Source organism: Strix aluco, chromosome 1 (assembly GCF_031877795.1).
Source record: "Strix aluco isolate bStrAlu1 chromosome 1, bStrAlu1.hap1, whole genome shotgun sequence".
NCBI lineage: Eukaryota > Metazoa > Chordata > Aves > Strigiformes > Strigidae > Strix > Strix aluco.
Window position 1 is genome coordinate 35,816,503 of NC_133931.1, and position 144,179 is coordinate 35,960,681.

At 38.1% G+C, this 144,179-nt stretch overlaps 1 protein-coding gene across 1 annotated transcript; it reads left to right on the forward strand.

The window, feature by feature from the left end:
- Nucleotides 1-35,853: 35,853 nt before the first annotated feature.
- On the forward strand, nucleotides 35,854-73,592 carry TRPA1 (transient receptor potential cation channel subfamily A member 1). Its single transcript, XM_074847179.1, has 27 exons — nucleotides 35,854-35,973; nucleotides 38,615-38,777; nucleotides 40,030-40,205; nucleotides 41,973-42,080; nucleotides 42,498-42,606; nucleotides 42,952-43,097; nucleotides 44,569-44,705; nucleotides 47,928-47,976; nucleotides 51,817-51,916; nucleotides 52,829-52,929; nucleotides 54,226-54,395; nucleotides 54,484-54,648; nucleotides 56,005-56,119; nucleotides 57,389-57,555; nucleotides 58,432-58,525; nucleotides 59,172-59,231; nucleotides 60,617-60,715; nucleotides 61,554-61,624; nucleotides 62,187-62,334; nucleotides 65,102-65,191; nucleotides 65,401-65,570; nucleotides 67,227-67,356; nucleotides 67,485-67,667; nucleotides 68,623-68,691; nucleotides 70,686-70,796; nucleotides 71,320-71,417; nucleotides 73,361-73,592. Exons 1-27 carry the CDS (start codon nucleotides 35,854-35,856, stop codon nucleotides 73,590-73,592), a joined length of 3,381 nt encoding a protein of 1,126 aa, XP_074703280.1.
- Nucleotides 73,593-144,179: the final 70,587 nt, after the last annotated feature.

Genomic DNA, 144,179 nt, shown 5'->3' on the forward strand with positions numbered 1-144,179 from the left:
TTATACCTCACTTTTACTTGCTTAGATGGCAACAGTCCTGTCTAGGACGTGAAATGGAGTGAATTCTCGGCTGAACAACAGTCATTGTAGCAAAGGTCATTTGTATCTCAGTCACATAAATGTCTGTGTATAGTATGTGTGTCTTTGAGCATCTTTTTAAAACAGAATGTGCTAGAAATGGCAGTGAATGTAGAAAAGTTAGCTTAACATTGGGTTTTTTTATTTGGAAAATGAAAAGAAAGAAGTGGATGGTGAAAAATAAGATAATTCCTTACTTTTTAAAAAATATATAATCCCTTAAGGGAAAAACTGAAGTCAATTTTGGCAGGGCTGGGATTTCTATCTCTTCCAGATGACCAGGCACCCTGGTCCAGCAGCATCACCAGCAGCCTCAGAGCGCAGGGACACCCATTTGAGGTGCTGCATGTGCTCTGTTGTGCTGCCACTGCCACTGCCCCTAGTCCCACTGCCCACACGCAGCAGCCCCTGGCCTCACCTGGCCCCAGCTGTCGCTGGGGGGGTTTTCCACAAGCTAATGCCTTATAAAAGAAGCAAAGGGGAAGAGGAGTAGCCAGGCTGCCGCTGGGAAGTACCTGGAGCCAAGGCTTCTGCTTGCCTCTTCTTTTTTTCCTCTTGGTTTCTCCACAACTCTTCCCCACCTTTTTAAGAAAAATAAATAACAATTAGTGTCCTCATTTAAGTATGATTAGTTGTAACTTTGGTAATGTTCATTGTAATTAAATGATGGTTTAAATTAATCTTAAGTACTTGCAACCCACTGGTTTTATTTGTGGAGGTTTTAGTGTGAGTGTTAAGTTTGGATCCCGGATCTACGGATGATGATTAGATTGAGAAACATGCATAAAAAGTGTAGTCAAGTCAGGGAATAAGGGTACTGAATTAATTTTAAGCCTGCAGTCACAGTACCAGAAAAAAAGCAGGTTTAGCTCTGATGTAACTGGTGGGGAATGGACTGCTATACAGAGGTGGATCCATGAACCCATTAAACAAGGTAGAGACATGCATCATCAATAGCAGGTGGATGGGAGAAGTGACTTGAGCTGCTCTAGCCTGTAGGAGAGCCATAGCTCAGGCATAGGGATAGGGGAAATGCTGTGCCACTCTTTATTAGTCAAATATTTCGCCTCTGGCAACGGCTAATACTATGTGTTTCAGGGAAAGGAAACTTGTAATAGGGGATCACTATGCTGCAAAGGAAGATCATCTCTTGTAGCAAAGGATGAGTTGACATCATGCAATAGTAAAACTGTATTATGCAAGAATACATATTCATCTCATACTCTGGATTACTATATTATTCAATTAAAATTTATAAATTAGTAATGGAGTAGCACAAGAGGAGACAATAATCACCATATACAGCTGGATTTAGTTTTGAACTTCATGCACAGGGCCCATTGCCTCACACACATGAGAATATCCAGGTGTTCCCCACTCATGTAAAGGGCGCTGATCTCAAAAAGAGGAACATACCTAGTGTTATCACAGCAGCTGAATAGGCCACACATTTTATGGTTCCATTATCTTTAACTGAATTTGCCTTGATATCAAGCGAGCATGTAGCCTGGTTACTAATGAGGTTTCAGACCTTCATATCCTCCTTTCCCCTCTCTTCCCCAATATCCACAAAAGCTGTTAAAAGAAATGTGCATTCCTTTCCCTTCTCAACGTGTGGCTAATAGCCATTTCCACCTTTCTAGTGAGTTCCTTCAGCATCTATCAGAGGGGCAGATTTGGTAAGGACTGGAGAACAGGAGAGCCACTGCCCATCCTCCCAGGTGATGCTTACCCAGAAGCGAGCACAGAGTTCAAGGCTCACTGCACTTTGCAACCAAGACACCCATCTGGCAGTGTTGGTGAGAGGGAGCTGCATCCCTGTCTCTCCTCTGAGAGCAGTGGTTGATGAAGGGCAGGACCTGCCCTCTCCTGCTTCTCCACAGCTGCGTGGGCTCTGGGGAGGTGCCCTGGGCTGAGCCCATGGGGAGATGGGGTGGAGGAGTGCCTGCTTTCCAGACCTTGCTTGGACACAGATGTCAGCCCAGCCTAAGCTTCTTCATCACATCAAGAGAGGTATTCACCCACAGGGCGGTAATTTTTCTTAATGACTTTGCTTTTCATGACAGCAGATGTCAGGGGCAGCGGGAGGGGCCTGTCCCACCAGGGGAGGTGAGCTGGGGGCTGTGGGTGATGGCCAGGCTGGCAGAGCACCAGGGGGGCAACGTCCCCCTGTGCCCAATCAGGAGAGCAGGGCAGGGCTGGTGATGGGGCTGGGGATCCCAGTCAGGTCCCTAGCGATGGGGCTGGTTGAGGCAGAGGCACAACCGTGGTGGAGCACAGGTCCATGACACATGGGGCAAAAGCAAGGGTATGAGCCTTCTCCTTAAATGCAGCTCCCTATCAAGGTGGGGAGGGACTAGCTGAGACTCTTCGTCCCATGGCTGATCCATGGTTCCGTGTACCAGGTCCCTGGGCACAGCCAGCCAAAGCTCTTGGCAGAGGAAAGAGGCTATTTCAAGTACCTCAGTGCTCTGTTTTTGCATCCGGCCCATTGCCTTTGGTGCTGCAGGGCAGGACTCCCCATGCCACAAACATCCTTTCTCCTTCTGCACATGTTGAGCTTTTCTAGGGCAGGGTGATGGCTGAAGGATGGCAGGACAGTCCACTGTCACCTTCCCTTTTCCTGTGTATCTGTGTCCAGACAGGCATTACTTGCTCTGAAATATTTTTTTCACAAAGTAACATCAGTGAGGTGACACTGGCTGAAAGACATTGTAGTAAGAACTTCAGAGTAACTGAGGGAATATTACTAAGATCTTAAGTAAAGCTCTTTTTGTTAAGTAAAGTAGTACAAGGAAAGGAAGGGATAATACAAGAATAATTGAAGATTAGAGAAAAAGAAAGACAAAGCCCCTGAGCTTTTTATAATATGTAACTAACCAGGAAATACTTTTTTCCAATAATATTCTCCTACTGCATAACTAAATTGTGATAATACTGCCATCATCTGGATGACTAAAAATATAATCCTGATGTTCTTGCTACTGTTTGGTAAAAATATTTGAGAAAGTAATAGAGCAGACTTCTGCCTAAATGAAAATTGTGTTGAATCACAGCAATGAATAAACAACTATTTTCAGGGATAGAGGACTGTCGCTGTACCTCTGATAGTCTCTGGATATAATGAGGCCAGGCTTATAGACCAACTCATGTAGCTGTGTGCTGAAGGGGTGTTTGTGGAGGAGGGGGGCAGATAGCCTTCAAGGAGTTGAAAAAGTGCTTGTGGGATGACCTAAAAATCTCTTATAGATCTTGTCTATTTTTGAGATAAATTCTTAACAAGGGGCATGAAGCTTCACAGTTTTCTTCTGAATATAAACTTTCATTAGAGTCATGTGTTTTTTTGAACTTGGAGTCTAATTTTTAGATGCCATTTCCTTCATACTCCTTTTCTTCATGTATTTCTTACTTCTAATGATAGCCAAATTTGTAGGTGTATATGCAGTAAAAGATTACCAGTATGAAATATTGTCACAGACTTAAATCTCATACCAACTTCGGGGCATAAGACTTGTAAAAACTAGTTTTTCAAATATTTTTATGTATTGTGCAAAACTTGGTTCTGCTTCTTATTTCTATATTCAGTAAGAGGCACTGGTTTTATTCAATTTTAAAATATGAATGATCCTTTCATGCATACATTTCATGTACTTGAGCAAGTTTGTTAAAAGAACTGAACATTCATTGACTTTTTAAATTAACAAGGACATAAATTGCTTGGAGAAGGGAAATCCACTTTATTTTTTGTCCATTAGAGAAAAGCACAACTTCCCCACATTAAAAAATAAACAGTCTTACTAATTCCTTAACATTTGAAGTCAGTCCAAATGGCATAGTGAAAAGATAGATAAAACCAGGAAACTCCATATTTTGTATTCATTCCTACTGATCTAGAAAATATATAGCTCTCTAAGGAGGGCTGTGAAAACATCTTGGGAATACTAAACAGACAAACTGCATAGTTTCAGAACAAACCTTTCCACAGAGGGACTCAATTACCATGACATCTTGAGACTGTCAGCAAGCTGCAAAAGACCCACTTTCTAAGGTCCTTCTGAAACTTGGTGTCGCTAACGGAATTTCACTTGCCATATCTGTACTTCAGTATGCAGTATATTTCTTATATACAGTATACTATATATCTAGAAATTATAAGAATAGAGAGAAGAGCAACTTTAATTTTAAAATTCCATGGTTCTTGCAGGATGAAACCTGTGAAAGTGATTACAATCATTGATCCTCATATGTACATATCACCATTTTTTATTGTATACTCTTTTAACAGGAATCTCCTTACACATCTATATAAATTAAGCAACCTGAAATACCTAACCCTTCTGCATATGTAGAACAATTAGGAAATAACCAGTAGCTAAAAGGTAGTAAATACAAATTAATATATTTTTCTAAAAGGCAATTATCCAGTTCAATACAAAATTATGGAGGTGTTGAACACAACATATCATTTGGGTGAGGACAAAGATGGTACGGATGATGTTTATATAAACTTATGTGAGCCCAGATAAGATAACCGCTAGCAATGATATGAACTTTCTTGTCTCAGAGTCAGTTGATCAAACACCACCAAAGTTTGCAAAGCTCAGAAAGCAAATATTGAGAGCTGCACTTAGTTGTGTTCATAGATGTAGTATTGACAAAAATCAGAAATAGAAGCAGAGAATAAACTTTGGAAGTAAATTTTGGAAATCAGTACACAAAGCATAAGCTTGGCTTCAGAAAAAGATGTGAACTTGCTACCGTCTTCTCAAGGACAACATTATGCCAGGTCATGTGAAATATTCTTCTAGGGAAGTTGGAAAAATATGGTCCTGGGCTGTTGCACAGCAGCTGCGTCTGTGGGAGTAGCCATGACATGACAGAGGAGCAATGAAGGCAGGGGCTGGTGGTGGTTTGGAAAAGAACAAACATCCCCTTTCTTTCTCTTAAAAGCTGTAAACAAAGATTTTGTGTTCATATATCCATGGAGGATTACTTTTTATTGCAATAAATATTTTTTTTTGCAATAAATGTTTTAATTTTGAATGATAAATAGTGGTTTTGTGCTTCAAGAACCAATTTTGTCATTGTTTAGGATACTTTAAAATTTTTCCCTGCCTCTGCTTTTCTCCTGCTTGGCCCTTGTTGCCAGTAGGAAGTAGGAAGAAGAAGAGAGAGAGTCAAGCCAGACCTGGCTATTCTGCCAGGCACCCCAGCAGGACTGGCTGCCTTCACCAGAAAAAGAGAAGCTGCACAGTCATAAGGGGTGAGGAGTTTCCAGGGTACCTCCAGTACCCACCAGGTGAGGAAGAAGGGCAATGCTGCCCCATCCATGCAGTGAACTCAGGGCACAAAGTATTTCTGTATTATCAGAGAAAAAAAATGGCCTTCAGCAGGAATCCAGGAAAGTGAATTGCATAAATGTTTTATGTAACAGTGTAGGTTTTTAAGAGGGTCACTGATACAAAACAACGTTATCCCTAGCAGTTTGAGGTGTCCATCATTTCAATTGTTAGTCTTTTAGAATAGAAATGTCTAAGTTATCTGAATATCAATCCAAAACTTTTTATCATTCAAATCTGAGATGGGATGAATTTCTCCTCTTCCTCCATTGACAGTGTTTAGGATTTCTAAACTTCCAATAAATATATTTCAATTAAAAGCTTAAAGTCTAATGGAATGAATCAAGCCTCCATGTCTTTTGATTTAGCCCACCCAGTAGTGGGGTTTTTTTTGTAGTACAAAATATTTTATACTAAAATAAAGTAACCAGCTTTTATTTCCACCATTTTATGTTTCATTAAGATTACACCAAACATGGGGCAAATATGACTGATTACAGGCAAATAATCCTTGATTTCAGTTACTGGTTCTTCATGGAACCTCTGTGACAATGAGACCCACAATTTAACAACTCACTTCAACGGAACCTAAACTGAGGTTTTCTGAGTTGTGTCTGTAGGTAGTATTTAAACTACATGGAGTCTGAGCTATGCTCCTACATCTGTCTTTTAAAGCCAGAACTGTTTTCTTGGATAGAATTCTGAGTCTCTTGCTAACCTGTCAATACAGTTCAATGCAGTACTAAAAACCTTAGATGCTTTTGCATCTTAGGAAGATAAATGTGCATTGAGGCATCCTGAAGACAAAACTGGAGCTTTTTCCAAATGTCTAAGAGATCTGCATAAGGGACAGAAGGCTGTATTTTCCCTGTGGCTCATTCATTTCCCCATGATGTGGTAGCTAAGAAGCTGAACATCCAAAACCCACAGATCTACTATAAGCAAATGCTGTCAGTTTGGAAATAAAATTAGCAAAAAATTTCCAGCGAAATGAGATTTGTCAGGAAACATCAATTCATTGACAGGGAAATGTTTCAAGAAAATGTAGTTTTGTGACAGCTTTCTTGGAAGCTGTTTAACTGCTGGGTCTGGGCAGCCTTGCCATGAAAATAGTATTGGTGGTGGGGACTCTGCAGTGTGTGTGATGCCCTTGGTACCCGGAGATTGTGAGGACCCTTAAAATCCAGGAGGTAGGTCTTCTAAACTTGATTTTATTTTAAAAAATATTGTAAAGTAATGATTTAAAACAATTCCTTTCTGCAGAATATGTCAGCATTTCTATCTTGTCACAGCTCCCTCTTTCCCTTTCAGACCCAAGATATTCCTGGGGTTGGCACTGAAAGGATCCAGCATCCAGTGACCCCTATGTGGGGCACGATGTCCCTCCCACAGTGTCCCTCCAGTCTTCTTAGCTCCCATCCCTCACTCCCTGCCAGAGCTGATGACTGCATCCACACTCCCAGTTCTTCTCCCATTCATCAGGATTGGCCGGACTCCTCTGTAGCAGCGCTCAGGTTGGATGAGAGGGCAGGAGGTGCCTGATATCAAACTAGATGGTACAAAACTATGGAGACATCTGAGAAAACTCCCACTGCTTTGACAGAAGGAAAAGTAACCTACAAACTTACTCAAGTCAGAGTGTGCTACTCCACTACTAAGGAGAAGAGAGGTACAAGCACATTGCTGTATTACTATCTTTTTTGCAATATTTTCTTTTTTTTTTTGACGGTTAACTAGGGTTGGAGGGGAGTAAATAGTATAACATAACCCATTACAAGAATGATACATGTGCAGCAATCTACTCAAACTGCCAAAGATCACTATACAACTTTCCTGATCTTTCACTAATTCTGGCTTTTTAGTAAAGCCTGTATGCCCCAAATCAAAGTTATAGTGTTTTTGTTTAAAGGGAGAGGGAGGATTGTTTCTTGGTGATTTTCCGCTGCTTACTGAAACAGGATATTTCATATAAACTGTGGTTGACAGTTTTGAGCAACTGGTAATTCCAGGAATCAAACTGTGATCACAAGGAAACCATTCAGAAAATATTATCTCCTTTGGATTTGTTGCAATATTGTGCATTCACAAGAAAATTCTAAAATTACTGATCTGCAGACAGAAATGAAATTGTCCTGTGTGGTTTTTCACTGCTGTTATAATCAAGTCTTAAAGTAGTCTTTAGGAAGTGTGAGCTCTGGCAAAGTCCTGGGATAAAATTGTTCAGAGTACTGATGCAGGAAAGGATGGCTTGTAACAGGAGCACTTGAAGTTGCAAAAGGAGGAAAACTAAAGGGAGATAGGGAAAGAGCAGGGAGGCTTAAGGCATCCATGAGGAAGGAGCATTCTCACATTCTTATGTCTCCAGTTCATTAGTATCCAGCTGTGATTTATGTTACCCCAAGAAAGTGCAGCAAAAGAAACATGTTTCTGACAGCCTTCCTAAATAATGTCCTGTCTGTCTCAACCCACTTCTCCAGGCCTTATGAAGGAATAAGCTCAATGCATATTTCTACTTAGTTAAAGTGTGCCTTCGATGCAGAGAGTGGTTTGACTGTTCAGCGTACTAAGTCCTGAAAATTGATAGGCAAAATTCATTTAAATACAGTGAAAGCATATTTTATTGGACTTAATTAATCCATTTGGGAAGGCAAATGGATCATACGTCCCTTCTTCCTAGTTTACTTAATATATTTCATCAAAGAAAAATCTGACTTTATTTCATGAGTCTGTATGGTTTTGTCTTTGTCTTGCTAGGCCCACACAGCATGTCTAAATCTCACTCTCTCAGCTCACTCACAAGAGGCAAATGAATCAAATTCATTTGGAAGTTAAAGCACTGCTTTGAACAGAAGGAGTCTTGAAAGTAATTAAACGTGTATAGATTGGTATTTGGGAAGTTTAATTTATTTCTAATCTTATGTAGAGTATGTGAGTATATTGATGAGTTTGTGTCCTTGAAAATAATACTCATTTTAAAAACTAATCAAAGGTAATGACTTTGAGTATTGTCCTATAATTTTATCCAAACTTTATTGTTGTTTCTCTTTCTCACTACCACTGTTCAGCATAACAGAGAAGAAGAGCAGAGTAACAGGAAAGGACTATGAAACATCCAAAGAAATTCAGTATTTCTATATAGTGGTTTCTTGCTTTGGCAAATATGTCACATTTCTTAGTGTAGTAATCCCACTGATATATAACTGAGAATGATTTGAACATGAGCATGATATAGGGATATGTCATGTATATCCAACATGTGCATAATTTGTAGATTTAGGCTGTATAATAGTTTTACTAAATCAGTAAAAATTGTTAAATAATAATATTAGAAATGTATGTTGTGCTTTATTTTTACAATTCTGTGAATTTATTAAACATCAGTGATGTCAACTTTACTTTCAAAATCTCATTCTTCATTTTCTGGGTTAAGAGGCAGAAGGTAAATGTGTAAAAAGGCTTTTTCTGTTAGAATGCTGGAAAATGTCAGGAGTTCATGCTGCTTAACATTTCCAATGCCAGAACTGAGCTATGTTTGAGCTGACTGTATTTTTGGAAACCCAACTGAAAACAGAATCAGAGTCTAAATCCTATAGTTGGATAATGATGCCCCTTGAATGGTACATGAATTTTTCTGCAGAAAGAAGATTAATTGGTTAAACATTTAGGTATCTGTTCCGAGGACTAGGAATTAATAAAGAGCAAAATTCCATTATATAAAATACTGTTTAGATTAGTAGAGTTGTGCTGGTTCAAACCGGTAGTTAATTGGTCTATGTCTTAGAATTAGATAACTAGTCAGATAACTAGTTAGGCTATCTTTTCAATAATATACTAATTCTTGTAATAGAAAAGTAATAGGAAAGTGTACACCTCCTGTCTGGCAGTCAGGTCTCTCATTATGTTGTTCTTAAATCCTTAAAGCTCTTCAGTGAAAAGACAGGATACTCCTCACTCCCAAAAGGAATTTCATCCAAGTCCAGGCTAGATCAATAATGAATGTAAGTCACATTTTCCTGAACATTTGTTAGAAATATATATAAAATAAACTGCTGGTTGTTTCCTCTTTCTGCTGGACAGATGTGTTTACAAACTACTAGGAAAAGGAATTGAGTTGGCAGCAAATTTAACACGAAGTCAACATAGTGAATGTGTGTGGAGATATCTTAGAGCACTTTGAAGGCACTGTGGGAGCGAATGGAGAAAGTTGCATTTTTGAGTTTCTTTAGCTTTTGAATGGATAAATATCAAAATTGAATTATTTGTGAGTTTATTTTCTACGTATATTTTCTATTAATATTTTTAAGTGGTATCCTGTTACTATCTAGACATTGTGTATGCAGACTGACCTAAAGAGATAAGTAGAAAAGAGATTTGAATAAGGATGATATCAGTTCTTCTAAAGATTTTATTAGCATTTTACATTTTCTCCTCATTATGAATGATAAAGTTATATTAGGAGAAATAAAATATTAAGAGAAGAAAGAAGGAAAACAAGCAAATATAAAAAATCAGAACAATGAATGAGATGGAGCTAGGTGCAGGATGTAATGCAAAAGACAGACAAAAGTATGACATTGGCTCATGGACAACAGACTGAGTACACTGGTAGGATATTCAAAGCTACAAAGTTAGTATGAATGAAAGAATCATTAGGCAGATACTTTGCTCAACATGCCCCACACTAACACCGCAGACTCACACCATGAGAACTGAGAGGAAACCAACCACATAAAAATCCCAATATACTAAAAGACAATGTCTCTTCAGATTTCTGTATTAAAAATGGATCTTTTTATATCACATCTTCATTACAATGATAGTTGCCATAAAACACTGTTAAGTAATGAACTGAAATAGAAAATTAAATACAGGATCTCCCTATGATGTCTTTCCATCTTAAAGAAACTTTTAAAGTCATAAATATGTAGTAGAGTCATCTTTCATTGAGGCCAGATAAAACATAAATGAATTATATTTATGATGTTGAAAATCAGCCCTTGCCATGATCCTAATTATTTGGAGAGTAAGTAAGTTTTGCCACTGAGCAAAGATGATACTTACTAAATCTTTAATTTTTTCTGTTTGGAACACAAAGGTTCAGACACCACTTACTTCTTATACGGTGGAGGAAAAAAACACCATTCAACTCATAACTGTCTCTTAAATTCATATTTTTTGCCATAAGGATGTTCTTGTTGCTTGTGGTAAGAATTACATTTCTAAGTGGTCAATAATATTTCTTTTTGTGAGTAGTAGGCTAGACATTTTCAATATATTTCATTTTAAAGCATTTTAAAATTGAAGCGAAGTTCTGTAGTACAGCAAGTATTCTGCTTTATAAGGAGTTCACTGGCAATAAAAGCTTTAAGAAAGACATTTCAAACTTGCACACTAAAAGCAACTAATCCCAGTATTGCCTTAGAGAACTGAGGTTTTGTTTAATAGCTTAGGTTGACGGTTTGGGCCACAATTAGAAGTGTCTTCCTGACTTTCATGACAATTGTAAACTACTTCAGGAAATTATTCCTTTTTGAGTGGGCAAGGAAAAATGTTTAGAAAGAAATGTACTGCAGAGTCCACAAAATATTGTCTGCTGGCAAAATAAAAGACAGTCAGTAAACCAAAGGCTTTAGGCACTTAAGTGTGTCCTGGGTCTGTGAGAAAAGTCCTCAAAATGACTATTTCACAGCTAGGTGCCTGACAGAACTTCTGCTCATACACATGCCCAAAACAGCTGTCCCATTGTCATGCTCTGAGGTGCTCAGCCTTGTAGCTAATGCAATCTTTCTTAGAAGATTTGATTTAAACATGTCTGCCTATCTGATGTGGCTGACCCAGTCCAGGAGGTGAGCTTGCACTGTTGTCAATGCTTGCTACCTTGGGTTCCTTACAAAATGTTGCTGTCACAAACCGTTTCATCTGAAGCAGTATCTCTGTAGCTTGTACTGTATGTATTATAGTACTTTTTAATTAGTAGCTTTTTTGATTACCTCACCCATGCAGGAAGTGAGAAGCTTGCATTTAGTTCTCTCCTAGTGTAGATGACATCCACAGCCTTCATGAATGTGTCAACCTGCTAAACCAGAGGGCAGTTAGGATTCAATTATTCTCTGGATCCTTTGTTGAAGCCCTTCCAGAGGAGAATACAAATTCTTCTGGTCATGCAGCTGAAGCACTTTAAAGACATTTTAAAAGGGACAGAAGTGTAATATATATATTCTATGTTTCATCCATATTCAATTTCACTCTGAAGTTTTAAGTCCAAAGTGTTTCAATCCACTAAAGGACTAAATGCTAAAATATTAGTCTCAGCTCTTCAGTCCAAAATTTATATCCTAAAAACCTGCTGTCTAACTCTGAAAGAGCCTAGGGCCTATAGTCAAAGAAGTAGAAGAAAAAGTAGTAGAAGAAAAAGAGACCAGATGTCGCAGAAGACTCTTTAAGCTTTATCGACCTAGCTTTTGCTATGTAGGCTCAATCTGGTATGTGTCCTTAGAGCATGTACAAAAAGTTGGCAGCTGCAGTGGCTGTGTCCGTTTTCTCTGTGACTCAGTTTTTAGGGCTTTTACACAGAGTACAAGGGTCCTAAACCTGCAGTATTCTTCTTGAGTGGATCTGAATCAGTTCCTTCCAATTCTATAGAAGGAGCTCAATTTGTAGGCTACAGGATATGCTGGAAATAATCCAATTTTAAATGGTACTTAAACCATTAGCAAATTTTCACAACAGCCTTGCCTCCCCTCTGTCAGGAGAGATGTTAGTAACAGGGCTTAATTCCCACTTATATTGTATGGAAAATCTGCTTTGTAACTCCAGTGAGAGGTACCAGGAATGTAGATATTGCCTTTTTTTTAATTTTTACCCTGTATAACAATTTTTCTCTCAGGTTATTCAGTATAGATTAGAAGTATTAATAGGGATGTGTGAATCACCAAGAAGCTGATCTCTTCAGAAAGCCTAAGATAGTTTTAGTGAACTTCTGTAAAGGTCCTACTGCATCCTAACCAAGTGACAGGAGGTAATTTATCCTGGAAAGTCTGACACTCTTGAGACTAAAAGAACTCAAAGTTTAAGGCACTTTCTAAATCAAAAAAAAAAAAAAAAAAGAAAAAGAAAAAAAAAGAATGAAGGAATGAGGTCATAGTGTAGTCACTGAGGTCAAAAGAAATTGGAAGTTGGTAGGAAGTAACTGTTCTTCAGTCCCTAAGAAAACACAGAGAAGTCTTTCTACTAGAAAATGTATCTGCACTGGGGAGCTTTACTTCATCTACTGGTCTTCAGTTTTGGCGTCTCCTTACCTTTGTGCTTTTGATACATTGTAAATCTTGCTGTGATCAAATCCTACTGTGGGTAATCCATCGACATCAAGTTACAGAAGGTCATTCTGCTTAAGCAGCTTGAAAGTCAGGCATGTTTAAAAAGATAGACATTATAAAAGCTAAAACATTAGAGATGTTGAAGTGCTTTAGGTTGGAGGTAATATCTGTTTTCATCTAGATACAACTGTGGACTAAATTTGTGGTTCAAAATATATTTTCTCGCTCATCATATTTCATAAAATTGGACTGTCAGTCAATAAAACTGTACTGCAGTTTTGTGGAGCCTATGGAGGCAAGAGAAGGTATGGACATGAATAAGAGGCCTGAGGTTTAATCTGCATTTCTATGAGAGATTCTTCAGGAGGAAAGAAGAAAGCAATAATTGCATTAGGGCTCATTTGCACAGTGAGGGCCAGCTACTGAGTCACACACCCAGATTCACAGTAGCGTACTGGTCTTCTGGCAGGCTTTCTTACCTGGGGCAGTACATCCCACTCCCGCAGGTTCACAGGGAGCTGATGACTTGCCTCTGGCTACCGCCATGTGGGTGGAGCAGGCATCTTATTAACCGCACCCCACATAGCCTGTGAATCAGTGAAACAAATTTTATATGGGTAACTCCTCTTGCCTATTAACTTTTCTCCTTAGTAATATTTTATGATGTCTTTCTTGCCATTCTGTTTTCCACCCCACCATCTTCAGTTTGAAAGTGCTCGGTCTTCATCTCTATGATAAGGAGGCAGGGGGAAAGGAAAGTATGGATACTATGAACTCAGATTTACTGTGCCATAGCAGGTCCATTCCTTGGATATTATAATAAATGAACCTCAGGAGATGTGTTTCTGCTTTTCTGTTTTCACTGACGGCAGTATAAATTGTGTCTAAAGCTTTGACAGATCTTGTATGGGTGTTTCCATTTAGATGTAAATGTTGTTCCATACTTGCACTTTACTACCTGTGCTCTTAATATGGATACAACTTTTGCTGCACTGGAATGCATACACAGTTTTGCAAAAAGATAGTGTTCAGAGGGTAAGCCTATGGAGATGAAAACATGGAAGGAGATTTAACAACTTAATAGAAAGCTAGATTAAAGGGTGGCATCTTTTCACTGTATTCCTACCTCTAATAATGTATGCTCTGCCTCACCTCCACTCAAACATGTACGAAGCAGTTGCTCAGTCTCCTGCAAATGGACGTCCAAACAACATATAGGAAAAGGAACAAAGGAATATTTAGAGCCTTTCTTATTCCACCATAACCCACTAGTGCATCACACCTGGCACTAATGTAAATATTAGTCTTGCTGTATTTAAACAGATATTTTGAAGTACAAATATGAGAAGAGAGAAAATATGCAACCAGATGTGTAGAGCAGTGACTTATTTTTCTCATTTAGAGGCTGACTCTTAAACAACAGGTGTTTTCTCTTGTTTGTTTTTTACGGATATGTTAAAAAAAAAAAAAAGTAAATGAAGTTGATAAAATAATAGCTCAGTTGTCTCAGCACTGGACTGACAGCTAATACTGAGGCAAAACACTTTTTCCTTCCATGGCCTTATGCAGGTTGTTTGACCTCTCTGCCCTCTGACAATCTGCAAAGCCTACAGGAAGAATAATAGCTCTCTACTTCACTATGATATTTTAATTACTTGATGTTTGTAGATCACATTGAATTAGGGATCACTCCAGCATGAATACAACTCCTCATCAGGGGTAGAGGATAGTAGCCTTCCACTGCTGTCATTTCAGGGGTGAACCTGTTTCCTGCTTCAACTCATGCTTATAACAGTCATCATTTTCTCTTTTAATTTGATCACTCCTGGTCTCTTTGGTTTGGAAACAGTGACTTTTCCTAAGTTCTTTTGCATCACATCTACAATGGAATTATGACTTCAACTACTTCAGACATGTTTTTCCAGATTTTTTTTCCCAATTTCAGATGGGGAAAAACAATAATAACTATTTTTGTGAACAATAATAATTATTTTTTAATCTTATAATAGAAAGCATTTTTTTCAATTTTGCCCTCTACATTTTTTTTTAAATAATAAGAAATTCAGAAAACTTTGTTTATAATCACAAAATCTGATAATTTTTTTGGAAGATCAAACCAGGATATTTTCCATTTGGAAGTGGGGTGATCTCTTCACTCCAATTATTTCCCAGGTTTCAACACTGACATGATGGAGACTCAAGAAACCGAGTATCTGAGGTACATTTTAATTGCTGAATGAAAACAGCAGAACCAAAGTGTTCTACCTTATCCCTACCGTGTTTGGGTTTCCCAATACAAATTTTCTATGTGAGTACTGAGTTTTGAAAACATCAATTCTTATGATCACAGAACAAGCAGTTGTGCCAGACTGGGGCTTATCTTTGGAGGGCAGCTGTTAGAAAACCAGTGACTATAAGTCATCTGCAGGCTGCTAAAGTGCCCATAACTCCAATAACATAGTGCCTTTCTCACAGTGAAGATGCAGGTCAAGGTGCGATGGCTTAGAGCTACTTATACTTATGGAACTGACAACCAGTTGGTTATCTGCATGACAGGGCTTTTGCACTACTAACAAAAGTCTTTCAGAGAGAGCAAAATACAGGAAACAATCTGGCCTGTGTTAGGCACTGTGAAGAGTATCAAAGACAGAAAGCTTACCTGTTAGCTGGGTACATCACACCTTGTAATGGTAAGGGTTGGCGTGTCAGCATCAACAGAGGTTCTGGACAAAAAGAAGGATCCATCCATGATAGTAACAGAACCAACTGTCCAGAAAATTCCAACAGCACTGAAAATGCCTGTACCAGTTGCAGACTGTTTTCTTTTCGCATTATAAATGTACTCATATATTGCTAGTGCCAGGTACTAAACGCTTATATATTTTTAGCCCAATCTATGTTTTTAATTAATTTCAATTGTTTTTTTTTTTACCCCAGTTCTTCAAATTTCTTAACCCTGTGTTTAATTCTGTACTTTGCTGAAACTGGGTCATAATGTTGAACAGGAAACCATTATCGGATAGATTTTCTACTTTTTGCTTTACATTAGAAAGACAAACTGAGGGGAAAAAAAAAAAACAAAACCCACATTTTCAGAACATATGGAGAAAAAAGCAGCACTTACATAACTTACATGATATTTCTTGTATGACCCCATGAGAAATGCATGAAAGTATTTTCTACCCAAATCATAATAGACAGGACAGTTTTGTGATGGTGGGTAAGTGGACAGTTGGTGATAGTGAAGAGCTTCATGATTTCATGGTCACTGCAGCTAAAACATTTTCAGTTGCATCGATAATCAGTTGTTCACAACCATTATCTAAACACACCAGCAGCTTGCCCAAATACCTATTCATCCTAGTTGCAAATCATGTGTGTTATTTTTCCATCCAAAGTCTGCATAAGCTCCGTCTCGGTGATGCCAGGCTTGATAGCTCTGGAAGAGGACATTCTCTTCCAAATCACAGAACATGAACAAAAGATGATAAGCCATGGTGTCCTAGGCTGTATTCAAATTTTCAAGAAAAGAAGATTTAATGGCTAGAGCTACTTTCAAGTTACTGTAGAAAGTATAATGATAATTATAGTATAATACATTTGCTCACATCAATACCTCAGAATCAGCATCTAAATTGCTAAAATTACTTAGAATACCTAGCGGGAGCAACATCGTAACATAAAAATAAATTCTCAACTACTTGAAATGCAGAATGAAAAACCTGGAAGAAAAGGAAGAATGTGTTTTGAATCTACTAATGATAAATGCTCAAATGTTTTTCCAGACAATACATAAAAGTGATTTAAAAAGTTAATAGCTCAAGTTCTGTGGTTTATTCGTTATTATGTGGACTGAATAATGTATGAGACAAAGACCTGGCTCTACCCAATATCAGGAAACTAAATTCTTTCCTAAATCCAGTGACCTCATTTTGAAGCCAGTGTGATGTTAGGTGCAAAGTGTCTTCATGGATTTGGGCTTCGAACTTTCTGCCATTTGTGAGTCACGAGCTGAATTTGGCAAGGGATGCAAAGAATAATAAAGGCTTCTACAGGTACATCGGCCAGAAAAGGAAGATTAAAGAAACTGATAAATAGGACAGAACTGGTAGCAACCAACATGGAGAAGGCCAAGGAACTCAACAATTTTTTTGCCTCAGTTTTCAATGGTAATGTCTCTTCCTATGTCTTTCAAGTCCCTAAACCTCAAGGCAGGGACATGGGCAATTGTCCTGGTTTCGACCAGGATGGAGTTAACTTTCATTGGAGTATTTCATACCATGTAATGTCATGCCCAGGGATATAGGGGGGCGTGGTCTCTCGGGCGGTCTCTCGCTCAGGCTTGGGCTTGCACTGTTTGCTCGTCGGGTTGTGTTGTTGCTGTGGGGAGGTGGTCGCCGTGCTTGGTAAGCCACTGCTGCATTTTACCCGTTTCTTTTTGGACTCACTATTGTTACTGTTGTTCTCTTGCTATATTTAGTAAATTCTTTCTTTTTATTCAACCTACGAATTCTCTTCTTTTTTTGTCCCTTCCCTCTTTCACCGGGGAGGGGGAAGGTGAACGGCCGGCCACCTCAACAGCAATGAAGTACCTCTCACTGTAGGAGAAGATCAGGTTTGGGACCACCTGATGAACCTGAACATACATAGGTCCATGGGACCTGGCAAGATTCATCCCAGAGTCCTGAGAGAATCAGCTGATGTAGTTGCCAAGACATTCTCAATCATATTTGAAAAGTCATGGCAGTCAGGCGAAGTCCCCAGTGACTGGGAAAAGGGAAATATCATGCCTATTTTTAAAAAGGGTAAAAATGAGGATCCTGAGAACTACCCACTAGTCAGCCCTACCTCAGTGCCTGGTAAGATCATGGAACAGATCCTCTAGGAAGACCTGTTGAAACATGAGGAAGACAGGGAGGTGATTAGAGACAGCCAACACGGCTTCACCAAAGGCAGATCATGCCTGACTAATCTAGTGGCCTTCTACAGTGGAGTGACTGCATCAGTGGAAAAGTGAAGATCTACGGATGTCATCTACCTAGACATCTGTAAGGTCTTCGATATGGTCTTATAAGGGAGTGTATAAGAAAGACAGAGAGAGACTTTTTACCAAGGTCTGTAGTGACAGGCCAAGGGGCAATAGTTTTAAACTGAAAGAAGGTAGATTTAGATTGGATATAAGGAGGAAATCTTTTACGATGAGGGTGGTGAAACACTGGAACAGGTTACCCAGAGAAGCTGTGGATGCCCCATCATTTAAAGTGTTCAAGGTCACGTTGGACAGGGCTTTAAATAACCTGATGTAGTGAAAGATGTCCCTGCCCATGGCAGAATGGGTTGGACTAGATGATCTTTAAAGGTCCCTTCCAATGCAAACCATTCTATGATTCTACCAATATGTAAAAGAGCACAAAGGGCACAAAGGCTTCTGGAGAAGATTAAAAAGGCAATATATTATGACAATACCACAGGCAAGAACTCTGATCCTATTTCAGCCAATCTATAATCATTTTCACCACCCGAGGATCTCCTTATCATATCTATATTATACCCTTCATTTGCATGACTAGATAATTCTGATACCCACTCTCATGGGCTGAATGGCCTCAATATAGAGCTAGTATCATTCTATTTTCATGCAAACAAACATGTGTGATGTCTTTAAGTGTCCTTTCTGGCCTCAAATTCAGTTATACCAAGGTTTCCTCACCTTTTTGCTGGGCATCACTGCTTGTGGTGGCAGCAACAAGAACCACCAGTGATGGCAACAGCTGGGCTCCATGACGTGCTGCGTGCCATTTTCAAGTGGCTGGAGTGCTGCTAGTTCTACACATAACCATGATTTGTATTACATTATCTGACAACAGTACATCTCTTGGGCTACAACATGCACAGATTGTTGTTGTGTGCTTAAGTTAGGAGATGGGAACATACAGCAGCTGAATAAGTCTCTCGGGAGATGCCATGGATTTTAATGGATCCCTACAAGTTTCTCATGCAGGCAATTGTAGCTGACTCTTAGGCCAGTACAGCACAGATAAAGAGTGGGGAATGAAAGAAGTATTTGCAGAATCTACTGAAAACAGCTATTTTTGGCAAAACTAGCTCTCCGTCTATTTGATGGACATCACACATGTTTGTACCTCGGATCCTAAGAGCTACCAACCAAAATCATTCTGTAGCCAGGACTCACAACATACACACTGAAGAAGTACACAGAATGATCAGCAAGCTGGGAACATCAATCACAGGTGAGGGATGTTTAAAACTCCCCTGGGGTTAAATATTTCAGGTCCAGGTGTCTTGGGGATCTTGTGATATGCCAATGTCTTGCACTAGGATTAGCCAGAGAAAACAATGAGAATCTTAAAAGCCTTCATAGCTTGAAGGTGCTGAATGACTTGTGTTCATCACCCTAAGGAGACTCTGGAAGAGCAGACTGAACTCAGATCCTGTCAATGACAGGCATGTGTCCAAATCAACAGCTCGGTTTTACTATCTCAAGTAGCCTGTTTAAAGTTCTGATGTTTAGAAGAGTTCAGGCTTTAATGTGCTGTCCAGGACATAGTGACATGTGAGCCCGTGGAAAAGCTGTAAACCTGCACAGGACTTTCAGTTTCATAAACCTAAACCAGCCATGGGTATGTAATGCACTGTAGAGAAAATGTACTATGTTTTTAGCTTGAAAACAAAAATAAAACAGTTTTAGATAGACAAAACCCCAACAGTTTTAGATAGAAGAAACCATTTTAAATAGTATAAGCCAGTAAAACCTTGCCTATTTCCCCCTGCTATGCCACACACACAATGGGCAAAGCATTACATGTTGATGCTGAGATCCTTAATTAGTCACTTAACTTTTTAATATAAATATATATAATTATATATTTTTATATATCTTTCTAAACTAGAAACTGAGAATACTGCTATGTCAGAGGACAGTAAAAATCACTAACCTTAAAATACATTTGGCACAACAAAGACTCAGACTGGCTCTATTGTCCCTTTGCTCCTACTACCTGTTACATCCTACTGTGACCCGGATTGTAAGGCAGGTGAAGCAAGATCTGTAGGTCTGTTTTGTGCATAGGGCCAGGGAGCCATGTTTGTAACATCTGTATGCTACTCTGAACAAAGAGCAATTGCTTGTTGAATCTCGTTACACTAGAATGGAATAGTGCCTACACCGAAACACATATTGTACTTGCATTTTTTGGTGTCAGGTCTCCCTGGGCTCAAGAATCTACTCGTCAGTAGCCTGACCCAACCAATTCACAACTCATCTTACAATTACCTCATTTTATCTTGATTTTTTTCTGACATAGTGTGTTGCCATCTTCCCTAACATGCAGCAACACATTTGGTGGTGAAATTTCTCAACCGGTCTTTTTGTAGCCACAAGCTTTGGTCAGCTGTTGGGCTACCAAATCATAGCAGTGTTTCAGCTACAGTTTTCTGCTGTTTTCTTCTTACAAAATTAAACTCCCTTCCACCTGGATTGTATATTTCCCTCCTTTTCTTGAGGTTTTCTTCTTCTGCCTTTCTGGAGAACTTTAAGAACAGACTTTTTTATTTTCTTAGAAGATCTTATAATGCAGTTTGGAGCTGAGTACTATCAGGTATACGCAGCTGTATAACATACTATACATCTCAGCCCCATTTTTTAAAGCAAAACTATGTAGCTAAACATACACTTGTAAATGCATATGTATAATTCTTTTGCTTTGGATGCTAAATCTTGAGTCATTTTAATCTCTGGTCAACACACATATGTCAATCCCTTTTTTGTTATCCAATTATAGTGAATATAGTTCTCATCATATGGTGAGAATTTCAGCCACCAGTTCTGACAGATCCGGCTTTGTTCTCTTCTGAACAAGTAACAGCCACTGAATGCATGTATTGACATCATATTGCACAAACTCAAGAGATTTTAAATGGATTTAAAATTGAAAGACTGAGTCCATTTGCTAGGGCAAATGGTACTGAGAGAGAATTTATTAGATTCACTTGGTAGATGGGCTGCCTGGACCTGTTTTTAAGGAATTCTTTCTAAGTGGTTATTTCACAACAACCAAGGTTTTACTCTTGATACTGGACTGCATAATTGAGGTTATTTTCTTCTGTTACTCTTACTACTTTCTAATTACCTCCCTTTATTTCCCCTTTTTCCTTCAGTTTGTCAAACCCATAAGCATCATCTATAATGACTATGCTGCTTTCACTAATAAAACATTCCACCAAGCTCAGGTTCATCTGCTTTATTGCCCCAAATTTGATAATTGGTTTAGATCAGTTCAATATAAGTGGCATAAGCAAAGTGATGGCTTTGTGCGATTGCATGTCAGGTTTTCTCTTCTGTCATTGAAGTGAAGAAACAAACTGAACACTTCATCAGCTGTGATCTGCTTCTTATGTTGTTTCCAACAATATATTTTTTAATTTAGACTGAATAGAGAAGTAAACAAAGTCACAGTTTACCATGTTTGCAAGAACTCTATTAATATCCAAGCTAATATTTACAATCCTAACACAATCCATGTAATAAAGTTTCTACCAACATTATAAACACAAAAAAGGGTCCAAATGTAAATATTTAAACCACAGAGATCCTTATCCAGCCTAGGCTAGGGTTTATGGAGGTGGGAGCTGCAGACAGTATTTTAAGTCTTTTAGCCAGCTTCTGACATAGGGAAGGCATGACCTAACTCTGATGGAGAAGTTATACAGCCCATTTTTCCATCATCTGATGTCTCAGTTACCATGAGCCAGTTAAAAGGCTCACAACATATTCAGAATTTCAGTTTGTATATCCAAGACTCTTTTAGACACAGACATCTTACAAATCTTTCTAACACATTCCTATTTTTCAGTAGCTCTCAGTTGTATTTTCATTCTCCATGGCAAGATATTTTTGGCTGGAGTGACTGATTATCTTGGTGTAGTTTTAACAATACTTTTAGGAAAACAATTATTTTTCAAATGGCTTATGACTCTCAGTAAACAGAATGAGTCATATTAACGGATGTGGTATTGCCTGTTACCAGATGTAAGCATACTGCTATCTTGTGACTTCCTATGCAACCTAATTGATTGGCATATGGCTGTCATCCTATTTGTTGCTCTATTTAAGTAATGCAATCACTACGGTGACTCCAAACACACATTTGGTAGTCTAATGCAGTGGGCAAAGCTGACAAATGTTGTAAAAGGGTAAATCATTTCAGAGGGTCTATAAGAATTACGAACCACATTTATGGAGTATTTACTGCTATGGGGATCTTTGAGTGTCCTAGTAGGAAATAAAGTAAATTGGCTACTGTCATAGATGCAAAAAATACCACAAAAGGTCAATACAGTTGGACTATTTGTAAAAAATGATATATACATACAAATCGATTTGTTTACTGTCAAAGAGGAAGAGACAGTATAGAAGCAGAACTGTTCTTTCCTTCCCCCCTGCCTGCATCCCCCTCCTTCCTGCCTTCTGCCTTCCTCCCTCTCCCTTGGCCTCCCAGCCCTTCTTACCCCCCTTTCTTCCCTGACATAATGTTTGGCTATTTTTCTTCTCATTGTAGAAATATCTGGGATTATACATATAAACTCAGGTTCTCTACGGAATTGTGAAAGACAGAAACTTAACTCCCTACTAGTTTTGTGTCATTGACATGTGATTCCATGGAGTTTCTGATAAAATGAAAAAGATTAATGATAGTTATTTCAGTAAACTATTTTATCTAAAAATCCAGTGTCGTTTCAGCGACTGACTACTAGGATGCACTGTAACAGGACCTACTAATTTTTCCAGCAACTAAACAGTGACTCTTGGCAAAATCTGAGGAGTTTTAATAAATATTTATTAATAATTACTTAATGTTAATACATGCTTTTTTCATTATAAGCATTCCCATAAAATCTGCAGGTTTTGATAATAGCAAATATAATAGCTAATAACATTGAAAATGGCACCTCCTTCTTTGTCTTAAGATAAAGTATAACTGAAGCTTTTCTGACGTTCTGTTTTCACATCATACTTCACCCAGATTAATGCATACACATATTTTGACATACAAGTTTCTGTATGTTCTTACGTCAAATTGAGCACATTTGTAAAGAAGACCAGATAAAATATGTTGATTAATATTTTTAATTCCTGAGTATACAGAATCTGTCTGAGACTCAATATAATATACTCGGGGAAAGCATACGAGCTTGTTAGACTTAAGAGGAAAAGAAATTTGTAATAGCTTATACTGTTTAGCACTGAATATAGGATATTAGGAAAAAACAACTGTTTGTCAAGTATTAAGACAGTTACAAAATTGAGGAATGAGTCCTAGTTACTTTAATCTCTTTAGTTTTGAAATCAAAGGGACACATTTTCCATTGAAAGAATCCCATTATGCCTTTCTGGGTTGGTGAAACTGCAAAAATACACCAGACATACCTTTTATGTGCCCAGTATTTGAGAATCCGGTGCGAGCAAATACTGGCTTGATGCCATCTCTCTTTCCCAGGGCAGTTGCAAAGCATGCTAATGTTCTTGCTGCTGAACCAGTAAGTCAAAGACTGGTACAGCCTGTGTATTACTGGAAAAATTTTGATGTTCTTCTAATATCTGCTGGAAATCACAGTCGAGGAGAAATGAAGGATTTTGAATTTGTTTGAAAGATATCTTCTGGTTTGGTAAGACTAGATGAGGTGATTCACAATGATTTGTATTGAAGTAGTTCTGCCAAAGTCTTAAAATTCTTTAAATTATATACTAATGCCTTAAATATACTGGATAATATACTTCACATTGCCATCCCATTGAAGACAGTCCTATCCATATTTATAAGAATTTTCACTAAGTAAAAATATCTAAGAAGCAAGGGTGTAATGCATTGTTTGCAATGTGACTTTAACTTTTTTATTTTAATTAAATGAAGTGATAATGAAACGATACATGAAAAAAAAAATCTGTCTTTTCATGAAAACCACACATTCATGGAGAATATAGAATAAGCTTGAACTTAATACAGGTCTTCTCTTTAGATATATATTCTACATTATTTTAGCAACATAAATCTTGCTTCTTGCTTTGAAATCTAGTGCAGTATCTCTGTTCCAGAGAGCAGAAATGGAGTCATTAGGTAGAGAAAATGTTGAAGTAAAATCAACAAATTATCCAGGGTATATTCAGCTGGATGTATTTGGACAATATTTCTAATTTAAATCTTCTAATTGTGAACTTGCCAGATGGTTTCACCTTTTACAGTGCTGCGTACCTGGTGTGTTTTGACATTATGCATGATCTATGCATATGTTTTCTCATCTTCTGTTTATAATGAATTTCATTAAAGCACAACTTGCCTTCAAGAAAGAAAACACTTGAATAGTATTTCACTAGTTTCTCAACTATTTTGCGCTCTCCCTTCCTCACAGTACCACCATACGAAGATACACTCTAAAAGCCCCTTCTCCTACCTCTCCATTTATTCCTTTTTTACTTTTTTTTCTTTTAATTAATCTCAGCTCTGGACTCACTAGATGTGATAGCTAAAATCTTTGACTTTACCACTGCTAGACCTTCACACTTTCTCCATTCTATGGAAGGTATTTTTACTAAAATATCATTGCATTTATCTTTTCCTTTTATTTTTTCAACTTTCATTCCCTTTGCTTTCTCTGCTGCTTTTGATTCTGTAATACTATCTGACTTTTTTCTCTGCTGTGTTGTCCTTTTCTGCTTATCTCTGTATATACTATTACCAGTTGCCACATGACTTATGGAGCACTGCCCGTTTCCTCCCCAAACTCTCTGACTTGTATTACTCCTGCAATGGAATAATAAACTTTTCACAGGTAGTCTTCCTAATCCTTTAGTGTCAGTATTAAAAAATTAATTATTAAAATGAATAAATTATTTAGGTTTGGATCCTTGTGGTATTCAAGCATCTAATTCCCATGCATTTGATATGAGTTTATTTTAAATTTGGTACTCAGTGACTTTTAGATACTAAAGAATGTTTTCAATACTTATGTGACAAGGTCTATAAAAGATGCTGCAACATTTATTTCCACGCTGTATGCAGCCTAGACCCTCCTCTGGCTGACACAGTTGCATCTTTGAGGTCTTTCTTCATCATGTTATTCTGTCTCTTCCTTGCTTTTTCCTTAAGGGGGGTATCTAAGAGTTAGGGACCTAAATATCCTTGAAGAACAGGTCTTAGTGGTTCTCAGCCTTGCCATGGTTTAACTCAGCTGGCAACTAAGCCCCACACAGCCGCTCGCTCACTCCTCTGTGGTGGGATGGGGGAGAGAATCAGAAGAGTAAAAGTGAGAAAATTTGTGGGTTGAGATAAAGACAGTTGAATAGGTAAAGCAAAAGCTGTGCACGCAAGCAAAGCAAAACAAGGAATTCATTCACTACTTCCCCTCGGCAAGCAGGTATTCAGCCATCTCCAGGAAAGCAGGGCTCCATCACACCTAACGGTTACTTGGGAAGACAAACGCCATCATTACGAATGTCCTCCCCTTCCTCCTTCTTCCCCCAGCTTTATTGCTGAGCATGACATTGTATGGTATGGGATATCCCTTTGGTCAGTTGGGGTCAGCTGTTCTGGCTGTGTCCCCTCCCAATTTCTTGTGCACCCCCAGCTAACTGGTTGGTGGGGTTGTGTGAGAAGAAGAAAAGGCCTTGACTCTGTAAGCACTGGTCAGCAGTAATTAAAACATCTCTGTATTATCAACACTGTTTTCAGCACAAATCCAAAACATAGCCTCATACTAGCTTCTATGAAGAAAATTAACTCTATCCCAGCCCTCTGGCACAGCTCTCATGCTTTACTTGTAAATCCCTACCCCCGGAGGGATACAAGAAAAAAAGTGCAATCAAGCCATCAGGAAAAGAGAGAAGGAGACATCTTTGGAACACTGCTAGTCTATGTTTGAGTAATCAAAAGCATGACTTAACTCTCAGGGCAACAGAAAGGATTACAATGAGTTCATTAGTCCCATTAAATGTTCTGAAATTAGGTCCTAATGTACACCTGGAATTCTTGAAAGTGCTGTTACTTGTGTAGCTGCCAGTTTTAATATTTACAGAAGAAAAACCCTACAAATTGCTATTTGGAAGAAGTCAGAACAAACAGGAACTGATCCCAAGAGGCTTTTTTGGGATTTTGGGGAAGAAGATGAAAGAATAGCTTGGTTTGCCGAGTCTGGCAAAATTAAGGCTACAAAGGGCTACCATTGTCCTCTTCAAAGTAAATCAGAAGGATAGATACCATGGTGAGGAAGGAATTGCTTAAAGCAGAAGACAGTGTTAACCATGAGAAAATGGTCATCCCTAGATCATGAATAAATTTAGTTTGGAAATTACAGAAATGTTCCTAACTATAAAGGCAGTAAGGTATTGGAGAAGCCTTCTAGCAGGAGAAATAGGGGCAAGAAATGTAACTGGCTTTAAGGTAGACTTTGTCACGAATAACATGGTGTGACAACTCAGGTTATCAGATGACTGAATTTAGTGACTGCAGAAATCCCTTTTTAAAAATGATTCATTTTGAAGTTTCCCCACAGAAAATGTCATGGTGATTTGAACTTCTGATTTTGAGGTTTTCTGACTGAGAACCACTATTCAGTATCCACAAAATTCCAACCATGTTCATATTCATGAATCAGTGCACTGTATTGTCTAGTTACCCACCGTAACAAAAGTCTGTGAACACAACACATTTCATGGTTTAGGCACTGTATGGTGACCCTGCAAAATAACTCAACACCAGTAAGCCCACAAAGACCAATCTTTCTCAGGTTCCATATTTTTAAAAGATAATCATGTTGTAAAGTTTCAACTATCATTTAGGCTATTTTTGTGTGTGCACCTACTTTGTATTTACTGAAACAGAGACTCCATATCCTGTGTGTGCCTGTACTTCGTATTTACTGAGAGACTCCATATCCAAAGACACAGATAAATAGAATTATGTAGTGATGGTAGACAACTTTTATAGGGAGAAATATCTAAGTTGCTTGATTGCTGAGAGGTTAGAAAGCTCTTCTTCATCTGTCTCCTTGAGTCACCAAGCTATCCTGGTCGTGAACAGAGCTACTATGGCTGAGTTACAATGCTTGGTGGGTTTCAGCAGGCTGGGGAAAGATGAACTGCAGAATCAGAAGCTCCATCCTTGTCAAATGTCAATTTAGGAGATTTTATCTAAATTTCTTTACCTAAAAATAGATTTAGATAAAACTTTAACTAAATTAGAATAAGTATTTTATCTAAATATCTTGGTGTTGTCCAGCTTTTACTTGATCAAAACGATAGAAAAGCTATGTGCCTCTCTGAACCACTTTGAAAATAAGTAAGGCTCATAGATTCTAAAGCAAGAAGATTAAATCACACAGAACTTAAATCTGTGATACTACTTTGAGTATGAGAGCTCCTTTCCCCAGATTGCACAATTATGTATTTTAGGATATGTGGTAAAATAATTTGATACGTGCTAGCACAGGGAAACATTGTTCTGTATCAAAATGCTGGCCACAGCAACTGTTCCAGCATCAGAGGACTGTGGAGTCTGACTTTCAGTCTAATGCAGGTGGGGCCAAAGCCATTTGAGAATTAGATCAAATGAACCGAGCAATTTTGTGGCACTTTTTGAAAATAAGGTGCAGAAAACAAAGTATGATTTATCCTTCAAAAAGAAAGCACATGCAACTCTTATGCTGCCCCATATTGCATTAGGTATTGATCACAGTCCACTACTTTTTATATGGCAATTCTAAATTTTGAAACATTTATTAGTAAAGTGAATCTTCATAAGTAGACAGTATTCCTCTTCAGTGATGTTTAGATTTTCCATTAAAAGCAATTAGTTCACTGCAAATAGGTAAACAAGTACCCTCCAGTGACTACCTAACAAAACTGAAACTACTCTAAGATATTGCATTAGAAAAAAAGTTCTGGTACGGACGGTACATTTGCATCCAGAAATGAAAATGGATGGGGTTGGATCAGACATATTAAAAAAAGAAAGCTTTGAGGATCAGTTCATGAGTATGGATGCTCCTCCCACACTGAGCAATGCATACCTACTGCTTTTAAATAAGTGTCTTGTGTACACAGAGTGAGCCACCAGATGACATAACTGGTGGCTTCACACGTCACAAGAACTTACTGATATAAGCATCAGATAAGGATTCAAATAGTCATATCTTTGTGTTCTTTATATATGTGTTGCTTCAGAGAGAAATCACCTGCAAACTTCTTGAATGGTAAGCGTAATATAGTTTTCCTGTAGCTCAGATTCTGTCGCTCAAATTTTTGTTGGGCCTGTTTTTCTTTTGTTTTGAGGGAGCTTTCTGTGTTAAAAATAAAAGGTAGAATATTTAGAATTCATACTTAAATGTAAATATGGCATAATTTCAGCTAATTGAAGAACTGTATGATACATATCTTAGTGAATTTTAATAAAATCTACTTTTTCCAAGTAGGAAAATGCAGGTAATATACAAATAATATCACATCCTTTCATGTTCAGTATGACTTTACATTTCTTTGTATTGGCAAAATTTTTTCAGAATCTAGTTTTTCCTTTTGGCCACCAGACATTGTTTATTTTCCCCAGTAGATCCATATACTGGTAGATATTAACACTATTTCTAAGTAATGTTTGTAAAAATGAAATATTTAATTATATTTGTTTAGACTAAAATAGAATATTATTACTGAGGGTCTGGTCATAGATTCATATCTATTAAATATGAGACAGAAAATATATTTCAAACAAATACCCATATCTATTCCATCTAATGAGCATACAGAACTTAATATGAGTCAGTTAAACACAATGTCTGAATGAGTGATATGACTACCACCCTTCAGTGAGGACAGGAATGTCCAGGACTTGGGGAAATCAGGTCAAGAGTCAGCAAGTCTTAAAGACTAGCTAAAATATGCAATAATGTACTTAAAGTAATTTAATTAAGATATTTTGTCTTTTTCTTCTTTCCTGAATTATATTTGTTTAAACTAACTATTTTTAAAAGAAATTATATATTTCCATATTTTATAAATTCAGGTATGAAAGCATCATTTTCACTCAATTATATATGTAACCGTTTTCAAGATAATAGTTTCTTTCATTTCAAGAGAAAAGATATATATAGTTTAGTTGCACTATATAACATATTTTTTAATAATTCCAGTTTTTATCAAGTCTTTCTTTTCCTAACCTGATAGAAGTATAGTTTAGTATACCAAAAGTTCTGCTTCATGATTTCAGTGCAATGGCATGGGACAATTCTTTGAGAAGAAATAAAAGTGATATGGACATCTTTCAAAATAAATTACTGATATTTGAAAGAAATGAAAACCTGAGGTGTAATATGACATAGATAACAGAAACTGCATTCTATTTTGAAAGATTAATATTTTGTTGCAGTTATACCAGTCTGTGATGATCCATAGAAAGCATATATTGAACATTTCCAGTGTTGGCTGCTTCTGTGGTATAGATTCAATTCTTTATTCCCAGTTACTTATACAAGAGGTTCAGGTTAACAACTGGAAAGGTAGGATCCATGTCTCTCATATATTAGAAATGATGAAAGTGCTTTCAGAAAATGCTTGTATATAAGAGAGAGTTAAGTGAATCCTTAGTTCAAAAATTGAAAGTACAGTCAGCAGAAGCCAAGGAGAAGACAGACTTTGGTGGATAATATGTACAAAAAGAAAATAATGTCAGGGAAAGAGAAGAAAGGATTAAGCAGCCTTGAAATATAAATAGAAGAGCCAAGGGAGAAGAACAGGCAAGAGAGGAGATAGTAGGAAACATAGAGATATGGTCATAAAAATAAGTTTAAAATGCCAACATGAAGACAATTGGAAATAATGTGCACTATTGTTTTACTAATGCTTCTTTTCCATGCTTGAGGTTGCCACCCTTCATTTTCTGTGCTTGCAAACTGGTGACAAAGGAAACATCCATGAGATTTTCCATCAGTGGTTCCCCAGAACAACTATGAGCATGAAAAAGTTTGAGCACTCTGGTTTAGCAGTGAGATACACACCACACTCTTTCAGGAAAATAGCATCAGTATGTCCCCCATGAAAATGCTGACATGCATTTTTCCACATTTTTACCTGGTTTTATGATTCTAAAGTCTAGTTCATTTCTCTGTTTATGTGGGTTCCCTGTCCTGCTCCCCCTCCAAGTTGAGACTTTTCTATTTCATTCTGATTTCAAGCGCTTTCTGGTGCAAATCATCGGTGATATATTAGTTATTTTCTACAAACATGAGTAAGTATGGGTAGATTCACACTCACTTAGTAATTTGTAACATATTTCCATTGCTATTCTAATCCCTTAATGATGAAATTTCTTTTGGAAAGCATCTTACTTTATATCTAAAGAAGTATGTCAGATATCCTACACAATAGGTAAACTCCAAGACAGTGAGCTTAAAATTTACTGTGTATTTTTAATAGGAAATAATGAATGCATGGAAACATTCAACAGAATAATAAATAAAGCAGTTTATAGTTGTAATAAGGCATTATTTCTACTTATTTTGCCATTCTATTACTGTGTATGGTAAGCTCAATTATATTCCTAAAAAGTGTTATGAATTGCTAGGACACATTCTGACAGGTTTTCCTTCAGAGAGTCATTTTTAGGATCTTCCATCTTTACAGATGTTTACCAATTACAGGTCAATATCAATAACCACCAGTGAGACTAGACTATATCTCTGAAGGAACAAAAGTCATCGAAGGCTCTTTTTAGCTTTTCAAAGAAGAGAGAGTAGGAGTTGTGTGATTAAGACATCTTTATAGAGGACTAATTTTGCTGGATAGGATGTCCAGAAGAGAAGAGGTTTTCTAAGTAGGCAGACTAATGAATGAAAAGCACCGTGGTGATGAGAGTGCTGTTCCCTGACAAGCACAGCAGCATATATACTGTGTAGGAGAAATCTGTGGATGCATGTTAAGACAGCAATGGCAATATAAAATACACAATGACGAGGAAAGACCAAGTAGCACAAAGAAATAATGTTTTCTGAATGTATTATTGGTCAGCAAGAAAGTGCCTAAATTAGATTGCAGGTATGATTTAGGCTTCTGAAATCAGGGAGTATATTGCCTAAAAAAACCCCTTGTCTAAAACTTATATGTATAAATATCCTGAGGCACCTGTATCTTCAACCTGATCTGTCCCTGCTCATTGCAGGGGGGTTGGACTGGATGACCTTTAAAGGTCCCTTCCAACCCAAACTATTCTATGATTCCATGTATTTTATTACTAAAGATTCTCCAGTTTTTTAGAGTAGATACAACTAGAGGTGTATCTTCACAATATCCAGAACTGAAATAAACCTGTCCATAATAAGCAGTGTAACACATATATACCATGCCTCAGTCTGATTAGACTTTATGGAGCAGAAAGCTTCTGAAGCCTGATAATTCAGTTTTTCCTAAATTCCATAGTTAGGGGAAGCCCAGGATCAAGGTCCCTGCTTCACAGATGGTTGCTGGGTTAGGTCAGTGGTAGTTGAATGTAAAACCACAAAACCAGTCCTGGAGGCAGGAACAAGAAAGTAATTTTTCCAGTGTGGTAGGGAACCAGACTTCAGCACTTTGACCCTGACAGTCTCTGGCTGTACATTAGTACAGCTTCAGCAGTAGGAGGAGAGAGCATTACTACCAGAAAGCAAGCTGTCATTTGGTGGCCATGATTGCTTTTATTAAGAAGTGGACAGAGTATGTTTTATCTCATTAGTTTGAGGGAGTATGATGCCTGGTGTGTAAGAGGTCCTCCACTTGTTTAAAAGATAGTTTGCAAGAGATGGCTTAGCTCCCAGCTTCACAGGAGGATTACTGTCTGAAATGGGTACCTAAGTCACCTCTCACCTGTACACACTCCACTCAGAAGCATCCAACTCTCACAGGGGCAGGGATTGCATTCACTTTTGCTAGCATACACCTAAACCTTTTCTACATCCAGCTTATATACTTGAAAGCTTTTGTCTAGTTAACTTGAAGCCAATAATCACTGCAATTAATTGCTAGGCTGTAGCAGACACCTTGGGAAGTATCCTTACCAAGAATGTTCTCATGGAGTGTCACCTCCCTTACTTATTACAGTTGATATTAACCATAAGATCAATTATACTTTCACAGCATAGATGGTATTTTATGGGCCTCTATTTAAATTTCTTCTTGTCCAAAGCATGAAGAGTAGGACTCAAAATTTGTAAGATATTATTTCAGATCTGATTATCATTAGGAAAAAAAAAAGAATCTGCAGCATAGCAGAATGAATGATTGTTTTCTAAATCCTGGGGTTTTTGAATGAAGCATGTAATAAACCTGTCAATAATTTAAATCCTTCTGCTGAACATAGCAGCATGTTCCTTATTACAGCAAAATCTCAAGAAGAAGAAAAGCAGTGAAAAATTCATTAAACACAAGTGTAAAACAGGAGTTAAATTCACCTTGATGGTTTAAAAAGACAGTAGAATTTTTCTCCATAGTAAGTACACGCATGTTTCTGAAAGCTTGTAGGAGACAATGCATTCTTGTCTCTTTAGGCAGTAGCTCAGATTAATTTCTGAATAACTATAATCGATATCTGAAGCTAGCATCATGAATTAATTTGGCTTACTGCATTAAGCTGACAACACAAAATCCTAAAAATCATTTTGCACATCATAACTTCTATAACACTGCTGTCAAATAAATAATTTCCAAAGCACAAAACCATACAGTACATCCTTATAATTGCTAATATTTGCTTGAATTTACAGTTCCTAGGCCTGCAAAATTAACAGAATTGCAGTACTGTATTACTAAGGCTACAGGACTGGAACAGCACATATTTACTGTATATGCAATTTAATTATTAAACAATCATATTTTTAATGAAATGCTTCACTGTGATTACCTTTAGTGAATTTTGCTTGTACTAATGGATCCAGTATTCTACCATTAGCAAGATCATGTTTGAAATAAAATGGTATAAATGTATTTTAATCCACTCTTGGGAAAAACAGCTGTAAGAAATGTTACTCTTTGACTACTTATGTGAATTAGTTCCTTATGTCAAATCATTATGCAGAAATAAAAGCTGTGGTCAGCCCACTTAAAATTCCATTTGATTCCTCCTGGGAACGGAAAACCTTTGTATTATTTTGCATGCTCTGAACATTCTTCTGAACATTTACTAGAAGACTGAAAACTAACAGTAATTTTAAAAGAAGGGGGCAGTATTATCAGATCCAAGAAAATAAGTAAAACAATGGTTGTTCGAGTTCTGTTGTTTCACAGCTGACTGAAATTTAGGGGATTTTAAGAAAAAATGGATGATAGATTTACTAATGCTTACTGATGTTTCAGTGATACCTCTATTTCCAGGTAATGATTCTTGCAGAAAATAGCATTTATTTTCTTTATATGATATCTAGACTGTTATTTGTTGAGATTAATTTCTCATAAAGAGGACTACGGGCAACAGAAAAGTCAAGGCCAGACAGGGAGTTCAAAGAGGCCTCACCATGGGAAGGTGAACAATCTCACCAACTGGGGCTGCTCCTAATGGAAGTACCAGGAAAAGGGTTTAGAAATACAGAGAGCTCCTCTGGCGACTTAATCCCAAGTCACATAATTAGAATTTCTGCAGGCACTAATGGCTAGCTTTGTTGAGTATATAGCTTTCTCGCTATAGCATAAATAACCCTGTTTCTTTTGGTCACAATTAGTGATAACATAACAAAAAAAATGTAACTTAATGCACTGCTATTGAACGTATGAAATACCTGTGGCAGAATGTAGGCTGACGAAAACTTTTTTGTCCCATTTTTTAATGTTGCCCAATAATTAATAGGATCAAAGCTCTACACCACAAGCACTTAAAAACCACCCAGTTAGTCTTTGGACTATTTAGTCTTATGATCTTAAGGCTACTTAGTTAAGGTTGTGTAACTTAAGCAACTTACTATAAACAATTCTGGAGTTACAGGCTCTGGGATCAAAACAACACAGTGTTTGTAGAGAGAAGTCTGGCATTACACACACCACTGAAACTCTCTGAAGGAATCGGCAAGCATAGAGGTACAAATGATGCCAGTGATAAGTGGATTTTGGAAAGTTCTTGAACAAGGTCCCTCCTCATAGTCTCTTAACAAAACTAAACTGTCATAGGACAGGCAGGCAGGATTTCCTGAATTTAGTTAATGTTTAAAAAATACGGACCAGGAATACATCTTCAAAAAGCAAGGAAGTTCCTTAGGACCCCTTAAATTCAGTGTTGGGATCAATGGTGCAAAGATATTCTGGTGATCTGGAAGGCGCTAATGAATTTTTCAGAATGACCAAAAAATGCAGATGATTGCAGGAGATCCCACAAGATTCGATGACACAGTAACGGAATGTCAGGCAAAATTCAATGTTTATAAATGCTACCTGGTTACACAGAGGACACATAACTCTAACTACCCTGATATGAGTGAGTATAGCATGAGTGCTATTTATTTTTACTATCACCACTCAGAAAAGGGACTGTGGTGGAGCAGGAAACTTAGCTTAGTGGCACTCAAAAAAGCAAATACCTTTGTGAGCATTTAGGACAGGAATGAAGAAAAAAATTCAACAAATAATTAGTACTATTGCTCAAATATACCTTGACTTCAGCATGTAGGTCTTGCCATTCCATTTCAAAAGGAACATGGAAAAGATGCAGAGTAGCAGGTCTCTCAGGTCTCTCAATCGCAGCAGATGAGGGTGTTCAGAGATACAAAATGGCATCCCTAAGAAGGAAAACCATATGAACCAAACCCCAAGTAAGCAAAAAGATGGAAGAACTTTGTGAAATTATGAGAACTAACAGGGATAAAAAAAAGCAAAATGGAGGACAACTCTCAATTTCTCAAAATAAAAATACTAGGGAGCACTAAGTGAAGCTGGTGGTAAAAGCATTTTTCACAAGCACATGATGGAATTATGGCACTTAGTGCCGCAGGATGTTGTGGCACAGACAGTATAAAAAGTGTTCAGAAAGGGCATGAGTGAAGCAATGGAGACTTGCCAGTTGATGGCTATTAAACAGGCTGGACTGGGTGCGACACCTCGTTCCGGCAGTCCTTAAACTGCTGATTGCCATAAACCATGAACACACAGGCAAGGTCATCCTGTATGCCTCCTACTGCTTCTCCTAAGCATCTGCGCCGGCCACTACCTGACCTTTGGTAGGACTGTTCTTATCACATTAAGTAAACTATTAGTTCTCCGAGTTACAAATGTTTCTGTTAAAGACTCAGCAAGAATGACTCAAAGTCGCTTTAGTAACTGATCCTTTGAAACACTTTGTGCTGCTTCTTTCTATATACTCTTTCCTACGCTGCTCCAGATTTGCTGGTAAAACAAATTCTACAAGAGAATTTTATCACTACAAAGTAAACGCTGATAAGTAGAAAACCCAACTTTTTTAAAGTTGTGAGGCAGGTGTAGGCCAGGCCCCTGCCCCTCGGCCCCTCGCCCGGGCAGGACAACTTTTCTCCTCACAGTTTGCACCACAGGTGCTACAAAGAGTCTGACTTCGCTGCTCTTGTTTTGCATTGCATTGATTTATTTTAATTTTTGCACACCGCGCTCTCCGCGCTGCAGTTCTTGCACGTACACATGTGCACATCTCCAGGGACCTCTGTCGCTGTCAGGTACGCATTCGGGGAACGAAAAAACAACCCCTCCCCAAACCCAGCGGGGATCGCTTAGACCTCTCCCGCCGTTAAGGCTGTCAGCGGCGTCTCTGGCCGCCGCGGCTGCCCAGCCGGCTGCGGGGACAACCGCCGACCCGCCAAGCGCCCGCCCAGCACTAGTTGAGGCGGTGGGCCCTGAGGGGACCGGGGTTTCCCGCCTCCGGGGACCGCCCGGGACCTCACTCTCGGCGGGGGGAGCCGTTCACCCTCCCGGGGACAGCGCCCGGAGCGCCCCCGCCCGCTTTCCCCGCCTCCCGCCGCCGCTTCTGCGGGGTGGCCGGGCGCGGCCTCGGCACCGGCCGTCACTCGGTCTCTCGCCTCGCAGGTCTCCGGAGCGGGCGGGGCGGGCCCTGCTCGGAGCCGGGCGGACGGGCGCCATGAAGCGCTCTCTGCTGCGGCTCTGCCAGTCGCGGGAGAAGGCGGCCGTCTCCAGCTCCTACCAGGGCGTCGTCTGCGAGGCGGATGCCGCCTCCGTCGCCTCGCAGGATGTCTTCAAGGTGCGTGCAGAGGGGGTGGCGGTCCCGAGGGCTGGGCGGTGGGTGTGAGTGTGAGGGGACAGCCTCGGGGCAGCCGAGCTGCCTCAGGCACCGAGGTCGGCGTGGGACAATATGGGGGCCAAGACTGGGGCTCATGTGAGGGCTCTGGGGTAAGGAGCAGTGAAGGTGGAGGGTGAGGTGGGGGTCTGGAGGCAGCTGTGTGGGCTTGGCGTTGGTTATGTCCCAGAGACCCTTTCTTCCAGGAGGCCCTTTCCTCTCGCTTTCAGGGGAGCCGTGAGGGAAGAGCAGTGAGGGTGGGATGAAGGCTGGAGCTGCCCTGGCCATGGGGCTTGAAGGCACAGAAGGCTGTGTGGTGGTGTGGGGCCCAGTCTGGACTGGGCCGAGCGGGAACATGGGAGGGAAGCAGGCAGAGGAGGATGCAGGGTGTCAGGGGCTCACACCCGCCTGGAGCATGGCTCCCCAAAATGAACTCCCCCTCTTAGAGGGAGGTCCAGAGGTCATGATGGGAATGAGTAGCGCACTAGCAAAAATGTCCCAAAAGGAAAGTTTAGAAGCACTTGAAACTGTTATGAAGGGAAGAGGAACCAGTGGCACAACCTACAAATGCAAAATTGCTTCCAGGAAGGATATAACCCCTTCCCTTTTCCACAGAGAGTAGGACAAGAAGTGATGTATTTATATTTCAGCTAGGGAGACCTGGACCAAACGTTAGGGAAGCCTTTTTTAAGGGTAGGAATAGTTAAGCAAAGGAAGAGGTTACTTACGGGACAGATGACTTGGGTAACTTCAGAGGTTTTTAATAGCAAGCTAGACAAATCTGAAAAAGTATGTGGATGGGTTTAAAGACCTCTTGAGATAATTTCCAGACTTGTTTTCTGTGTGCTAGCTGTAGTCCTGAGCAACTCCTCCTCAGTGTAACACGGCTCATCACTCTGGTGGATGATCTGCCACTACAGAGCTGTTCAGACAAAGTTCAAAGGAGCTGCTGCTGTTTAACGTAGTTTGCTGTTTTGAACCAACTGAAATACTGAGAATACCTAACTAATACCTGCCTTTCCTATTTTGTTAATGAAACACTGCAGTATTGGCTGAAAAATCTTATTTTTGTTGACAGAAATTATCATCATGCCACATTTTGTCTTACATTCACAAAAAAATCCAATGTATAGAGTGGCAAAATGTGGTCTAAATCAATAGAAAGATTTGAAATTCATTACAGTTAAAATTGTGTTAGAATATTAGAAGGAATAGATGATACTGGGCTCTGTAACAAGTTTTTCTTAAATAGCTTTTTGATGCGTATAAAATGTATAGATATTTATGTATGTAATTGACCTCTTATTTTTGTGACAGTTGAGTCATCTTAAATACCCTTTCCACAATAACATTACCTGCTTTCTATTAGCTTTTTCTAATTGCGCTTTTGAAGCAGATGCTACCCCTGTAGTTGGCCCCAGTCTTCTAAATCTTTAATCCCATTTATGACATTATTCACATGAGTAACTTCACTGAGGTCAATGGGACTGTTAAGCTGAAGGAAGTTAAACATGTGCTTAAGCATTTGAATAGGCTGCCCAGTAATGTATATTTGCTTAATGACAGCAAAAATTGTTGAGTCTTTGTGGCTGAGGGGATCTTGGAGAGCAAAGTTTTCCTTTTCTTTTGCAGCTGAGAGGGAACAGTGATTTTAGGGGATTTCCTTTTTACACTTTTCTTGCTTATACATCTTTGGGAAAGTTTGCATTACTTTTGATATCCATTTTTCTCCTCTTTTTTTTTTTTTTCTTCCAATTTTGTTGAAGTGGTTTTCTTTTTTATTCCCTCTCAGGTTTTTTAATAACTTGTTTTTAAATTCCTGCCCATTCTACTGCAATAATTTTTTTCTATTGCTTTTATTCATATACAAGTATGGTTTTTGAAACACTCTAACAAAAATATTTGAAGAGAGTCATACAGTAAGAATCAGCAGGGTTTTCCTGATGGGGTTTGGTTGCAAAGCACAGTACCAGGGGGGTTATCAAGATGTCAGTGGGCAGAGCTGTCAGAGGGGATTTTATTGTGTTATGCTTTGAAGATGCTGGGTTGTTTCAGACTGAGGTAGTAGCCCATGGGATGCTCCTAGGATACTGCTGAAATTGAAGAATTTATTGGTCACTCTGACATAACATGACAGAAACTCAACAGCTGAACTTGAAAGCTCAGGACATAATACCAGTCTCTGTAGAAAGATCTAGAAGAGGAGTTTATCAAGTTTATTAATTTTTCCTCTCTGTTGAATTCATTTGACGTGGCCACAGCTGGAGAGAGTATAAAACAGTAAGTGATGAATTTGCTTGTTTGAGGTTTTCCAGTGGAGGGAGGATCTTGAGCTCACCACAGAAGACAAAATATTGTATTCAAGATAATTTCAATATTTGTTAATTTTGCACTGTTTTGCACCCGGGTCTGATTTTGCAATCGATTAAATCAGTCTGAGTTTCACTATTGACTCAATCTGATCAGGATTTGTGTACTTCTGTGTGAAACTAAACAGTTGGGAGAGAATTATTGAGTGGTAACATGCCCACAGTAACGTTGTAGCATTCTTAACATTTTGCCTATTCAGAGAATGAGAAAATGAGAATATTTGTGTCCAAAATAGGTGATTTCAGATGGAAGTGCCTGTAGGCTACGGAGCTTCATTAAGAAGAATCGTTCTGGGCTTACCAAAGTGGATGAATTAAATGCCACCCCACTGCATCATGCTGCAGAAGGAGGTCAAATAGAATTAATGCAGTTGATCATAGACGATTCTTCCTGTGAAGGTAACACACATTTTATGAACTATTCTATTTAACAGAATGGAAAAGTTCAATAATCAAAGTGTTTGTTACCCAGCTGAAGCAGAAGTGGTATGTGTTATCTACATTTATAGATTTTAATATAGTTCAAACTGTCTGCCACAGTTTGCAGTGTCTCGGATGTGGTTTAGGGCGCCCTTATTATGTTAGGACCAGTGAGTCAATATATGTTATTTTGTTTGGGACTCAGATTTACAGTCTTCAGATATGAAAAAGAAAACTACAGTGAAGTACAGTAGGCGTGACTTTTTATCTTTCTTATTTATGTGTCTTTTGTTACATTTATAATACTGGAAATGTAACAGAGAATTAATTTGGTTTCTTGTCATTTGAGTTGTGATCACAACTTGTTTACTTAATAATGGGGAAGAATAAACATTTGATGAGATAGGTCATCTAAAGAAATTTGGGGAAGGAGTGGTAAGTAGGAGAACATGGGGCCTTGAATGATGGAAAAACACTCTGTGTAAAAGGTGTTGTTTAGTAGCTATTAATAACTGTTGTGAGCTACATAGGACTCCACTGATAGAGTGTGGGCTATTGAGCAAACATACAGTGGCCCTGAAAAGCTCCTTTTTTCACCTAATGATGACCAATCTAATTTTAGATTTTTGTGGCTGAAATATATTCTTTTTATTTTCAGTGTATAGTTTTTGTCATAATTTTTTAGAATATTTGTTGAAGTTTATTTGTGATTTTAAAGCTCAAAATATATGTGTAGAACAGCCCAGTTTTCTAACTGGCATGAACTGATTTTCTTCTTGTTTTTAAGTGAATCAGAATCAGTCTTTAATCTTCTTACAGTTTGCAAGCACTTTTTATTATCTCTTATTTTAGTTATTCACACTCACTTGTTCCGTGCAGGTTCTAAAGCAATAGCTGCAAAGTCAAATAAGATAGGAAAGAGAAGAGACAAGGAAAGAGGGAAATCAAGTAACTCTTGGGGGGAGAAAAAGGGTATGTAATAACAGGCAAGAAATAGACAGGTGTTTCACCCCTTCCATCTCTAACCCATACGGTGTATTCAGCAAAATAATCAGTTTAACACAATGCATTGTGTGACATGCAATCTTTCCCTTTTGCTCTTCAAAGAAAAACAGTAGCACAGACCTAAATCTCTATTGAAGACCTTTTTTTTTTTTTTTTTCCAAATGCAGAACATTTCATAGTTTTGCTTTGGTTTTGGTTTTGTTTTGTTTTCTCTCTTTTGACCTAGTATTAAATGTGATGGATTCTTCTGGAAATACCCCACTGCACTGGGCCACAAAGAAAAACCAGGTTGAAAGTGTTAGTTTGCTTCTCAGCAGAGGAGCCAATCCAAACATTCTCAACTCCAATATGATGGCACCTTTGCATATGGCTGTGCAGTCCCTGCATAATGAAATTGTTAAGGTAAGTCTAAAGTCCACATAAATATATAGACTTGATAAGTGACTCAACAGCAGCTGCGTGCAGAACACCAAGACCTTGTTTATATCTGCTGTATCTCCTCATACACTTTGTTTAGCGAGCAGGATGTGTAACATAGGATGCTTATAGAAGTGTTTGTGTCTTCTTAGCACAGTAAATAAAAATTAACTTAATGTTTTATATAAATACTTATATTTGTGCTATGCTAGTGGTTGCTATGTTTCATGGGGAATTCATGTAAATTTTCCAAACACAAGGGATTTTCTTTAAAAAGTTCTTTTTCACACTAAAGTTTCATGTAGGCATGTGTTATTTTAAATGTTTATGTTCTAATATTTTTTTTTACAATTGTATAGGAAGTCATAGAAGTATCAACGTTTCTTGAAACTAGTGTATTTTTTTTATGAAAACCAAATTAAAATTAGTCAGCTAACAGTTCTTAAACCCAACATTTTAGTAATCATTTGAATAATAGCAGAACTAAAGCTGCAATTAAAAATCACAAAAATTTATTATGAAGAAATTACTAAGGAGTCCATTTTGAACCTTGTAAAACAGCAACAGCATTGAGATTTTAAGCAGCATAATTTTTCATCATTTGTCCAAGTGCAATGAGAATGTTTTAACTCCCTATGTGGCATTTGGATAGAATTTTAGAATTTGTAAATTTCTTGAATTTGCTTCGTGAATACAACCTTAACACCACATCACTTGCTTTTCCCTTTAAAGTTGTCTCTTTTTCTAGTTCATCCAAAGAGAAAGAGAAACATATTCCTGTATTCAAGGCTTAAAATCCTTTAGAGATTTTCAGTGCTAAAATATTTGACTGTCCTCACATCTTTTACAAAATACATATTTATTATTAATTAAGAAGAATAAAATCTGAAATACAGTGACTTTTTTAAAATGGGCTTTGTATCACGTTCTGGGTTTGGGTTATTTTACAGCCCTGCTCTTGATTAAATGTATGCTCTCATTTTTTCCCCACCCTGTTGTTTACTCAAGCTAATTTTCCTTTGGTTTCTATTGTCAAATTGCCTGAGAGTGTTTAAAATGTGCCAGTTCCTCCAGTACAGAAAAATTCATTGGAATTGCTGAAAGACAATTGAATAAATATGTGGTGCAGTCCGGTCATTATCATTTCCAGATCCTTTGCTTCTTAAAAAATGCTGGAAGCAGTCATAGAGGTAATTGGTGATAATGATAGCTCAGTGTTAGCTGCTAGCATAAAGACTGAAGCAGGAATTCAAGACTGGAAGGGTCCCTGTTTTCATCAAGTCCTGTCTCCCTTGATCTTACGTAACTGTCCAATAGATACCTAATTGAGCAGGATCTGTAACATTGACACTTTCTAGGGAATATGGAATACTACAAGACATTATACCAAACTTCAGTTGAAAATACCTATTTGCAATTTGCTAAAGACTTTCTCCCACTATTGGGGAAATTGTTAAACAAAACTTTAAGATTCTAGCAAAACTTTAAGATTCTGTGCAGCTATGTGCAGTGTTTATCCTAGTAACCCAGCAATTTTACTTTGCTTTGCCTGTTCTCACCTGCATTTTTCACCTGCATATTTTGACATTCTCATGCGTTTTGTCCCTCCTCTGCCTATGCGTTGTGGGGTGCTGACATGCAAAAAGAACAAGTCACAGGAGTGCTGTGGGTGGTAAACAACAAAAGTAATGGAATAGGCCTTTGTTGTTGTATTTGGCTTATGGTTGACTGAATGTTTTCTTAAACATTTAGATTTTAGTCCAGCACAGCAGTACAGATGTTAATTTGGAAGGTGAAGCAGGGAACACACCTATAATTGTAGCATGTTACAAGGATAATCCTGAAGCACTGACACTCCTGGTAGGTATAACTACCTGTCATCTTTGGATGTGATTTTTTTTTACCTTGATGCAGTGTTATTCTTTTCCTGTGTTCTGTCTTTGTTCAGTGGAGGAATGTTAATCATGGACCTAATATTCAAGTTCCTTTGCACAGGTTACTAAGAAACTTTAATCTTTTAAGAGCATATATAAGTATATCTGAGTGGCAAACAGAAAAAACTTAAACTAATTTTGGAGGTCATCAGAACACAAAATGAAGCATGTTTATGTACAGATGTATGGATATAACATGCAAAAGATGTTTGTATATAAACTTCACAATGCATATACAACATTTAAAAAGGAGAGAGCTACCCAGGAGACTATCTGTAATACTATGTTCATTAGTCAGAATTTTCTGTATGTCATTAAGCTATATCCAGATATTGTTTTTCAGATTGAAAATGGAGGGAAAATATGTAAACCAAACAAAACGGGATGTATGCCTATCCATGCAGCTGCATTTTCAGGTGCAAAAACGTGTATGGAAATTCTTTTAAAAAAAGGTAAATACATTGTTCCCAAGCAGCTATTTATAGTAGTGTTACCAATTTACTGTTTTAATTCTCAAAGAACAGTGCAAACAAGAACTTACAACTGTGATTGAACTTACAAGAAGCTAATTCAGTTATTCGTTTGGGCAATTCAGGCTAGTAACTTTTTTTGGACTGCAGCAGCAGCTTAGCTGCTTTCCTAAGTGTGTGCCCATCCATTGTGTAATGATAGATGTGAAAGGTTTGTATTCTGAGGGGAGGAATATTGTTCCACAGTTAATATACTTGTTTTGAAAGCCTTTATCTTCTGTTATCTCATTCTCGCTTAAAAAAATTCCATTTATTTTCATCTCTCAGGTGAAGAATTGGGTCACTCTGCTAAAACCCACATCAATTTTACCAATAATGGAAAGTGCAGTCCACTTCATTTGGCAGTTCAAAGTGGGGACCTCGAAATGATTAAAATGTGCATTGAATTTGGAGCCCAAATTGATCTAAAACAGGTAATACTTGGAGTGGAGTGAAATATAATTTTGATAAAACCTAGGTATTTCTAAATCTCTCAGTGGTATGGAAAAAACGATGAGCAGATAATCATTGGTCATTGTCTCTTCCAATGCAAAACCTAGCAAACAGCAAATGAAAACAAGTCTTTAGTTCAAATCAGGCAAAATGTCGGGTTTCTTTACACAAGTTGCATAGGATGTTATGGCTATGAAAAATTTGCATGGATTCAAAATTCATTTGGGCATAGCCATGGAAGAAAAATCAGTCTCCAACTACTGAATACACCAACATCCCCTCTGGCTCAGGAAGTCCTTGAGTCGTAAATAGGTGGAGTCTGGAAGAGCACTCTGGAAAAGTACCACTGTGGTACAGCCGCCTTCTCAAACTCTTTAGTATGCAACTGCTATCACCCCTTCCCAGAAATGGGATCTTCAGTCTGATCCTTTCTCATCATTCTTGTTTATCTGCAGCCTTGCCCTGACCTGTACAGTATCTTCTTCGTAAGCAAGCACAAATTCATTGTACTGCTGCTGCTACTGTGATACTGTTGGTGTAAGGGCCTGTGCCCAGCTTCATGATGAATAAACATTTCTGAAAGTACCTATCATTAATCAAATTGTTTGCAAGGCTGAAATCAACTCATGAGAGCAAAGATAAACATGGTTTAGCCTTCTTTTATTGATTTGCTTCTTTGAACACAGTTTTTGAATGAGATGATTTATGCCGCTGATTTTGTGATGGGTAAGACTGTTTTGAGATTGCTTATGGCATTGTGGAAAAGCCCATTCCAATGCATTCACTCCAATGTTCCTGTTCTAAAAAGGAGAAAGTCATAACACTCAGGCATGTATAAAAGCTATTTTATCCCATCTAGCTAAATGAAATAATATTTTGGCAAATATTGTCCTAATCATTTATTGCTTAATGATTTTATGACTGTCTAGCTTATAATAGTTTAATAACATATTAGACCAAGTTATTTTTAATCTGCAGAAAATCTTATTTAAGAATGACTTCTAAGGAAGATTCCATTTAAGGAAGTCAAAAACATTTTAAAATAATGCATTTTCCATATTATATAGGCACATTTGTTTGCTTATTCATTTGTACTGGTCTACTTATGGTTTTCTGTAGTTTTCCTTTGCTTCATCTCTTGTACTGAAGGGTGCTCTGTGTGTCTGTTTATTAATTCAACTACAATAGGTTGTTAAAAGTGTAATTATCATAGGAACTTGGCATAGAATAATAAGAAGCTTTGTAGTAGTCCTTTAAAACTAGCTCTTTAGTCTTCTGGTCTTAAGATCTCTTCGGAGTTCCACTACTTTAGTTAAAGACTAAAGTTTCATTAGAAATTGAGGCAGTTAGGAATTGCGAATCCTGGGCTAGATTGCTAGTATGTTTAATAGGTTGGAGGTTAGGTTGTTGGAGTTGAAATATTTAAATGTTGTTTTATTTTCCCATTTACAGAATGAAAAATGCACAGCGCTTCATTTTGCTGCCACTCAAGGAGCAACTGAGATTGTAAAGTTAATGATGTCATCCTATGCTGGTGAGGAATCCATTATTGATGCTGTAGATGGGAATAAGGAAACATTGCTTCACAGGTAGGAGACTGCTCAGCCGAGCTCACTATACGAGCCGTGACATTCTTAGTTATTCTCAGCATCCAATTATACTTTATATAGTATACTTTGAAACACCCTGCCACATGGGTTGGAACTTCTGCATGGGATGGGGGATGGTTTTAGTACAATATGAAAGAGTCAGTAATTTGGTCAGAATGTTAAAGATTTTGGTGCTTATATCAAAATCAAACCAGTTCCAGTTACCTTGGAGCCATGTCAAGGAATGGGCACTAACAGTTTGTATTGAAAATTTACTCCAGTAAAGTAGTAGGTGAACAAGCTTATGGAATTGTTAACAGCTTCTGAGGTTGTAGAACAAATTCCCTCATCTAATGAGGTTATGTTCTCCAGAAAATGAATGAAAAATAATATAAAGAGTTTAAAAAAATGGGTTTTTCCCCCCCAAAATTATCTTGTACCTGATCAGCTACAAATAGATGTTGGTGCACTTCCCTGTGACTATGTTACAGATGGTGTTTGTGTATGTAGTCATTCACTAGACTTCTAGTCTTTCACAGTCCATTTGAAACCAGAGCACTAGATTGTGGAGAAGTTTCCTCAGTCTTCTGTAGCAGAAAGATGCTTAGATAAATGTGCTAGCTTTAACTCTGTGGAAGATTGTATATTTCCCCATCTATACATTTTTGCAAGAAAGATACGTCTCACTGCATTTAAATGTAATAATTTCACAGTTTATTCTGCAAGGAGTTTTATAGTATGTAATAATTGGTAGAAGGTCAGAGGCAGTGGAGATGATTGTTCTTTGGACATGGTATAAAGTGGAGTAATTCAAAGATAATTGAAGAAATTAAAAGGGGAGTGTGTTGTAAACTTAAAATAAGGTTTGGGTAGGCTTGGAAAGGCTGCTGCGATAGAATATGATTGAAGACAAAGTGATGACAATGCCAAAGGAAACTGTGCAGGCATCACATATGACTTAATAGATAACTGTCTGTCATTCCGCCAGGGCTCGTTTTTGGGGCCACTCCTGTTTAACTTCTTTATCGATGATCTAGACAAGGGGATCGAGTGCACCCTCAGTAAGTTTGCAGACGACACCAAGTTGGGTGGGAGTGTTGATCTGCTCGAGGGTAGGGAGGCTCTGCAGAGAGACCTGGACAGGCTGGAGCGATGGGCTAAGGCCAACTGTAGGAGTTTCAATAAGGCCAAATGCCGGGTGCTGCACTTCGGCCACAACAACCCCCAGCAGCGCTACAGGCTTGGGGAGGAGTGGCTGGAGAGCTGCCAGTCAGAGAGGGACCTGGGGGTGTTGATTGACAGCCGGCTGAACATGAGCCAGCAGTGTGCCCAGGTGGCCAAGAAGGCCAATGGTATCCTGACTTGTATCAGAAATAGCGTGGCCAGCAGAGACAGGGAAGGGATCTTACCCCTGAACTCGGCACTGGTGAGGCCGCACCTCGATTACTGTGTTCAGTTTTGGGCCCCTCACTACAAAAAGGACATTGAATTACTCGAGCATGTCCAAATAAGGGCAACGAAGCTGGTGAAGGGTCTGGAGCACATGTCGTACGAGGAGCGGCTGAGGGAACTGGGGTTGTTTAGTCTGGAGAAGAGGAGGCTGAGGGGATACCTCATTGCCCTCTACAACTACCTGAAAGGAGGTTTCAGAGAACGGGGGATGAGTCTCTTTAACCAAGTAACAAGCGATAGGACAAGAGGGAATGGCCTCAAGTTGCACCAGGGAAGGTTTAGACTGTATATTAGGAAGTATTTCTTTACAGAACGGGTTGTTAGGCGTTGGAATGGGCTGCCCAGGGAGGTGGTGGAGTCCCCATCCCTGGAGGTGTTTAAGAGTAGAGTCGACATAGCGCTGAGGGATATGGTGTAGTTGGGAACTGTCAGTGTTAGGTTAATGGTTGGACTGGATGATCTTCAAGGTCTTTTCCAACCTAGACGATTCTGTGATTCTGTGATATCTGTGAAAATGATTGTCCTTGGAAAAAGAATGACACTCTTTCACTCCCCGTGTCTGTGAAACAGGAAAAAAATACTCTCAAGAATCATCACAAGGGTAGAAAGTCACCCAAATCTCTCAGAATATAAACAAACTGAATAGGAACTTTAACTTGTTGAGAAGTGAGGGAACAGTGAAGCATAGGCAGAACTTGATCCTTTCACATTCCTACTGTCACATTTCCATCTAAATATTTTATAAAATTACTTTGCTTTCTCTTCAGTCACCTTGGAATTTATTTTGAGTGTGTGTGAAGCATTTGGTATTTATACCTGGCTGGAGGGGTCTACTATAGATAATGGAGGCATCTCTACTTATTTGGAACCATGACGTGGTTTTTAAAATACGTCTTTTGAGTAATCAGGTCAAACTATAGTTCACCCAGTTTTATTACCTCTTATAATGCTAAGGGAACTGTTATTTTTGAGATACAGTACAACCTTGGAACTGCCCTTCTGTGTTGCTCTTGAGTCAAAATATTTAACAGAAGTCTGACTTCTGAAAACATTTAGACTTTGTGTATTAACTGTGCTATACTTTCTGCTTTGACCATTTTTTCCTATAATACATAATTCAATGTCTTATTGTAGAATAAAACCTGAGAATTTTTCATGTGTATAGACAGCTTTGAAATATTTTTAGTAAATTAATAAATGTCACCATAACTTATATCTGTATATTATATTCTTTCATATTTTATCAAGTAGACTTGCCTGCCACAGTCAGAATACATGCTTAGCCATTGCCATTTTAACCCCGCTCTAGCATTATTGCACAAAATATATAGCAAGTTATTTTTGAAGATCGGATCAATGAAATGGATTTCAGGCTCTAGGTCTGCCTGGAACAAACTGAGTCTCAAGTTTATGGAATTCTATATTGATCTTGCATGGTACGATGGAAGATCACATATGAAATGACTGGTTCTGTTAAAAATCAGTGGTAAAATGCCTGTTGACCTGCCAGTGAGGTCTTTGTTTCCCACAGTGAGTTTTCAGTGTATGAATTGAAGTGAACTTAGTTTAAAAACAGAACTCCATGACAAAAATTGAAACATTTTATTAAAATGAATTATGTAATAAAGGTATCTCTCTGTCTCTTCATTTTAAAATGTATTTATTTTTGAATATTAGAAAAATGCAGCAAATGGAGAAAAATGCTACCCTTTGGCTTGAAACTTCATTGTCCTTTCTAATGTTGCTGTATTTTTGCATTTTTCCCCACAGGACAGCATTGTTTGATCATTATGAACTGGCAGAGTATTTGATTTCAATGGTAAATATTTAATCAAGCAACATGTTTATAGAGATTATTGCTATCTATTACTAGAGGTCTGCATAGAGATATTCATAAAGGAGAATGTGTTCTCAGATATAGGTTATTTAGAGAGAGAGAGATATTTCATAATGCATACTTGACAGTTACAGTACAATGGTAGTTATGGCTCCATAGTAGCATCTCACAATTACAGAGGATGAGAATTTGCGGTTTTATTTCCATTTTATTTACTCAGAAATGTTTCATAAACATCTTTTACCAAATATGAAAAACTGGTTTAGTCATCCTCACTTTTAGGATATGAAATATGAAATAAATGCTAAACATGCATTGAATTTATTCTGATTTTTCCAGAAAGGAATCCTTTCTTTAAAATATGTACATATGATTGTTCTGGGATCACATAGCCATATACTGAAGTTTGTGCATGATCTAGAAATATTTTTTACTCTGTGTAGTTTCGTTATATTTCTTCATGGAATACTTATGAAAGAGAAGAAATGTAACTGGGGATGCTACTGACTGTGGTCCAAATGTCCATTTATACCAATTAAACTAAGGTTTATATAATCATTATGTGCCCCACTCTGCTGAGGAAATTTTCAGAAGTCATCAGACTTTTTCATTTTATGTATGTTTAGGATTTTTACTTAATTTCATAACAATTATATTAAGAAAAACTCTCTTCTACATACAGTTTTCCTTTCCCAGAAACTCTGTTATAGGGATTTGATTTAGTCAGAACTAGATGTTGTGCTTATTTTTATTTCAAATGTGAAATGGTGAGGTTTGACCGCTTAAACTTGACTGAAAAATCAACCTATACAGAAGTTACTACCTGAGAAATAAAGACACAAGTTTTTGTATGTGGAGACTTGTGTGCACAAACTGTTAGAGGGAATATCTTTAACACTGCATTTGCTAAGAACAAACTTTTATTCCTTGAGTGCCATTTTGATTATTTTGGCCTCTTCCATAGAATCTATGCTGAGGTTTTGTTTGGCTCTGGTACAAACTATGTCAGTTTTGAAGCTTTAGGACTCTTCATTTGCCCTGTCTGAGAATGGATCAAAATATGCCAGTGGGGTTAGTGAGATGCAGCACATATATCCCACTACAACCACATGTACAACCCATGCTGCCTGCTCTGCTGGACTCCTGCCAAGATCACTAGGTATTGCCTATGCTGTGGTATACTCAAGGATGAAAAAGAAAAGGTGGAGCAATGTTACTGCTCAGAAGGAATAGCAAATTCCAGTTCAGAATGGCTTTCTGGCTTTAATAAAGAAAACATTTATTTATTTTATATATTAAATATCTACATTTCATGCACATTAACTTACAATGATTACTTCCTTTATCTTATTTTTGGTACGTTTTCTGTCTGAAAATAAAATCCGTTGTAAACAGATACAGTGTTACATCTAGCTCTCCTAGATACAAAAGGTAAGGTTATCCATGCTAAGCAGAATTGTCCAGGCACACTACGTATGCTATTTGCATTTAAATTACACCTTTTTTTTGTAAGTTGTAGGTCAGTGTGCTACACAAAAACCAGAGAATCAAACTCTACAGGTACTTCTTGCAGGGCTTTTCATTATTTGCATTTGGTCTCAACAAAACATGGCAATGAGTATATGCTCTTGTTTTGGTGAGATGTACAGCTATGCTTTGCCGTAACTGAAGGCGAACCAAAGCTTTTAAAAAAGAGAAAAGACAGAAACCTAGATCAATATTCCCAACTTCCAAACATTACAAAACTTTTTAGCTTTAAAGAAATACTACTTACAAACTAGTTTGCAAATTAAGTATTTTAAGCACAATGACTTTAACAATAATGTCAAAGTGGCCGTTGTCACATTTGACAATTAGATGCACAGTATCTGGTTTGTGCCTGCAAATGGCTTGATTGTATTTGCAAGTTATGTACAGAACTATAAAGAAGAATAAAGACATGAAAATCAGAAAGTTCTCACGATATAGCTAGTATCTTCACAATTTCCCTACATCTTTTTAGGGTTGTTTGGTTCTTTTTTTTTTTTTTGTGTATACTGGACAATTTGGCATTGAGGTGTCTGGTGCTTCCTGCGATTACTTCATTTATTGTATTGAAATGTGCTTATTCAAACTAAATAAGCAGTAATTTTACACATTTTCTTGCTTCTTTTTTTTTGAACTTCCTTTTTCCCCTTTTGCTTCTTTTATCTTCACTAAAAGAAAAATGAAAGATTAAATCAGTATAAATGCTAATTGATACCTCCAAAATTTGCATAATATTTATATTATTAACTGTTTAATTCATATACATTAATATATAAATGCAAAAGTAAAAGGAGTTCAGAAACTAAATTTACAAACTTTTAATTCAGCTGTATCATAAATGTGGCAAATATATGTGGCAATATATAAGTTACTCCTTACTGTGATAAATAATGATGAATGCTGCTGAATTCATTTTGCTGAAGGCTGAACAGTGATGTTAGCTGGAGGGAAGGTGCTTAAAGATTTTGTTACTAACTGGAAATTGCTGCCCTGTATTAACTGAAATGAATGAGCCACTTGGGTAAAAAAGGTCTCTGTTTCTTTGCTGAATAAGAACATTTTTAAGAGGTTGTCTGACCTTGTAGAAAGGTAACTGGGGAAAGGGTCCTGCATGTGTTACTCTCAAACATTTCATCAACATACATTGGAAGCTTCTTGTTCTCTGTGGTAATCATTGTACATTTATTAAATGTTTCTTATTACTACATTACAGGTTTTACCATCCTAGAAAGTAAATATTGCTCATGATTATGATTAATTCTCTCTCAAATTAGGACTGAACTCAAAGATGATTCAAGTTAATGGAAAAACTCTCATTGATTTTTTTTTCCAATGATCTTTGGATATTATCTGAAATAAAATAGATTTTTTTGTGTGCTTTGTTCAACTTATTTGGTTTGACTTGCAACTCAATATCTAGAAAAATTTTATCTAAAACATCATAAAATATACATACATCTCATTGGTTTATTTACTTGTATCTTCGTACTCCCTTGTTGGTGGGGTTTTTTTTAGATAGATATGTTTATGCTTATAATATTTTGCTAATCATAGTGATACTGTGACCATAGTGACCATACTGTCCTGGCAATATGCATCTTGTGCAAAACCAAACAAAACAGCAAAACTGGGCTTTTGCCAGAATACCTCATTCCAGTCCTTGTGCTTCCCTCTAGGAGAAAGTTCATATCAAAAACCTTGAGTTTGGAGAATAAAAATGTGTCCGCTGTTGATACAGCTACTTTGGAGTCAAAATTAACTTGGCTCATATAGCTAATGATGAATAGAAAATGAAGATAGATCAAGCTGTACAGATCGAACTATACTGATCTCTGGATCGATTACTACTTTAACAGTATTCATATAGCATAGAGGTTCAGAAGGGTCTTGTTCTGGTAATTATTTGGTAGGTAAGACCACATCATTCAAAAGGGCTGCAATTTTTGTATTTTTTCCAGAGCTTCAATCCCAGTATTTTCAAGTTAAAATTATATATTTTGAGTATTTAAATGCATGAAAAGATACTCTGACAAAAGATTATGAGTTGTGAGTTCAGTATACCTAGAAGTAGGCCACTATTATTTAGGTATCTAGATTTACGTATACAGATGACTGGGCTGTGGCTTATAGTTTGAAAACATAGTAGTTTTATATAGACATGTAATGTGTTTGTTGAATTTACTTATCTGAAGTTACTAAGAATGCCTCTAATTCTTCTATGCTTATAAAGGGCAGCACCATTTAAAAATTTCATTTATTCATTATTCATGATAAACTTGAAATTCTTTATTGCAGGGGGCTAATATTGATAGTGTTGACATAGAAGGTCGATCCCCGCTTCTGTTGGCCACTTCCTGTGCATCATGGAAAATTGTGAATTTACTGCTCTCAAAAGGTAAAAAGGAATAGGCACATATCATATACTTCCTTTGAGCAGGGTCCATACATGTTAAAACTCTGTATCTAACTTTCCTCTCAATTTCAATTCAGTACTTCAGCATACAGTCCAGGAGTAGCTGAGCTAAACAGCTGCACAGTGCTAGTATCCCCTGAGAGAAAGGAAGAATGAGCGTGATGATTTCACCCTTTTTAATACAGAGTGAACAGGCTGTAGAAATGTGTATGCAATGTGGCATGCTTCTCAAGGTAGAGGTGGCACTGGCACTCCCATCCCTGCATTCCTTAGCAGTTCACAAAGAAAGCAGAACTGTGGAACAAATACACCACTTATACAGAGTCATGCTTTGTACCAGCAATCAATCTTTGAATGTTAAAGCCCATATTTCAAGCATTACCTGTGATTTTATACAATCACAGTCACCTGGAAAATGTTTTGAGCTCTGTTTTTCAATTGCTTTACTTTTGGTGCAGCTAATTATTGTTACTATATTTCGTTTTGTTAATAGTAATATATCAGATTTTTTTAATAAGCCCTGTAATAAGTTTTGAAGCTGTAACAAGATTACAGCTTTAAAAGATTAAAAGAGGTGATCACCTGCATCTTTAAATTATCTCTTGATTTGTGGGTGCTTAGTATCTCTGCATATAAGGGCCCCACATAAATCTTAGTGCTGCAATGAAATAGAAAATGCATTCACATGTGAGATAACAATGAAATCTGAGTGTCAGTAGGGGGGTTTTTTGAGTAAAATGATATGTTAAACTGTTGACTTGAAATAATATTTGTTATTTTATAGATTTATAAACATATTTGTTCAACATTTGTTCCTTTGTCTTAAACACCATCAATTAGTGCCAGGGGCCAGCAGTTTTGAAGTTGCTGGTATTTATCTCCATATTTATCTAGGAGCAAATGTATCATTAAAAGATCATCTTGGTCGGAATTTCTTGCATTTGACGGTATTGCAGCCCGGAGGATTACAGCATCTGAATGAGCAATTTCTGCAGGTACAGTAAGCATCAATTTGTGTCTTTCTGTTGCCCTTACTAGAAAATGTAAAGGAAAAGAGCAACTACTGTTTTATTTTGAATGTTTGTAAAAGTTTGTGGTACTTTTTAAGTTGCCCAGTGTCATGGAAAATAGTTCGAAGAGGTACATATCTCTCATGAAACCATTTCAAAGCCAATAATACAGTTTTCTTATTGCCAGGCAAAGGAATAACATAATCCCATAAATTATTTTGCTGTTGGGGGATTGAATAGCTGAAGAGGTAGGCAATAAAATATAGAACTTTTCACTTCTATTTTCCCAGCTTGCATGCAGTAAAGCTAGGGGACATGCTCATATTCAGTCAAGCTCTAGGACTTAAATAGCTTACAGCATATTCTGCAGGAGTTTTCTGTGGACTGGAGTGAAATGAAGTCTTAGATTTAGTTTTAAAAAGGATTTCAAACATGGATTTGTATTTCGCTATGCTGAGGCAAAGCACTCATATTGCTAGAGCCCAAGCTTTCTTGAAAGAGTTAAATTTGCTAGCCTCCAGAGCTCCAAAACCAACCTTTTAAATGTGAATCAAGTATAACTGATCTTACAACATCTGATGAAATCTGTAAGCAAGTTTGATTAGTAATGCAGAATGAATTTAACCTTCTTTTTCAGCAGATGTAGAGAATCAGTTTTAAACCAGAGTGATAATTCTCAGTTGTCTGAATTGACTTTCTAATTATTGATCATACTAGTAATTTGGCCAAAGGAGGGGGGCTGACTCTGGGAGGAGATTTTTAGTTGCTTTAAGAAAGGCTATACATAGGCTAGTACTAGACAAGGTATGGAGGAAAAACAGGGAAATGCAGATGAGAAAGAGAAATGGGGGAAATAAAATTACTCTGTAAACCAGTGAACTGATGGATTTTGAGAGCCAGAAGTTTTGCTACTGAATGCAGACTATAGACTATCCTTACGTTCTGTACAAGCCTTCTGCTGACAGCAGTGAGTCTTATGGTTGAACGGCAACAAAGAAGAATCTCCTGTATTATACTTGTACTGTGGATGGATTGCAGTAAGGGTGCAGAATGGCAAACTGCCGTGTTCTTCGAAGAGTAGTTTGAAAAAATGGTGACCCACGAATCAGCAGACATTAGGTGCTCATTGTTGCTAAATTTACTTTTCCTAAAGTTTGTTTCTTATTTTTAGATACTGCTTTAAAGTATTAATGCTATTGTTGCAAGCTGTTAGAAGCTGTGGAGCGTTAGTGATATAAATGTAATTCTGTGCTTTTGGGGGTTTTTTTTGGGGGGTAACAGATGGAACATATTAAAAATCTTGTAGTGGATGAAGATAATGAAGGATGCACTCCATTGCATTATGCATGCAGACAAGGTGTGGCCCTCTCTGTAAATAATTTACTCAGCCTCAACGTTTCCATCTACTCTAAGAGCAGGGACAAGAAGTCACCATTACACTTTGCTGCCAGGTTAGTAGTGCAGTCTAGGCAATGGAATCAATGCCATTTTTTCCATCTGTATCTTTTTGACATTAATTTCTCTGTTTATCTTTCAAAGCTATGGGCGCATCAATACATGTCAGCGACTTATAAGAGATATGAAAGACACAAGACTTTTGAATGAAGGTGATAAGAAAGGAATGACTCCCCTTCATTTGGCAGCCCAGAATGGTCATGAGAAGGTAGTTCAGTTTCTTCTGAAGAGAGGGGCCCTTTTCCTCTGGTGAGTATACAGATTTCCATTCATGAAGACAAAAAGGAACTATCACCCTACATTTTATGTCCATCTGCTGGGAAGTTAAAACAATATGAATATAAATACAATATATTAAAATATTTAATATATTAATATATATAAATATACGATATAAGGGCATGTTTATAAGATATTTGTAAAACTTAAGCTGATTGTGCCTTTCTTCAGCCTGATACATAGAATCATGGCTAGCTGTAATGCAAGGCTTCTGATACTGGGGAAACTGAGGTTTCTCTAAATCCAACTGAGAGAAGAATATTGAACCTTTTGATGGAAAAAATATTGGTTTGGAAATGTAATCACGTCAGCTTCACTTACAGGCTTGAGTAGGGGTTCTTGGGGCTGGTGGTTCACAGGCAACTTGCCTTGTACACTAAGTCCTGATTTCAGGTCAAAGATCCTCAGATCATTGGCAGCTCCACAAAAGCTTCCAGGCTCACACCTGTAAAGCCAGGAGCCAAAGCAACCAAAAGTTTAGAGTCCTGTTTCCAAGGTACAGTTTAGAGCTTTAACTTTCAGGTCCTGTGCTTCCAAGTCCACTGCAGCCACACCTTGGAGCTAGGGGCCCGAGCGTTCTGAGGAGATCCTTTAGCAAACAGGCCTGTCATATGTTCATTATTTGTGACTGTGGAGGACCCACTAAATGGACTACTGTCAGACCCTTTATTTCAAGTGTCCTTAGCTGGACTACTACACCTAGCAAGGATAGAGATGATACTATACATATATATATATATATAAGTAAATATATGTATGTATGTATATCTATGTGTACACATGTATTGTGTATGTATTTAGGCTTAATTTAGACTTAAATCTGGCATTTTTTAAAGAAATGACCTGGTAGGTTCTATGTGATAAAAGACTTGATGAGTTTTGTTATACTAAGATGAAGTAATATTAATAGGCATAGATTTGTGTGCTTATAAGATTTCATATATTCACTATCTTTAAATGCAAAATTCTGTAATATGGCCATGAGCTATACCACATCTGTTGCCAAGTATTAGTAACAGAATATTGCAAGCATTTGTGTCATTTTCAAGTGACATATAAGAAAATGGCTGCAATCCAGATATGTACAGAAATAGAGGGAGAGAAGAAAAGAGAGAGGGAGACCCAAGTACTGTTACTGAGTTTAACCTCTTACTTCCAAATGATACATTGATAATCACATAATAATTGACAGAAGGCATGGACATCTCTGCAGTAGTCATGCCAAAGAAAAGAGGTTTGAGTCAAAGGAGGAAGCATTTATATTTGCTTTAAATTTATAAAAAGTTTACTATTCATAATTACTAATTTTATACTGCTACATGTAAGTGATTATAAAGGCTGGACGGCCCTGCACCATGCTGCCTTTGGAGGATACACTCGCACAATGCAGATCATTTTGGATACTAATGTGAAGTGTACTGACAGAGTGGATGAAGAAGGGGTATGTGTTCACACAGCATTATTTGTTTCTTGTCTGCTGTTACTTCTAGACCAAACATCGATGTATGCTATTAGTAGTTTTCCACTGGGTATTACATGTGGAATATTTAATTTCCTGTGGTAGATTTAAATTCGTTATATATCACTACTGGTGAAGTTTATTGCTTAGATTAATATATGATTGCTGAAATTGTTATCCAGTTCTTATAAGTGGGAGACAAAAAAAATGCAGATAACCTAATAAAAACCATAAAATACTGAGTATGTTTGACATGTCCCTCTTGCCCCCGTTATAGTGCAAGAGTATTTTAACAATGTAGTACAAACATTGGTAATTTAAATTTAAGGAGTTTATACAGATTTTAAAAAATCTAATATCAACTATAACTCATTAACATATTGTTTGGAATCCATCTGCTCTGCAGAGCGACGTCCAACAGATACAGCTCCTATCTTGCTCTGAATTTTGGACAAATGCAGTATCTGTTGGGTCAAGACAATCCATTTCCTGGATTGGAGACCTCTTATATGAACTTGCGTAACATTTCCCCATCAGAAAACATAGGGTGGTCATTTTAAAGAACTATTCAGTTTCCAACACAGAAGGTGTTGCTAATTTCTCTGAGAACTGGTGTTGAAAACATTTAGAATTATTAGATTAGGAACAAATCTTGCCTAGAAATTAATGAGAAGCCAATGCTTAGTTCTTAATTTCCCTCAGAAAAATCTGGGTGAATTGGGAAGTCTTTCAAAAGTCAGTTTCAGTATGACTTGATTCCTAAACCACTCATTGCCTTACTTTTATGAAAATATCAAAGAAAATAATGTTCCTCTTATAAAACTGTGCCTGCAGATTTTCTTGCAGATTTGTTTGTATGAGCACATCTGGATAACTGATGCTTCTCTTCCTGATTATCAAATGCAGGTGTTCTGTATCTGTAGCTACCATCATTTTTACCTATTTGTGACTTGCAGTTTATTAGTTACAAAATTAAAAGATACTAATGACTTGGGTTTTTTTACCTATAGCTGAGTTTCCTCTTCAGATTTAGCACTATGGTAGTTGTAGACATAAAATAGAGAACTTGTCTGTAATCTCTATCAGAATCTCTGTGACAATATTCTACTTTTTAATGTTGCTAGTAAAAGTATTCAGGACCTGCAGCTGAGAATAGCATGTGGCTCCTCAGTGTGGGAAAGGACTGAAATATGTACTTTTTTTTTTCAAACGATTCTCATGGATGCATTGCTGTACTACTTTTCTGCACAGAACACAGCTTTGCACCTGGCTGCAAGAGAAGGACATGCAAAAGCAGTAAGATTACTTCTTGACTATGGTGCGAAAATTCTGTTCAACAAAGCAGTAGCTTCTTTTTTCCATGAAGCAATACACAATAGGAGAAAAGATGTAGTGTCTGCTGTTATTTTGCACAAAAGGTAAGGTACACAGAAAATTCTTTTTGAATTTCTTTTCCATCGTGTTTTGGTTTGGTTTTTAACTGAGATTAATTTCTGAAGTAAATAAGACTGAGTACATACTTTAAAATTCTAGAGATTGTATTGTGTTCTAGTGAGAGCAAATAAAAAACGGCGTAATTGTGATGGGCATCAGATATGTGGCATGTGGTTTTTCATATTAGACTGAGTATTCAGATTCTGTTAAAAAAAAACAATGTAGAAGCCATTACAAAGAAATAAGTAACCCTTCCCATGTCTTCCCTCTTCTTACATACATAATTTTGGCCTTTCACATAATGCATTAATACCTACAGAATTTTAATCAAAATATGAGTACAACTGGTACCATTCAAGAGATTTAATTAAAAATTGTTATTTTAAATGTTGCAAGTATTTAAAAATGTGGCATCTCAACTGCAGTTTAGAATATTTTATATTACAATATAGCGAAGTCCCACCTCAGGAATAAAAGTGTTGCACTGTTACCTAACGATCACATCTCTTGGTAAGATTTGCAGGAACACTGCCAGTATTTTACTGTATTTATTATTACTTACCTAATCTTGTAACCCAAGATTCTGCCTTTAGTTCAAGTATTCATATTTTTTAGGTCTTAGCGTAGTTGAAACATTTCTGTTTAATTGATAACAGAATTAAACATGAATCATTCCTAGAAAAGCATCTAGAATGTTAATCAATTACTCCCCAAACAGCTGATTTTCCAGTTAATGATATGTAAACTTGTTACATACTGTGATTTGCAAGATAATATGTTAAATAACACTCAAGTATTATAAAAGTAGTTAACTTAGAAGCAACTAATTCACTCTCCCTTATCTTAACTCATTTTTGCAGATGGGAAGAAGCTGTTATGACATTCTCTCACTATTCTAGTGCCAATAAGTGCCCTTTGCTGGAAATGGTTGAGTATCTTCCTGATTCATTTAAAGTAAGTTTTCTGCACATATTAAAGAAATGACCACACAAAAAAACCTTAGTTGCGTTGCATCATTTGCCATTGTTTCTCTAATGCTGTCCTCACTAATACGTATTGTTATAAAATAGAAATAATATAATTCACAAATTGATTTGATTGTATTTTAGTGATAGTTTCAGTCTGACAAGCTTATTTTCTTTAGTATTACAAAAAGTTCTTAGCTTCCTAAGGTCAATGGAGTTCCAAGAGTATAAAAATAGTATAAAAAAGGAGTATAAAAGTAGTGAAAGTCAGAAGAGGATTGGGTTCAAAACCACTTGAGATATTTTCACTTTCTGAGCTAACTGTTAAATGAAGCTACAGAAATGCTTTTTATTAAAATAGCAAATGACTAGGTATATATATATTCATAAAGACTTCACATTTTATACTTGTAAACTAGCATGTAGCCTTGTAAACCACGTAGTTTTATTATTTAACTCCTACATGTAAACTGGATTTTTATGTCTTCAAAACATACACCATAAAATCTGACTGCATCATCACTACTGTTAGATGACTGCTGTATTAGAAGGTCATTTTCTTCAGGTACAAACATATTCTTTCTGATGAACGTTATCTATATCACCTTAATTCACTTTTCTGTTCATCTGCAAAGCTGGTTTTGGACAACTGCATAATTGAGTCTTCAGAAGAAAAGACAAGTCGAGACTTCTATGTAAGTGCATGAAAAAATTTATGAAGACAGTACATTTTACGGTCTTATGATGGAATATGTCACAATATGCCTGGCTATATGTTAGCAGTGGTATATTATTTCTATAATAATTAAGTTAGAAAACAATCAGCTTGGCTTTTAGCAACTAATACTGGACTAAATTCTAATACTCTTAAATATTTTCTATAGTTGCAGTTATAGTTCTATAGTTAGTAAATGGAAATCAGCCAATATTTGAACTTGATTTATGAATAATTCAGTGGTTATTCACCAATAGCTGTATTTGAGTCTATACTTTTAATATATATTTGGCAAAAAACTCCTCAGTATTAAGATGACTTTCAAAAACCACTTCGTCAGATAACGGCAATGTTCAACTGTTAGTCTCTTTTTTTTATCTCAGCAAAGCCACTGATTTAAATCACTTTATTGCCTCAGTGATACTGCAACAAACACATTTTTGGCTTGAAAGTTTGGAAAGTACACAATATGTATACTTTAATGTATATGTCAAGTTCATATGGATAAGATATACTTGTAGACAAATACCAGATCTTAACAGAAAACACAGGTGACTGATCTTATTTTATCCTTTGAGCTGTAAACGTCTTTGAAGTTGAGTTTCTGTAATCTTCATGCTTATGCATTTTAACAAGTATAATGTTAAACTTGAGCAATCTATAGACTTGATCTTTGCTGTGTTAATTCTTGCAATCAAGCTGGGTATCAGAGGTCATGGATATTTCAAAATAACAGTGAATGAAGATATAATACCTATTTACGCACATCAAAGGCATGCCTATCATGAGTAGTACAATCAATAATTCAAGGTCCAACATGTTTCTTTTTTTGTAAATTCTTGTCCAAAATCTTAAACAGTAGATTGCTTTCACAATGCTAAGGTGGCATGAATGTCCTACAGTTATACTACCTCTGAAACCATATTGAAAATGACCTTACAAATTATTACATTGGATTCTGTTAATGATGTAGACATAAAACTTGCAAATTTTCTTTATATAGTGTTAGCAAAGCCATATAACTTTTAAATACAAGCTTTTCTTCAAAGTCAATGTTAAACCAAATTACAGTTATGAGAATGACCTTTTAAAACTGTATTATTTTAAGATTAAATGTGTACTTTCTAGTTTACAATTCAAACTGGCTGTTTGTTTAATCATTTTACAGTCACAGATGTATATCTTGATGGCATGTGTTCACTGGCAGAGTAACTAACAGTCAGTATACGTCAGTGTTCTAACTGCTTTGACACAATAAGCCTTTTTTTTCTCTAAAGGATAACCTTTTTTAAATTAATCATGTTATCTCAGTCTTAGATTATCAGTTTCATCACATTTAAATGCTGGTGTACGTTTATTATTCAGATTGAATATAACTTCAGATATCTTCAGTGTCCCCTGACACTTAACAAGAAACTAAAGGATGGTGAAGACATTTTCTATGAACCACTTACCACTTTAAATGTAAGTTCTTTATTTTATATTTGACATCATTCCATGCTGTCTTGCTTTAGATAAAATCAAGGGGTTTGAATTTTTCATAATAATATTTTTTCTCCAAAGCCCATAACTCTGTATATTTAAAGTATATTGCAATGAAGTATGGGCCAAAGTTCTTCTACTCTAAGTAATAAATAACATTTCTTCTAGGTTTAGATAAAAATTCTTTGTTTATTTAAACAACTGAATGTTTCAAGAGAACATGCAGTACCTGCAGGTAGTACATCAAAGAAAATCATACTCCAGTCATTGTAGTGACCATGCACTGGAATGTAAGGCATTGAAAAAACACCTGTTTTTTTCATATGCTAATTGCAAAACACTTTCTGTGCCTAAAACAAATTTTGCTCTTCTTTCACATTGCCAGTCTGTTCTCTCATTCTTTGTCATAAAATGTTTACAGAACAAACATTCTGACTTAATTCTGTTACTTTTTGGGCTTCCTATTGGCAGGTAGACTTGGTATACTACTAATAAATATTTTCTTATTAAATCAAACTAGAAAAACTTGGTCATCTTACAGATATAGTTGGTAATAAATAGTCTGTGCATTTTTTTTAAAGTTTGAGATAGACTAAGAGAGCAGCAGGAGAGAAGCTGGATGCCTCAGTAGGCAGAGAAGGCAAGATAGTAATAGCTTTGAACCAGAGTGCATAAACAAAGGAACTTTACAATATCTCACAGACATTTTACTTTTCATTAGACTAATATTTAAGTAAAGAAGGTGGCCTAGCCAGTTTTGCAAGCACTTTACTTATCTAGATGAGATAAGTTTGATCCTTCTACTTTTTTTTTTTTGTAGGCCATGGTACGCCACAATCGCATGGAGCTACTCAGTCATCCTGTGTGTAAAGAATATTTGCTTATGAAATGGTAGGTGTATTTTAATGTACATAAAATATAATATTGCATGTCAGCATGAAGGCTATTGTGCCTGAGAGTTGTTCACTAAGATGTACATATTTTTAGTGTTGACTGAAGCAAATGTCTTTTCCATATAACCTCTCATAAGCATATTTAGAATATGCTGCTGATGATCACAGAATCACAGAATCACAGAATCAACTAGGTTGGAAAGGATCTTGAAGATCATCTAGTCCAACCATTAACCTAACACTGCCAGTTCCCATTATCATATAAAATGTAGCTTAGCATTTAGTAATGATCCTTTGATATTTACAGCAAAGACAACCACTGTCTTTGTTTCTGCTTTATTGCAAAAATATATAACAGGATTGCCAAGTTAAAAAGAACAGTATTTCAGAATGGCCAATAAACTTTTGTCCACATAAAACTCAATGAGCATATTCATCATGAAAAGACATTTTAAGAAATGTTTATTTCCTCCTCTTGAAAACATTGGTGGCTGTTAAATTTGAATGCATGCTCTTCTAAATTTGTACAGTGTTGTAACTTTAACATTCTCACTTTCAAGGATGGCCTATGGGTTTCGAGCACATCTAATGAATTTAGGCATATATTCTCTCGGTCTCATCCCACTGACTCTTCTGGTCACTCACATACAGCCAGGAAGACCTTTGAATGGAACAGAGATCTATGAAGCAAGACCATTAGAATATGAGGTACTGAGTTTTCTTACTAGTTACAATACGCTTAGGATTTTTGTAGCAGAAAGGTGTGACATTTTAAAATAATTTCTAGAATTATTTATGATTTAGCAACTCTAGGGAGTAGAATTGAAGGGTATATTTTTAACCAGCAGCAACTTCTGCAGATAATTTTCAGTTCTCATTTTTTATTTTTAACCTTTTCTGAAAATTTTACATCTGGTACATGGTTACTTCAGTTTCTTCCCTGAAGTGAATATTTCTTTAACATTGAAAAAAAGGATTAACATGTATTTACTTATGAAAAGACAGAAAACAGTGGATTCTTTAGCTTCCTATGTTCTTTTAATTTTCAACCAAAATAACTGGATATTGCATATTTAAGATTTGACACAGAAAGAGTAGTCAATAACAAAGTGCTTTTGGGTATTCAAATATTCTTTCTTTGCCCATATTATGTATAACTTTCCCTTGCAGGCCCACTGTTTCTTCACTAGGCTCATAAACTATGAAACTAAGAACAATTTTTGCCAGTCTGCATATAGGTACCTCATGTACAACAGTAGCGAAGAATGTAACAGCAGAATTCAGTCATATACATGGACGGCAAACTCTGTGAAAGGTTTTTAAGTGTATTGGTTGGTTGCTATAATCCCTGTTTATAAACTTAAATGAAAAAATAGAAAAAATTGTGTTGTGCCAAAATGTGAATGATATATCCCCATTTTGGAGTTACAATGTCTCGAAATGAAAAACTTGATTAGGTAGCAAATCACATCGTAGCGACTTTTGAATATTTGTCTCTCAGTCACAACTGTGATAGGTGTGGGGTTACTCTAGTAATTTATGAATATTGATCTCGTTCATGATGTGCATTGGATGGAAATGATGCTTTTAGTTGGGGCCATAAAGAAAGCAAGCAGGGATGAACCGTCTCAGGATAAACCTGTCCTCTGTAAATACTTCGGGGTTGTTAAGAGACAGAGCTCAAACTTTTTTTCAGAAGCTGGAACTGGAATAATTAGGACACCATAGTGAACCGAAGAAGTTAGACTTGCCAAGCCCACCACTACAGGAGAATGAGGCCTTAGAAAAGAAAGACAGTGGTTGAGTGGTTGATGCCCTTTTTTAAGTGTTTCCTTCCTGCAGTTAAAACTAAGCAGTATTCTGTCTTTTAAGAAGGCTGTATTGTCCCTAAGCTGAACATTGTACTAGACTTCCAATGAAGGAACGGCAAGTTCTGCTGTTTACTGAACCTGTGAGTACAACTCATACACAGTGTTACGCTCCTGTGTCCATGTGAAGGGCAGGAGAGTCACAGAGCACAGTCTCCACGACATGAACTCATATATTCTGAGAAGAGATGCCTGTGTCGTTAGCCCTGAAACACTAACGTACTGGTGTTAATGGAGACAAGAATTTGTTGTGGCAAACTTTTTAAATGATCCATTTCAAATACATGATTTTATCACTAAACCCAGGGATTTTTGCAATAGAAAAGAGGCAAGAAAATATTTTACAGCTCTTTTGGGAGAAAAAAGACATAAAACTGAAATAGGAAATCAAACAGGGTATACTAGTAGAAATATGAAATAAAATAAACTCAAGGGATATAAAAGGTTCATGAGCATATCCTGATGTATGAAAAAATCTGGAGAATGACATTCCCAGCCCAGCCCAGTATGTGCGAGATTCTCAAAGATTCAGAAGCCAGAAGAACTGGCAGAACTGGAAGAGTTCATGCTCCACTAACTCACTCATCTTCCTGGTGAAAGACGAGAATGACAGGAGCTGCATATGGTAGACAGGGGAATAACTCAGACTGACCCAGGTCCTTGAATCACCAGAGACTGGGTGGAAGAAGCATAGGTGGAAGAGGGAGTCCTGTCCTTCAGTGAGGAAGGATGCCAGCTGGTGGAGAAGCAGTGCACTGAACAGGAGCTGTGAAGGTGATGCCTGAGACACTAGAGCAACAGCAGTGTGCATGAAATGTCATGCACTGGACGAGACAGTGTCCTAATGGCCCAGGACTGGAATGGAGTGGGGAATGCCAGCTCTGTAGGGAGCACAGGGTTACAGAGCATGGTGCTGTGCTCTTCACCCAGGTTAAAGAGGGACATCGCAACAGGGCAGATGCTGATGTTTGTATAGCTGCACCACTGAAAAGTGAGTGTTATGAATTTGTGGTCTGCTGTGAGTTAATGAACCCCTCAGGTGGGGAATTAGCTCTACAAGTTATTTATTAAAGATGAATTTCACTGTTGTTTTCTATGCCAGTAGAAAGCTTTTTACCACAAAGTTGTCTTTGCCTATACTTGTAAAGGGAGACATCAGAGGGAGCAGCCACATGAGGGTGCCAGGACTTCCAATTTGTCAAAGGACTTCTATTGCCATTCTGGATACTGCAATATGATAGTGAAGTTATGGACAACAGAATTTGTCTTTATGTTCATCCAGTGACAAAACATACTGAAAATGTGGCATAGATACTGCAGTTTGAGTTCCTAAACTCAAATAGTAGTAATAAGGAAACTGCACAGCAACTATTTATCATGGGAATGCTCAAACTTTCATACTTGATTTGAATTACTTAAACAAAATATACATGACATGGATTTAACAATAAATATTAGTAAACCAGAATTTAGATAGTAATGTTTATATGAAGCAAGCTAACAGAGTTTCTTAACTCGGCAATATAATGTCGATGTAGTAGGTAGAGCTGAAATAAATGTTCATTTAATAATTCCTAATTTGTTTTGTGCTCTGATTTTTGTTTCAGAACTCATACTTCACAAGGGTGTGTATGTGTTTAGTTTTAATTATGAGTTTACTGGGAATCTGCAAAGAAATATTTCAGCTGATTCAACAGGTAAATACGTAGAGGAATAATATTAATCAGACAGTGTGCTTGCATAGCAGTTTGTGTGATATTGAAATAAATCTGATTTTTCTCTAATTAAAGGGAAATACCAATTTATACAAGATTGAAAGTGAGAAGAGGATTTAAATAGTGTATTGAGTTCAGTCCTTTAATGATGCATGACTTGTAAATATGTATCTGTCTCTCTTAAATCCTAGAAACTGAAATATTTGTTGGATTACTCCAATCTACTGGACTGGACAATTTATACTACAAGCATAATTTTTGTGTCTTCTTTATTTATTAATACACCAGCTCATTTGCAGTGGGAATGTGGAGCAATTGCTGTATATTTGTCTTGGATGAACTTCTTGCTTTACCTTCAACGGTAAAAGTTATTTCCATGCTTTGCAATAAAACAATTTTAATATTTTCAGATATTTTACATATTCTAAACCATGACTGATCAAGTGTGATAGCCCTATTTATTTTTTTTTAAGCTATACAAGTTTCAACATTAGGACCATAGGAGTTTTTTAACCTAATGAACTGTAAAGTAGTTTTCAGTGTTTTTCATGTAGAGAATCACAGCATGTGTTATGGCAACTAAAGAAATAACAAAAATTATTTTAATGTTAAGTAACCAAAGCAACTGCATATGTCTTTTTAAAAATGTGTTTCATTAAACTGTATAGACTTTCACTTAAAAAGAATAAAGCTATGAATTACAAGAGGCAAAAGGAAGTCTGTTTTTGTAAGTAATACCTGGGAGAAGGTAAATTCTTTTATCATTTTACAGATTAAATGGCACACACCACTTTTCTACACCATAGTGTCCTGTAAAAGAACTATAATGGACAAAATAATTATTTCTTAATGCTGTCACTGGTACAATAGTATCCCAGAGTCATGGACTGCAGGAGGGCTGGGTGGAGGGAAAATTAATGTGGGTGTAGTGCTTAAAACTATTAAATTAAACATGTTTGTGCCTGAGCATTACTGCCTTGCACAAAGATGAGTTGTGGATGATCAGCAAAAAAGTGGTAGTTTGGAGCTGTTCAGAAAATAAGGATGACAGCATGTGCTACCGCTGCATATATTCTCTTCTGATTCTTATTGTATACATGCACTAACCCCCCCCATGAGGTCTGACAGACAGACAAACAGGGCATTTGCTGATTAATTTCAGGATCATCTTACTGTAGTTGGGATGTTCAAGGACAAGGTTTGTAAACAGAGTTAAGGTCATAGAGAGGGTGTCTTTATGGTACTGCCTTTGCCGGCAAACCTTGTCCTACGTGTGTCTGACCTCAGATGACTCTCCTCCACTGTGTGCTGTGGGCAAAATGGGGCTTGTCATCTTGTCCCTGAATCTGGCAGAGGACATAATTTCCCAAGTTCAGGTTTGGCGGAAAAAGTAACAATCTGCTTTGTGACAACTCATGTTCAGAGATCTAGTTTTTGTGTAAGCCAAGAATGGGAGAGGCTTGCGAGATGACAGACTGTTGTTGGAAGTACAGGTGTCTTAAAATTATGCTGCTCCTCTTCCTAAGCAGTGTGTTCCTTTTGTTTGCTTGCTTTTCATACTTTGTAGAGCAATAAAAAGCAAAATCTTTTTAAATCAGACATGTGGCTGCTAGATGGATCATGGTGCCAGTTGTCCTTTGTTCTGGTTGCTAATTTGCTTCAAAAAGCAGCAAAAAATTGGATAATTTCCTAATGTTGTTCCAAGTGCAACAGTTCTACAATATTGTACTGTCTGTGGCTATAAAAGTTGTCCCAGAAAAATAATATCTTGAAGAAGTACTGATCTGATGCATTAAAATATAAGATTATGTACTTTAGGCTTGCTGTAAATAAGACCACTGGCATTCTTTTGGATGTGAAAGTATAACACATTCATACCATCTCAGCATATCTCAGAGAGGCAAAATGTCTCTTTTCACACATGAAAATCAGGATTACTTACTGCTTTATGTAAATAACTGTAAGGGACTCTAACCAGTATTTAATGTAGCATATCTTTTGTTTATTTACTGCCTAGATTTGAAAACTATGGCATCTATGTTGTGATGTTCTGGGAAATTTTGAGGACTTTGATTCGGATTGCTGTTGTTTTCTTCTTCCTGATATTGGCCTTTGGACTTAGTTTCTTTGTCCTTTTGGGTTCACAGGTTAGTTGAATGTAATAGTTAATGTTTTTCATTATAAATATTATTTTTAGTAAAGAATCTCAAGAGGATATTTATAAATTTCATCAGTTCAGGTTTTTTCTTGATTTTGGGATTTCTTCTTTTTGCAGCAAACGTATAGCACACCTCTGCTTTCTGTAATGAAGACATTTGCAATGATGCTGGGAGACATTAATTACCATGATGCGTTCCTTGATCCATTACTAAGCAGTGAATTGCCATATCCATTCCTGAGTTACACAGTTCTCATTATATTTACCTTGCTTATTCCAATCCTTCTTATGAACTTGCTAGTAAGTAAACTACTTATTAATATACAAAAGTGGTTAGGCACAGGTTTATATACAATTTTAGCATATAGAATTAGCTTTAGTGCTGATTCATGGCATTCATTCACGATATAAGAAATTGTTATCTTCAGTAATATATTAAAAAGTTACCTTTCCCTGGACTAATTTACCCTCCAGCTTACCGTTCTGAGTATTTTCCCAGAGTTAACTCTTGCAGGGTTATCTTGTTTATCTTTAGGTCATAATTGTGATGGAATTTGAATTGGAGCTACAATGTATTATTATGAGGTCTTGATAAAGGAAATTGGGGAACAATGATTTTAAGAAGTACTTTGATAAATGTGTGCTTCCTAGAGCAGACATAGTCTTAGTTGTTCAACCCCTTGCTGTATCATAACCTAGTGCTAACAATATCTTTTTTTTAAAAAGCCAAAACCCAGATCTACATTACACACAAAACAGCAGTCAGCAGTAGTGTTAAAACTAACTAATGAGCCTGACCTGGACAAAAAGAGTCAGAAAACCTGGTAATGCTGAGAAAGGGGGAAAATATGTAGTACATCTTCAGCCACATCAGGGGTGTTTTTAGGAAATCAGGTTTTTATATGAGCTGAGCAACAAAAATAAAATAATTCAGGTTTTTTAAGTTATTTATTGCTGCCATGGTCCTATTCAATCAAGAGGTCAACAAGTGTTTTATCATAACTGCAGTAATGAAGAATCAAAAAGAAGGGATGTTATTCTTGAAAAATCTTTGAAGTAGCTCTTTAGTGCCTTACTGGTAGACTAATAGTTGGCATTAAAAAAGCTTAATACATTTCTTGATATGGGTTTTCCAAATATGCACAAAAGGGCTATGTTTCCAAATTCAAGTGAAGCAAAATAAGTTTAACTTTAGAGTAATTTTGAAATCACAGACTATGAAAAAATAGAATGAAATCTTTTTTGGTAATTTTAGATTGGTTTGGCTGTTGGGGACATAGCTGAAGTACAAAAATATGCTGCACTCAAAAGGATTGCAATGCAGGTAAGTAGCATACAATAGAAGCACCAACTATAATAGATATCATTGTTAGAACACCACTTAGATAATAAGCTGATTTGTCATCAACATCCCTAACTAACATCATAGCATCTGTGTAAAGAGGCTTGGTAAACATGGGCATCCTATTCTGAATCTCATTTTCAGTCACGTTAGTCATTGTCAAGGAAATGAATAAGCAAATGTATTTTTAAGGAACTTTTGAACAGTCAGTTTAATGAATTCTGAGTTATTCCAACAACAGAATCTCAAAATGAGTAGATGGAATGTTTGAAATTGGAGAGTTGCCTTTTAAGGAGAGTTGATGCAGTGGAAAGAAGGTTAAGGTACACAGAAATCAAAAGGATGCCAAATTCACTACAGTATACTGAAGGCTCATGCTGGTCTGTGTACTGAGGAGATACTATGCAATACCAGGTATGACTAAGGAACTTAACATCACATTTATAAATGGTTTTAGTTACCTTAAGATGTATAAGGACATCTAACAGAATTTCTGTTGAAATCAGAAGAGTTTAGTAACCTACATGCTTTTGAAAACTATGTGCACCGTAGATAAAGGACTACATTTGTGAAAGCTACTTTGAAAATAGCTTTTTCAAAATAGCTTTCGCAAATGTAGTCCTTACAGCTTACATATTGGGACTACGGCAATAGCACAACTTCATAAAATTTTCATTTTAAGAAATGGTAAATTTTGCATACAGTTTTCAAAAGCTTTGTTTTTCCCTGTGAACAGTATATCAAGCTTGACTCTCACAAGTGGAAATACACAAAGTATACACCTGTCAAATAAAGAGTAAAGATTACTTCTCACTAGCATGTTCTTAGAAACTCTCTCTGTCCACGTGATTCCTTGAAGTTCTTCTCAAAGTCTGTATTGTGAGAGGAACTGACCATTCATAAAATTGATGCAGGGAGTGGCTTTGCCTGTGTTCCCTGCTGGCTCTGTTTTTTATCAGAAATGTCAGAGCCTACCTAGTGGCTGAGCATGAAGAAGAGAGGTGTGCACAGACATAATACCCAAGAACAGCTCAGAAATAATTACTGGTAGTCATGTAACTTTAAATTGTGTGCTGTACTTGCTTAGTTCAAGCATATTTGAAGAATTCTCTTTTAGAGTAACATTTCCTCCCAAGAGATCTTTGCTTTGCTAGAGATACAAATGACTAAAGCAGAGCTATAAGGGCAGTTCTTGTAGCAGTTAATGCTTTTCACCTGTTTAGGTGTTTCTTTGCCAACAGAACGCTCAGGAAGGATGTTGTCTTGCAGCTTCAGACAGTACTATGAAATCTTTATTAAGCATGTAACCTTCTGTATATTTGGCAGGATTATGGTTGTCTGCAGTAAGCTTATTCTGTACACCCTGTTCTTTTAGATACTTATGCTCAGTATTTCTGCAGCAATTTGAGAATGACCAGAAAGGTACCATCAGCTCAAAAGGCACTCGTATATAACAGACTTGCTTCTACTCAAGGGAAGATTTTTCTCACAGGCATTCCACTTAATCTGTACTGACTCTGTCATAACCTAGTAAAAGGATATAGCATAATTAAAGAGAGAAAGATCACTCTCTCTCCCATTATTATTTGGTCTTAAAACCCATAGCTATGATAGGTATTCTGTCTTGAACACTTCTGCCCTGCAATTGTATACTGCAACCCACAGTGCATGCAGGAGCTCTTCAAGCCATTACACAAGAGCTAACTCAGTTTTGGAACCTCTTTAGTTATAAGAGTGCACATCTATGAGGAATAATTAATTCTGCTAAGATACCCAATACTGCTATGACTAAATGGTTTTAGTGTCTGGACTGGACTGTTCAAATATTATACCACTGTTTGCAGCGTAGATATCCTCTGAGACTTGACATCTAGTAATAGTGATTTCAATATAATGACATGATGATTATTTTCATATGATAATGTGTCTTTATCTTAAGAGAATATATGTTATTCTAAATGCAAAACTACATTTAGGTTAATCTTCACACCAACTTAGAGAAGAAGCTACCATTTTGGTTCTTAAGTCGGGTGGACCAGGAATCAATCACTGTATATCCCAACAGGCCAAGATACTGTGGATTTATGGTAAGATGGTGAATCTTAGACTAAAGAATTCTTACTAAAATGTGATATGATTGACTTACTTTGTACACAGATTGCTAGGAACATTCCAGTAATCTGACTCAATCATTGACTGACATCAGTGGAATTGTGATTAGATCTTGACTGTTTTCAGTGAAATGATAAATCAGTTTGAGTGCAGCCTAACTTATTCAGATATAATTAGTGTTTGAATTCTCAGTGATCTGTGACTTTATTAAGTGAGACAAGCTATAAAAGTTATTCAGACATAAAACAGAATTACTCCCCTTTGGCATTTCTTCTTTTATTTGTTTACTTTTCATTTCAGCTGTTGTTGGTAGACTGAATTTTCTGATTAAATAAATTTTGCAAACCAAATGTTTCATATACAAAAAATAACTTCATAACAAAAACTCTTTTCAACTTTAACACTGTGTGGAGACTGTTACCATTCACTTATTTGGGATTTTTAAACTATTGTCAGACTATAATACCTGATTTCAGTTTGGTTCCATGTTTTGTTTAGAGCGTGTTCCAGTATTGCTTTGGGTGTGAGGACTCTACCACAGATGCACAGAGCACTGATACAACATTAGAACTGGAAGTTCTGAAGCAGAAATACAGGTATTCATTGTGTTATTTTACTGCTGTAAAAATAAGTAGAACCAACATTACAAATGTACTCCTATTTTAAAAAGTGTTCTAAAGCTCCATACTGTAACTAAAAAGTAAAATTCAATGCATCTAGTGTCCTTAAGTAACCTTCTTCACTGTAGTAACTTAGTATTTTATATTCTGTAGTGTATTTACCTTCAAAATACTTGTGTGGTAGAGAAATATTTTTATCCCATGGCAGAGAAAGAAGGCAGGCTTGTTTGCTCATTAAAGTAAACTGAAGTAATGGGGAAAATGCATTTTCATTTCAGAATTAGAGGTTTGTGTATGGAGGTTTTCAGGGGTTACTTTAAATTCACAATTGATGTAGTTCCAGTTGGTCTGCAAATATACACAATCTGTAACTGACTTTCCACTGGTCCGATGGTAAATCTGCTTCAGATTGTTTCCCCAAAAATGGACTGGTGTCCTGGTTCTCATTTGAACAAATCATCTGTTTTCCAAAGCCTTGGAAGGAATTCTCTGTAGATACTTTTCTTATTCATCTTACTAATATATCCATAAGAATGATTTCAGAAAAGCCTTTTGTAAATGTACACCTAGGAAAATCTATCCTTTCTCACTGTCTCACCCCTCCCTGCTCTTTTTCCTATTTTTTATTTCTCCTTTTTTTTTTTTTTAACCTACTAAATTTTTGTCTCCCTGCATAGATTCTGATTAAGTATTTTTTTGCTTGAAGGACTCAGCAAGAGTTGAAGGGGTGAGAATACACCCTACAGATGTAGCCAAACCATGGAATTTAACAAAACTTTCTTCAGATCCATACTACATCAATATATTAGGAACCAGCATAGAACATACTCTTTGGTTTCTTTTCCCCTACAGAGAAGGAAGAAAACTGTCATGTTATAAAATTATAAAATTATTTGGAATAGAATAACTTGTGGTCATTTCACTACAGAAAGTTATATTTGCTGCTTTGAAAATATTGGCTGAAAACTTTGTTTTACTATGTTGCCAGTATGTTTTTATTGTCAGAGTTCAAAACAAAGTTCAGTTTCTACTGAAGCTAGTGGCAATCATTGCCGAGTGTATATGTTTCTCTTCTTTGATTTGGATCGGGATTTTTTTTTGCTTTGTATTAACGTTAGGTAATTGCCACACTATTTTAATTCTGGTGGTTTTCACATATTTTGACATGTATTTACTTTTTTGGAAAAAAAAAAGAAAAAAGGGGAACTAAGGGAACTACATCTAAAGAAGCCCCAAACTGTTCTTCACAGAGAACCTTTTCAGTCACAATGTATATTTCACACTGTAATTTTGTGGGTAGTCATTCTGAAAAGTAGATTTTCAAAAAGCCTGTTTGGTAGTTTTATGAAGATAGTTTCCAGGCACATTTCCCATTTCTTTCATTGTTTCTTAAAAGATAACAGACATTGTGTTCTGTACGTGTGATGCTACCTGATGTTAACTATTTGTATCAACTGCACTGTGGATAGCACTTTAAAAGAGACCAGTAAGTCTCTAATCAGGATCTGTCATATGCTGTTAAAATAGTTGTGAAGTTCACTAAATGTTTGTGGATGCTTAAATGTCATTGCAAATCTGACCCTTTTTTCTTGCCAGACTACTTCAGTCAGTAGGAAAAACTTTTGATAGAACTGTTCAGAATCTTATTTTGACAGTGAAGTTGCTCTTACCTTAAGTACATAGTAAGTTACTTTTCTCAAGAACCAGGAATTTGATCTTTAATCCTATTTCCTGAAACCTGGAAAAGTACCACAGCTTGAAAAATTATATGTACTCCAGATAATATTCTTTGTTAGCAGAAGGGTGAAGTTGAGGACTGTCAGGTCTTTTGCATCTGTAATTTCAATGACTAAAATGTCCTTTGAAACAAAATGACAAAGCCTGCTCTATGCATATTTTTTTCTTTTTTGTTTTTTTAGGCTCAAAGATATATCAACACTGTTGGAAAAGCAACATGACCTCATCAAATTGATTATCCAAAAAATGGAGATAGTGTCAGAGGCTGAGGATGAAGACAGCAATGATTTATTTCAGCACAAGTTTAGGAAAAGGCAGTTAGAGCACAAGAATAGTAAATGGGATACAGTGTTAAAAGCTGTTAAAACAAATGTGCCTAACCCAAGCACAGAAAAAAACAATAGCTTCTTCTAGACATGGCTATGATATCATGTTGTATTATCATTTTGTTTTACTTTAGGGTCACTTCTCTTAGTGTCTGTGCATAATGTTAATGTGATACGTCATGTATTCAAGTATAAAAAAAGGCCAGATCCGAAAAAAGGATGCAGGTGCTCGAAACAGTATTTAAGGAGACTGAAGCTGTCTACATCCGAAACTGTGATCCTAAAAGTGGCTGGCTAATCAGGAAAGTGCCTAACTCACCAGATGCCAGCCGTGCTGTCCTGACAGTTTCTAAGGCTTCTGCCTAGATCTGTTCCTGGATTTGGCCCTAATATTCTTAGGTCTGTACTTAATTACCCTATTTTCTGTTACGAATATTTTTAGAATTTCCGAATTTTTAGAAATTCAAACTCTAATCGTTTAGTATTCAGATGTTTTGAGAGAGCCAATGGGCTTTATGTAGCTTAAAGAAAGAGTAAGAAACTAACCTGACAGATTGTGTTGGAGATTTTGCTGAGTAAGGACTGCAGGATCAGGCCTGAAAGGTAAGAAATAAAAAGATGACAAAAATGTAATGTAAGGGAAGGACTTTTTTCTTTTGTAGATAACAAGATGTGATTCTCCGAGGGATCATTTGTACTAGCATGCATATAGCAACGATAGAATGACATGTTAAATATTAGTCATTTACAACTTGCTGTCCTTATACTGCTAATGTGATTCTGGCCTTCCTGATAACCTAAAACTGACCTTGTTACTTTAATCTGCACTTTGGTTTTATTATTTATTTACTGGGTATTCAGTGCATTATGTAATATACAGTAATATATCAAATGTGGAAATAAATATGAAATAAGCTGTGTTTAAGTACCTGAGTATATTTGTTTCAAAACAGTCCTAATAAACTAGTTATGAATATATGTGGTTGTAATGCTTTGTGGTCTGCTTTTGAATTCACACATTTTCTTTAAGAACTTAATATATGTTAATTCTTCATGTAACGAGCAATTATGATTCCTGTTTATTTAAAAAGTAGCCGCCAGAAGGTAATTCACAAGGTACAGAACTTGTCCAGTCTTCAGAAAACACAGGCAGATGCGGTGTAAATTGATGAGAATTGTGCCTTAAAATTGCCATGGATGACATGCTGTTCAGTAGGGAAGATCTTTCTCACCCAACTGCTTTATGCCAGCTTTGAGACTTTAAAGTGTTGCCTGGTAAAAAAGAGAAAGGAGGAGGTTATTGCTGGTTTTGCCTATTCTACTACACTTACTAAGGTGAACAGTTGCTTAATACCTAATGGCAGATGGCACCTGTAGAGATTCAGGAAGCCTTTGGAATCTGTTTCTCTTCACTACCACGATCTATTGATACCTTTGAATCCTGTGGTGTAAATCCATACCAGTTGTAACTGAAGATGTTTGCTCTTAAAACTGGAGTTCTGTTCTGGGTTTGCCTCCCACAATCTGTGTAGGCATTTTGCATTTAAGTGTGACTGTAACAGTTTAGATAAGTAATACTTTGATGCAGAAAATAAGCACATGGCTACTGCATTCCAACAGCAAACTGGGGGCATGGCTGTAGGTATCGCTGTGTGACTGTGTCCACAGATGTGCTCCCACCTGCCCCAGGGCCCCCATCCTTAAGTCTGCCTCTGGATCACATTCCAGCTGTGCTGTTGAGATCTGGTGTGTACCATCACCCTCACATATCCAGGTGGAAAGAAATGCATTGTGTAGGTAGGGGAGGGTAACAGTACCTCCATTTTTCTCTTGACAGCACAGAGGTGAGGAAAGTGTGCTGCAAAGCAGCCACCTCTGCCCCGCAGGCTGCAGGAGGAGCAGCCGGGGGTTCTGCTTCAGGGCCAAGTCTGGTGCGTCACAGTGAAACAGGGACAGAACCAGTAAGCAGAGTCAGAATCAAGAAAGTAAAATTGAAGGTAGCTGTAGTCATTGAAATCGCCCTGTGGCCTCTAACCTCGGATCTGTTCCCGAGAATAAACCATTCTGAGCTGCTGTGCATCTGCAGCTCCCTCTGTCAGTGGAAACAGGGATGTCCAGGTTCTCAGGATAAGGCCAAACTTGAAAAAAATGTAGATTTTTTTTTTTTTTTTTAATTCTTAGAGCCAGAAAAGTAGTTGTAAATTCCTGACAATCTGTACCATTGACACTAGATGGCACTGAGTGATAACATTTTTTAATAAGTATATTGGGCCTTAATGCACTTTAAGTGAAGAGGAACAGCAGTACAGTTACTACAGAAGCAAAGTAGTCAGCATTCATAGTTTTAAAGTTTGAAAGAAAAAACAGTGGATAGAAAAACAGTTAAACCACCTGTATGTTAATTAATATGCAAAGAAAACCCAATTCTGGTCAACAAGTTTTATATGGAAAGACAGATAAAAGGTATTTTATAATTGCCTAATACTACAACATTGAATTAGTTATTTCACTTTCTATGGAAATCAACAGACTAAGGTTACTTAATTGCCATGTGATAGAAATATCTAATAAAGTCTAAGTACAAGAAGTATGGACCTTAAGGAACTTAATACAAGTAGTATCAATTGGAATACAAAGCACAGTTAAGTTTGAAAAGAATTGTGTAGACTGGGGTGAAGATGCTGGGCCATTTCAGCAATCTCTAGAAGGAGTCCTGCTGGCTATGTCCGCGTGTGTTAACTAGAATGTCATCATGTGAATTTTTAAATTCACACATAGGAATTAACATGGATAAATTCAACAAATTGATTCTTTGGCCATGAATATAGTATCTGCAATCTGTGATGGGTGTGTATCTGTATCCAGTCTTCATCACCCCCTTCCCTTTAAACTGTATGGAAATACCACCTGCTCTTTATTCAGGGTACGGACAGTTCTGCAGGCATACATGGTCATCATTTCTCTCTCTCAGGACTGTATATCAAATATTTCTGATAACAAGGCTAAATATTCCAGCTCATTTCCTGCTGTTCAGCAGCTCTGGCAACACTTTCTCCTCAAAGCAAAGAGCAGCATGGGTCAGGCAATGGCACCGTCTCCTTCCACCAAAACCAGGGTGTCCCCAAGATTCTTGCTGGGAGGGCTGAATTGTGCCTCACTGTGTCACACACAGGAAGGTCACAATTTCAAACAAGAAATGCCATTGTTGTATGATTTGGCAGTCTGAAACAAGTTGGTAACCCTCTGCTGAAACCAAATGTCCAGAGACCTGACTTTCTAGTCAATGCATCAGACTCTTGCTGAGAAGGACTGACTAGCAAAAGACTTCGCCCAAGTGAATTAAAATCAGCTAGAGCAATAAAATGCATCCTTATGAGAAAACCTGAAGCGCCTGAATTTGAAGTGGACTAGAGTGAGACGATTTTGGGGCTGGAAAACCTGGTAGGTAGGAAATAACTTACTTCAAGCTGTCTAGTGTGCATAATTGTGTCGTTTATATGATCTTACGCTGATGGAACAAAGACAGAGCCACTCTATAAGTAAGCCGCCATTGTTTTTTTTACTCACATTTTGTCTCCAAAGAAATAGCCTCTCATTCTCCTTACTCTGTTGTATAATACCATTTTCTTATCTGTCACATACTGAAGATGTGACTTTGTAAAGCGTTTCACACCAAAATGTCATCCCTTCACATCTATTGACTGTACCTGCTATGTGAAAAATCAGATTATAGAGAATGGGTAGAGGAGAACCCCCCTGCTGAAATCAGCCAGGAAGGATTTGAAACCCTTGGGGGATACACATATTGAGGAAGAAGACAAATCTGTATGAACAAGTTGGTGATCCTCCTAACTGCTTAGGTTCTTGTTTTGTCAAATGCCCATAAGCAGAGTGTGTAATGAGAGAAAGAAAAGGAGGTGAGAAAACATCCATAGTCTGTATTGGAGGACTCAAGAGAAGAAACCAGAGCCAGATTTTCCTTTAGGTTAATGCCCTTCTACCCCACACTGTCAGTGTGAGGAATCACTTAGGCTGCAACATAGTATGCATCAGTTGTAAGATAACTTTATGTTGTCCCATAGAAGGGGTCTCACTGTGGGCAGAAATTAGGCCCATGTCATCAGTAATGAAGGGACAGAGTATAGGAGTGTAGCAAACCTCGCCCTGGAGTTAATGGACAGCAGGCGAGTTCTTTGAGCTTTCTTTTTGAAATGATTGAGAAGCTGTAAAGGATGGCACAGGATACTAGGAAATCTCTGATACCAAAAGTAAGAGTAATGCTTAAAGGCAGCATTTTCTGAGGAGTAAAAAGATACTGGGTGGTGCCAAGGTGTAAATCAGCACTGGCACGTGAAGTGCAAGAGAGCTCCATGTGAGCCTGTGCATGGGTTGGTCCATGTACAGGCCACTCAAGCATATCTGAACCTGTTAGGGAAAGATGTTTTATAGAAGTGCAGCAAGACAACATCACGGTAATCACAAGAGAGGTGCTTCAGACACTTGAACAAGTAGCCCAGACAGGGAGAAATCTTAGCGATGGTAAGACTTGGTTTAGAAGTCAAGATGGGAAGTAATGCAAGTGATAAGAAGCAATGCATTTTATGTCATTTCGTGATTGAGAATCACAGCTTAGAAAGCAGAGCAAAGTTTAAAGCTATTCATTTCAGAAGTGAGTAATAGTATTGTTAATATTTGTTTATCCAGAAAGGTGACTGCAGTCTAAAATCAATCAGCAGCAGGAAACTGGGGATTGAGAAAAACAGAAAGTTCAAAGAGACCAGTAACTTGGAGAAAAATGAAGGAAGATAAACTGGAAGTAACACTGACGTTAGTGTTAAACTAAACTAAAACTTAAACTAAAAAGGACCAAAAGCCCCAAGACACCACTGGCCCAGTCTGAATACAGCGGTGGTGCTCACAGGAATGTCAAATTTCATGAGAGATCAAGGACAGGGAGAGTTAAGATCATTTAAACTTTTAAAACCAAGAAAGTGTGCTTTTCAGCTCAGTCCTGATGATAATCCCTGGAGTTGGCAATGTCCTTGGGAATGATTCAGCAAGGCAGCATGGAATCGATGCAGTGATGGATAGCCATAATGGACTTCAGAGTCATTTCTCATCACTTGAGCTGACTCACTTCCTGCAGATTCGAATTTTAACGTTTATTGGCATATTTTCCTAGTCTGTGGGATAATTACAGTTGCATTAAATGGCTGAAAGTAATCAGGGTTAAAAGTTACCACTGGCACTGTTATTGTGTTGTAAGGAAAGGAACGTGTGTATTTCAAAGGATTTGGACTGCCTCATTTCAGTTTGAAGGTTGTGCCCACAGCTTGCATGCATGAAGAATTGAAGTATGGTGGCTTCACCCTAAGACACATGGGATGTGTATCACTTAAAGAAGAAAAAGATATGTGAGAATGCTGTTCTTTCATCCTGCTATTGGCCCAAAGCTGTTTTGGTTACCATCATGGTCGCCTCTACCAAAAGCAGAGCAGTAATAAACTACACCCATTACTCTCCAGCACGGGAACTTGTAATACACTTACTAATTGTTGATATGAAATTTAACTTTTAGTGTAGGAAGAGAAATGTACTGAGGTTTGCCTGTGGCCTCGACAGTCTGCAAGAGCATTTTATGTACCCTAAGGCCTCACTTTTTTATTGTCAAGTTAAGGACTATGCTAGTGTTTTTGTCTGTTTTCTGGCCAGGAGGTGGCTTTGCCTGGCCTTGCCCACAGGACATTAGCATTTCTAAAATGCTCTTGGACAAAATGGATACCTAAAAGCAAATTTGTCCTCAGAGTGATACTGCTCTAGTATCAGCAGAGACACCACCTTGGCTTGACAGAGTTGCCCAAGGGTTGGATCCTTGCTCTAACACTGCGCAAGCATACAGCTTTTAAGAAGTTGCCTCTCTCTTTCATGCAGATGGAAAGCAAACTTGCTCGCTCTCTGGAGGAAACAGAGGCTACTTCTTTGAGCTAAACAAAAACGTAGGTTACTGTATGCATGCATTTATATCTGACCATCTGACTGTAATAATACACCACACACTTCTTATAAGGAAATAGTCATTATTTTTGGTCACATATATACATATTACATATAATATATATTTTATTTAGTATATGTATCATATATACAATATATGGTTACAAATATTATATATTTTATATATATATATAAAAATAGATGGCAGGTATTTCATACTTGTGAGAGTGGCAATCAGTACGGGGTCATGGTGTGCCCCCCCATCCCCAGGTAGAGGTGGTCAGTGGGCAGAAGGGCATCTCTCCTTCACTAGGATTAGTGTTTCAAATCCATATCTGGTCTAAGTTTGGGCACGGACTCCCTTAAGAAAGCTAGCTGATAGTCCTGTAAAATGTGTACTGCTTTATGAACAGGTTTCACACACAAAGGAAAACCTAGGGAGTTCTGCATTACTTCAGCCTTTAACTTCAACCCAACAAACTTTGATAATTAATAGAGCTGGACTGATTTCATTTCATTACGATTTGTTCCCTTGCTACTTACAGTAAGACTTGATTTCTGATCATGTGAAAAAACCTCCCTTATTTCATATTTCTTCATTAATATATAAAACTAGCCAAAGGATTTCGGTACTCTTCATTCCTTCATCTGACTCAAATAAATAATATTTTGCTTTGAAAAGGTCTCTGTTATTCTGTAACATAAGCAAATAAGTACTGAAGGGTGTAAAAATACATGCTACAATTACATCAGATGAAACAGCGACAGATGACCACAATCAGAAGTCTGCACCTTCAGCCTCCTGCCCACCAGACAGGCGGGGTCTTGTGGAAGGACTGAGGGTGATCCAAAAGTCAGGATGCTACAACCAAGGAAAACCAGCTGGAGAAGTGAAAGAAAGTGTTTTCCACAGAAACTTGTTACAGAAAGATCAGGCAGAAATATGCGTTGCTAAACTCTATGAAAGGATCTTAGAAAGTGAAGGTGACTTCTGGCATACACCTCTGCTGCCTCCAAGCCACAGCATGAGCTGTGGCCTGAAGTTGGGAAGCCTCCCATGACCTGGTGGTTCCCAGTGTCTATTCCTCCCTTATACCAAACCCACTTGTCACTTTCCCATATGCCTTCACAGCAGCTGAGGTGGATCTATGATGTCTTCTTTGCCTGAGATCAGTTGTATGAATGATGGATGTCACCACAGGGAGAGGTCAGGCACAGGGTGGCACAGAGGGTGCCACCCCTCAGCACCTTTTCCTGGCCAGGGCACAGCTGAGGCTTCCCCTGAGGGGTACAAGCTGGGTTTCTCCAGAAAGCACAAACAAGAGAACATGCACTGTTAAAATAATTTTTCTTAACTGTATAATCTATAGACATGGACAAAGAGGCTAAGAAAGATCAGTGTGTAGTAGTGAGTGCAAGATGAGAAGGAGGAGGTGCACATATAAAGCATATCTGACCCAACTTCAAGGGCTGTAGGCAATTATGGCCGAACTTACTTAGAAGGGGAGACAAAGCGAAAGGTACTATAGAGAAGCTAGCTTAGAGGGCACTTGTGATCTCTGGGTTTGGGACAGCAAAGTTATCAATGCTATAAAGCTTCTTAAGTTTGATTGGTGAAAGAAAAGTCAAGAGGTGCTGGGGGAATTAGGGACGGAGCCAACAGTCCACAACAAGGACTGTGAGTCACCAGGGAGCTTTGTTTGTTTTCCAGCAGAGTCATAAAAGCATCGTCCACTTATCTAAATAAATACAGCAATGCACAAATTATTCCTGAAGAACCTATAAAACATGTATTAATGACTCTAGAGATAAACAATAGAATCCTAACTCCAGCATGCATATTTTCTGATGTAAAAGCCTGCTTTTTAATGCCTACAATCCTATTTTACAAAATAGCCCTTAAATAAAGACCAAATGATTGGTAAAGAGCTTACTCTTGAATTATGAAATCAAGTAATAATACATTTCTAGGCCTGTGGATTTCTTTTCTCTTAGGCTATAGAAATAGTTAAAACATCTACAGAGAGAGAAATAAGAGAGGCTGAAGAAAATAAAAATAAACATCACTTAAGCTTGGATATTTGGTTTATTTTATAGTGTATCTAAATAGTTAGGGTCATGAAAGGTGAAATGTTTCAGTGAGACTAAAGCAAAAATAAAGCAGGTTTGGTCATTCTTAGATTCGGCACCCACAATCCTTTTGTGTCATCCCAACTCTTGGTCTGCCCTAATGTACGCATTTAAGCAGTGCCGCATTAGACAACAGCAGATGAAAAGGGAGGGGAATGAATACTCCTGGTTACTCTGGCCCCAGTGATAAATCCACTACTGATTTCCATGAGATCTCAGTTTCTCTCAGGTGATCGTTCCTTCAGGAATCTCACATGCGGGTAGTAATTCTTGTTCAGTCACACTGAATGTTACACCACTGCGATGGGACTCGAGCCCTCACACAGCCCAGGCAACCTGCTTTGAGCACTGTCCCACGCTCTCCAGGTCCAGCTGTTCACCTGCACCCCCACAGAGTGGGATGTATTGTTGTGCTGTTGTCTTACTCAAATGATGTAATCTTAGGGTATTTTATTTCAGATACTCCATTTTTTAGTTATTAGGGGTGTATTTTGCAGTGATTCTTCCCTACTTTCCTGCCACATTTACCCTTAAAATTGCCTAGGAGCTTAGAAAATGCTTGAAGTGCCTACTGACTGCAGGTGACAATCCTGGTCCCTGCTTGGGGACATGCAGGGGTGGTTGCAGCTTAGTTCAGGTATGGCATTCCCAGCCTGATAAAACTTTGGAAATGCCTGAGAGGTTTGTGCAAACCTTCCAGCAAATTGTGTCAGATTTCGCATGTGTGGGATGTCTGAACACATCCAGAGGAAAACCGCCAGCAACATTTTTCCCACTGCTACACAATTCCCCACCAAGCACGTTCCTAGATGAAGGAGCAGCAAACCTGTACTTCTTTCAAAACATGAGTGGAGTGTATGGTCCCTTGTTGTTCAAAATACAGCAAGTTTCTGTTTTCTGCCAGGACCTCCATGCTAGCACAACACTTGTTTCTTGGTTTCTATCAGCAAGATCATTTTCCCAGGGAAGCAAGATATGAGACATCCTAGTGGATGTTGTGGCAGTATTAGTGTTGTCATTAGTGGCATCCATCTTATGTTAACACCCTGCTATCCATAATTTAAGTTGGTTGGGCTCCTTCTGGGAGTGGCTGGGAAATTTGCTCATTTTTTTGTCCGTGGTGAAAATTTCACAAGCTATCCCCAGGGCACCTGTAGTGGCACGTGGTCATTGCCGGTCTCCCATAGCACCTCCCTGGTGCACAGCAGCAGTGAGCAGGTCATCCAGCATGAGCAGAAGACACCAGCTCTATTGGCAGGGTGTGCTCAGCAGAGCAGCAGTCAGGAAAACCAAACAGGTGCTACAGCATGGGTTATATATTTGAGGACAAAAATAACCTCTAAAAGTGGTGTTGGCCCAAGTGGCTGCCCTAATCTGTGAGGAAACTTCTAACCTGCTGCAGAAACTGAACTTTTACCAACTGTTTGGCTTTTGCTGGTTCAGTGGCCTGTGCTCTTCCTGCAATACACCCTTGGGATATTTATATGGAGAAGAATATGTATTACCGTGGTATTGTTATCAAAATAAGAAGATTTTTCAAGATCACCTCCCACACCAGAAACCAGTAAGGCAAAGCAGTGACTGGCAAGAAACGTGTGGCAGGTGGCACAAGTTCTGTAATGTGTGTGGTCTTTTCCAAATCAAAGCCATCTGGTGTTTCCTGAGAAGCTTTCAGAGTTGCAGAGCCTTGTGGGTGCCCTTTCTGTAATGTCGCGTGTTGACACTTGGCAGCATTTGTAGCCATGGGAGTGGAGGGATGGTGTAGCTGCCCTCAAATCTACCAGTGATTCTTCATATCCCCGCCCCCCCCCCCCCCATATTTTGCTATTAAGCTAATTAATAACTGCATAGAAGCCACAGAATTATAGCAACCATGACAGCAAGTCCCACAGATCATTGAAAGCAAAGGAAAGATCCATTTTCACTTCAGAGATCTTGAAGTCAGCTTCCAGGTGTGGCTCAGTGTAGGCAGCAACTTGAAGACAATTCAGGCATAGTCAATACGGTGGGTAGTCCAAAGGAAAGCAAGTGCTGATCAAGGACGAAAGAACAGAAAACAGTAGCTTGTTCTTCATAACTCCTAAATAAACTCACTTGTCAGTGCAGGCTAAGACTTGCCTTAATTCCTTTCTCTGCTATTCTGACACTGGCCAAGGCTCCAGGCTGCCAAAAGGAGGAATCTCATCTCTGCATGGGGCAGTGACACCCAACACAGAGCCTCACTGTGCTCGCAGGGAGCTTCAGGCAGAAGTTAAGGCAGACTCCAGGGAAGCCAATTTACCCTTCCTGTGGGCGGGCATAGCAGGGCAGGGTAAGCAGCACGCTGATTGTGGTCGCTGAGTTAGTGGCTGGTCTGTCAGCCCTCCTCCCACCCCTGCTGCCTCAGCCCCTAACATGGACCCCTGGAGGGTCTTTTCTAGCTGTAGAAACACACCCTTAATAAATTGCCCTCTCTTTTGTAAATTTATCCCAACCACAGATTTGGCTGCTGAAGTGGTGCCCGACCAGGCAAAACCTAAGCTGTCCATGCGCCACTCCCCCACCCACACTGTTTTCATGTGGCAATCTCCAGGGGTAAGTAAAATCAGCTTGAATATTTCCCTATCACCATGGTTCACACCCATGGCTATTTTTTTAGTTCCTAACAGTGACAGTCTTTTTTTTTACTATTTTGCTTCTTTTCCCATTAAAAAAAAAAAATAAAAAGAAGAAAGAAGTTTTCTCTCTTTATATAAGGATTTCACCAAACACAGTAAAAGACCCCCCTACTACACCCATGTAAAACAATACCAATGACTCTGGGATGCTCTTCTCCCCATCTCAATATTTAGTAGAAACGTAAAATAGATGTCTGGTAGAGAAGACAGTAGGAATAGACTCTTACTTCCTAGGGCAAAAAATAAAAATCTGAGTTTAAATTAATCAGGATACATGTATCATCTGCTTAATTATAACGAGTGACAATTTAGCAGTCTGAAAGGCATTTTTAGATAGCAATCACCATTCTTAGGGGTTTTTTCTTTTAAAAAAATCATGTTTAGAAAAAAACAGCTTTACATTCCTTTAGCACCCACAAAGCTGAGAGCGCTTTGTTGACACTACTTCATTTCATCTTCATGAGGCCACTGTTTTTAACTGCTTGACAGAAGCAAGGAAATGTCAGCACATGTGCTGATTGGATTATTTAAAATTTTTTTTTACAGAAAGAGTTTTTTCACCAGAAAACACTGATTCATCAAAATATAAATCACTCATAAGAAAATCAGCACTTAAAAAAAAATGATAAATTGTGAAAACATCCTATTTCTTTATTTGTTTGAGGTCAGAAGGGGATAACTGTTAGGTTTAATCGATTTTCATTTTGAAATTGGTGGTTTTTGTAAAAAGAGAAGATAAGATAAATACTGAAAATATATCATAATGATTGAAATTAGGTATTAGAACTAAATATAACAGAGTTTTACCTAGGTTTTAACCATCAGTTTCATGGGTTTTATTTGGGATTGAGAGTTTTAATTTATTGTCTTGATCTGTCTTGTGAAATACATTTTTAAAACCTGCAATGTGTCACAGAGAGGTATATCATGCCCACCCAGCTCTAGCTACAGACCTATCTGGGTGCTCCCAAGCTGTCCATGGGCATGGGTGACCGAGTCTCAGACTCCTGGAGCTGAATATACCAACATCACCATTGAGGCCCATGGGGCAGAGCTGTGCTTGCCTCTCTGGACAGCCTGGGAAAGGTGGAGTTGCTCAGTTTATACTCTCCTGCTCAAAAAACGAGTGAAGATCCAAAGATAGGGCACAAGTCCAGCTCTCTGTAGAGCTGTCTTAAGCCTTTGCTCCTCCAGCCAATGTTTTAGTATGATTGTATCAGGGAAACCAGATAGAGAAAACTCTGTTTTGTTCTTTCTGCCAGCTCTCAGTTAACCTCTGAGCCCTTTGGATTAGCAATATAGTGAAGATGTGTGTCTTGTACATTGTTTGCTGACTTCCAAGTTGCTCTGTAATGCTCCTTTCTGGGAAAGTGAGCAGTGAGGACTGACTTTAGGGGAATCACAGTTTGATGGATGTGGGAGGTTTTAATGTTTAGAAAGAAGTGTTCCAATTTTCTTCTGATTACTTTTTTGTACACATGCCCAGAGATGTGGCTATGACTTAGAGCTAATTAATAAATACATTTGAGGCTTTGGGTGTTTTTAAGGCAAATTTAACCCCTTCAATCATCCACTACAGAGGCTGAAGCACCAAGAGGCTCACTAGTCTCACACCTTTTTGTAGCAAAGGCAACATGGAGGAGATATGAGCTTTCCCTTTTCGTTACCAGCTCCAAGCCCTGTCCCTGACATTAATGTCAGATTCAGAGGAGAGTGCCAGCATTAGCAAATCTGCTGTCAGGAGCCCATTGGTGGCTCTGCCTTGCATGTCTTCCTTGCTTCCCTCCAGGGCTTCCACAGCTGCCCACTGAGCGATGCTCACTTGCTGCTGGACGTCGGCCCTGCTCTCCCCTCTCCCCCCGCCCTGCACGCAACCGTCCCGAGGTGTGACACCCTGCCCTCTTCTGCCTTCATCAGAGACCCCAGGGAGCTATTAAAACACTGTTATAAATCATAGTTATTAGCCAAGTGACTCATCTTACAGCACTGAGAAGGAATCTCTGATCTCCTGAGTGCTTGGTGTCTCGCACAGAGCGCGCTGGGGTGTTGATGAGCCTTTATGGTATCCTTATCTTGCATTTCCAACAGCAAAACCTGACCTGTGTTTTACTTGTGCTGTTTATATATCTAATCAAAGTGGGTCAGGAAACGTGGAAGACAGCACCAGGGCTGCCTGAGAAACATAATATTTGTCAGAGAGCATTAACTCAGCCTCTCTCTTTCAGGGAATGATAGATGAAGTGTGCCTGAAACTCTGTTTAGATTATGTGAAGTAATGCACTGGTGGTTACATTCATCCTAAGCAAATCATTTTCACTCACTTGAGCTGCCTTACAAAATTTTCCAATAACACTTTAGGCAGCCTAAAACAAAATGAAGTCTTCACGGGTTGCTCACGTGGGAGTTCCTCTCAGAGCCTGCTAGCACACAGATGAACAGGTTCAGAGGGCTCTGTACCTAAAATAGAGGTGGGCCCCAGGCCAAAGCCTGGATCAGCATCGGAACCAAAGTTTGGGAGGTGCCAGGGCTGGTGCCCATGTCCTCTGTGCAGTATTTAAACTGGCTCAAGCAACTGAGAGCCTGACACCAAAGACAACACAACAGCCCTGTATGAAACGGTAGAGTCAACGTCATAGAGGCTCTGAGAAGCTTCTGTGTCCCTGCGGTCACCCAAGAAAGGGCAGCTGCCCATTCTCCGCTGGCAGCAGCAGAGAAAAGCACCTCTGCTCCCACTGGAAGCTACTCAGTCGCTCGGCTAGCATCATCCCCAGGCAATGGTCAGTGTGGGGGCATCTCCTGGACCACTCAATTCAAAGACCATGAGGGCTGTGGCCCTGCCAGTCCCCCAGCTCTGCTAGCGCTTGGGAATGAGCAGCAAGCCAACATGCTGAGCCTTTTCTTCCCCAGGTGAGCGCAGCTCAGTAATAGCACAAGGAGCCCATGCCAGGCCATGTGCCAGCAAACGGGCTCTGGACCAACCCGAGCCAGCGTCAAGACCCGTTCCTGCTGCTCCACAAAGTGTAAGTGAAAGGGTTGCTCTAACAGAGAAGACTTCAACTTCAGCGTATCTCTACTGAAGCCCAGGGAACCTTGCTAGATATAATTATGGTTTGCTCAATTTAATAATTACACAGGGATATATTTCATCTATACTCAGTGCCAATTCTAAGCTGAAGTGAACATATTTGTTTAAGTTTAATATTTTTTAGGGAGGAGTGCTGTAATTTTCAGGGGAGGAATGCAATTAGATGAAGTCTAACAATGTTTCTGCTAGCCAGCATATTTTTAAAGAATTTTACCTTTATCTTTTTTTAAAAGGAGCCTTTGCTGACATCAGTTCCTGATTTCACACATGGTGTGGCCCCAGCAATTAGGAGTTCTGTGGATTAAGTAAAAAGTCCTGTTTAAAGCTTCTCAGAAAATACTTTGAACAAGAGGGGGAAACCACTTAAGTCAGCTGCTTCTGTGCATGTCTTTTTGTGCTATGAAATATGACTTCAAAGAAACCCCTTCTGTTTCCATTTCAAGGTCTTTTTGTAAGGCAAGGAAGATAGGCAACCGGCACTGGAATGCTGCCTCTGGGAGATTTATTGGAAGTCTTGAAGGGCTCAGTAGACTGGCAAGGTAATTTTTGTATCCTACTGCACTCAAGACTGATTTAATTTTGTGTCAGTTCTGGAACTGCAACCAGAATATGAGCTGTGAGTTTATAAATTGCTCCTCTGAGTGCCTGACCTTGCAAGGGAGCGGAATCTAGAAGGAGTTAGAAGATAAAGAGATCTTGCACAGCCGATCAGACGCACTTCACTGGGTTAGTGGACCTCTCGTTTGTTCCTCGTTTCACCCTCAACCCCTCTGACTTTGATCTCTTTGCCAGTCTCCATGCCACAAGGGTGCCACTGTTCATCAGGGTACGTCTGAAATTTGGATTGGATTTTTCTGAACAGAGGACACAGCTACTGCAATAACCTATGTATATAACAATTATTATTAGGAATATCTTTTTATTTTGTTACTATAATGTATATAAATCTTGAACTGAAGTGGAATTTCAAAAATATTTAAGGGCAGCAAATTTCATTCAAATAGCAGGAAAAATATGTTAATTGGTTGATTAGATTTGGGAATATTCTCTGAAGGAGAATGCCAGAAGTTCTATCATATGAGTCACTTAAAAATATATTAGACAAAGCTCTTGGGAATGCATTTCTAAAAGCAGTTTTATTTTGGCAAAAATTAAAGAGAAAATGAGCTAATATCACTGTAGGATTTTTTGTTGTTCAGTTCCAGCTCAAAAATCTGTGATTCAAGTCCTGAAATGTGTATAATCTAGAAAGTCCCATTAGAATCTAAGTTTCATTTCCAAAGAAAATTTGATTAGAATAAATTGCACTTTCTTGACATTAAATCATTGTTATACATAAGATATGAAGTATAGAGTGACTGTCTTTAAAAATCATTTCAATTACCTGAGATTAACATTACACTGTAGTTGCAGTAAGTTTCTATTTTTCTACTGTCGGTCTTCTCTGGAACAAGTGCAGAGCAATTTAAATAACACATATCAAAATCACATAGTTTAATTGCAGAGGCAATTACCACCACCACACAGTGGATTCTCCATGTGGTGGATGTATAATACAGATTAGGACCATCAGATGCCAGCCCCTGAGCTGTGGCGGGCTAATTGGTCACATGCTGCTGAATCCTATCCTGGTTTCCATCTGATATTTTTGCAAAAAGAAAGTTAAATTATACTACAAACATTGCCCGAGTATCACCTTACCATGTAAGCACTCATTGCTGCACCAGGACTGCTGCGCAATCAGCAATGGAAAGCCAAGTGATCCATGAACTACGCCGGTGATATAAAAAACCTGAAATCCCTGTGTTACATATCACATCAACAAAGCCTTGTGGTATTCTATACAGTTCATTAATAAATGTCATGTGTGATTAGCATTGGTGAAGCTGTTATGGGAAATATATTTTGTGCCTTTATATTTGCTGCATTGTCCATTTCAGCAGTCACTTCAAAATTTTATCTTCTGGAGGAGTTATCTCAAGACCAGATGGGAGAGAGACCGTGTATTACCTCCTGATTCCCCCTTATCTTGTTCATTTACCACTGCGAGCCAAAGACATAGAAGGACTGGCACAGAGTTTTCCAGGGAGAAACGTCTCCAGTATTTAGGTTTTTCACTGAAATGGGAAATTACCCTAGAGAAGCAACAGAAAAACAATAAACTCCATGTATCGCACATCTTTGGGGTTTTTGGGTACGGGGAGGGAAGGGTTATTCTTTGTAAGTGATCTATTACAGCACTATTGCAACAGCCTGTTTTGTCCAGAGCACTGTGAATTGTTCTTGGTGTGCAAATCCCATGTGAGATAGCCTATCAGATATCATCTTGGAATCCTTTTAATTCATTTACTTTATTCCCACTGGCAATGGGGAGTCCACATATTATGACACGTGCTGTAACAAATCTTTGAAACAATGGTTGGTTGACTTCAACTGTAACTAGCAGTGGAAATCTCAAATGGTAATTACACATTGTTTTGCCTCAAATGGGGCTGAGTGCCATGCTCGCTCATGTTAGTGCTATGATCCCACTCTCTGCACTCAACTGTGGTGACATTTTCTATTTCATATTCAATAGACTATGGAAGACAGTAGAAATCAAGAATTTATTCCCCTTTAAATGGATAACTAATCTTTCGAGTGTTCAGTAGGACAAATTGAACCCCTAATTGAAAAAGAGCAAATAATGCTAGCAAGAAACCATAAGGAAAGTTTTTGTTATGTGCATGTCTGTGTTTGCTAAACGTACCTGTCCTAACTAGGAACTGCAAAGATAGAGACTACTGAAAACTCTGGAAGGACTAGTCCAAAGGAGATGACACAAAGCCTAAAACCATATTGTTGGTTGAATTATCAACACCATTTATCTTGGCTGGAGACAAGTTTCCTTCCTAACACATAGGCTAAACAGAGCTGGTCATCTCTCCATAGAGGACTAAGACCCAGTCCCATCTGGGATCCAGGCTTCTGTTTTCATTACAAGTATTTGATTCCAGGTTCTGACTTTGTACGTGTTTTCTCATTTGCAAGCTATAAACCAAGAAAATACAATTCCAGAAGGAATATCAGTGAAAGAAACAAGCCATCACCCAATGCATATTTAGCATTTCCCCCCATACTCCATCCCATTTTGCACCATCCAGAAGGGATCAAGAGATGGAAAGAAGCTCTGGAAATCCATGTCTGTCCAGGCAGGGGATACTCCATTAGGGCACTTCAGAAGACAGTTGTAAGTCACCTTCAGAGAACACCATGGGATGAGGCTGGGAGCACACAGATTCTGGTGGGATGGAGTTACATCTCCAGGGCTTCAGGTGTTGACAGTGCTCGCTGCGAAACCCTTCAAAACCACTGCCCTGTGCCTTTGCAAGAAAGCTGAGGGTTAGAGAGGGGAAATAAATACTGACAAGCTCACCCTACCACTCAGCGGGGTTTATCAAGACATGAGAAAATTGCCAACTGGATTTTGAAATTCTTGCATTGCAACACCTGCTTTAAGGACCTTTTTGTTGATGATGGGTGTTGGGATACTCCCTTTTGTCCAGATTATTAGTGACATGCCCTAAATGAAAGCATCAGGCGTAACTTTAGCTTGGAAAAATGTTGTCTTTGATAGATATGCAGAACCCTGAAGTATTGCAGAAAATTCTCTGCAGTCTGCAGCCAAATAAAATCTCCAGGTTGTCTCTGCAGAGGATGTCAATGCATGACACTAACGGCTCCTTTCTGCCCGCCCATACACACACTTATTCCACAAAGATATACTTCCACTCTCTACCTACAGTGTCTGCAACTGACACATTATCAAAGTAGTAGCTGCTGCATACCCAGCTCTGAAAATATGTGTCCGTAGTGAAAAAGTCTATTGCACCTGCAATATTATCAGGACTATCCATGTGAAAGCTGAAAATACAAGAGCTTTGGATATGTCCATTTGAACCAGCATTGTGTGACCTCATTATAGTGTTGTGATTTTTCGTTTTGATACTCTAGAGTAACTTCCATGCTTGGAGACACAGCAGCTGAGGTGTTATTTCTAGTAATTTTACTGTTGTGTCTTAACGTCTGAATTAATACTTCCATTAATATTTAAACCTGCCATGCTCTAGAGAACATGCTGAGCTAACATGTTTTTGTATGTAGCAAGATTAAAAATCATGGTGCTTAAACTGAGATATAGCTTGATGTTAACTAAGCGTCATATCGTATCATATATTTTGGGTGAATGAAAGCTCAGCAAACAGAAGACCTTTAGTAGAAGTGGCTCTGACAGGTATCGTTAGACATTGGCTGGCACTGATTTTACTCACCTTGCATATGTGCTCCTTATTTTCAGATATGATTGCAGGAGATGTATGCCTCTTAGGGTATCGCGTGTTTATAATCAGTAGCTACATTGAGGACTGATGTATGTGCTGCAAGCTCACTGAGGCTTATGCAGAGCTAAACACATTAAAATAAAAACACTTTCAGGGCCACAGATTGGAAGATCTTTTTCGGTTTTATTCTTTACTTTTTCTAGTGTGATGCATGTGTTGTGTCTCCTGCATGAGCAATTTGCAATGTGGAGTTCTGCACACAAAGAAAAAGAAATCTGGCTTACAACATTTTATGGCAGAATCACCCAACTTGTCCTGTTGTTATTACAGGTTTCCCAATTCAGCATGTATTCAGTGTTTCCCTTCTGCCCCCAAGTCTAATTTCTCAGGTGTAACCTGGGGTGTTTGACAATAAAAGTTTGTTCTGGCAAAAAAAGCCCCTATGCTATTAAGTCCTTGAAAAAAAGCTTTCATTTGGCTCTGTGGTATTAGTATTTCAGTATTCACATATACATTTTTCTTCCCAAAATGAGCAAAAACGCTACGTGACATTCTGGTTGTTTTTCCCTCTTGGCAGTGCTGCTTGTTACAAGGAACTTTCCCAAGTGGTTCTGATAAGTATTCAGTATTTTCGTTAAAATGAATCATGTCAGCTACCTAAAGTACAAAAACGCAAACTTAAATAAATATTTTGGGTGAAGGATGGGAAACATTCTGAAAATCTTCTGTGGATTTTCCTGGGATCTGATCTTTTGTGATTTGTCTGTGAGCAAGTTGAAAGACTTTTAGCTGTTCCTAAGTGGATCCTATTTTGCTTTACCACTCTTCCTTGCTGTTTATTCAAAACTGTAAGGGATTCCTAGATATTTTGCTATACTATTATTCAGTCAGAGGATGAAAAGTCTGAGGAATGCCAAGGGATTATTATAATGGTATAATTAGCTTGCAGACAGCTCTCTTCTCAACAGCTTTCAAAACCTCTTCTATCCATCTCAGTTACCCAAGTAATTAATTAAACACAGCTGCAGACTAGAACAACTGTTACAAAAAAAAATGTGTTTGCCGTTTGCTTTTCCTGCTCACTTCTAGGCAGTAGAAGAGGAAGTCACGTAGGAGAAGTTACGACAGCTAAGGACCGTCTACTTCGTCCCGTGGCCTGAAATCCTGTTAGCTAGCAGAGAGTGGCAAAAGCAGCCGTGAAGCACAGCACTTGCTGTAGCCAATTCATGCCCGCAGCAGGGGTGAATCTTTTAAAATCATTGCTAGTCTCATGTGACTATGTCCTGGAAATGACCTAAGGAGGAAAAGCCCTGAGGATCCTTGCCAAAACTCCTGTGTCATGTCTTTTTATACAGTGTTAGAAATAAAGTACATAAGTGGGAAAAATGGAATAACTGAAGCAGTCTGAGTCTGGAAGGGAACTGGCAGAAAACTGGAGCAGGTGACTTTAATACTTTCAAATGTTCCTGGAAGCAAACAGTGCTAAAAAAAATAATACTGGAAATGGTGCCATCTTCTCAACTGCTGGATGTGGCAGGCTCAAAGGTGTGGGGGACTTACAATAAATTCCTTTGGGAGAATTAAAGGGAAAGCAAACTGTGCAGTTAAATCACTCAAAATACTCAAGGATATCATGATCTATGGAAGTGACTTTGGAAAGGTATATTTTCTGTCCAAGAAGTCAGCTATCAGACCAGACAATTGAGCATCATATGGCAGAGTTATACAATGAAGGTATCATTGAATGTGAACAGTTAATGCACAGACAAGTTAAGCAATACTGGGCAGCCATGTTATTCTTTCCTTTTAATGGCTTTTACCAGCCAAATATAGCAAAGACCACAAAGAAAAAGTAACCATACTGCTAACCATAGCCAAGTATTACCTGGGACCTTAGGAGCACAAAGTAGCTATGGAGGTAAAGACTTGAAGAGTGAATCATATTGCATCTTTGTTGTCTTTTCACATATCAGCCACTTTCCCAGCAGAAAATGTAGAGAAGCACAAGAAGCAAGGGTTAGCCTTTTCAAAGGGTGTCTAGGGATGCACGTGTGCTGTCACAGCCTTCCCTGTTTCACAGTTACAAATGGCCTGCTACAGCACAAAATATTTTATGACCTGTGTGATTGCTTTTCCACAAAATGCCAACACTGTCAAGGAGTAAGGAAGCCCTGTACCCAGGGTTTGGGTTTTTTTGGGTTGGTTTTTTTTTTTTTTTTTCCAATGTATTCAATGGCAGCAATTCTGTTTTAAAATGAAAAAGGGATTTGTCCTGGAAGGGGAAACCATTTATCCTCGCAAGGCACAGGTTGTGCAATGTGTGGAATGTCATCGCCCATGTCCCATCCAGCTTTCTTCACCCTCTATGTGATGATGGAGGTCCTGCCTGCTTGCTCTAAATGAGTCAGGGACCGTAATGAGGTTTCCAGAGGCACGGCTGGAGCCTATAGTTCTTTCCAGACACTTCCAAAGATATTTTAAGGGCAATCTAGACACATATACTTGTCATGAGCTCCTTGCAGACTTGAGGCTGAAAGGTAAAATTTTAAAGGTCAATATTTGAAAGTAGATGTATAGACTGTAAATAAGTACTTGAAAGGCCTTTGCAAATATTTTTTGTGTACATGAGGTGATACACATTGAAGACTTGCCTCTTGTCTCCTAACTGGCAATCAGGATTATGAGAAAGCACAGTGTTGTTCACTGCTGAACTAAAGATACTGTAAATTTCGGTGGTAATGTTTGAAACAAAATATAGGACTCTGACTGCCTGTATATTGCACATATTATCTATTACTAATGGTACTGAGATGCATTGTCTTACAGGAGAGGCTCAGAAAACACATAATTAATAAAGAGGAGGATAAAAAGGCAAAACCAGGCCAAAAAACAAGTGACAGCCCTAGCAAGATTCTTCAGGGGAGGAGGCATTCTTCAAATAACATAATCTCACTAGGTGGCTGGTATTCAAATTATGCAGTTCTGGATTTAGCTAGGTATCACATGGACAGCGGGAGGGAGGAGTGTCAACTGCAGCAAACCATCACCTCACACCTTTCCTGAGGTCCTGCAGTGGACGCCATGCTCTGCTCTTTCCAGCCCTTGATATGCTATGAGCTCTGGCAAAAATGGGAATAAAGCAGTTTCCGTATTCTTCAGAGCACATATCCTGCATTTTTTTCAGGCCTTTCTTTAGTCAGTGTTGATGGTTTATGCTATTCCTCCTTGGTTTAAGTTAAAAAGCAGGTTGTATCTGATCTTTGTCGATTTCCAGTTACAATGTCATTTATGGGCTCTCTATAGATTTTAATGTGCATGGTGATTTCCTTACAGGATGTAGTAATAGAGTCCTAGCTATCTTCTTACAGTGATTCTCTTCAGGCTACTTAACAAAGTCATATCCTGGAATCTTAGGAGAGTAGCTCCACTTCTCTTTGTTCAGCATCCCTGACATTCCTCCTTCATTTGTATTTAACTGCATCATGTTTTAAATGAAGGACTCTATTAATTCTGTTTCTTTTCTCAAAGTCTGTAAGTTTGATCAGTAGCCAGTTTCCACAATTTATTTTCCAGCATCTCATACATGCTGCTTGGTTGACAATGCCTCTGACATATACTCTTATTGCACCTTCACAATGCACCAGTGGCTTGCTGACCATAACCTTCATTATGATTCTCACCCCATGGCAGGAAAAGCTTAATTCCCACTGCAGTCTGGTCTGCCTTTGTCTCCTACCCTCATGTTTTGTCCTGGGTCGGGCTGAGTAGGATGAGAGACAATTACCAGTAATCACAACGCATAGCTGTGGCACACCTCTTCAGGAAAAACTGCTCCTGGGTCTGCCGCGAAGGAAGATCAGAGTAAGCACACACTGCCTGTCATCTCTTCTTGCTTAAGTCTCTCTGCTGCCGGGTAGAGAACAAATGGCAGGTAAATAGTCTGTGCACCACGCATTTACAGCTACAACGGGTGATAAGTGTGTCACTGCCAGGGTTTTTCCAGTTCCAGACACAGAAATCAGATAATTAGATTGGTTTATGAGTTCAGAGAGATTTTCCATATATAATTTTAAAGGATATTTTCTTCTCTTTGTCCTATCTTAGCTTCCCTACCTTTTTTTTTACCCCTGAGTTTCTTGCTCTGTGGTCAGGAGATGGACTCTTTCGTGCCCGATTCAATAACTCAGGCTCACTAAGATATTGTTCTTGACTGTCCCTGACTCAAGTGTTGTGGGAGTCTAGGTGGGATTTGAGTTCTCTATACAGTTCAATACTCCAGCTGATCTGAGATATTCCAGTTTATATTCCACCAGGCCTCTCTGCTGATCTGGAGTTTCATTAAAAGGCTTCTCTGAACAACAGTAAATTATTTAGCTGTAAATGTAATTAAATCCTTTCTAGACTCCAAATATTGTAGTTTTAAGAAAGCTTGATTGACGTTTATGTTTTTATATTACTTTATGACTATAAGAAGATCTGCTATGGCAAAAACTGTAATTCTTACACAAATGCTTCTCTGAAAGGCTTTAAAGAGAGAAACCCCAAGGACTGAAATCCAAATATTTACTTGGCAAATGGATATGCCAACATCAGTGCAAGGTCCTGTTGGTGCTGATTTAACTATTTCCCATGGTAGACCTTAAGAGATCTCACTGATACTGCAGCATACTGACAGTGGGCACATTCTGGATTTGAGCTGCCTGCTGAGGCTGGCAGCTAGAACAGAGATTACAGCAGGTTTTCTGATCTGAAGGGTGTCTCAGGTCACCCACCTTCTCCATGTAGGCTACAAAATGGCTCTAGCTGCTAACAGCTCTCAATTTGGACTAACCCAAAAAACAGAGAAAAGAAAGGGTTTAAGCCTGGTACCAGCACTACAGGATGACTACTTTCACTTCAAGCACATTCAGAAAACAGAATTTAGTGAATTCTAAATATTATCCATTAGTTAGCTGCAGAAGATTCAGCTCAAACACGCCTCTAAACAATTTCACTTTACTTAATTCAAATAACTTCAAAAAAAAAGAAAAAAAAAGAGAACCAAATATAAATGAATCACAACTGCTAGCTTGGTATTTACTCTTTGTGCCACTTACTACTTGCAATCAAGGTGAAGAGAGAAAATCTTGGTATGGATCCTCATTGTCTTAGTCATCCCATTCTTAATGAAGCTCTGTAAGGATTGTCCTTTTTCCACTATGCACCTGCTTAGTTGCAAGTATTTCTTAGATTTTGACTTTTGCTCTCTACCAGACTGTGGAGAAGCATATTAAAAATAGGGAGAGCATGATCTTGTTAGAAAGTTTTAATCCAAATTTGTCAGCCCAGACTGCATTCTCTTAAACATCCCCCCTAAAAGTTTTTCCCTGTATCAGTATATTTAAGATTTTGTTTGCTCTCCAGGAGGATCTTGAGGCCTCAACAGGTTGTATTAACTTATGATATGAAAACCTGTTGGCAGACAGACTATGGCACAAAACTTTTTAAATTAACAAGATAAGATAGAAAAAAAGTAGGTAAGAAAGGAAAAAAGAAGATGTACTATTAAAAAATACAAAATGTGGAACAAAAGCACGGGGCGATAAAGACACCTGTCCAAAATCACCCAGGAAGTGTGGCAGAATCAGAAATTAAATCCAGGTCTTCCCCATTCATATCCAGAAACATGTGAGTGGCTGACTACCCTAGCATATACCATAGAACATGAGATTTTATTGGGATGACCTCTGCCAGCACTGAATGTTGCATTATGTCCACTTTCTAAGAGGTGTGCTCACTTGACAGTGAAATTTTGCATCCTTTCTCCATGTATTCTAAAAGAAATCAATTAAGCAGGCTGTATTTCAATCTTGAGCTTGCTGCTGTTCACAAAACAGCTTAGGCTGTCCTCTCGTAGTTTATGATGTCAACAGCCCCCTTGATTGAAATACAGCCTCAAAATCCACCTCCTTCTTCCAGACTCCAGTATATATTATTCTTGTAGTTTTTAAAGACAGCTGTGTGAATTAATGAACTGATCTGAGAATCGAGGTTGGCCAAGAGTGCCATTTAAAAGTCATGTAGATGACCTCATAAAAACTGCCAAGAATGCTTACAGCTTGCTTGTAAAACAAATCTATTCCTTAATAACTCAAAATGCCCACATAATTCAATGCACATTTTAACCCAAGTGATTGCTTCATAAGAGAAGATGAAAATTTCCCATGAAAAAGACATTTAACCGGTACAGGCAACTATAAACTTTAATTGATATTTCACAGTATGTACAAGTTTGCTCTCCAGGGAGTGTAGAATATCATTTTTGCACCTGCACTCTAACTGCAGTCTTATAGTATTTCAGCCATTAAACATTTTTCATTAAAGCACTTCATATAGAATTAGTATAATCTGATTTTAACAAAAGCATTCTATATATAGGTTTTTCACACCATATTAATGCAGAACTGTTAGAACTGGAGAAGCAGTATTGTGCAGGCAAACCCCAGGTTTCAATCCAAGGGCAGTAATAGGGGTGGTCTGTACTTAGAGCACCATATTTGTAAAACATATTTATGGTAATGTACTTGACTGTATCTGAGAAGAAAGGTATTTCTAATAAATTAGGGTTTTTTCCACATAAATTGCTTTTTGCGCTAGATTTCCCCAAAGAAATTGGGGAATCTAGTGAAATAGCAGTTTATGGTATAGCACAATGGTATCACATTCTTTACAACTTCCATCCTCGGCGGTCATAAAACCTAACAGTAGAAAGGGTGTTTGCATATTGGGCAGCAGAGGGAATATTTTTGGATGGCTATAACTTTAGCAAATCTGCAGAAATATTTGTCTTATGGTTTGTATTTTATAGTTGTTATCTAGCTGGCAATCAGAGGTGAACAGCTGTGCAGTTTTAAGATGTATGATTTTAAAACAATGAACTGGAGGCCTTGCTAAATGGTTCAAATTAGATGTGGGTAGTAGCAAACATCACAGGACTTTTCACCTTGTGTTTGAGACAGCGATTGAAGTTGAAAGTGCTCTACAAACTCAGTGAAGGCAGCACCTCCTCAGTCATTTGTAAGAGACCCTTGAGAATATCTGCTGGTTTCCTTGAAAATATTTTCTGGGATTGTGTGAATCTTTTATGTGCAGTATTTCCCTCAGATATTTCTCACAGGCCCTCACCCCAAAAACGCTTTACCCTGCAGAAGAGCCAAACTTCATGGGCATTGCTCTCCATACATTTGACAATGATTTTACTGTTTGAGCAAAGGGGTTAGCTGAAAAATAGAGAAAATAAGATACATAGAAACTTGAAGGGATATACATCTCAGTTTCACAAAAGCCAGTAAATGACAGTTTCCAGCGTACACAATCTATACTTTGAAGAGAGCTGCAGGGAATGGCAGTTTGCTTATGCCTGTGATGAAAATATGAGACACGGTTTGTGTTTACTAGAGGTACAGAGAGATATGGTTGTTTTGTATAAAAATAACTCCATACCCCACAGACTTACAGGAGAAGTGTATGAAGGTGTGACTGATTGACTTTGTGATAACCAGCTTCAGACCACACAGAGGAATGGCTTTAGGCAAGGGGGTTTTTGCCCATAAGACAAACATAAAATATAATTTAACATTCAGAACAGTCCAGCAAACAGTATGCAAATAGGAGATGAGCACAGTTTCCCACCTGAACATTTCTGCCATCACTTTCTTCAAAGAACACCACCTTGCTCATGATGGGGAACTGGTCAGATCTGTGCTTACAGCACTAATAATAGTCAAATAATTAAGGTATTTTTCCTTCCATTGTCCTGAAGAAAAAGGTTTTTACTTTCACAACCACAGAGACAATGAGTGAGCTCTTATTTTGCTCTGGCTTTATCACCAGATAAACTGCTTAAACTTTACAACTTTCAGGTGATCTCCCAAAGCACTTTGAGCCAAAGATCTCTACTGCACAGAAAAATGTGCAGAAGCAGACCATGGGGTTGCACAACTGAGTGCTAGTTGTGCTTTTGTTGTCAGTATTTTGTCCCTGGGCTTGTCCTACTCATGTGAATACTGAGCAGTCTCCTCCTTCCCTGTGAGTCCCCTCCTTGTGCATGAGGCAAGGTCTTAGGGTAGTTTTACATATTCTGACTAGCTATTTATCCTTCAGGAACACTTATACCAGATCACCTATCACATTAGCTTTTTAATAATGACTCTTTTTAGCTGAGTTTTTAGCTGGTGTGTTAAAAACAGTGACCTTGCTAGGAACATTAATGGTCTATTCAACATGATGGATAGGTAGAGCTTAGGAGACTACTCATCTGACCTAATTTAGAAACCACAGGGCTAGGCTATGCTTCAAAGAAATCCCAGAACTTTTAATTGTACACCACAAGTATGATCCCACGCTGATCACTTCACTGTCCGGGGGTTGCTGGGTTCCTCTGCATGTGTTTGGCAGACTAACAGAAACGTTATCATACTTGTGAGGGTTTTTTTCTGATGTTGGCCTATTTTTCCCTCTGCAGGACAAGGTGACATTAGATTTCTAAATCTATTCTGAGGCTCATCCAAACAAGATCTCTAGGTTTGAAAAGTGATGCGCATGCAGCTAATGGTTGGTGGGGAAGGAGAATGCAATCTTGGGTAAATAAGATTTTATGGGCCTGTCAGGGGCCCAAGTCGATGCAGCTTGCAGGCTGCAGCCAGCGCAAGGTGTGAGATGCAGCAGTTCACCTCCCTGAGATGCACATCGCAATCCGGCTAAACAGCTGAAGTGGTGGTATGATCAGTTACAGTTCAGAAGAGAGGGGGATTGCTAGGTGATTGAGTAAAGCTGGTTGTTGAGTGATGCTTATCCCATAATATATTTGAAGATAATGGAAAACAGTTCCTCTTTCTTGGCTAATTTCCCCAGGTACACCTCAAAGAACGGCAATAGGAAAAGATGGGAACAGAACTGAGCTGGGGCAAAAAACACTTCTGGTGTTGGTTCAGGGAAAGGGTCCCTAGTTATTTTTTATTTTTATTTAAATGCAATAAAGCCTACATAAAAAAAAGCAGTTGAATTTATTGTCTGGTGGAGGGCCCGATGCAGTGGTTGAAGAGGCTGAATAGAACTTGGGAAGCAGCACAGCACGAGACCCCCCTACTCTCAGTTTGGTGGTGAGAGTCCCACCCTTCAGATGTGTGGTCAGAAACGCTCACTGTGGAGTTTGCATATGAGGTTGTAAGAGGGTTCTAGTACCTGTGAGCCCAGGCAAACAACCCTTTTATAGATATCACTTATAAAGAGAGGAAATTACATTCACTGCTCATAGAATTTTCAAACAAAAAATATAAATCTTGTCTAGGAGGCAAACCAAGCTACGTGAATTTAACTAGCAGTGCAGCCTGTGGGACCCTTTGGGAGGTATTAAATTTGGGGTGTTTTGTTTTGTTTTCTCTTTCCATCCCGCAGCTGCAGATGAAACTGGTCCCCTAGAACATCACAGAGAAAATAAAATGCACAAGAGAAATTCTAAAGCTCACCACTATTTGTTAGCTCTTTGTCAGATAATACCTACTTCTTCTGGGTATAGCTTAAAGAGTATGTTTTGCGGGCAAACTCAACTGCAGTGCAAAACAATATAATAGCCATGGAAACAAAATGGGACAGAGGATATTTGGCTGTATTGCATGAACTTCAACAAATCACTCTCCTGTCTCTGTTATTGCACTGACTTCAGTCTGCTTTGCCCAGGTAGATGACAATAGATGGAGATGATAGATCTCCAGGGCTGGGATGGTGTCTCACTATGGGTTTGCACAGAAGGTAGAGCACAGAGAGATTCTGATTTCTGCTGACACATCTTGACACTACTGCCATGTAAATGCCCATTAGTAAGTAAAGCCTTACATAGAGGCTGCTGTGGAAAATCTTAATTAACAGAAGTTGAAGGTTGATGGCTAAATTCCCTTGAATTCAACAGAGTCAGGTTTTCTAATTTAAAATTTAATTTTAAATTGAGAAAAATGTTTTAAAAGAAACTTGCCGTCTTTTTAACATGGGTTAAATCTCAGGTCATGCTCCAAGCCAGATATTACTGTATGCAAGTCTGACCGGCTCTTGTTGCTGGCACTTATGCCATAGACAATAATATTATTCTCTGGATGCTATTGTGAAGACAGAGACTAGCAGACTGTTCTCTTACTGTGCTCCTGTCTTGAACTTCATTTTCCAGGTCTGACATGTAGTGGAGCAGCAGTAATATATCTCTAATATAGGATGTTCTCTCTGATAGTAGAAGGAAAACAGAAAGCTAAGAATAAAATAATGTGTTAACAAACCATTTTCCTTTTTACTTGGGACACACTTTTAATTGCACTTCTTATGCATCCAGAACAACTTCATTATTATGCTTGAAACTGAATTGATTCTGTACTTATTCCCATATTTCAAATGTTAATTTTTCTTGATTATGTGTGAAATGAGTTTATCTATGGAGTAATCAATCAGTTCTGTCTGTTTGTACAGTTCACATCTGTGATGGTAGCCACTTTTATAAATAAGACACAGTAAATTCCATAATCTGTGAAATAATTTTAGCCCAAATGAGCATTTTGTGCCCTTCTTTCATGGAGATTGTTTAAAACAAGGCACACATGTTTCAATAGTAACTGTACCCTGACTGAGAGAGGGAAGTTTTGCATACTCTCTTAAATCAATCATTCTTGCATATTTGAATAGGGCTGGGTACAGCAAGCTGAGCATCTAATTTAAGTCCAGCTCTTTCTTTTCTCAGGATCAGGAACTTACATTTTCCCCTTTACCTGACTGGCTTTTTTTTTTTTTTTTTTTAGCTTTGGCCACAAGTTCCTGTAACATTCCTTACAGAAATGCAGCTGCTATCTATTGAAATACAAGTCATTGTTCATGGATCACATTTATAATCCACCCTACCGGTGAGATGCATAATTGTATTTGCCATATGTGAAAGCAATTACAATACTTTGTACAGAAGAAATGCCTTCAAGTGTCTGCTTGGCTAACTAAGCCTAGTCTGAGTTGTGTATTTGGGAGTAAAGCTGAATTTTCTTAAAAGTAGATGTTGATTCCTACTAATGGGCCAATACTGAGAATTTTAAATATCCATACAAACAACCAGGCTTTTTGCCATCCTGGTTTTCTTGCTACAGCCATTTTTGTCTGTACCAAGTTGTTGGCTAGCATAGTTCTACTGATTCCAGGGAAGATACATGAATTTATATCAGCTACAGATCTGGACTCTAATATTCAGGTTATATTTTCTCCTAAAAAATGAGAATTTTTTTCCATCCTTGCCTCAAGTCTTTTATATATATATATCATTCTTAAAAGATGGTCTTCCCATTCCTGATATGTTTTTGATGAAATCTACTTGTCAAGCTCTGATCTCATTTTCTCGTGGAGTTTCTTAGTCTGTAGATTTATTCATAGGCTTTCCTATAAGTAGCTACATAATTTTAAAATGTCAGCAAAAAAACCTCAGAAAGATCTTTTCCTCCATTAACAGAAATTCTTTGCTCAAGCCCTGTTTCAAATTCACAAGGACTGTTCATGTAACTCTTGTCATATTCAGTGTAAGTAAGAGCAAGAGGTTTGGTCCTCTATCCTTTCCTGATTTTTTGAAAACAAATATTCCATAATAGCATTTCTAGGGATCTTTTGCTCAATGCTGTGTAAATCACCACAATCTTTTTAATAGGGTTTTGATCACATAACTTAATACCAGAGGACAGCTCTCCTATGTTAAATGTGAGTAGGTCAAGGCTTTACATTTTAATGTGTCCTTTATGCTTATTCTGCTCTTCTGCTGTAATGATTCAGGGCATTAATATATCATGTTGCCACCTAACCAAGTATATGAGAACAGCTTTGTGGGGTTGATGTATTGTATTATTCCATGAATCAACCTAAAAGAGCTTGCCACAGACACTGCCAAACTCCCCTAGGGTGACTTGGATTTAGATTCTCTTGGACTTTAACCTGCAGAGTGTTGAGGAGCTTAGAAATTCAATGGGAGCCCACTCTCTACCAGAAGTTAGCAAAATGAGGCTTTTAGTTTACTCCTGTGGCAGAGCTGTGTGTTAGATACAGTACTGATGGGTTTCAGGTTTCCATCTAGTATTTCTTCAGTTTTATATTAATATTAAACATTAATGATGTAAAACACTCCCTACTGCTGACAAAGTATTGTAAGAAGGAAATATTACTTACTTACAGCATTAATATATATTAGATATGTCCTTGTATATGAATAAGGATTAAAGGTATATCAGAAATTTATTGTGTATATTTTTAATAAATTAGGGCATTCTTTTTTCCTGGCAATTCTTAAGGCAAACATGCATACTGCTATAGAGAAGCTGGGTGTCAGGGTACATACTCCGAGCTAAAGAAACCTACATTTTCTAAACCTGAGAGGTAAGAAATTCTCTGTGGTTCTCTTAAAAAAAAGTGCATTCTGTAAAGCAAGCAAACTGCATAACCCTAAATGTATCTCACTGAGTTACCCAAGGAGGATGAGAATGAGCAGAATCAGAGATGTGTTTTCCATATCAAAAAAGATTTTTTGTTAACTAAAATAACATTGAATCATCATTGCATCAGAAATGTTCTCACCTTTGTATAGTTTTCATGAAAAATAATTACATGTGCACCTGCAAAGGCAGGCAGTTTTCAAAACTGTCTCCCCAAGTTAGTGATGCAGCTTTTCATTTTTTTCCCAAAGACTAACATCTGCCAGAGATCACCAAAGGCATCAGTGTATTACAGACCTCACTGTTCTGAGGCGCAGCACTTAATTTTCCCTTGGGTAAACAAAGCAAATAATGGATAAATACTGTAAGATCAAATGTCTTCAAACTATCAGAGTTGTGACTGCAGACTTTAATCCACATCAGAAGGGAAAAAGAAAAGAGAGTTAAAAATTGTGGTAAAAGATTTTTGATTGTTGGGGAGTTGGCAATGACAGATTAATGCCACTGCTGGTATAGAATCTTAGAAGGGCTTTTTGAGAAGAAACACTGAAACTGAAGAGCTTGGTTTAAAACATTCAAAGTCAGAGTTATTTAATGAGCATTTGTGTCATTTTATAACTGCATTAGAAGTACTTTTTTATCTACACTTTCACTGTGAGCATAGTACTGCCTTACCCTGACTGTAACAATATGCTGGGCATACGTGCAACGTCTTGCTGCTGTGTTGTAGTTCCAGACGAAGTCTGATGTACAAATGAACTTGTGACACCATTGCCATTTTAATGCGCAGTTGCTGCCATATCGGTGGAGCAGATTCCTTAGGGAAACAAACAGCCTTAGTTTATCCTTAAATTTAGGGTCCAGGATTCTCTAGGGATAAATATTCTAAATAAGGCTGAGGAAACCACGTGACTGTTTGCATAGCAGTAAATAATTTTTAAACAGGCAGTACTTTCAAGCCTAGTCAGCCAACTTCTATATAAAAAGGAGACTTTAAAAAAAATAAAAATGTTCAGAAATCTATTTTAAATAACAATATACATCTTTTGTAAAGTCATGTTTGCTAGGTTTAGATGTTAATACAGTGAGGGTGGAAAAAATTATGGGGAGCATGGACCTATGGAAGAGTTCATTCAATACGTCTGGAGTCTCCAGTGACTCCATCTTTCAAAAGACAGAAAAAAAGAAAAAAATACCTACACAAATTAAACATTTATTGTATATTCTCTGTTGGCAAATGCATCTTTTTCAGGTTTGAGAGTGTCTCACTTCTTTTTTTAAGCACAAAAAATTGTTATTTTAAAGAGAATGCCTTTCTTCAAACGTCGTTTTTGTACTGGAATGACTTGCAGCGGTTTGAAAGTTAAAAGTTCGGTCTTGGCCATAGATAGCTCTGAGTAAGGAATGTGTGTGCTGTCTCCTTGAGAAAATACTGATAGAAAATTGAAAGGGGATAGACAGTCTCATATTAAGAGTCACCCTGGGTGTGTGAAATGTGGGACAGGTAGATCCAGTTTCTTTCCTAATCTCGCCCACTTGTTCCACAGGTAGGCACTGTCTGATCCAGCATGTCAGAAAGGGAATGGTGACTCTTGCCAAGAGCCTGGCCAGGATGCCCTCACTCTTCTTGTCATGCAGTGAGGACCTGTGCAATGTGAAGCTTGTACTCTCACTTGCAACCTCACATCTGCACAGTCCTAGACAAAACCTAGCCCAAAGCTATGAACAACAAATAGGTTGTTATTTATTCTTTGTGAAGAGACAGTAAACCAAGCATCAATGCATAACAGCTCTTCTGGATGTCAGCCCACCTTGATCAGTAGGACACAGTTAATGTCATAAATCCTTTCCTCTTGAACAGTGTGTAAATTTTCTGAATCATCACTTTGCTTAGTTCTGGCCGATGTGAATGCATGGTATTAGGCAGTCTTGCTGTTTCTCCTGAATAGCGTCAAGCTGCTTCACACTGATCCACCAAAGGCCATGGAAACTGTAAGCAGACAGTTATTTGCTACATACAGAGGATTAATCGGGCTCAGTAAAGTCATTTGGGTGCAAGAAGATCTTCCTGAGTGGCTATAAAACATCTCTTTAATGGACTAAATGAGATAAACTGCTGAGTGTTCTCTGAACTAACTTGAGGGTATATCAAGAATGGGTTGCTGCATCAGGACAGCTGTATAAATGTCCTTGGATTAGGCCATTGACAGAGCACAAAGGAAATAAAGTTGAACTCTATTGTATGCTGCTCTTCTTTACCTTGAAGTTTTGATGACAAGATGATAATGGTTTCCTAAGTGTTTTTTTATTGTGTTTTGAGACCATTTTAGCCAAATGTCTGAATTCTTTGAGGTTCTTGACTGCATTCTACAGTCAGCTTAAAGTAAAACCAAATCTTGGATGTTATCTTTAATCAATATTGTTGACTATCTTGTAAGCGTGCTTCCTTACAGGCTAATATTCATGGGCTCTAATGGAGAAGTTGAGAACAGACTGCTTGAGCTCCACCCCAGTGCTCTGCCCAGCACAGCCATTCCCCTAAATTTAAGCAGGGCTTTGCTGGTGTTTTGCTTTATGCTCACCCAGAAAACAGGAGTGAATTCGTATCTGCAAAGACAGTCATCTTCTTTTGCAAGAAATAATATGAGGTGAGTGGAAAAGTGAGCCATTGTTCCCATTATAATGGCATGTGGGATGATGATACTAAACTGCAGACTATAGCTTGCCTTTGTAAATTCCCACAGAGAGTCTCTCTCTTCCTGAAAAATACTTGTAATGGCAACAGCACAATTAAAATGGGACTTTCAGATCTTTCCTGCTCTGGTATATCTTCTGCTTTTTTGAACTAAAAGGAAATTTTGCCACTGACTTGAGCGAGGGCCTGGATACTTTTAAAAATGCTCCTTTTTCATGGCCTCATTTGCTCCATCTAAAACTGTAAAAGAGCTCAGCTGTATGGAGTTCTTTGCACTAAGCAGTCTTTTCCTCTATGCCTATTAAAAGAATAAAGATGTTTTCTTTGGCCAGGAAATTCTTGGTTTTACTTCTGTGCTTTCATACACTTTCAAGGTCAGTTGGTGCTGGCTTGTCTGAGCTCACAAGAAGTTTTTGATTAATTAGCAGAACCTCATTTCAAGATGTTGTTAATAATCGGTAAGGATGGATTGAATCTTTTTAAAGAAAAAATCGCTACTCAGCTAAAACCAGAAACATTTACCTTACTTTACTGAAAGATAAATCTACACATATAAACAAAGCAAAGAGAGGAACAGTGCTCATTTATGTTAGCTTACAAAACTAAAAGATCAAAGAGCTTACAAATAATTACAAAAATCTCTGCAGCAATTTGGTTTTATCTGATGATTCTGTTATTCAAGTATTTTAGCCTCTGTGAAATATTGCAGTAACCATAATTATAATGTAAATTATATTTTGAACGGATTCTGATAAGAAGTGGGTAAACTTCTAAACTTCCTGTGTCATGGAGGAATTTTGGTTTGATTGTCCTGATCTGTTTCCCACACCAGCTTAAATCTTTATGCCAATGCAGCTATAACTTCTCAAGATCAGCTCTTCACAGTCAGTTCAATTTAAATGGATCTTAAAATTTGTTTGTGAACTCAAAAATACCTAAGCCATTTAGAAGGAAAAAAAATAATGGAAATTGACTGAGACACCTTTTGTCCCAACTCTCTCCAGACCTTTTGAAATACCATATTTCTAAGAGATTTATATTCTGAGACTATAAAATATAGCAACAGTTTTGTAAACTTGATGGATTTGGTATGTATAAAACAAATAATGATCACATTGAAAATGTTGACATTTACTATCTGAGGGAAGCCTGCTTTACCATTTCTTCCTCTGCTTAATACATCAATGACAGGAACTCTATGTTAAATATGAATATGCATGATTGTTGAGAGAGTTAAATTGGAAATTAAAAAAAATCTACAGACTACTTCTCAGCACTGTGATGTGGAGGCAGCTTGAAAACAAAATAACCGTGAATCCTTGGGTCTAATGAGCTAGTGTACTCTAACAGCATTCTTGAAAATACTGCCATCCAGACAGGGTGCTTCTGGCACTTGCATGCAGGCCAGGAAGATGATGATTGGAAGGAATGAGGCCCCAGAAACATCTGCCCTTTCAGCAGTAGGAAACTGATCTTGTGGGATATACATTTGTGATCCTATGTGACAGCAACTGCAACTGTGTGAGTCTCAGACTCTCTCTCCTTGATGCTTGGAGAGGGTGAGCAGACTTCCCAACCTTATTTTCTGCCACCATGCCATGCTCCTACTGGCCCCAACCAAGCTGTGCATGCTTACCCACACTGAGCAGCAATTTACTTCAAGTGTGGTCCATTTTACCACCATGAGCAAAGGTTTTAGGATCCTAGTATCCATCCTGTGAGAACTAGGACCCTGTAGCATCAATGAATCAGCACTTCCAGTTCTACAGCTTATTTCCAGACACTATTCTGGGAATGAGGATGAAAACAAAGATATGCAAGATAGGCAGTTTATGGGAAAACAGCAATTTTATTAATAACTCAAAATATTCCTTACATGAATGCAAATGAGATTTCAGAAAGCTAGTTTAGTCTACCCACAGAGTTTACATACAATACTTCATTTAAATCAGATTTGCCCTTCCTGAACATGTGCTTTTAAAACCAGAAATCTGCATTCTCCTAAAGTCTTAGTCCCACTTCATAGAAATTGCCACAGAAATTTACTCCAGCAGAAAGCCATTCCCCCAACCCGCTGCTTTCCCCCCTTACAGGATGTGATTCAGTTTATAGTTGCAGGATGAATTTAGCTGAGATGAACAGAATGATTTGTGCAACAGTTCATATCCTATAACACATATATTTTGTTTATATCTATAGCATATGAGGGATTTCTCTTTTATATGAAGTCCCAATAGCACTCTAGAAGTGGGCTGTCCTCCAGTTTCTACCATCAAAGACCAGAGAGAATACACAACACATTGAGAAGTACTAAAGAGGTAAGAATATTGCTCTTTTATTTTCTCTCATATTATTTGTTCACTCCTTTGGGTATCATGAATTCCTGGACAAATATTCAAAAAATCTTCCAGAAAGCACCTTATCAATCTTGCCAGCGCTGCACTTTCCTTGCAGCTGTCAAGCCCAGCTTAGTTTCTATTCTGGTTAGTAACCCCTTTCTTACAGCATTCTTAGACTGCTCCAAGGCATGCCTATGCAGTGAGTGAGTAAAACAGGTACAGGTTTTTCAGAGCTTCCCCAGAACATATTCACCGCAGTGATGAAATTCTGACAAGAACACATCATTTCCTCTGCCCTTTAGTGAAGCTTTATGACAACTGTCAGCTATCATTTCAGTTACTATGGTATAAGCATGGGGGTGGTTGAGACATTTCAGGGTTATTCCACTTTTCACATTATTATCTGCTTCTGTTATCTTGGGACAGCTTCTTCTTTCACTTGGACTGGTGTAAATTGAGAGATATTTCTACTTTATAGTAGTGTAACTGAGTAAAGATTGGCATTTCTCATGCCTGACTTGACTAATTCACCAGGCTAATTTCATCTTGGTCCTGCTGATGTTGAGGAATCTTTTGGGCCCATATTGGGTCATCCATGGCCATCACTATGGGTTGTATGAACATGCTTGCAACTGGCTACCACTGTAAATCTTATCTATCCCTACAGTGGGCAGCGTATGGCCTTTACAGGGGGGACCGCAGTCTCACTTCTCTGCTTGATGCTGTCTTCATGATGCCAGAGGAGGAGCAGCTGAGATGGCCTCCAGGTTGGGAAAACTTGAGGGATATAGCCCAGCATCCTATTCCTGCACAGCACTGTATATGCAGCCAAGGAGCCTTTCTACCTTTCCTACCTTACAAGCTATATTCCTTATTCAGGACCAGTTACACCTGAAATTTCAACAGTACCTTGAGCAGAGAGGCTGCTGTGTGTTGTCATTCCAGATCGAGGCAACCAAGTTGACCTTCTTCGTGTCCTTTGGACCTTCTCTGGAAAAATGGATTGCTTAAAGACGCAACAGCTCGTCAGCATCTTTCCACAGACACCAGGGGCCTCTAATCTCCCTCTGTTTGACTTTTTGTTGTGTGCAGGTACTGGTATCCATCTTGGGGATCACTTTACTTGGTCAATTAGTCCCACTGATTGAAAAGGACTAGTGCTAGTTCTGCTCAGCACAGGAAAAGTTTCTGGCCATGCACAGCCATGTAATTTCAGTCTTTCTCAGTACTTTCCCTACATATTAAACTTTAATAACCTCAGTGTGGCAGGAGTTCAAGTCTACTAGCTTTTGGTATGTTTCTGAATGTTAATGTCCATTTTCAGCTCTGCTGCACAGGAAAATGTCTGGTTAAAAATGCTAATGATTTGCAGTTGTGATTTCTAATGCATCAAATGCTATCAGTTTTTCTCAGCAGCTTTTTTGTTTGCTCGTTCTTGCATGTTTCATTAAGACAATTTTCAATATAAATTTCGTTGTGGTTTTTATGAGAGTCACCTGAGATGAAATTTCACAAATTTACAAACATGAACTCCAAAATGTACCCAGGGGTCTAATTTGCCTGCACATAAATACTACAAATACTTTGTAAAAGCACAGAAATGATTGGAGTTGCACATGTGTCATTTATTGGGAGGCAGCAAGTAGGCAAGCTAAGAGAGGGCCACATACAGGCATGAAATCTGTCCCTGCTGTGATTTTCCCCTTAAATAAAATACACGCTGAGTTCCATAAATCACTTGCAGGATCTTTGTATAACAAGTGGTATATGTTACGACTGAGGCCTGCTAGGCAAGGTGAAGACAAAATGAGCAATGCCATGATGAAACTAACAAATCTAGTGCAACCCTTTTATAAGTGTTTCTTACGCACTTGCTTAGTCCTAGGCAGATTAGCAGGTGAAGAAACACATTAATACATTTGCTTTGATGAAAGAATGGGAAGTATGTGATTTAATTTAAATCCACAAAAGCTAAGGAAATCAGGACTTAAGTCAAATGAGGAGCTTTGGCTGTAAAGATGGAATCCAGATCTGAAGCTGAACTGCCCCAAATTGAAAGGATTTTGGCACTCAGGTGATTTTGATTTGATACATGTCCTGAAGTGAAATTTTCTGCCCCATTTAGATACACAGCTGGATTTAAACCTACACTCAGGCATGCAACACATGCATGGTCATTTTTACTGTTAAACCTAATATACTGTGATGACTTTTCATTTATAAATTGTTATCAGTGCCCCTTATGGCCTGTTGCCTCTACCAGATTAATTTTTTGGGTTGGATCATGGCAATATATGAATATAGATATATACATATAAAATCTTCTATTGACATCCAAAATCCAACACAAAACTAAATAGAGATACCTTAAGCAGTTTTTCTTACTTTTCTGAGGATTCACAATAATAATTTGGATTGCATATTCCAACCATTGTGATAATTTTTGTATCCTTGAAATATCTCTTATCAGGTAGATCCAATAAAGAAGGCATGGCAGTGTAGAGGGCTGCCGAGCACATTTACCAAGCCAAAAATGTGAACATTCTACTGATGATAGTATGTAGTTTGATGTTTACCTATGCCTGTGAAAGTATCTATCTACAAGTTCTCATTTCTGAAAACAGATTCATAATCTCAAATTTAACACTATTTTGTTTTCTTCTAGGAAAAAGTTTTGACACTGCTCTTAAAAAACATTTTATCAGAGTTCATTGCACTTTTATTTGATGTATTTTAAAATAATATTAGGAAAAAAAGACAATACTGAAAGAAAGTTAGCTCTTTTCTAAAGGGGCACAAACTGAAGAACGTCTGCTTTAACCAATCTACCATGATCCTGATTCTGAATTCTTAAATAAGGAAGCTCTGTTGTGAATTTTTGACTACAAGAATATAAATGTAAGTCATTGTCCACAGAATATTTTAGTTCAGGAAATAATATGCAAATTAATCTTTTCCTAATAACAGCAATGACTTTTTACCCATTAAAATTTGTTCAAAGCATCCTCCTGTTCTACATCATCTGCATGTAGAGATTTTAAACAGAGCTTTGGGTTGGACAAGGAAAGCAGCAGGACCAATGAGAAGGTAAGATACGAGGTCAGCCTGTATTAGTGTTTGCCAGGGTTCTCTCTCTTCACCTAATTTCCTGCCCATTTTAGATCTTAAAGTAGATGATATGGTTCATACACTCAGGAGACTGACCAACTATTTGTGTGTCTATCTGTGCAGCTCCCAATAACAAATTTCAATCTGACAAAAGCTTTTTTCTCTTAAGCTCTGAGTCTGGAGCACCTTCATGCACTGGTGAGAAGGGAAACTTGAAAGGAGCATCTAGCATTAAACTTGTAGCTGCAATGCTGATGTACACCATGTTTTTAACAGCATCATTTTATGATACAATACACTCTAGTGGAAACTCTAAAAAATGTTGTCTACTGAAGCTCACAGTCTGTAAATGCTCTGTGGGTCCCTTCTCAGATAAACATCACCTACTTTCAGTGGTCCCTCAGAGTATTTCTACTGTGAGGGAAGGCAGAACCAGAAAGAATCATAAACTTCCTTTCTTATATGACTGACATTCAGAAATGAATAGAAGTTTATCTCTAAACTGAAAGGTAATGGACTGGAAAACAATAGAACTTTTTTTTAAAAAAAAATGATTCTGTGCTCTTTATTTGAAATTATACGCATAAAGGAATGAATCAAGCAATGTTTTCAGATTCAGGGTGGCATCAGATTCATGTTTGTGGGCTAAAGGATAGGAATTGGTCCACTTTTAATTTCTGAATCATGTAAATGATGGGGGCTATTAAAATAAAAGTGGTCTACCACTGAAAAAGGAAATCGTTATTCACTTTTCTAATATGCCCTTTCGAAATCCATAACCTGTTGATGTGATCATTTCCCATGAAAAAAAAAAAACCAAACAGACCATAAACCCCCTCAAAATGTAACTGAGTCACCTAAGCATTGCTGACTTGCTACTTGTTAATTATTCCATTTGCTAATGTTGAATTGGAGGGTGCTCTAATTTAAGGGGACACAGCCAAAGGTTACATTAGCCTGGTGTGAGCAGACATGGAGTTCTCAGATAGAGTTGCTGGGAGCAGACAGCACTGAAAGGAGCACCTGGCCTGGACTCCCAGAAGTGCATTAGTTAGAAACAGGAGAGAGAAACAATTGCAGCACTAATGAGCCCCAGGTGAAAAGACTGTTTAGCTAGACAAGGGTCTTTCTTTTTTTTTTTTTTTTTTTTTTAAATGTTAATGTTTTGATTGATGAGCCAAATTGTTTGGAATTCCTAACTGTTCACTGCAATAAAAAAAGCTTTTCTCTTCCTTCCCTTTAAAACACAGGTTGCTTACTACTAAAAACATGTATAATGATTGAGGGAAAAAAAATTCCAGCCACGTACTGGAAGCCACTTGGTGAGATAAAGCTCTGTATCATACCTTGTGTTTGCTGAGTGTTTATGAGTCAGAGCAGTGCAATGGGATTCCCTGTGAGCTAAAAATGGCTTATTAAGCATTTACAGTACAAATTTTCATATAATTGCTTCTTTTGAGAATTTGGATTCGTCTTTTCCTTTCAACCAAGTTTTTTTTTTAGTGTGTCATTAAAAAGTGAGTTTGATAGCCACAAATATATGCATTAAATTACTTTTGTGTTGATGTGGAAAGGTTTACTCTGTCAAACTGTCAGTCTAATACACATGTATACATATGGAGTTTGCACCAAAGTATGTTAAGAAAAATCTCTTTGACAGTGAAAAGATTAGACATGATAAAAGATTTCACATTAACTCTGCTCTGAGACAACTTGTACTTATTTTTTCTAATTAATGCAATAACTTCACTGCCTGTATTTCAGTTAAAAAAAAAAAAAAAAAAAAAAAGGATGCTTATTTGACAGTGCATGATTAGCAGCATGGCTATGAAGTGGAAGTTATTCAATATGGGGCTCCAGTTAGTATGTTCTCATTACATAGTTGCTTAGTGCCATAGGGGTAGGGAGATTTATAGGGGCTACTTCAAAGCTGGTATATGTCAACCGGAGTTCTTGGCCAATGTCTTTTCAAAGCAATTGTGAGTGGCAGTGAAATAATAATGGCAGAATTCACACCTGGACAGTGACAACGCAGTGTCTGCTAGCACGAGGTGTCCCACTGATAAAATAATCAGTGAAGCCCATGGCTGCTGGTGTAAATGAGGAAATGGAAACGAAAACCATTAAAATCAGAAATTAAACCTGCGTGGGACTGAGCAGACAGAAGTTAAATATTAGAGAATGTCTGCAGTGAAAACTCTTCAGTGTGAGATTAGAGTCTTTTAATTTAACACCAGATCTAATAAATGTGAGTAAGCTCAGGGAAATTCACTTTGTATTCAGCGAGGATAATCCATCATGATTCTTATAATACACTGTATTTATTATGAGTGCTATGAAAACAGACCATTTTTAGATAGAAATATTAGGAAATGCACCTGCTGATAAGCCCATCAATTTTAATGCATTAGAGAGCTTAAATGGGCAAAATCAGAGTTATGAACCATCTCTATAACCCACAACAACTTTCTGGTCTTCCCCACAGGAGAATAGTGACCATACCAAGTTTTAGTAGCTTATCTTGACTATGTTCTGCCTAAACCAAAAACTCAGCTGCTAGACAGCTGTGAAAGATCAAGCTCAATTTTTTTTCTTGACGTTGAATTTGAAGGGTGAATCCAAAGGCCTAACAGATCCATTCCATTGCCAAGGGTTTTTTTGCCAGTTGATATAAGTACACGTTGGATCTTCAGAAATTTCTCATTACCATGATGTCAGTCAGCCAAAATATAATCTGCTCGGCAGCAGAACTGTCACACACTTGCTCCATTTCTGCACCAGATGGATGGGTTCACAATAAATTCTCATCTTGGTCCCTGGACTGGAAATCTCACATAAGAATTGACTTTTAAAGGTTTTTGTTTTATGAGGTACTTCATCCCAGTGAGTTTCTAGTTATCTCCCAGCCGGAACAGAATTGCTTGAATTCACATCGTGTTCTTCCTCTCCCTATCCATGTAAAACAGCAGCTTGTTTTCCACTACAAGCATTAAGCCATAAGCCTGCATTTTGTTGGCTCCTTACATTTGTCTGGCCATTTCAGAAACAATTTGCTTTTCCCAAGAAGGCTTGTCTTTACTTACATCCAGGCTTGTTCCCAACTTCTATTGTTTAAATCTGCAGCTTTGACTACATTTCAGCTGATGATTTTGTCTTTCTCATAACAATTTTGGATGAAACTTCCAAAAATGAGTCATCTGAACCAGATTTGCCCTTGCTAATTTACTGGCTGCTATACAGAGCTGTTTGATGAAATCTGCCTCATTCAGATGTTAATTAGAGGCAAAGTACAATGTTAAAGAATGGTGGAAACAGGGATTTTATTTTACGTTGAAGAATCTTCACACAGATAACTAAAATCTTAGTTAAGATAAATCAGTTCTTCTTATACCACCAACTAAAAATTTATATTGATAAGTGTATCCTGTTAAAAGGGCAGTGCTCACATTTAGTTCAAAATGATACTCCAGGGAACCAGCAGCAAACTACATGCATACTGCTGTGGCAGGGAATGCAGCACTTAAACAATGAGATAGGAGATAATATAAAACTAATATAATTTAATATAAAAATGATCCTATTAGAACCATGATGAGATCTTAGCACCCCTGGAAATTAGGATAGATATGTTTACATTGAGCAATGATATGGTCCTCACTGCTATGTTATACATCTTAATTAGATTACCTATTGCAAGAATAATATAGTTGATATTGAAAATGTCCCACTGAAGGATGACAAAGTGGCTAGCAGCAGGGTAATTGAGTTCAGGCACTGATTTACATCAGAGGTGGGTTTGGAGATTTTTAATGTTTAACTGCATGCATGAAAGTGTGTTGAGTATTTGTAAAATCATTTCAGCATTTACATTTTTACAAATTTGAATTAAAATTCAGAATAAACTTTATTACAACAACTGCTTTTACTTTGTTTTCATTTGTTTATTTATGTATTTTGCACTGCTGTTGACAGGATTTTTAACTTGAAATACATGAAAGTGCTCTAAGCTAAGCTAAGGCCCAAATCATGTAAATGGCTGTGCAAGTATTGTATGGCAAAGGCTGTATCTAATGTAAATATATTTTTTTTTAGTGGAATAAAGTTTTTGTCATAATAAAAGAAAGTTGATTTCAGTTTCAACAATGATAAATCTTATTTTAACTTTAAATAAATTAATGGAATTCTCACTTAAATATACATATGCATATGTATGTATATAAATAGATGTGCATATATATGTGTAAGCATATAAGTGTGTGTGTGTATCCAGGACAAATTTTTCAAATATAGGAACCCAAATGAGTGCTGATTAGGGGTATCAGAGCAATGTAGCTGTTTTTATCAATGCATCTTTCTCCAGCTAATACACTGTATTTGTCACTGGGCTAATGAGCACCGGTGATGGGTATCACTAACACTGCCCTCTTCTACATCAAGCACCTCAGTGTTGCACTGTGCAGACATATCTCACACAACTAAAGGATACTAATTTCCTTAAAAATCCTGAAGGAAAAGTAGACCTAGACAAAACATGTGAGCTTTTTATAACTGCAGAATTTCTATACAGGGGAAGAGAGCTTTGGCTGTACACACAGTCTAAGTCCATTTATGTCTGAAAGTGTGTTTTCCTCATAATGAGGTTAATTAGGCCTCAAGCTTTTTTTTGTGCCTACATGAACATTTCAAATATAAACATTTTCAACTGAAATCTTTTATTTCAAATCTAAAATTTAACTGATACTTAAGAAAACAGGTGGATAAACTTGCACAAGCATAAATTAAGATCTTAAAACCAGAAAGAAAGCAGAAAATTATAATTTTAAAATGTGATTTCTCAAACTAAAAAAACTTGAGCTTACTCATACTTATTTTAACTGAGCAGTTAAAAATACTGTGATACAGCCTTATTCATAAAGGGAAAGCAAACAATCATAGGGACTTCACAGACAGGTATTTGACAGTTATCGTTTTGGAGATAGGTGCACAGAAAGCCTTCAACATGTGCCATGCACACAAGTGTCATTATTTTTCTCCCTAACAAGAGTTCATCTAATCAGGAGCAAGCTGAACAATCTTTTTTTCAAGTTGCTGTAAATAGAGGGGTCAGGGAGAGGGACATAAACTCCCCGAAGCATTTCTCTCTCTCCTTAACCTTGCCCCAGGCTGTTGGGAGGTTTACAGGAGCTCTGGTTCTCCTCACACAAGGAGTCGAATGCTCCCAGTGCACAACCTATTACTCAGACTCAATTGTGCTGTAGCCACACAGTTAAAACCAGGGAGATAAGATGGGAAATAATTGAGACTACAACAGCTGCAGCCTCTGCCAGGGTTCTCAAATTTCTGGTAACTAAGTCCTGGGGAAGATATTTTTCAGTCACTTGAAGATAACTGCTACAAATATGATCCTCCCATTTCATCCACTTGGAAGTCAATTTTTAACATACTGTTTTAAGAAAAAAGCTCTTTAAAACTTGTGTCTAGTGTTCTTGTATATATTCATGCTATAGGCCTGATGAAGGGGACAGGAAAGGTGAACCTGAACCTGTCTGTGGGAAAAGAGGATGTGAGCAGTTGGAATTAGCTGAAGGGCATCTTTCCAAGGAGATGGTTTTAGGTGCAGTCCCAGCCCAAACTAAGAAACCATCAGCTTTCTTTCCAAAACTGATAAGTGCAATTGTTATACCTAAAGAAGATGGGGGGGGGGGGTTTGCCATGAATTGGATTACGCTGACTCTTGTTAATCTGAAACAGATCTTGTTTGAGGGACTTTCAACTGAAGTAGAAGATATCCGCCTTTGCTGTGGGAAAGTGAGAGTAACTGGCAAAGGATGTAGGAGGGAGGGGGTCTTGTATTTTCAAGCTTTAACTTTGATTTAGCAGTGCAGGAAGAACTCTGCACCTTCAAGTTTGGCCCCCATGAACAGAGTCACAATAAACTTCTACACCACTTCTTATTCCTTTAACACTCATAAGAGAATAGTGAATGTTTGGTTACTGTAAACACTCTTTTTAAAGGACATGATATTAGTCATGCTGTGTTGCACTCCAGTGATTTCACAGTAAATATCCTTGCAGGCAAGTTTAAGAAACATTTGCTCATCATATAAGTCAGGAATTTGAGCCCTTTGCTAACATGTCTTTTGCTTCCACACAGTTATTCTGTGGCAAGAAAAAAAATAGATATGTATTAGGGTAGAGGAAGTATTCTGCTAGTCAGCTCAAAATGTAAAAATCTCCTCTTTTTGAAAAGGTTTTTATACAGACGTTCTGCTCTAGAAATTTGTTCTACTCGAATAATTCCCATCCCAATACATATAGTAAAGCATATCCTGAAGGACTGAACTGTAACAAATATAGACACCAAAAATTAAACCAATGTGGAAATCCTGAGCTCCAGTTATTTATTTTAATCAGATCGATATAAGAAATTCAAACAATGCTGTGGTAGAGAAGATAATCTTACGTTGTTGATGAATGGAGGTACAATCCTTGGGAATTTTGTATGAAAAAAACCCTGTTATATTTAGAATCTGTTTAGACTTCATTTCCAACAGGTATGCACTAATCTTATGAAAATATACTGACCCTGCTTATATCTTATATCTCAGAAAGAAGACTACTAACTTATTTGCACTCCTTTACCCTGCTGGTCATCACTCAAAGTGATAATTTAATTCTGGATTTATTGGTTAATTTAGTTATTACTTTTAGAAAAAAATAAAAGTGAGCTTGGTTTGGCTCAAGAAATTATGCTGAAATTTTAGCTGGTTCTGGTTTCAATAATTAAATGTTGTAAAGTAAATATATTTTTATCACTACGTTTGGCAGTCCGAAGAATTCCCAGTTAAAGCTGGAAGAAATCAGAGTAAAGAATGTAGCAGCTTAGTCTTAAGAGTATTTATATGGACTGGATGTTTAATATCATGTTTTATGGGTAGTCAGTTATATCTGCAAGGCAATGAAAACCTTTTTCATAGCTGAGAGTAGTCTATGCATAGAGTGAATCAACAAACAAATTCAAATGGTTTTGTTCTTGTTGGTCTTTTGATACAAGCATGCAAAGTGCTGAACCCTTTTGATTCCAACAAATGCAGTGGGACTCTACCAGATATGTAACATCCATGACCTGAGTCTTGCTACAATGTTTTTAAAATAAATGCATACTGCTAAAAGTCAGATGCCCAATAAAACAAAAACTTCTCAGCCATGTAAAGGCTGGCCATTCTTAAAGTGAAGTGCCAAGACAAAGCTTATAATTTCTTGGCCTTAGTTTTTCAATCCCATGCCAACTACCTATTCAGCAGCTGTCCCAGGTCTCTAGGATATATGTAGGATACTTGTATGGAACAGCTGGACAGTTCAGAAATCTTAGCGCTTTTTTTCTCAGTTTTTCACTTTAAGGTTTATTGATCAATGCACTAGGAATATAAAGCAAAAAAGCAACAGTTTACCTTGACGGTCAGCCACAGACTGCATAATCTTCTGGAGGACACCAAGGCTGTGCTAAAGGTCAGCCTGACTTGGCAGCAAATCAATGTATGTTTGCAAAATGACTAAAGACATCTGAAACTTTGTTCAGCACTTCTTTTCCTTCCCCCACTCTGAAATAACATCACTTCATTCTTTGCACCTAACAGACAATGCTGGTTTAATTATTCAGGTGATTTAAAAGACCAGTGAAAAAAAAAATCCTACTACCAAGAATGACCACAAAACAAATCTAAGCTATGTAATACACAAGAAGTTGTAAGGAACGTAGGTGTGTGACTTGTGGAGATCTTTTTTCAGAAGACCTCCGATGTTCACCGAGCTTTTGTCTGACTGGTCCAGGGTCTGCTTGAGTGGAACCAGTTGCAGCAGTGAGGCTTCACCAGTGGTGTTCAAGCATCAGCTGTTAGCACAGAAGTTCTGTATCTGACACTGGCTTTTTATCAACTTTAACAATCACATAGTCTTGTTCTGCTAGTACCAGCCTTTCCATGGCATGAGCTTACAATGAAATGCACTAGGGAAAATAACTAGGAACAAAACTTCTCAATTTACCTTAATACAAATTTTGTCATTCATAAATGATCAGTACCCTTCTGAACCTGTCACTCACCAAAACCAAGAACCACAGGTGTGCATGCAACTCTCCTCTGGGAAAAGGAGGAGAAGACAAGGAAAGAATTTGCAGAAGAAAAAAAAAAAGAGATTGTTTTGTTTACGGTCCTTCCACAAAGTGTTTAGACTAAAAGACTGACCTCCAGGTGTGTGAAATGCTACCTTCTGGGATATTGGTTCCCTGATCAGAGTGGGGATTTGCTGGAGTGCACCATAGGTCCTACGCCGCTTGCAGACCACCTCACCTTGGGAGTACACCAGAGTCTCATTCCAGTGCGCAAGGCAACCCATGGCTTGTATGAAACCAGACCCATCTGAGACTAGAAGTGCTCTAAGATTCTCCACTCTAGGGGTATGTATTTGAACGTCTGCATGCCCCTCAGTCTCCCAGTTATCTGTAGATAAAATTATTGGAACATGACAGAGTATAGAAACGAATGACACCTTCAAACCTGTGGTTTATATAAGCTTGGAGCTGCAAGAACAGAATGTGTTTTCGCCTATGGCAAAACACAGTGCATTTGCAAGTATCTGTGTTTATGGATTTATTAAGTCTCATTAGTGCTTACCTTGTGGAGAAGGAAGTACAATACCTCCTCAGAAATTTCTAAACGCAAACCAAAAGCAGTGTTTCCCAGCCTCCTGTCCAGGAACCATTAGTCATCCATGCAGTATTAGATACATGACAGGCAAGATGATTGTAAACATGTTCTTTTACAGACAACAGGCTCACACGTGCAAGCCAGCAAGCAAGCAAAGGAAATGGAGAGAAATAAATGTAATAAATGAATAGCCTTATGTATTCTGATTTTTAGGAACTTTTGTAAAGGGCTAAACATCTGTTCACTGGTTTAATTCAAGAGAGCTAGACACCAACTTAATTAAAGAAATGGTGAGCAGTTCTGGTCCAGAAAGTCTGGACTAGAAGGAGATTCAAAACCTGATTCTATCCAAGGTCTGGGCAAGTGAACACCATCTGCTATAGAGGCCTAATTTAGCTATATCTTCATATGTAGATGATCTGAATAGAATTCTTAAGCATTTATACAGTGTCAAACTATAAAAAGCACAGACTGTTTGTGTTTATATGTTTTAATATTTAAATCTATGTACATTTGATGTTGCAGATTGAGGAGCAAGATATGGATAAACTCCCTCCAGCCAGAAACAGAAGGCAATGTACATGGTATCATAAAAAGAGAACTAGGAAGGATGATGGCTGGATAACAGCTTTAAAAATTGGAGTTAGATGAAATGTTAACTGAGTCATGTTCTTTTATTCATTCAGCTCAAATGATACACTCAGTGTTGTGCAAGGCTGAGAAGAAGACATGATCTTTGTTCTAAAGACCTCATAAACTCCTTTGACTTTTTTCTTTATTTTTTCAGAACAGGGGTCTGGTGCTTTGGGGCTAGAAACAACTTTCTGAAGAGGAGAATGAAGGAACATAGTTGATAGAGTCCCTTCTTGACTGGTGCTATCATGTCAAGAAAAGGAAAGAAAAGAGAAGAGAAATGCTTCTATTATGTTTGGGCAGTAGCCCAGGAATATGTGGAGGAGGACTCTCATACCAGAATACACTTCAGGCACAGCCCCTAAATCTCAGTAAATTGTATCTGGGTTCTTATTTTTCTCAGTTGTAAAATAGACTTAATTTTAGAGCATGACAAAAGGTCATTCATCATCTGCCAAAAAGCACTTAGATATTGCATGGCAATAAGAGGGTATGTGCAGAGTTATTGGGATGGTTGATTTTATTAGTGTGCATTTTTGGCATTTTGTACAGACATGAACCTTCAGCAGAAGCTGGAGCAAGCACTTTTTGCCAGTCTAATGAAGAGAATGCCTATGGTTCATTTCCAGGGGCCTGAGGATCACACATACTATCGTAAAGGATACTACCATTCTCCAGACTCTTCTCAATTCAGTTCTCCAGTTCAACTTCTCTTCAACACCTACTGCAACAGCGCTCTTCTTAGAGATAAGCCCTGAGGGAGAACATGCAGATGAGATGATGCTTTCCCATATATATATATATGTGGGAGCATTTCTGGTTCAGATATTGCTTTCTATCTACACTTATTAAGGAGAATTAAATCCTTTGAATTGGTGCCCTTATTTCAACAAATTTCATTACAATGGACATCTTTTTAGACCACCTCTTTGTGTGGCGCATAGGGCTTCTAATCTAGGTGATCACAACAATCCCTTCCAGCCTCAAGACTGATGAATCTCAGCCATCTGTCCTAAAACCCATCAGCTGTTTTAAGATGATTTTGTTAGTCTTTTAGTAATCACTTAGCTCTCGGAAATGCACAGGACTTCTTGTTCACTCTCTGAACATATGTAGATATATTGGTTTGTTAGAAGTAAAATCTTATGTGACAAAATAAGCCAAACACCTTTACTTTAGGGTGGAATTTTAATTTAATACTCCCTTTTTCTGATAGCTTGGCTTTCTCTTTAATCTGTGAGAGGCTGTGAAAAAATATATACAAATCTTTCAAAAAATTATCACCTACTAATATCTCAGATCAAAAATTTTACCATAGTATGTTCTGGGAATTATGCCAGCTAATGAAGCCTTTACTTAATACATCATCTTATTACTCTGCCACTTAAGTGCCACTTAAGACTTTTAAATAGTTGTTGAAAACAGTAAGTTTATTGTACATATGCATATCCATTATTCTTAGCTATCTGATAGCAGGAGTTTGACTCTGTCAGCTAAGATGAGCCTGACTGTTGTGGGTGTCGCCACTGAGTCAGTCCAAGTCTCCATCTGGCTTCCTCTGTGGTCATCAGGTAAAAGGAGGAAATTAATTCTGATCCCTATTGATTCAGCTACTTCAGGCCTATTTTTTTGCAATCTCACCCTCCACAAGTGATTTTTTCTTGCCTACCTGAGTAATCTTGTCCATATGCACGGGAGTCCCAGAGATTTACTTGAATTAATTTTTCAAAGCAGCAGTCAGATAAGAGATATGACCAGTGACCATTTTTACTTTCAAATGGAAATGTGGTCCAGTCCAACGGGTTTCACTTTGAACACTGGGCTGTGGATGCCCTCTTTAGGAGTCCAACCTTACTACAGCTGTTTACTGAGATGGACTGTAAGGACAGGATTCTTCTCTCCCAATGGAGGTGTCTACAGGGCAGATGCCTTCATCTGAACTGGTGTCCTAGACTCCTGTCATAATCAACATCGAGAGACCAGTCAAAAGAAGTGATTGTCAGCATTGCTGCAGCCTCACCTCAAGCACTGTCTGCAGTTTTGGGCTTCACAATATAAGAATGATATAAAAATATTATAATGTGTCTGAAGGAGGGCAACAAAGGTGAAAGAACTAGACAGCATGACTAATGAGGATCAGCTGAGGTTACTGGGTTTGTTCAGCTTAGAGAGGAGGAGACTAAGGGGTGACCTCATTGCTGACCTATGGAGGTGCTGATCTATAGTGTCCAGTGATGGGATGCAAGGGAATGGCTTAAAGCTGCTCCAGGGAAGTTCAGATTGGATATTAGGAAAAGGTTTTTCACTGAGAGGGTGATCAAGCACTGGAGCAGGTTCCCAGGGAAGTGGTCATGGCCCCAAGCTTGTCAGTGTTTGGACAACACCCTTAGATACATGCTTTAACTTTTAGGTTGCCCTGTGTGGAGTCAGGAGTTGGACTTGTGAGTCTCTTCCAACTCAGGATATTTCATGATTCTATAATTCTGTGGCTGGAACTTGCGAGGAATGGTTAACTTCAGTCTAAAGTAGATGGTTAAAACGGGTCAGGTGGCAGAGCTTGCTATGTCCAAGTGCCTGTTCCTCTACAGCATATAGCAAAAGGGAGGTGGAGTATATGTCTGCATTGCAGAGTCTTAAATTATGATTAGAAAGATCTTCATAGAGAGTTACGGCTAGTGCAAGACATTTGACTTCTTCCTTCAGTTCTCAGACTTTTTTATTCTTTCTTCTGGAAGTCCTCTTTTACCTTCTCCTCATCTTGACAATGGTTAGACAATATAGCATGTATGTGCACTGCTGTTTGACAGGATTTTCCATTTTTGTAAAATATGCTTCAGCAGAATTCCAAGAGGGTTTAGATTTGTGATCAACTCAAAACTGGTTCAAATAAGGGACTTACAGGTTAATCTGGATGATGACATATGTTACAGTTAATTTATGATCTTGTGTTTGAGTTATCAAGAATAAAATTTGTCTAGTTCAAAGGAGGGAAATCAAGACCCTAAAATTTAGAGAAATGTAATTTGGACAAGAGAATATAACCAGTATCACCTGAAACGTATTTAGAGTTATATCTAAAATGAAATTCTAACTTCTTTTTCACCTCTACTGTTGTTCATGTCTGAACTGTTATCTGAAAGACTGGATATAAGAGATTCTGAGATTAAAAGACATAATTTCAGAAGGCCCCAGTGTTACCACCCAGGTTGATTTTTTGTTTGTCTCATTCCTTTAATTTCATAGGCTGTAGCCTTAATTGTTGTATGAACAAGATCATCTTTTAGAAAAAAAGTATGCTTCCCATATACTTTGAATCATCCTCAGCCTCTTTAAGTAAGTATTTTGTATTTTTTGCCAAATAATTTTATTAAATATATGAATGGAATCCCATTCCAAACACAATTTTGACATTTCCCCATTTTAAGTTATAGCTTAAGACCTATCTGATAGACTATGTTCAATGTTTAGGCATCTTTAATGATTTTCCACATTTTCCATCAATTTTTTAATGCTATCTTTTTAATTTTAAGTATTTGACAGAAATTCTTTCATCACTTATAGTGACTTAAGAAGATGATCTCTTCCAGGCTTAACAGATCTTCCTCACAGAGTTTGAGCCTTAATTACTCCAAAGACCATTTTGAAAATGAGGATTGTTAAGGAGCAAATATGAAACCCTGAGGGAACTTGTTGAAAATGTTTTTGCTCTTGCAGTCTCCCAAGTGTAGTACACTTCTATCAAAAGGGATTAGGGTTATGTCTCTGCATCACTCCTGCATTCTGCAGTCGCAGCACAGATTATAAAGCACTGCACTTTGAACAGGGAGATACAATTTCCTTCTTATAACATATACCTCTTTCATTGTTTGATTGTAGTGAAAGTAAGTTCCCACCTTCAAACCATATAATTCACCCTTAAAAGATTATTTGGGTTGAAATTTGATATACAACATTCTGCTCAGGGAACTGACATGCTTTGCTTTGTATGAGATGCAGGTCTGTGCAAAAGCAAGCTAGGCATTTTTGTGCTCATATTTTCTGTTTATTTCTACCAAAAAACCCAAAACCCTCTGTCTTTTTTCAGCAACATAGTACATGAATGAAGGGGAAATCTTCGTTTAAATGCTGAGGGGTTTATGCTAGGGACATAAGTTTAAAAAAAAAATCATTAAGTTACATAAAAACTTGTTCCCATTAGATCTAATATAAAGAACAGAATGTTAGTGTGTATATATAGTCTTAATTACAGTCCTTTAGCAAATGACTGACATAGTGGCTGTGCAATAACTATTTTACTGCTTATGGAGATTTAAAATGGAATGAACACAACAAGAGTTTATGCACTGTTGGATCTTTTCCCTCTTACACTTTAATGACTGGTTCAGTATTTAATTGAGAAAATACTGTTATTTTTAAGGCTGTTGCATGATAAAGGAAAATTTAAGAAGGAGCCAGTCAAATGAAATGTTCAGATACCAGCCTATCCCGATTTCAGAGATGGTTTATATCATGTCCACCACTTCATGGAAGAAGCTTCTCTTACATGATTTCAGTTACTTTTTCTACAAAGCCCTCAAGCATTTGCTTCTTCCTCTGCTGAATCTGGACCCTGGTCTGGCCTTATCCCGCTGTATTCCCAGGCTTGGAAGCATCTAATTCATACATTATATTCAACTTTTTTTGCATGCAAAACCAGACCTTTGTAGGTACTTTTGTATCTGTGAATTCTTTTTGAAACAGGAAAATGATTTCCGGGAGATTTTTCCTTAAGAAACTTCTTTCTAATAGCTAGTGGGCCTGAAGAATATGTAAGTCAGCGACATCATCCACCCTGTTCCTTTACAATTTCTTTCTGTTATCTGATACCTCTAGCTCTTGCTGAAGGAATCTTTCCTCTGGGTTCCTCTCTCACTGACTCTTCCTCTCTTTGTCTGTCATTCCCTGCTCCATAACTTCTTCTTACCGGGGTCTTGGCCAGCTTGTTTCCCTATGATCTTCTACTTTCTCTTTTATCCTCATCCCAGACTGACTCTGACTCTGTGACTGCAAATCCACTGACAGCTATTAAATATACAGCAATGCAAATCAAATCCCATGAGGAAAGCCCAGCTAATTATGTGCTGACTCCCTTGCTGGTACCAAGACTCAGTTTCTCTCATCAATCATCCCCAGGACTCTACTGACTATCAGAGCCTGTTGTGTGTTAGTGACTCTCCTCCATGCCCTCTTTGCACTCTATTCAGTCTCTTTCTTTAACCTCTTAGTAATTTGCTGAAATCTTCCTTTTGAACATTGGAAGATTCATGGATCCACTATTATCTTGAGCCAAGATGCAGAAGTTCAGCTTGATTTACCTTCAACCTTCCTTGGCCTGTTTTAAATCTACTGATGCACTTTCCATTCTCTGTAGTTTTTCATTTCACTGTCAAACCCTCCAATCATCTGGAGGCTTTCACTTGTCTTCAAATGCTGCGAGCTTTCTTTTGCACTACAGGGCATTTTGTTAACTTGTTGTTTTCCCTCATTTCTGCTGGTTTTGGCTAAAACGCTGTCTCACTCTGATTCTTTTCTTGTTTCTCACCATCAGTCCAGGCTTCACAGGACAGAAGATGATTAATTGTTTCTCCTGTGCAACAAGTGGTTGGACCCACCTGGAGCCACAGATGTAAACTGTGTGATGGTTCAATTTGTATTAAGCCAAGTCAAAGGCAGCTGCTGATAGGATCTTTTGGCAAATTTCCCCAAAGATGGCAACATCCTAAAGCCAGTATCTGCGACTCTGGGGCAGGCTGCTAGGAGCCTGCTGGTCCTCACCCAGGCCAACACTGCATGCCCAGGCAGATGTGCAGCCCTGGATGATTCAAGAAGGCTGTCCCAGGGCTGGTGACACCAGAATTTTAGTACCTGAAGGTCCAGGGTGGGCACACCATTCTCCTGCATGCAGGTGCATTGCTGCAGAACTGCTGCAGGAGCACTGGAGACTCCTGCAGTCCCACCAGGGTCTGGGGATTTCTGAGCTGCCCACATGTAACATGTGGAGCCAGCCCCAAGTTTTGTCTGTTCTCCTTGCAGTGGTAGAAATAAAATGGACAGTTTCAGCAATAACATAGCCTGGAGTGAAATACCATGTTCACTGATTTAAGAACAACACAGCCTCAGACATTCTAGTTTGATGGGAGGTTTTTTGTCTCCATTGTAAGCAAAATATTATTATTCAATTCTTGTACACAACAGAAAACTCCCTTTTTTAGTGACTTTTAATTGTCACACTGAGTGTCAGCTGTTACATGTCTACTGTACATATTAGTGTAGAGTTATTACATTTTAATTCCAACAGTTACTGAAGAACCTTTTTTTTTTAATCTTTTCCACAATCTTTTGTTATCTTCATACAATGTATCAGGTAGATATTGTGACATCGACGGGCATTTATGGATGGCTGATGAATTTGGGTTGATATTATTATACAAATTGTATCAAAGCTAATATTAGATTACATAAAATCACAGAGCCATAGAATGGGTTGAAAGGGACCTTAAAGATCATCTAATTCCAATCCTCCTGCCACGGGCAGGGACAACTTTCACTAGATCAGGTTGCTCAAAGCCTCATCCAACCCGGCCTTGAACACTTCAGGGAGGCTAATCTTTTGGCTAATCTTTTGTCAGGACTAAGGTTATGAATTGGGTCATTAAATCTTGTTAGATCACAATAAATGCAAACAAAAATCTGGAAGAAAATATCCCTCCTGCTGAATTTTCTCTCATCAGTGTAGAGATGGCAGGAGTTTGTATAAATGTAGTTGCTATCTCTAAGCTTCCTACTTCTTGGCTTGCATCAGAAATAGCGTGGCCAGCAGGGACAGGGAAGTGATCTTACCCCTGTACTCGGCACTGGTGAGGCTGCCCCTCGATTACTGTGTTCAGTTTTGGGCATTGAATTACTCGAGCGTGTCCAGAGAAGGGCAACGAAGCTGGTGAAGGGTCTGGAGCACATGTCGTACGAGGAGCGGCTGAGGGAACTGGGGGTGTTTAGTCTGGAGAAGAGGAGGCTGATGGGAGACCTCAACACCCTCTACAACTACCTGAAAGGAGGTTTCAGAGAACGGGGGATGAGTCTCTTTAATCAAGTAATAAGTGATAGAACAAGAGGTAATGGCCTCAAGTTGCTCCAGGGAAGGTTTAGACTGGATATTAGGAAGTATTTCTTTACAGAACGGGTTGTTAGGCGTTGGAATGGGCTGCCCAGGGAGGTGGTGGAGTCCCCATCCCTGGAGGTGTTTAAGAGTAGAGTCGACATAGCGCTGAGGGATATGGTGTAGTTGGGAACTGTCAATGTTAGGTCAATGGTTGGACTGGATGATCTTCAAGGTCTTTTCCAACCTTGACGATTCTGTGATTCTGTGTGATACTGTCAAAGACAACTTTAAAGAAGATCAGATCTGGGCTGGAAATGGTTTGGGGGTAATTCACACAGCAAAGGGTGAGCACTTTCTTGGCAAGGACTTGAGTTTAGTTGTGCTGAAGTTTAGCAGATTGACAAGAAAACAAACTATAAACTGTACTATTTATCTGTGTGTACACTAATCCTAGATCATCCTAGAAGACTTCCCCTTCATCTATTTAATGTTACAGAAAAATGAGGGAATTGAGACAGGAAAATTATGTTCAGAATCTATTATTCTTGCTTAAATCTGTATAAATTGAATGTCTCTGCAGCTGCCAAGTTTGGATCGCACTGTATTAGCAGGACATATGCAAACAGTAGAATAAGTATATTAAAGCCCTGCACAGAACAGGATACAAGAACCACCAAAACTGTATTAGCTAAAAAGACTCACTTTTCTTTTAACATGACTTCTTCGTATTTTCTGCTTTAGAATTAAAATAAGAACCATTCATTGTTGAAAAAATCTTGGCGGTTAATTTTAATACAAATGTGCATTTTTTTAATACATATGTGCATTTTCTGGGATTAAAACATTTTATTTCCCAGTCACAGAATTTTACCTCTGTATTGTATGAGGTCAAGCTACATGATGAGCTGAGTTACACTAACCGTAATCAGTAAAGCACAAATAAAACTATTTCTTAGGATCTGGTACTTACATCATTGAAGTAAACAAAATGAACAGAGAAAAAGAAAACATTAGTGCAATAAGCCAAAGGAAAAAGAAGACAAGTATGCAACACACAAGGATTATTCAAGAGCAGAACTAAGAGGAAAATTAAATAGCCTATGAATTCTCACTCTCTCTTCCCATACCCTCACCTCCTCTTGAAATCTAGGAAGACGATAATATGTCTCTTTCCCCATACCTGGTAGAAAATCAGGCCTCTTTCTTCTTTTGTCTTGTGAAAATGTTGAAGAACTAAGGAGAGAGATAAAGAAGGAAAACGACATGACTCAAAACATTTGCATCTCTTCTCACAAGAACAGACGAAAGCAACAGCATAATTGTGTGTATCTAAAATATGCATTAAAATTTTTTCTTTTATCACATTTCTGAAGTTCTGCAGAAAATTCTTGGGGCTTGATTCTGTGGTTCTTGGGGGACTGAAAACCCAGAGCCATTTTGGTTCATAAAAGCCTACAAACTCCAGCCTTATATAGCTTTATGTTCTGTTTGAACATTCCCTGCTGGGACTTCTTCTTTCTCATTACACATGTATACATTACAAAAAATAGAAAAAGAGACTATCGTTAGTTTTGGCATCACTGGAAAGAGTTTTATTATGGCTGCATGGCTTGCAAAAACCTGCCAAAAGCCACAGGGAAGCTTACTAAAGAAAATAACTCATTTTAGATAATTAGCATGGGCCCATGGAAGCCTACGGAGAGTCTGCTACTGACTGCACTTACAAAAACCTTTGGATCAGAGTGGAAATGAATTAATCTGTGTTTTGCCTGGTCCATTTCTCATGCCCAGGCATAGCTTCTCATTGTTTTATAAGTCAATTCTGGAAACTTCACCTCGCACTGTTGTTTTGGAAAGTTTTTGATTTGTTATAGGATATTTAACAGCTTTGTGTTCTTGGCAAAGTGTCCTTGACAAAGTCCTTGACAAATGACAAGTTACAGAGTTGTCCCTCTTCAAAAGTCTCTTGTACACAAAGTGAATCAGAATCATATACATAGTCACACAGCTGATCTCCATGAGCATCTCATAGCAATGCACGAGATGACTACTGTGAATGTGACCTAGGCTTTTTTTAAGAAAAGCTTAAATATCTGAGACCAAAATATATACCAAACAGTTTCTACAATTCCTATATTTATCAGCTATGATGTGGAATTATTTTTCATTATAACATGAACACATGACCTGGCTCTTTAAATAGGAAAAAAAAAAAAAAAAGCCCTACATCAAGGTTGTCAAAACATTCTTTTCCAAGCACTATATCCACTTTCACCTAGGAAGTCAATGGCCTTTTTGGCTTGAAACCATGCTCTTCTGTGGTAGTTTAGCCCCTGCCGGGGTCTGAGACCACGAGGCCGCTGCCCCTCCTCCACAAAGGGAGTGAAATACAAAGCCCCGAGACTTGAGATAAGGAAAGGTTTAATACAACAGTGCAACAGCAACACAACAAACAATAACAATAACAATAACAGTGATAACAATGAACAGAGCAAAGTATATACCCATACAGCAGTGAGAGAACCGGCTGCGCCAACCCACGCGCTCACCGATTCTTCCCGCGCTTGCGCCAGGATGTGACGTCAGCATGATATATGAATAACCCGGCTAGAGCTTCCCCCCCACTGCTGGGGAAACTTAACCCTATCCTGGCTAAACCAGGACATCTTCCTAATATCTTACAAACAATCAACCTAGGAGGAAAAATTTATCTATGGAAATTCCTCTAGAATTCAGATAACTATTAATAAAATAAAATCTTCATATGAATGAAAGCATTAAGCTTATATGACATAGTAAAGACAAACTGGGAATATACATTTCTGTCAGTAATTATTGAAGCATCCAATATTCCTAAAATGAAATCCACTACACTGTTACAGAGACTAAATAACATTTCAAAGTATTTTTAATTAGATTTTGTACTTAACTTCTTCTGTGACCAGTCCTTTGTAAACCCCTTTTATTTCCTGCTACCATGCTGTGATACTGCTTTCTTATGAATGAGAGACTAAGTAAACCAGCTGTGCTGAATATATGAGTGGTTAGGGAACAGTTTACTATAAATTCCGGTTTTGTTAAAGCAAAGTGGTCTATACCTGTTCCAGTGTTTGAAGCAAGTATTCAAAACCTTCCTTTTTACAAGGTTCTACAACTTCACTAACCTTCAGCCTATAAAAAATACGTTGCTGACACTAGAGTGGAGTATTTTCAAAAACGTCCACCTACATGATCTTTGTTCCTGGATTAGTGCTAGGCTTCTTAAACAAAGTTTTTGTGCTTGTGTCTGAATTTTGGCCTGTATTTGTTTAGTCAAGAAATTCCTAAATATTTCTGCAGAAATACAGACACTAATACAGACACAGAGCAGTGTATTAGAGAGTTCTGCTTAGATTCTTGCTCAGTGTCCTGGTGCTATTTTCATGTGAAATCTAGATGCATGACATTTCCTATTTTCTTCACTACTCTAATTTCCATTCAGAGCAAGCCCAGCATTCACCCCCCCCAACCCACAGCCTTCCCTGTGCTGTGACAGTTTAGCCAATCAGGGAAGCACAATCCTGTATACACCTAAGTAGAGTACAGTCAGTAAAGTATGCATGTTACATCTACTGAAAAATTTTCAGCTATGCTAATCACTCATGTTAACTCCCCTAATTTGCTTGTTCTTGACAAACCTCTTGATTCCATGAAGTATGAGGGCTTTTGTTTCTTATTTATTTTTTATTAGAAGAACCATTTGAATTTAGTCATTCACATTGGATGCTAGCTCAAAACTCTAACTTTGAAATTGGATGTTAGCTCAGCATTAACTTTTTTAAAAAATTGCTTTGGTCCATGCTCCCCTCATCAGGTTTCATAAGCGATGGGAACAATGGGATTCACAACGCACCCAAAGGCTAGCAGTGAAGAATTACCAAACGGAAGATGCCTCACAGCAAGCACTCCACCAGCAGCTCCCTCTTAAAGATGTCAGTTTCATGAGCCTGCATCACCAGTAGAGGGGCACTTCACTTTCAAGTGAAGTGACTGGGGATTTCTGAATTAAAATCTGAGTTCCACCAGATGCTTTAGAGAAGCCAAAGTTATCAATAACAGCCAGAGTCTAATACAGTCATAACACCTCCATTTACCAAACAGGCTACAATATTCCAAACTATTCTGAGTACAATGTTGTATTTAGAGTGGCTGACAGCAACCTAAACCTGGAGAGAAAGCTGTGTGGAGAATTGTGGTAGAGAGATCTGTAGTCACTTTGGAGAAGAAGCTTGTCAATGTCAGATGGAGGTGTGCTGTGGTTGCATACCTGGGCTTTCTGCAGTACCCCAGACTGCACCAGGGGTGACTGCATTCTGGAGTAGTGCTGACTCACCTTCCTCTCTCGCTAATGTCATCTCTACATTGTTTAGATTTTAGTTCTCATTCAATTTAGCTGACTCTTGCCTAAATTCACCCAGAATGGGGTATTTTGTTCTACTACTGTAGCCCCAGTCAGTCAAGCATGATGGAGATACAGAGGCAGATGATATCAGCAAAATGAATCCTCTGCAAACCAAGTCTTCTCCAACTCTCTGTCGGGACCATAACAAAACTAGTCAAGGTAAGGGAAAAAACAGGCCATTACAAAAAAAGAGCTGTGGTCTACACAGCTTGGAATATCTGAAATTATCTTTATTCTGTTCAACATATCAAAACAAAACCCCAACATTTCCTTCTGTCATTACTGACATTAGAAAATAAGAAAATCACCAAAACCTGCTTTTGAAAGTATGTTCACAGATACAGTTCTGTTATGACTGAAATGAGTGTAAAGCCACAATTATTGAACAAGTATCCTCAATCAACCCAAAGCTATTTTCTTAGGACATAGTGTGGTTGATCCATTCCGTTCCATCCATCTTGGTTGGAACAAGCCCTTAGGCTAAGTTTATTTTAGTAAATTAAACATTCTGGTAAATTAATAGCTTCAGAAAATCTTACAGGGGACTCCAACTCAGCAGATGATATGGTTAAAGCATTAGAAGGGTTTCGAAATGGCTCTGGTCTGGACCAAAATGTGTTCCCCCAGACAACTCCCTGGCATCTCTTGGAGGAATGTGTAGGCCACAGACATGTCCAGGTAGGCAGCTGCATAAAACTGGATTTATTTGGATGATGAGAGAGTTTAATAGCATGGACACAGGCTACTCTGTGCTAGTTGACCTCACAGCCAGAGTATTTTCCTGGGTAGGATTAATTCTGTACAATAAACAAAGTCTTAGAATCTATTATTCTTGCTAACATATGAGTTACTCATATGCTGATGATCTGACAGGGGTCTGGTGTGTCCAGTGGGTCCATGTCAAGTGACAGCCCACATTCTCTCCTCTCATGTTCTCTCCACCTGTGATGGCCAGAGTGTCAAGTGCAGTCATGTGCATTTCCTCACAGAAAATCCAAGCCATTCCCAGCCTCCTAATTTCATACGCAGAAGCAGATTCCAACTTCTGACTGTTCAGAAACCTGTTTTCCCCTTCATAAATCCATAACAGAAAAGCCTGATGAGTTTTTCCCATGCCTTTCTTACTCAAAAGTTGTTTGCCACTGCTGCTTGGTGAAGGTTTTGAGGTGGCTGGCTGCCTGAGCTGTCCTCTACCTGCAGCGGGAAGGTCCCCAGAAGTCCTCCCTTCCCGCAGTCTCTCAGCTGTTCCTGGCTTAGCTCCTGTAGGCCCGTTTCAAGTCAATCTTTTCCCAGCTACTGTTTCCTGGGCTCCCTGTGGCTGCAGCAGCTGTGCATTTCTCTTGGTCTCCCTTTTTTGAGAGAGTTTTGTCCTTCTCACCAGCTGCCCTCTCCCACCGCCCCCCCACCCCCCCCAGCTATTCAAGTCCCAGCACCGCTCCCTTATCTCTTTCCGATTCCTCCTGCAGCCACTTACCAAGCCCTGCTGCCTTTCCTCCACACCTTGCTAGGAGGCTGCAGCTCACTCACCACACTTCGAACACCTCTGTCTCCCTTCCTGTGTTGAGAAGGAGCCCAGTCATAGTCCTACATGGTCTTCTCCAACATTACACATTTGCCCAGAGCGTTTTGTTTCAACAGAAAGTCCAACTGCGAGAAAGAGCAGCTATGCAACTGCTCTGCACTGAGAAGTAGATGTGTTAGAAAATAATCAGTGTTGTATCTTAATTTATCTTTTTTGCATCTAAATGTAAGCTTAAAATTCAGATTTGCTTGTCTAAAACCTCTTGGGTAAAATGTAAAACTCTGCTCTAATAAGCAATCTACCCTTTTTGTCTAGCAGTATTCCACACACCATCAGACAGCTGAAGTCTGAAGTTATGTTATTTTTTTGGTGTTTAATAATTATAGTATAATTAGTGCAGATTCTGTGAAACTTATGTTGCAATTAGATATGTCCAGTGAACTCAGTCAAAAATTCAGTGAACTTAGTTTTTGAGTGCTGATACAGAAGCAAAGACATGAAGAATGTCTCAGAAATCTGTTTCAGAAAAATAAAAATATGTTATGTAAGAGGCACTTTATTTTATGCAGTTGTTTTAGGAAAGAGTTAAGGTTTTATCTGAAACAGAAGTTTTTAACATGGCATGCTTAGTTTTATGTTACTTTAACTGATTTCTTTTATTTGAAATGTTTGGTTCTTTCAATCTTTGCCCCATTTTAAACCAATTTTTGCTATAATTAAATGTAACTTTAACGATCAATGAATATTTCTACAAAGGCTATGTATCAGGTTTCATAATACTGTCTTCCAACGTGAGGAAAACAAACTTTACATACAGCTCTGAAGTAAATGTTAATTTGTAAAATCATGCTTGCTAAACTCTGGATGAAAAAAAAAATGTCTTTTAGTCTTAACAGAATGTTGGCAATAAGTAACATTTACATTCCCTTCATAGGTAAATTTTTAAAAGACATACAACTTCCTGTTAAGGGTCACTTATAATTGAAGGATTCCTGAAATTAAACAGTTAGATGCAATAACATTTGTTCAAAGTTGAGAAAGAAATGGCAACCTGCCACATTCTTAAGATCATGTAATTGAGTGAAATCTGGAATTTAATACCTCAGCAGATGACAAGTTCAAGGATGACCCTGTTTTACAAAAGCCCAGTTGGAACGCATAAAGCCATCTGATTTTGAGTTTTCATGTGAAACATTTTAGAGCAGCAGGATTAATGAATGTATGAGAATGTGTCCTTGGATTAGAATGCATTCCTTTAGAATGAGAATAAGAAATATGAGAAATATTAAAAAGAAACAAATGCAGCATTGTTAATTTCTTGCTATGTGACTGAAATACTTGTAACTATGTGTCTATAATATGACTTCAGTAGTGTCTCATTTTCTCACAATGCACCTGCATGTCTTGGAAACAGTTGTAAACAGTACATGCTTCTGCTAAGAGACAGAGCCCATAAACTACCATTAAACTCTGCTTAGTCCTCTGTAAGTGCTGGTAGATTCCTCTTCTGGAACTAACAAGATAATAAATATAAGTCTTCTCACATTTCTAGTTTAGACCACAGCGTTTTCTATCTAAGAACAGACCTTTGTAAGGAGACAAAAAATATCATTTAAAGGCATGTGGGATAGTCATGAAAACCCATATTTGGTGAATAAAATAAACTGGAACTCCAATTTAAATGAACATTAGCATCACAGCTGCTACACAGATCTTTATCTCCACCTTACGTTCCTTAGTGTAGTTAATATAAGAATACCTGATGAGCACAGGGATTAGTGAAAAATATTTTAGATCTCTATTTATTAAAAAAAGAAGAAAAAGGAAAAGCTAAGGCAAGGCACAGTTGTCTGAATTGTGAACTTAAATTAAGTTCACAGTTCAGTTCAAAGTGTCCCAGCTGTTCTATTAGATAATTCCTTGGCTAAAGATCACTCTGTTAATAAGAAAGAAAATGTTCACACTCTCTAATGACAAACCATAACTACTGAAGAAACAGAATTATTGCAAACATTCAAGATGCCCACGAAGCTAACTTTTTCCCATTACTCTATCTGCATCCTGAGCCAGAAAACAAACCATAACATGCTGTTGGGCTCAGTATTTTAGCAATTTATGTAAAAAAGAGGGCAGTGTCCACAGTAGCAGCAAGAAACTTCTGCTGATTCTAGAAAACAGTTGCTTTTTAAAGAGTTGAGGGCTGGATACTATATTTCTTTAAAACTGGCAGGATGTATTTATTATCTCTTAATTGCTATAGATCTGACCACTCTGGAGTTTTTCTATTAAAACAAAGTTCAAATTAGTAAAATACTGTATCAAATGGGAAATATCGCAGCTCTCAAAATCCAGTTCTTTGGAAAGACACTAAAAACACCTACATAGTGTAAAGAACAGGAGGAGTTATGGCATCATTGGCGGTCCATGACAAAAACACAGGTGGGTGTGTTGATAAACATGTTGAAGCTGCAGCTGCTGCTGGTTCTGATGGGAAAAATGCTGTTCTAGGGATTAGGAATATACTGTAATCATGCCAGCCAAAACATGCATGACAGTTGAAAAGGAAAAGAGAGCAGCTATATAAACGGCCATGGTAACCTAAACGATATCTTTTAAATTTGCAGAAGAAACACCTTCTTTAAGCTTTTCTCTGATTTTCTCAATGCCAGTCTCTTCATAAGAACACGAAGAAAAATTACATTTCGATGCAAATTACTTGTTTAGTAACTTGCTGGAAAATTATTTTAGCCCTGCTGGGATTCAATTCATAGAGTAACCTGAACTCCTGCGAAGTAGAAAACATGTACCCCTTTTTCCATTAAACTACTCAGGGAGTAAGGTGTATTCATCCTGAGAAAGGACATCAGAGTCTAGTCTGGGGCATTTAGAAAAGAAACATGTACTCCTTATTCTTTTACCACTGAAGACATTTCATACCACATATGATATGCATGGCTGACATAGAGTAATACTATATCTACATTTTTCAAGCAGACAGAATAGTTGATGTGTCCTTTTCCAGGGCAGATGTTTTCCAGATATGCTATTGTCACTCATTAAGATAGTAAGTAAGACTCGTATGAGTTATGATATGGTAAATACTATATATGCCAGCTCATCCATAAAATATTATGGATTTCTCAGATAATTCTCCCTCTGGCTTGCTTTAATCATTTCAATATGACTAGTTTTCCTACAAACTCAGGACAACTTTTATATATACCAGTGGCATTATAAGCACTATATGAGAAAAAAAACTGACAGTAATTTTTATGGATTTTTTGCATAAGATGTATTTATTCTATCCTATACCTGATCATAACCCTTCACCTATGTCAGAGGAAATTGGGTTAGCTGCAATACTTTCAGAACCTTAATTGCATTAGCAGCAGGGATGAAATGGTACAATTACATCAAATTGCTTTGTACAGTCTAACATAGAGTGCTTTCCTATTTGCTGTCTTCACCACAATAATGACTGCAGAACCACCTTACTGGCTTCATTTTTTAAGTTTTATTTTGGAAGTGTTAACTTTGCTTCTGGATAGATTCTCCCATCTGCTAGGCTGGTGCAAATATGTTCCTACTCCATACAAATGTTAAATTGTTGTTCGTTATGGTGGCTCTGTTGTTCCAGTTGAGGTAAAACTCACATTTCCAACCCACATTGTTGTATTTACAACCTCTGTGCTGCAACCAGAGCTCAAATAGAGGAAAGTACTTAGCACCCCTGGGCCTAAGGGACCCCTGGGCAGCTGGAACACACAGTGTCTTCGACATAATTTTGTAGCCTAAACTCTGAGACTGCACAGCAGGATGACGTGTAAATGTGACTGGAATGAATTTAAACCCTCTTTTTTTTTTTTTTTTTTTTTTTTTTTTTTTTTTTTTTCCCCCAGAGGGAGTCTAAAGGACTCAGTCTGTATCAGGGCCGGAGATTAAAGCTGCAAGTGCATAACAACTTCTCATGGATAAAGAAACATGCAGTTACATCCTGCATCCCAGGTTGAATGTATTTGCTTTCACATCAGACCTGGGGAGTTGGCACTTGGGCCAATTTCAAGGAGTGACTCAAGCCATTCTGCTCCAAATCCCACCCCTTCTGCAGGAGAGCAGTGCGTGGCTATGACTCAGAAGCTGAATTGCTAGCATTCCCCTGGAAAGCTGGGAGGGGCAGCTACAGAATATCAACTTCCCTTCCACCTCCCTCCCTTTCTTCCTGTAGGAGATAACCAGTGGCTCAGGGCACTGCCTGACTTGGCTCTCCTGTCTTGATATTTTCCTCTTGCCAGAGCTACTGAATCTTTTTCTGAAATGGCTGTTGTCCTGTTGAAGGGAAGGCTGATCCTTTGTCTGACAGGTTTTGCAGCTCTTTCTAGGTCAGACTGAGCTTAGCGCACAAAACATGGGGTGCTATTGGTCTCTCCTGAAAGTTAGATGTCTCTAGTGTAGCCACCTCTGCAGTCACCCACCAAGTCACCATCAGCAATTTGTAGCGTTAATGAAGAGGAGTAAGGCCTGTTAAAGTGTCAGTCAGCTTGTCTATTTCAGTCATTTTAAGATGAAATAAGTAATCTAAATGGTTTATTATGCCCCAGAAAAAGCTGAAAACAGCATAACCTATCTTCTTTCTGATTCACCATACCTTCCTTAAGTGACTTCTGTGCTTCTAAAGTCTTCAATTTGTTCCTTCTTCCAGTGGTTTTTGCTCTTCCTTTTCTATTTCCTGAGCTTCTGCCTGCACCTGGAACAACCAGCCCTCCCAAAAAATTTCCCTGAGCCCTCCTACTTTACAGCAATCGCTCCCAAGCATTCACCTATTCACTATTTCTCTCGCCTTCTTTCCCCATGTCCCAGAACTCTGTTTCTTTAAACTGCATTTGAACACAGTTTCAGATGTGTTTGGTAACTCTGGAAGGCCTGGTACTCCTGCGGTGTCAAAGATTAAAAAAAAAAAACAACTCCTCATCATCATATGTGAGATTGGGCTCTTTATAATGACATGAAGTACCCTGGAGACTTCAAATAGTTTCTGGAATTCCTCCTCCATTGAAGACTGGGTTGCTTGACTCAGCTCTGAGGCACACTTCATTGCCCTTTCTCAAGATAAAATGAACGTTCTAGACATGATCGTGGGCTGTTTGTACATTAGCTAAAACATCTCTGCTAATCCAGTTTAAAACACACCTTGCTTTCCCAGTTTTGTCTTGACCTTGCTGGATACGTTTTCTTAGACAAACAGAAAGAAAAAAAAAAGTCAAAATTGGCTAGTCAAGAACCATTTATTAAGCACTACTAATAAATATATTTGTGTTCACTTGCTAGCCATGTCTTTAAGCTAACTAGGCAATTTAGAGAGGACACAGACCTCTTCATTTCATATTTAGTGTATGGCTCACTCCATGAGAGGCAACAGTGTCCTGCCCCACAGTTTCTAGTCAGCAGAGGCCCACTCTCCCTAAATCCTGACAGGGATTGAAGCATATGTTATTGCCTTTTTTCTGGGTTTTTTTGTTGTTTTTTTTTCTTTTTTTGATTTCACTTAGACTGCAGGTCAAAAGAAATTATCAGCTCTTTTTCTCTTCTCCTCAGTCAAAGATTTTGGGCAGTGTTTCCCTGCACTGCGTTAGGCAGTTGAAAAACACAAAATTTTCTACATGATCATACTGATATTATGCTCTTCTCTAGAAATACACTTTCATACACTGTCACAGAAAAAGTACTGAGCTAGAGCAACTTAATCCAGTTACTGGGTCTGACTGAGGAGAGCACTTGTACAGTCTGGCAATATGCAAGCATTCAAACACCATTGGAGGAAAAAGATTAAAAAACAGCTGGTTGGTGTTGTTGCTATAACATTTGTGTCCTCCTGGACAACCAGAGAACATGCTTTTTGCAACATTCAATGTTTTTCAAGGGGACCACTAGATCTACTTGTGAGAAGGAGCTTAGTTTGTTTGGCAAACCACACCAGACCTTTGTGAGAAACTACACTTGTGATTTACAGGCACTCACATACCTCCTCTCGGTCATGGACAGATGAATCCTTACACAAAGTATGTGGTACAGGTAAGGTTTCAAAATCCACAGCACAAATTTTCTTGAAGTTTCTATTTAGAAAATCCCTTTCCAATGCAACAGCTCAGAGTGAGGTACCCAGGCCAGCTGGGGTCCATTTGGTAGGACATTTTTTAATGTGGTCATCTTGTACTGTATTGTGGGTGAATTTTGTTATGAGGCCTCTCCTACTCATGAGATCTCACTCTATAAATAAAATTCTGGAATTTCTGCTCCAACCTTTACTGCACAGGAGCTGCAATAATAAAGTTTTCTTTACAACACCAAATGTTCAAACTGATTGCAGCTCTTCTATGTTCAGATTTGTGTCTCATTTGTTAGGGATGCTGTGCATAACAGACTAAAATAAGTTTGTTTGCATGTGTATGTATTTACATGCACATTAACCAAGGAGCAAAAGTAAGAGAAACTTGATAAAGAGAAGTTGGTCTTATGAAGAATCAAATCCACGCACTTATTGTAATTCACATTTTCAAGTCTGAAAATAAAACCTGAAGCTTGTCGTGGTAGTCTTCCTTCCTTACTCTTTGTTCCGTAATACACATCTGGCAGACAGGTGTATGTTCTCAATATCTGCATTTTCCCAACATGTCTCAGATCAATCTCTCCGGATGTTTAATCACTGTCAGTATAGTCAGGCTCCATATCATCTGCAAAGAAAAATGTTAAGGTTATTATCTGGTATTTATTTTTCACATCAACTTTGAAGAATGTTCGATATATTGAATTTAGGTAACGTCTCTACTTCCCACAACATCAATAACATATCCTCAGAGTAAACACTAGATGGTGGAAAAGTCAAGTGCAGAATAAGAAGTGTTACAGATGCCCAAACACATTACTATTTTCTCTTTACATTATTTAATTTTTATTTATTCATTTGGTAAATTAAATGATGATGATGATGATAAATGATTTTGACTGCAGAATGGCTGTTTGACTCTTCTTGTCTCTCCCACAAACTCTCACTGCCACTTTCATGCACTTAGCAATGTTACGTATGATACAGAGTGAAGCTTTATTGCTCATTTTCATAATCTGAACATAACTTCTAGACTGTATGCAATGCTGGCAGACACAAGTGGCTGTATGAGGAATAGGTGGTTGCACAGAAAAAAAACACATTCTGCCAAATTTTCTTCGGGCACCATTTAAATTACTGGAGTTTCCATAGGATAAATTCAAAGTAGGGTGACAAATCAGGTTCATCATTATAAATATAGAAAACAGCTGCACTGCAGAATAAAATTGGATGTAGGGCTTACTACTCACCTTGTTATATTATTCTAGCTATTTCTATAAGAGGCTGCTCAAAATACATGAGTGTGCTTATGCACACAAACATTGGATTCCCTCCTTGTGTATGACTTCTGTGACAAGATATCAAAAAGTGCGTGTATATTCATTTGCCTGCACGAGGAGGTATCAGTGCATAAAACATTTTAATTAATTGGGTTTGTGTGGAAATCCAGCACATATGGAGGCTCAGTGAAAATCATGCATGGTTTGAAGTTTAATTGATCTCGTTAATACTCTTTAGTAATGTTCAGTGCTTCCAGCTGTTTACAGTACAAGAGCTCAGATGTACCAAAGAGCTAAACATCAACTAAAAAATTCCTGTTTTACCAGAGAATGAAGTGTTATTGGAGTGAAAACATCTTTTACTAGTGAATTTGGAAGCTAACAATACTAAAGTGACAGGTCACATACAAACAGTCAGGCTTTGTACCGCACATCACCAGTGATAAAACTTACATCATACACATTTATATTATGCATATAGCAAATTTTTTATTAATATACAAGAACTTCCCATATAAGAGTTAAAAAACTGTATTAACCTTGAAAGACCTTTTTATGTTTGGTCAATCTTTTAACATTATTTTTGTCAAGTTTCACAAGTGGGAACTACATTAGGAACAGTCTGAGATAAAGTTGTCTAAAACTTTTCTCCATTGAAAAAGATGTATTTTATTCTCCTACAGCAGAAGAACCTACTCTTTTCTTTTGCCAAGTTATCATTCCCTGAGCTACTAGTAATAGTTTTTTATCAATAGGTCCAGTTCTTTGGATTGTAACTCAGCAGATTCCTCCGACTGACAGATCCTGGATCTAACTATTTTAAAACTTCTGCTTTTCATTGTCCCATAAATTACTGGTATTACAGGCCATTCCTACTGTATGTACCCCTACTATGTCACATGTTTTCGAGCATTTATGGGCTCTTTCTTTTTTTAAATGTTTTCCTTAATTTAAGTCTCGTGAGATACAATCAATAAATTTTCCTTAATGGTTACACAAACAGAAAAGCTCTTGGCCATCTTCCAGGCTTTTCCCTGTTGTGCTAAGGTAATGTCTACTTTTATGTCCTTTCCCATTTCTCCATAAAGGCAGCCTTGTTTTCTAGCTTCATTAGAATTCATTACACAGAGAAGAGATCAGGCCCTTTGAGATGGCCTTTCCTGTCATTCAAGTTTCAAATATATTGGATATATAGTCCAAACTGGTGTTTTAATAAGTCCCATGAGTACTTTGATGTACCTCATTCTGAGATGTTACCATTGCAGAGTAATTGGCCAGCAGCTGAATGTTCTTTTTCCCTTAGTGTTGAATTTGATAAATTCAGCTATATGCTGAATTTGATAAATTTACAAAAAAGTCTTGAGTGGTTTTCATGGATGTGAACAAGGAGGAAAAGGACCTGCCAGTTCCGTGTAACAAATTTCACTACAGGAGCTAAAATAAAGTCTCCTTTTTCTTTCTTCCCCCTAAATTTTAAGGGATTACAGAAAAACAGGAGTGAAGGAAACATACTTAAAATCCATTGTATTTCAGTGTTGATCTCTGTTTAGCCAGGGTCACCATGATAGTATAGCAGGGACTGAGACATAAAAAAGAAACATACAAGAAATGGAAGAAAAGACAAAAGACCCAGGGATGAATGTAGAGACACAGTCTGAGCACGCAGGGATGGGGCTGAGAAAGCCCACAGGGAGTTGAATCTGGAGAGGGACATGCAAAGCAACGAGAAGGGCTTCTGTGGGTACATCAGAAGCCAAAGGAAGAAAAGTGGACCTGCTCCTGAATGAGGCAGGAGACCTGGTGATAACGATATGGAAAAGGTCCATGTACTCAATGCCTTCTTCACCTCGGTCTTTAGTGGTAAGATTGGGCTTCAGGAATCCAAGCCCCTGAGATCAGTGTGAGACTCTGAAGCAGGGAAGATTTATGCTCTGTGGAGAACATTCAGATTAAGGTTCAGATTTAAACTAACTGAACATCCACAGGTCCATGTGACCTAATGAGATGAACCCATGCATGTTGAGGGACCCAGGTGATGTCACCACAAGGCCAC

Coding starts and splice junctions, on each gene's coding strand:
- TRPA1 (XM_074847179.1), top strand. CDS start 35,854: ATGAAGCGCTCTCTGCTGCGGCTCTGCCAGTCGCGGGAGAAGGCGGCC. Junction 42,607..42,951: donor GGAAATTCTTTTAAAAAAAG/GTAAATACATTG, acceptor TTCATCTCTCAG/GTGAAGAATTGGGTCACTCT. Junction 57,556..58,431: donor GCTGTTATTTTGCACAAAAG/GTAAGGTACACA, acceptor TCATTTTTGCAG/ATGGGAAGAAGCTGTTATGA.